Raw genomic sequence first — 104,368 nt, forward strand, 5'->3', positions numbered from 1 at the left:
GGTGGCTTCTGTGAGAAGCTTCTAGAAGGTCCCCCCATGTCCTATGAAGCCAATACCAGCAGCTCAAGATGGATCCAACACTGAGCCCATCAGCAACGGCGGCAGCACCTCTGGGATAACACATTAAGGGGTAAAAGTTGCTGCACAAGGGTAACTGCATCATGGAACAGCTTGGGTTGGAAGGGACCTGCAATGAGCAGGGGCATCTTCAGCTATGTCACACTGATCTAGAGAAGAGCCCAGCTTGTGTTTAGAGCCTGATCTGTTGGCTCCATCTGCATTTAGCCCCAGTCTGTAGCTCTGGTCCATATCTAAGCCCAGCCTGCTGACCTAGGCTGTATTTAGCCCTATTCTGTAGCTGTGGTCCATATTAAAGCGCAGCCTGCTGACCTAGGCTGTATTTAGCCCCAGTCTGTAGCTCTGGTCCATATTTAAGCCCAGCCTGCTGACCTAGGCTGTATTTAGCCCCAGTCTGTAGCTCTGGTCCATATTTAAGCCCAGCCTGCTGACCTAGGCTGTATTTAGCCCCAGTCTGTAGCTCTGGTCCATATTTAAGCCCAGCCTGCTGACCTAGGCTGTATTTAGCCCCAGTTTATACTGGAGCCGGGCTGTATTTTGCTCTACCCCACAGGCCCAGCACGTTGAGTGCTGTGGTTTGCTTTAAGACCTGCTCTGCAGCACTGTCTGTAGGCCCTATACACAGACCCCTCTGTGAGCAGACCCCATACACTGACTTCAGCCCCAGGGTACCCCGAGCTCCCCCTGTGCCGGCCCCAGTAACAGGCCAAACCCTGCCGTCCCCTCTCCTTCTTTTAGTGGTACAGTCCTCCCCCCCCCCCGCGCCGGGTCTGCGTGGTACAGCGCCGGCAGCAATGGTACGCTCCAGGCCCCCCCCCCCCCCCCCCCCCCCCATCCCGCAGTAGTGGTACGTGCTGCGCATGCGTGATGCGGCGGCCGGCGCTCAGCTGGGCTCTGTTTACAGCGCTGCGGTGCTGGGAGCGGGGCCGCATCCTGGAGCGGAGCGGGTCGCACTGGGCTGCGCCGAGCCGAGCCGCCGCTCAGGTACGTCCGCCGGGCAAGGAGACCCTGTCCGCTGCCGTGGGGATGGTCCCGGCTCGACCCGACCTCACCGGGCCGCTGCAGTACTCCCCCCCCCTTCCGCACCCCGTTCACCCCGGCCGCCTCCTCAGGCCGCTGCCCCCGTCTTCCTCCGGCAGTGGGGTCCGCTCTCCTTCATGGTCCTTTTGGGGGCCTCACCCTCTCCCCGTTAAGCTGCCGGTCGCTGCCTGGGGCAATGCGGAGAGCTGGGGCACCCGGGTGTAGTTAAACCGGGGCGGGGGTAGCAGCGTCAGGCTTTCCTTCGCTTCATTCCCATCTCTCTATCGCTTTTCTTGTGATAACTCCTGCAGTGATTGAGCTTAGCGGCGTGGGGCTTTTTAATGCGTTGTCTGAGAGGGTTAGAAGGGATCGGATTGGAACCTGTGCCCGCTGTAACTTTGTGTTTTAAGGGGTAAATAGCCTCACTTTTGTTATTCCTTCTGGAGCGTGTTATGTCAGAGCAGGGATTACCCTGCAAAGCTGTTGGGGCGAAGAATTGCATGTTTGTGCCTTGTGTATTGTTCTGAGTGTTCCCCTGTGCATCTGCTGGTGTTTGCACTGCAAGAAATCGGGTTAATTTCAAGTGTTTTGTTTCAGAGCCTGAATGCAGCTTCTCATGTCGGACTTGTTTGGTTCTCTGCTTTGTTTGTCTTAAAGGGGAAGATGGTAACGTGCAATTAAAGGGATGCTTCAGCACTGAGGGGCTGCTTGGTTTGCCCCCTGCGTTGTGCCCAGTGAAGGATCACCTTGGTCCCTGCTCATATACGTGACGGCGCTTTGCTTAGAAGCGCGAAAAGCGCAACAGGGCTGATTGTGGAAGGAGAGCATCTGGTTTTAAAAAGCTTGTCAAAAGTAAGTCTTACTCATTTATTTCAGCTTCCAGTGGGAGAAGTGAAGGTTAAACAAAGATGAGGAGTTATCCAAGGAGGAATTTAACCATCAGAGTACTATATCCCGCATCTAAAACATGCGTTTTGTTGGATGTAAGCTACTGTTGAGTAAGTGTTTCCAAAGAAGCTGACACTTGGCACAACTTGGATACGTCTTGGTCTCATTAGAAACATACCTTCCATGTTGTAGAAAATGGAAGAAAAGTTGTTGATCATAAAGCTGAGCCAAAACCAGGTTGGACCAGTTGTTCCAGTGGGGCTTTTGTACAGCAGAAAGTTTGTTGGGGATCTCAAGTGGAACCCTGTTAGAGACACAACTTCTTGTTTATACTTTATAGCTAAAAGTGTAGGTTTTTAACAGCGAAAAGAGCATCAGTGGAAGAAAGAAGTAAGCCTGAGAACAAATAGACAAAGGAAGGTCAAGGGATCAACACCCTGAGGGAACAGAAGGTTTCAGTGCAGAATGTTATAGTAAACAGACTGCCCAAAGAGATGAGCAGTCTTATGTGTGCAGGTGTGAAGAGTTGTGTATGGAAGAGGAGGGAAAAAAGAGAAAGAATTCAAATTGGCTGGTGAACCCGCCTAAGCCTTCAACTTTTGATGCATTTCCACTGTGAAGTAATAAATACAGTCATTTTTTGTAGAGAAAATGAAGGAGTAACTATAGGAAGGAGAGGGGTAGCAATTTCTTTTAAGTTTTATTAATGGTGTGGAAGTGGATTGGTGTGCTTGAGACATGAATGTGTTAAAAAACTGGCTTGAGTTCCCTGCCGAAGTATATCCTTGTTTCTGTGTCCCTACTGGTAATCAGGATGGTGTGTTATATACAATAACTGTGTTATCATACTGTGAAATATATAGAGAGAACTGTGAAATTTCCTTAGACTCCTGTAGCTTTTCCTTGTTTCCTGTGCAAATTAAAGTGTATAATTTGCTCTTGCTGAATGTAACAAATCAACCCAACAATTTAGCCGTAGGCAGATCTTCTGATCCCAGGAATGAACTCGAAAGCTGCTGTTTCTGGGGTTGTTATTGTGAGCAGAGAAAGGCGGAGTAAATAAATGCTTAGCAAAAATCATGTTGTTTATTCTGAAAGGGTTTTATGTTTAAGATACGGGAAGGGAAGAAGAGAGAGATTAATTTTGAGTGGCGAGCAAGTTCTGCATTCTTCTCCCTTGTACCTTTTCCTTTAAAACCTGTAGATACTTTACTGCAAGAAGCATATAAGCATGCTTAGAGTGATGCACAATCAGGGGAGGTGCCTGCTTCTCTCTGCCCCACAGCAACAAGCCTGGATATGTTGCTGGGGATGATCGCATTGGTGAAGTCAGAAGGAAGTGTTTGTAATTCATACATCTGTGTCACTGAAGAGTTTCCAAATGGGGAGTTACCTCCTCTAAGGCCTTAAGAGGACCTCAGAAGTTCCACAGGCTTCAGTGGGAATTCTCTCTGCAGTTGCTGTGTTGTTAAGTGCTTTATTAATGATGGTGGCTCAGGCTATAAGGATGAGTTGTGTGAAAGTGCATTTGCTAAAGTAAGCAAGGCTGTGCTCTAGGTCAGAGGGTTTTTAACATCAGTGAAATCAGCACCCTGAGGCATATTCAAGGAAATGCTGCTTGAGAGTTCTCTGGTTCTTTCTGCTTCTTATTCTCTTAATTTCCCCTTGTTACTATTAGAGATAGAAAGCCTACATGTGGCAAGGATTCCAACATGCAAACCAAACTTGTTGCTGTGGCTTGGATTTGCAATGGAAAATGACCTCAAAGCATAGGAGCCAGAATAATCCTTTGTATGAAAGGTTCAGCAGAAAAGCTGATGTGCTAGTAAAATGTTGGTAGTGTTTGAAGACAGGCAGAGCACATTTGTCTACTGTGATTTTGCCCACTAGTATCAGGTACCAGATGCCAGATCTGCTGCATTTTGGTTTCATTGCTTGACTGAGGTGATGTTTTTCTTGTGCTTGTGGTCTTTAGAGTGCCCAAAGGTGTCTCAAAGTACTTCATATACAGCAGCATGATTCAGTGTGGAAGTGCATGTTTTATAACTCACCTTTCTTTATTACTCTTTTAGTTTTAGTGCCCTTGAATATGGGAGGTGCAGTGAGTGCAGGAGAAGATAATGATGAATTAATTGATAACCTGAAGGAGGCACAATACATCAGGACAGAACTGGTGGAACAGGCATTCCGAGCCATTGATCGAGCAGATTACTACCTGGAAGAGTTCAAAGAAAATGCCTACAAGGACTTGGCATGGAAGCATGGAAATATCCATCTCTCAGCACCGTGCATTTACTCTGAGGTGATGGAAGCTTTGGATCTGCAACCAGGGCTGTCTTTTCTGAATCTTGGCAGTGGCACTGGTTACCTGAGTTCTATGGTTGGACTCATCTTGGGTAAATACCTTTTCAATCATGTTAACTGTTCCTGTTAATGAGTTTGAAGTTGGGAGTGAAGCATTCCTCAAGTAATGAACCTAAAAGGTAGCTGGGAAAGTAAAGAATGCATTATTCCAAGTGGCCAGTTTATGAGGATTCTTGCAATCTTCTCTCTGGAATTGGGTGGGATCTAGATTTCCGTGGCAGTTGAGAACAAGCAAGGATGTAATTGTGCAGATGGCTATGGGATTCCTGCAGGACTGGATACAAACTTGGGTTTGTTGCCCTTTAAATGAGGCACTCCTGCTCCCGAGCTGAGCTGTAGCTATGGCTGCTCTGTGCTTTCTTTGTTTTTACACTGTCCTGCCTACACTGAAACATGTTTGAGATCCTGTTTTAACTCTTGGCAACATACAGGTGGGAATAGTTCTGATGCATTAACTGCTTTCCAGAGACTGACTTTGTGGCCACATAGGCACAAGGCAAAGCATCAAAGTGCAATTACACAATTGCAATTCACCCTTAAGTATTGCAGCCAGCAGTTGTGCTGCTGGGATAGATGATAGCAAATGACTGTTGGGTACATATTCTCCTCTTGTAGGAGTGTCAGGAATTTTAACTGCTGAAATATTTGTTGTCAGGATAGAGCCTTGCTCCCAGTCTCCCCGCTGTGGCTTTCTGCTGGTCTGTTGAGATTACCTGGAATGCTGATATCTAACTCCAAGACTTTTATGTTTCTGGAAAAGTTATCAAGTCAGTTCTGAATAAAAAGCATGAGGGCTGCACAATTCTGTATTTTCCAGTGTATTTTTGCTGTTAAATGAGGTACAGTGGTGACTGTTCCTGACTCCTTTGAGGAGATTTTTAGCCTATCAGCAAGGAGGTATAAAAATAACATAATAAATTCCTCGGGAAGAAAAACCCTTTAAAGCATGCAGGCTGTTGTTCTGCACTGGCACTTTTTCCAGGTGATCAGTTTTACAGCAGTAGGATCAGTGTTTCTCTCCCACAGAGGAATTTCCTGCAGAGTTAAGAGCAAATGATTCAAAAATCAGTTGTGCAAAGCAGCCTCATTTGCTGCCAGAAAGTGCAGGTATAGGGTTGCAATTCCCACTGTAGTGCTAAGGTAGCTGACCTTACATGAGCACTGGCTGACCCTCGAGGAGCAATCTGTTGTAGGAAGTAACCAAGACTCTATTTAATCCTGCTATTGTTGCCTGTTACATTGTCCTGGTGTTTTAAACTTACAGGTCCTTTTGGTGTTAACCACGGTGTGGAGCTTCATTCCGACGTGATCGAATATGCCAAGCAGAAATTGGACTTCTTCATTAAAACAAGTGACAGCTTTGACAAGTAAGAATGTGGAATGCCTGTTTGGATTCATTCTGTGTGTTTGGCTTTAGTCATGGCAGTTCTTGCTCCTGTGTGGCAGCTCTGCATGAGAGTAATCTGAGGATTCTGGCTCCTTAGGCTAGCTGAGCTGCAGTGTGTGACCTTCGAAGCTGATGTGTGTTGGGGGGGGAGTGTTAGGACTTTTTGCAGTGCTGCTGTTGCAGAGCTTAGAGGGAGCCAATGAAGGTTGCTTTAAAGTAATACTTTTACAGGTGTGACTTGAAACTTGCAGATAACAGTAATAGTTATGTTTGTGATCTGAGAGCATGCGTCAGAGAAATATGAACTGATTTCTGTGATGGCCTAATAGGTTTTATCTGAGGAGAAAAATGATGCTTTAAAATATGATGGTAGTTTTAGTGGTTCTAAAAGTGCCTGGAAGTTGATTTATGTTCCTCCTTAGAATCTCAGTTTTGCTGCTGTCAAATAATACCTCTCCAGCAAGATAACCATTGCCAATAGTAACCTCGGCAATAAAAGTTGTACCTGTCATATTTTGGAATCGTTCTCACAGTTGGTTCAGACAGGGAAGTAAAGCATCTCTGGGTACCTGATAGCCCTCCTCTCCTAGGAGGAAGAGAATGAAAGTCATTACATGCTGGAGTTTAAACTACTCAGCCTTGTGCTGTTACTGCTGGACTGGAAAGCTGGTGATGAGAGAGCTGTATTTTCTTGATGTTGGCAGCAGGCACAGTTTTCAGCATGGATGGTGCTTGCACATGGGTTTTTTCAGTCACATTACTGCCGTTTGAATAGGTGTGTTAAGGAATACTTATTTTTCCTCCCTCCAGACAGATACAGCTATGGAACAAAAGTGAGCTGAATTCGGGAATCAACATGATTAGAAAAATTGGCATTGCTGAGAGCAGTGTCTGCTGGGTGATGCTGTTAGAACACCGTGTGCAGGCACTGTTAGCTGCCTGCTCTGAATGTGTGGCACGCTTTGGAAAAGCAGAAAGCTTCAGCAAGTGTTTAGGAATAGACAGGTGCTATATTGAGCTGCCTCTCAAGATAGCAAGAGAAGAATGGATCTGTTCTTCAACTTTTATAAAATCAGCCCTTAAATGTAGGGCTTAAACCTTTTGTAGTTTTGGAGCATGTAAAAAAAACCAGAAGCATCATAGAATCATTCATTTTTCTACTAAACTGCATCAGAAATGCTATAGGCAGAAATTCTTCTTATGAAGGGTGAAATCACGGTTTTTGAAGCTAATGGCAGAACTTCCATTGGCTTCAGCAAAGCAACTTTCAGAAGCATCAGCTGCTAGCTCCCCACAACATCTGAAAGCCGTTTCAAAGCTTTTGAAAATGCCAAACCCACCCTGGTGCGATGCTTAAAAGGCTTGAACACTTGGAACTGCAGGTCTTGTATTTGTATTTGCATGTTATAACTGAGTCAGCATTGGGTGACTGAAAACAGCCCTTCTGAAGCTACATGCAAGTCAAGTATGAAATCGTACATCATTATCCTTTGAAGGGTTCCATCTAGGTATTTTTACTTCATTGTTCTGTGGTTTTGAGTCTTGTCCCTGTGGTCTAGAGTATATGGGCTTCAGAGGAGAAATGCTGTGAAACTGGGGGTTTCATTGCTGACTTGTGATGCTCTTGTGTGCTGCACATCTTTATTTCCTTTTCAGGTTTGAATTTTGTGAGCCATCTTTTGTAATTGGCAATTGCTTGGAGATCTCTCCAGACTGCACTCAGTATGACCGTGTTTACTGTGGGGCCGGAGTACAGAAGGAACATGAAGACTACATGAAGAACCTGTTGAAAGTCGGGGGAATTCTTGTCATGCCTCTAGAAGAGAAGGTTGAGTGCTCTTCTACTTGTGTTTCTCTTTCAATTCTTATTGATCTCTCTTCAGTCAGTAGCTGTTCCTTCAGTTTGCCCTTCTTGGGGCAGGTTGAAGAAACATTAAGGGCACCACTTTTCACCATGAGTGGAAACTGAACTGTGCACATTTCATAATACCCAAGAAACTCATAGTTCTACAGGTCTCCCACATATTCCAATCTATTGTTAATTGCAAGCTTACTTTCATGCTGCAGAAAAATGTTTGCAAGTCTTTGCTTGAGTCATATAAACTAGTGTTGTACTTAATGGCAAATACAAAATACTACACCTTGACTGGCTATGAAGGACCAAGTTGTCCCCATTTACTAGTGTCAATGGATTTCTTTTAGTGAAAGGTGGGTAACTGCCCTGTGTGTGAGCTCAGGATGGTAATTCAGATTATCTGTTCAGTGTAAAGGTGTATTCTAATGGACGTGAGTGGCTGAGGTGTAGGTATCAAACCTTCTGCCTCTGTCAGGATAGTTTTGATGAGCAGAGTTTTTTTTCCCAGTAAGATACTGTACAGTGAGTTAGTGTAAGAGATTTGAACTGGAACAGAAACCCAGTGATCTACAGACTCCCTTCAAGAGCGGATGTTTCAGTGACTGACACTTTCTAAGTGGTCAGGTGTAGCAGTTCTAGTTCAGAATTGAGGATGATCTGGGAGAGCAGGGTGACGCAAACTGCCCATGCTCATTGCAACGGATGAAATCGCTTGGGGCTAATCCTTTAAGGAGTTCTAAGTCGTTTGTTCATATTGGTTTTGTTCAGAAATCTTGCTGCAGTTCACACAATGGACAGTAATCTCTTTGTTTTGGTTTAGTTGACAAAGATAACTCGCACTGGTCCTTCTGCCTGGGAAACCAAGAAGATTCTTGCTGTTTCTTTTGCTCCTTTGATTCAGCCTAACCACGCAGATTCAGGAAAATCAAGGCTTGTTCACTTGCGTGAGTACACACATTCTTGGGTATGGGGGAGGATTCTCCTGTTGTTTGGCTATAAGCTGCACCTTAGATGTAACATCTCTGTGAATCCTTCCAAGGCAAATTACTCCAACTGCTTCCTTCTTTGAACAGTTGCTTAAGTCTTGTGTTTCATCCCAGTTCATCTTTGAGGGTATCCGTGAGGCCTGGTGCAAGGATCAGAATTGCATAAAATAGATTGCAAATACCAATTATTTCTTGTGAAAATACACCTGAACTTTGTGGGATGTTTGGTAATTTGTTTTTGCTCATGCAGACAGCCTGAATTACGTACTGTTATGGTTCCCAGGCATGGTGCCATAGTGATGGCAAATACACCAGCAGTACCTGTGACCAAACCTATCTACTCAAAGGCTCTCACCACCCAGCAGTTCAGAATTATCCTGAGCCTGGAATGCTTGAGGGATAAAGTTGTGCAATTTTTGGTTGGCTCTTTGAAACACACATTGTACACAGTGGCCTCAATCTTTAGATTAATCCTTGAGTGTAGAGAGGCCTCTTAAGAGCATATGAAGACAGAGATACTTCCATGAGGAGATTAGTTGGGCTTTGTTCTTATTCTGGAAAGGTGTCTGCATGACAAAAAGCAGCTCAATAACACTATGTACAGTGCTATGAAGTCCATCAAGCACATTTCAGCATGTGGTGGCTTTGTAGTGAGACGTGTATATATATTACGTGTAACTTTTTCCCTAGTTCCTTCATTCAGGTCACAGGACTTGTCAGTAGAAGAACAGGGGGTTCTATTTCAGTTTTAATTCATTTCAGTACATGGATCTGTGTATCAATAAATTTTGTTCTTTATGCTGCATGAATTGTGTTGTGCATTTATGGGCTGGCAGCAAGTAAGTGCAGAGGACAGAACAGTCTTCCAACCCATTAATGTGGGAGGTATTTTAATACAATAACTTATTGTGTGCTTCTGTAATTACTTTTACCAAATGGTTTCCAGCCTGTTTTCACCACTAAGGCCAAAGCAGCTTTTGAAGAGCATAAATAACACTCATGTTTTATAAGTGAGGAACTTGGCAAAGCTGAAGGAACTTCACAATGGAAAAATGATTTTATGGAGGAGTTAAATAGACTTTAGTTCTAGTTACATACAGGAGGAAAATACCTTTATTCAACAGTCACAGTTTCACTCACTAAGTCGGCATGCTTATAACCTATAAGATGTTATATCTTAAAAATAATTGTGGGGACTTGACGTGAAAATAGCAAACTTCTTTCATCCCATTCTTTTTCTTTGGTTAATGAGAGAAATGCATGATTAAATTTTGGTTGGGAAGTTACAATCCAGTTGATCTGAGTTGACAGGGATTGAATAGAGCTGGTTCTGTAATCACAGCAGGGAATTCAAGTGGCCTGATTTAGCTTGAACAAATACAACTTTTTCCTGCGAGTATTTTGGAAGGGGATTGTCTCCATATCTGCTCATGGCTTTCCTTTTGTTGCAGCCCCGGTGGCTGTTCGCAGCCTGCAGGACCTGGCTCGCATTGCCATCAGAGGAACCATCAAGAAACTCATACATCAAGAAACAATGGGCAAGAGTGGCAACGGGCTCAAGAGCCCCTCAAAGTTCAAACGAAGACGTGTGCGGCGCCGGCGCATGGAAACCATTGTTTTCTTGGACAAAGAGGTCTTTGCTAGTCGGATCTCCAACCCATCAGATGATAACAACAACAGTGAGGATATCGAGGATGACACGCAAGAAGAGGAAGAAACTAAACCCTCTGAACTAAAGCCAGATCCCCCTGTAAACTTTCTGAGGGAAAAGGTCTTGAGTCTGCCTTTGCCTGATCCCTTGAAGTATTACCTGCTTTATTATAGGGAGAAGTAATTTCCTCCTTCTAGAAAGCTGGAAGTAGGCAGAAAATAAAGTACTACTTAGGGCTTGACAAATGTATACCACTTGGCTTGCCTGCTAATACGACCACCCAAGGCAGTAGGCTAGCTGGGGGATGCAGCTGCTGTATACTTAAACATTATAGCTTTTACTTGAGTTTCTTCTTTCTTCTCAGTTGTGTGCTATAGTTTTATCCTACAGCAGGGATTACTGAGGCAGCAAGTTGGTGAAATGCTCAACTGCTTATGGAAAGCAGGATTTAAGTCCCTGGAACTAACTGCACGGAGATACTCTCAATCTCATGGCTGCTCTACTGAATTGCAGCTTTTAATATTCTTAGCAGTTCCCCAAAGACCTTTGCTGTCTGTGCTCTCTCCCACTAAACCTGCCATGTGTTTTCCATGGTGTATGTTTAATGGAGAAGGAGGATTATTAGTAAAAACTGACCTGGCAAATCTTAGTTCTTCCAGTAATCTGAAAAAGCACAACAGAATTCTTGGCATTACCCTTGGGGCATCCAGGTTTTGAATGAGAAAGAAGGCATTGGCTCCCCTTTGGTTGGTCTCAGTTTTGCTTAGAAACAATACTTGGTTTTTCAGTAAAAGGTAGAAATGTTTTACAGAATACTGATTTTATCAATGGGAGACTCTTGTTCCGGTGAATTAGTCTGGGATGCAAAGTTGTTGGGTTTTATCTGGCTTTTCTCATAGCAGTGGAGGCAAGTGAAGAATTGCAAAGCTGGTTGGCTGTGACAGGATGCTGGGGTAGGCAGGGTTGTGACTGTTGTCTCTGGGAGTGTTTGCAGAGTAATCCTGAATAGGGAAGAGGGTAGAGGGGTGATGCAGAGCAGTGGCTTTGTGAGAACCGACTGTCAAATCAGCATCAGTGGATTTTGCTGTTGTGTGAGATGATAATTTCTGTCTGCTGAGCTGAGCAGTGAAGTGCAGAGTGCCACCCTGAGCAGAGTCGTTTGCATCCTGGTGCATCAGCCGAATGTAGTTGTTTGAGGAACCTGAAAACGGTCTAGAAAGCCAAACTGATGCGGTTCTTGGGTGTTCATGTGTGTGGCTTTGCTGTAGCAAGGTGGCCTGAGCACAACTTGAGCACACACGGTCCGTGTACTGCAGGTGGAATGGAGCTGATTGACTTGGTAGGTTATTTTATTCCTGCAACTGTTAAGTAGATGCTTCAACAGGCTTGTATAGGAGGATTTTACGCTATGCAATTCTGTGGATGTGAACTCTCATTTTTATTACTAAGTCTTCCTGGGATGGTGGTGGAAGAAGTATTCATGTTTACAAGGGGAAGTTTTACTTGGTTCAGCCTGTCTTGAAAACAATCTACCTAAACTACTAAGGGCTAGAGAGAAAACCCTTGGGCTTGTAGTGATGTGAAGTACTCCAAAACCTGGGGGAAGTTGTGAAAACCTGCTCTTAGTAGGTAATGAAGCTATGTTAAGGTGTTGCCCCATCAGAAGCACTTAAGTTGGTATCACTTGGATATCTTTTATTGGTTTTATGCTGTCTCCTCATTTTCGGAGGGGGAATGAATTAAAACTGTCTTCCCAAAAACACGCTGGGTTTTCGGTTCATGGTACTGAGTTGCACAACTTGCTTAATGATAAACAGTGTTCCCGTGTGGCTTTGGAAATAAAGGAATAACTTGTATGTCTAAGGTGGAGAACTCTTCCTTGATTAATAGGCTTTTTGTGTGTGCTTGAGAACATCATCTGCTAATGTGGCGTTTTGTGGCTGCTGGCACATAACACATAGGCTTTGGTTTGCCTCTGGTTTTCTAAGTCTCTCCTGGTTCAAATGGTACCCAAGCTATTGTGCTCCCTCGGATATTAACTTCTTTCTGGGGCAGTTCTGTGGCCGCTGAGTTGATGGTTTCCTGTAAACATGCAAGCAGGCACCTTGTAATTCTGGCAACTGCAATGGATTTCTTTCTCCAGATGAAAATCCTGACTATGGTGGTAAATAGAGGTTTAATATGATCCATGTGTGATACATCTCTGTGCTTCCCCAAAGGCTCTGGCCTTTGTTAGTCGTTTCTGCTGAACGGCTATCATACCAGGTATGTGCCTTTGTGTATTGCGGCACAGTTTCCATACCCCTACAAAGTAGAGGGTTGTCCTTCAGTTTAATTACAACACTTTGGAAGAAGGTGCTTTGAAAATGACATTAAACTCCAGGTTTGTATTGATGAGCCATGCTGAGGTGGTTGCTGAAGCTGGCCAGTTGGGGGAGAATTCCCTTTCGTTTATCCTTGTTTGGTTTTTATCCCTTAATTCTAAGAGATACTTTTGAGTTTTTATCACCAGATTTGCCTTTTTTTATTACATTTGCTAGATTTTTGTAGCATTCTAGAAGATACATAAAATACTGCTATTTTTCCTGCATAAGGTTGGATAAATATATATGCAATAATTCTATGTTCTAGCTTGTCAAATTGACCCCTTGTCCAAAACCACGCAAATCCAAACAAACACGATAGAGATTTTGTGTAATATAATTGTGAAATAGCATTTGCTTATAGCCTGTAAATAAAGGGGACCTGTAAATACATCTTCCCTGTGCACAAGCACTTGCACTGTAGTTTTGTATGCATCCATAGAGTAACTGCAGCATAACTGTTCTTGTATAGTCCGTAAGCTGTCTGGGAACTTTACCTGCTCTGTTTCCCTTTGTGTTCCAAGTTGTCTTCACTTGAATTGTATTTGACTCTTTAGGTTTCAGTAGAGCAGCAAATCTGCAAAGAGAAATGAACTTCAAGCTGCTTTCATCATTAGGGGAAGAATCTCTGTGTAGAAACTAGAGATGAATTGGCCTGAGGCATGCAGAAGTGTTACGCAATTGAACCTTTATTCCCAGGTGTTTCTGTATCAATAAATGCAGTAAAGACTTTTTAGCCTTCTTAACATGGATTTGCATCATGTTGTGATTGGAATACTTTGTACATAGGTGCTTATTTCCTTAAGTGAAGGCTAAGATGCTAGAGAAAGCACTTAATAACATGATGCAGGCGCATAGTTTTAGATGAACTCCTCAGAATATAATCTCTCAAAAGAAACCTGCCCATAAACCTTCATGTAATGGAGTTGTGCAAGATGTGTTTTGGGATTAGCCACGTAGAACTGATCCAGACTTTACATATCAAGATGGTTAAAGAGTGAGTTCACTTACCTGGCTGTTAGACCTGGGGACAGCAGATACCAAGAGCTCACTTAGTCCATTTCTGTCCCTCAAGGAACTGTTGAACGTGTCAGGAGTTTAATGCATTCTGTATCAATGCAGAATGCATTAAACTTGTCTCCTGTGCTCTGTTTCAGTGCTTAGTTAATGCAGATTTAGTGTTCAAAGCTTCCATTTCACTAGCATTGAGAATAATGCTTCAGCTGTAATAGCAAACTGATCATGATACATTTAATTGGCAGCAGTGGTACTTGTATCTGACCACCTCTATTGCACAAGATAACTGCCTGTAGGATGTGTTCTCTGCTCTCACCTGTGTGTATGATGTCCTCTTACCAAGCATAAGATGGGGTAGTTCTGTGTTAATGTTTTCCTTGACGTGCTGCTGGATAAGAAAACTCTTCTGCTTTGGGAAGCGATGGATGTGTCATGCAAAGGGTCTCAAGTAAGTTAAATCGGTCAGATAAGGTTTATGTTCACTCCATGGTAAAATATGGAAGGTTAATTCCCTGGGAAGTAGTGATGAGCTCCTCAGGGGACCTGCTCCAGTGAAGGGGAATTTAAAGGTAAAACAAAGAGGGGTTGGGGAGGGAAAATCCCCACACCTGAAGAACAACCCCAAAGTCTCCTTGCATTCTCTGGGTGTGAAAGGGTCGGTCTAGCAGAGGCTGGAGCTCTTTAACAACACAAGCGTGAGCTTTCATTCCTATTGCTTAGGAGTTAACTGCTGGTTCCTGCTCAGAGCTGCACACCCCTTTCTAAACAGTTCATGTTGATGGAAAATAAGATAAATGAATGTGAGGGGAAGGGTGCAGTGGTTGCCGTGTGCTGTAACATCTCACAAGCATCCCATTCATCATGTGGGGAGAGCAGGTAGGAGACGTGGTTCAAGTTCACGTGAAGATCTGCTGCTGAGTCAGTGTGTCGGTTGCAGAACTTGCCTTTTTGCACTCGAGCTATTCCCTGTGTGGCCACTGTTGAATCTGCTTCCATTTAGCAGAGCTCCAATGCAGTCAACAGATACCCATCAATCCTTCCAGGCACTGGAGAGAGATTCCAAAGACAGTACGTATAGAACGGTGCCTGCTGCCTAGCCCAGCTCTCCTGCTAGCAGCATAAATAAACCTGGGAGGGATTATTACTCTGCAGATGGTTTAGAGCTTGGAGTTTACGCACAGGGATGTAATTGGAGGCAGAAGGCAAAAGCCTTGTGTTTGTGAGGTAGCCAGATGTACTGGGGAAGGTGTTGATGACCTTCCTAAACGTTGGAACATGGCTTGAAGAGAGCGGTTTTGTTTCTTTTCCTATGAATACTTCTTTACAAAGCAGCTCCTAAGTAGCTGTGTTGCCCCATCCGAAGAGTTCCATGTGGCTGGGGAAGAGGTGAGCGACCTGAGGAGCAACCAGGAAGATGGGGCTAAAGTCTGGAAGACTTCGCCATAATCCACGTTGTCTTCCGTGATGAACACGAAGGATGCGCTTCTGATGCACTTCGCTTCTCAAGCTGGAGTGAAAAGGTGTCAGTCACTGGGGGCAATGTGCTCTCAGCCGGCAGTCGTCAGGTGAAGGCTGAAGCGTTAATTCAGCCTTACACAGCCTGTGTTTGTGGGAGGGTTGCGATGGCCACTAGAGGACTCTCTGCCCCAAACCTTGAGTTGGGTCCTTAGGGGAGGAGTTTGCTGCGATTTCAAATCGATGTCGCGACAAAACCGCGGCGGTTTGCCTGAGGGTGAGATGCAGGAAGCCAGCAGTGCAAAGCGCTTTTATAGCGTGGGGGAAATGGAGTTGTTTTATCATCTAATGCTATGAAATCTGTAATTGAAACCCTAAAACTCAGTGCTTCCCGAACGCTGAAATGACAATCTGAAGGGGGAGCTGGGGAAGTTTAAATGCCGTTCTTGCTGTTTTGTCATGTTATGGTTTACAGTATGTGGGGTTGATGGGATGCTTTGATTTAGTCTTCCAGGTAACGTGGAATGGTTCCATGTTTGGGATTCCTCAGGTGCCTTTATATCCTAGTGAGCACTAATGCCTCACTCCTAAACCCACACGTTGAGGATCTTGTGTAGTGATAACTTCAAACCTAACACAAGCTGGTTTCCCTCTGAGCTTCTTTATACCAGCAGAATGTGATTAATGTACCTGGAAATAAGTGCTCCCTTTCGTGTCTCGATTTTATAACCCCATGGGAGGAACAGACTGAGGTCTGCATTTCCTAGAATTCAAACTCAGTTGATTTCATTATTTCCCCCCCTTCACCCCTCAATTGCCTTTAACTTCTCCAAAATCCTGATGTTTTTCCAAATGACCTCCTGGTAGGAAGAAATTCTACCAGCCAAAAGGTGTTTGAAATGAATCAGGCTTTACTCTGCATGAGAAGCTTTATGCAATGTGTAAGATCAGTGAGAGGTTTGTCTTTATTCGCAGGTTATTTATCCCTTTTAAAATCACTTCTGTAGCATTCCACATCCCATCAATGGCTGGAAACCTATTTTTGCCAGATGCTACAACCACATGTAATAAGAGACAGCCTCTATCCTAAAGCTCTCCCTACCCTGTGTGTTTGACAGGCTGTTAGGTAAGATGCTACCCTTAGTTTGCAGTGTGCATAAAATACCTTGACCCATCCATGTCCTAGCCCAGCGCTGGAAGCAGGGTGTCACTTGTCCATGAAGGTGCATTCCAGTATGCCTGAGGAGATAGTGAGGAGTTAGAAATAAGGAAGGAGGTCAGAATAAATCAAAGCCTAGAGTTTGTATTTCAGCGCCTCAATTCCAGAGGGGTGGGATCAGCCTGATCTCCGGTGCTGTACATCATGGCACAGAGAGGGTGGGCGGTTGGTCTGTCAAACTGCCTTGCTTTAATTGCAAACACATGCTGATGAGTCCCCTCCTCCTGGACCTCGGGCTGGGAAACTTCTTTTATCAGCTCCCTGCAGCTCAGAATTGAGGCAAATACTCTCCAGCACACACCATGCTGCTCAGACCTGCTGCTCTGCCAGGCTTTCTGTGCCTTCTCCTCCTGCCCAGGTTCTCCTGCTCCTGTCCTAGTCGCTGCCTCTGCTTCAGGACCACAGTGAGATGCATGCATCTGATGTTGGAAACCATCCCCGATATCCCACCCCAGACAAGCATCCTGTGAGTAAATCCTTTCATTTTACTGCCTTGCTTGCCTGCTTGGTCTTTAGACCCAGAGGTGTGCATTTTATCCTCCTTTTTTCCTGAGTTGTCATCTGTATCGCAAACTGTTTAATGCTTTTAAAGCACAAACCAGAAACTGCTTCTTTTGCCATCAGTTAATGGTTAATAGGACAGCCAAGGGAATTGAAAAATCCAATAGGAATAATGCCAGGGTGATCATTGGAAGCCACTTGTGGAGAATTAAAGGTCACCAATGTTAAACTGAGCTTATAGAAAGGTACACAGTTTATGTTTGAGAGGGGTTTGGATATGAGCCTAGGGGGGAGAGAGGAAACCCAGCAGTTCAGGCTTTAGTCTCCACTGAAACAAACACTTCTCTAACACATACAGCACCATTGGTTCCCTAAGCTTTAAGTACTGGTTTTCCAGGTTCTGTCTGAGCTGTGCAAACCAAACTTCAGGTTTCTTTGGAAAGCAGCAATGGGGATAACCCACAGGTTCCTTGAGAAATGAAGTACCTGCTGGTGAGGGAGCTGCTGACCGAGCCCATTCCAACGGAGAAGGGGAAGGAAAAGGACATGGAACACTTGGAAGACTGGGCAGCTCTTACTGATAGGTCCAGGAGAACACTTCCCTGTGATTCTAAATGAACCCTGCACTTAAAGGTAGCTTTAAAATGCAGTGGTATGTGACAAAACGCTGCCCTGTGTGCTACTCTCAGCTGGTCCTTTGGGCTCGCAAGCTTGCTTTTGGAAGCAGTAGGAAGGACTGGTTGCATAGCGACCTTTGCACTCATCCTCCTTAAACTGCTGTAACGTAAAACTATTTCAACACTAGTTTGAGAGGCTTTTCCCTGTGCCTGTAACAAACCACATCTCGATCAGAGTCTGGATGTGCTCTCTCCCTAAGCTAGTGATGGAGTGGTTGTTCTACAGTGTGGAACTGGGTAGTACTCTATAGCTCGTTGGGATACAGTAGTGGTTTCTGCTCTTAGAGCAGCATGCAGACTCTGACTCTCCAAACTGTCACCAGACTTTTCTCTCCCATTATTCCCCTGCATCGTGGAATACTGAAGTGTTTCAAGGACGTTTCCACTGTTTGAGTTTAGCAAAAGATCTTGTTTCTCCTTGGTTCAACATAGGTTTTTATGGGGAGGAAAAGTTTGTTTCCTTGGCTTGAACCGAGATAGTTCTGAGCTCAGTAAAGCTTCATTTCTGTTCTCTGCTTGACATGAGGCAGCATTTATTGTCACGCCGGAGAGCCCGAGCGTGCTTCCTGTCGAGGCTCTTTGAGTGCAGCAGGAGGGAAACCTCCTGTGGTCACCTCTCGGTACCAGCTGGGTGTATTTCCAAATCTGGAACCCTCTGGCTACAGCAGCTTCATTCTCTGGGCTGCAGGGGGTAAATCCCAGCTCTGCTCCATGGCTTCCCCTTGCAGCTTCAGTCGAATTCCAGGTAGTTTCTTGCTGCAATGCGAGTGGCACTGACTTGTGTCTAAAGCTCAGTCTAGAAAGGTGACCAGATATTCCAGTGCAGTGTATACAGTCACCCTAATTCCCTCTCCCCTGCTCTAACTAGTCTGCATGAACACTGCTTGTAAATAGTCCATGTTTTCCTGATAATCCATTTGGAAATCTGGTTTATTTAGTTTAACACGATAGCCACTGCCTCCAATGGGAAACTGGGCTTTAAACATTAACTAAATGGTGTAGGTGTGAGATATAGAAGTAGGAATATTCCAAATATTATGACTACCCTTAGGGACCAGTGTTTTTAAGGAGATTTATCTGGTTCATTCTCTTCTAATACTCTCTGCATAATTATAAGCAAACCTATACTGATGAGCACAGATCCTGATAGATAACATAAGCCTGGGAAGCATTCTCTGTTGGCAGATCTTGTGCCTTTGTATGGTGTGTGGCAAGTGAAACTCCCGACTTTCTGGCTATCTTGAAGATCTCCTGTATGTAAATGCATTTGCCAGCCAGCATCCCATTGTATCTATATAAATAGCATGTGAATAATTCAACTTTTAATTGTGAAAGATCAAAGAATGCTTCTTAACCAAGCCCCTATCTAGGCCAACTTTTTGGTATGCTAATCTTCCTCCTGGGAGCATCGTTGTGGCAGTGAACATTCCCAGTTATAGCAAGAATAGTCTTGATCCTGGAGTTTCTCTGAGTAGAAGATGTGGGATTGCGATGCTTTCCACATTCGCCCTTTGGTATGAACAGGACTGAGTGTGTGACTGCAGCTCCAAACACCCATCCCAGGCTCCAGCTCAGCTCCTTCGCAGCTGCAGTATCCAGATGCAGTTTGCTTTGGAGATGGGAGTTTGGGACTCTCTGACCTCTGTGACTCCGTGCCACCCTCTCTCTAGCAATCCTTGGAGAGTGGGGAGCTCTTGTAGCCGGCACATGCTGGGCTTCAACAAGCCCTGTTGGCAGGATCCCCTTGGGGCTGCAGCCAGCTGGCGTCCCTTGGAGCAGCCCATGGCCTTCCTGGAGCGATGCTGGGGTTGGCATGGAACCAGTTCCAGGATTGATGAGCTGTTATTGGCTCCTCTTCGGTCACCGTTTCCCTCCTCCCTTCCCGATCCCAGCTGGGTGCAGCTGAGGATGTGGCCCAATGTCTGCTTATAGCAATAGACTGTTTATCTCTGGTAATGAAGTTTTATCCTGAGCGGAGACTAGGATGGCAGGAACACGCGTACAGATAAGTCAGCTATAAAAATTCATGATGTATAACGGCAAACGTAGTTTGGCTGCTGTCTCTTTGACTGGAACATGATTATCCAGATGTGATCTGCTGCTTGCCGCTGGGACTCAAGCAGTTCTTTCAGCCAGCAGCCCTAAGAAGGGAACAGCTGTGTAACATACACCCAGAACATTTCAATAGGGCTTTAACCTTCAAAGCGATTTGTTCTGCAGTGTGACATTCGAAACAATGAACTCTGCAATGTGTGGGCATGAGCAGAAGAAATTCATGGAAAGAAGTTCCCCTCTGGCTGGCAGCTAATGGATTGCAACCCAATTATCCATGGGGTTATTCTCCTCTGTGCATTCTGCAGAGCACATAATGAATGAGGGCTTCTAGAGCAGCACAGCTAAGGGCACAAGCAAAGCCAGCGCAGTGTCTGGGATCTGAAATCATCGCTGGCACGAACTGAAGGTGACCCAGTTGTTCACAGACCTGGTTGCTAATGGGGCAGTGGAAGCGCAGCCAGCCTGATGAGTTTTGTTCCCCCTCATCCTTGTGCTGCTTGTTTGGTGGCTGCTCGGTTCCTTTCTCCCTCCCGCAGGCCATTACAATAGCATAGGACACGGAGCAGTCTCTGTCTTAAGGAGCAGAGCTTAGAGAAAGAATCCTATACATTTGTTGGGGTTTTCTGAGCAAAGGAGTTCTTGGAAATGCTGCTCCCTTTGTGGTCTCTGTCGCGTGTTTCGGGTTAAAGAATGGATTACTCATTTCCTCGGCCTGTGATAATCTTAGATGCAGCCATTAAATGCACACCCACACATTCTGCATGTGCCAGGTGGGATCTCCACTTCTTTGGCTGTAATATTTAATCCTCATTAAACCTTTCAGGGGTGAAACAAGATCTTCTCTATGGTCTCTTCAGAGAAGTCCCTTTGTTGGCAGGAAGACGCAGAAGGAAGGCGTTTAAACCTGTTTTTCTTCCATTCTAACATCTTTTGATGAAAGCATCCAAACTCTTGTAGCTACCTGCAGGGTTTATAAATCCTGCTTTCACTGATCTTCACAGTGCTCCATCACCTGGTTCCCACCGGAGTATTTGCATTTTCACTGACCTCAACATATCCTTCTCCCCATAGGCATGCCAGGATTCTTTTCCTATGCACCTTAAGGAGAAGTCAGTGTGTTTTGGTGAAGGAATGTGTGTGTATTCTGGGTAAAGGCCCAAACGGTCATGCTCTCAAGAAAGAAAAAAGCTGACACCTATGGTACATGAGCCTTGCTATTAAAGAAGGCCCTAGCACTTCATTTCAGCTGCCGTGGTGTGGCTGCTTCTTGGACTTCATTGCCAAGGTAAATACATCTTTATACCTGGAACTTTGCTTTTGCTTCCTTTGGCTCAGAGGGGAGGGAACACTGTCTTCATCTGATGCGGGCAGTATCTTCAATAGATAGTGCAAAGGAAGTATACATTAAGAGGGTCCTGTTCCTTGTTAACATGAATGTCCAAGAATAGACTTAGCTGGTTTGAGTAGGATCACACCCTGCTCTCCATGCCCATTGCTAATACAGAATAGCTCAAAGAAACTATCTAAGATTGAGTTCAACAGGGTTTTTGTGTGATCTCCCTATTTGAATGTGTCCAGGGCCAAAACTGTGTTTTGGAGGTGTTCCTCTGAGATGAATCCTCAAAGGATTCGTGTGGCAGTTGATGAAAAGATTCCAGCAGTGATGATGCACCAGCAGATCCCTTCTGCCCTGGCACTGCCTTCAGGTGGGATCAAGCCAGGCTGGGATGCTGGCTGCTGAATCACTGTTGAGTTCATGCCCCAGCTGATGCAGGAGGGACCCCTTTGAAACTCTGACTCTTGTTTGTGTGAGCTGAAATCCTCTCTCAGGAATGCCTGTGGTGGTTCCTTAGTTAAAATCAGCGTGCACATCCCTAAGGCTTCAAAATGTGCTCAGTGTGGCAGAGAGCATCAGCGTGTGTGCTCATCACCTCGCTCTTCAGTGTTTCAACCATGATCGTATCATCTCCTTTACTGGTGTTCCATATTTTCCATCCTCTTCACTCTTTGAACAGTCAAATCTTGGCATCCGCAGCTGGAACCCCCCAAAATAGACAAGCCTTGGAAAATAACCCAGCCCTGAGCCTCCCTGCGGTCTCCTCATCTGTGTAGCAGCAATGGCAGTGCTCCGCTGTCCATGTAGGGATTCCACGAAGGCTGTCATTTATTATAAGCCATTTGGGGAACTGGTGTGTGAAAGGGACATTCCTGAGTTGGGGAGGTGGTGACAGTGAGTCTGGAAGGCTTCATTTCCATCTCAGCAAGGCTGTGTTCCCTCCTGCCAGGACTGGAGCTTGTTTGGCAGGATGGGAGAACCTGCAGGGCTGACTCTGATGGTCTGTGGGCAAGTAAAAGGAATGATCCTCTTTCTGATAAGTGTTGTGGCTCTTCTTATATATGGGAAACGTGACTTAAAAATGGTGTTATTTTGTCTTTCACACCCTCCCTTTCCCAGAAAACACTGTAGGAACCTCAATGTCTTTGTAAAACCACCTTCACTCTGTGTCTTTGCTGATAATGATGGGGTGGCTGCCACTTACTCAATCAGCTCTGAGTGAAATGGTCCAGAACTGTCAGCATCGCTGCTGCGCACAACCTTTGGAACACAAAAGATGCTTCAGTGGAACAAACCCTGTAATTTCCATGGAACTGCAGTAAAATACCTCTTGTAGCTAATTATCTGCTTAGTTAACATGGTAATAGATGATTCTTCAAGAGTCTAAATACATTAAACAGAAGTGGAAGTTACTTGTAAAACCCATTGATTCCTTTATAGAGTAATCACTGATAATTATTTACCACAATGCTTTTAGGACTGATTGTTCTGTAGCAGCTGAGAGAATTGGGAAGGTTCAAGTGCCATTCTGTGAAGATGTGTTTCCCCCTCCATGTGGAGATTCTGTGTTCTCAGTAAGCCTCTGCCATGGGGTTTGGAAAAGATGAGTTGTTTCAATAGCAGATCCTAGATTATCCGTGTATTCAGCCCAGTTTCCTGCCAGTTATGGCTTCTGTGTGCACTCTGTGTGTGAAAGTAGAAGAGGTTCTTAGGGGGTAGATTGAGATGAGCTCTGAGGCAGAAGTTCTTCCCTGTGAGGGTGCTGAGGCGCTGGCACAGGGTGCCCAGAGAAGCTGTGGCTGCCCCATCCCTGGCAGTGTTCAAGGCCAGGTTGGACACAGGGGCTTGGAGCAAGCTGCTCCAGTGGAAGGGGTCCATGGCAGGGATTGGAACTGGATGAGCTTGAAGGTCCATTCCACCTCAGACCCCTCTGTGACTCTATGATCTGGGATCCTTTAGCAGCAGCCATCCCATTCGTTTCTGGTGGAGAGGTATCACGTAATCCCAGACTTCCAGCCATGAAACTGTGTGTGTGTGTGTGAGCTAAACCACAAGGCATCTATTTTCATTATTTTCCCCCATTTTGCAAATTCCAAGGTGGAAGAAGGAGGGACAGAGGGAGCTCAGCTGCTGGTGCACACAGCAGCTGGAAGGGGCTGGCATGGGGGATGCTAGTCCTTGTATAAAGCACACTTGTTCATGGAAAGAAACCCAAAGTTTCCAGACTGAGTGCCCTGGGAATAGAGAGAAACAAGAGTTTCTGTGTAAGAGGGACAAACTCTGTAGGGAATGTGCTCAATCAAACACACGCAAGCCAGGAATTTCCCTCTGCAGCCCTATGAGCCATTCATTACCAGCTTCAGGCTAAGGCAAGGTCTGGAATAAAAACATTATGAATGAGCCTAAGTATTGTTTGTGGGATTTTAATGCGTTGGTACAGAGGAAGAAGTGGGTTCTTCTGTCTCTTCAGGGGCTTTGCTGTGTAGGAACATCCACACTGGTGTCTTTTTGCTGCTGTTTTGGTCTAGTCCACCCTGCTGCCTCCAGGGCAGGATCCACGTACCTGAACCCTATGTGGGTAATGCTTGTCTTGCCTGCAGTCTACCTGAGTGCTTTATCAGCCTCACCGTTTAAGGTATTTTAAATGGACCCCATAATCTATAGTGTCAGTTGGTGCCTCTTTGCCCTTTTCTATGTGTAGCCAAGGTCTGATGCAATTACTGTATGTGTGGCTAAATAAGCCATCACAGTTCTTCTCATTATCACATTTCCCAGACTTCACATCATTCCCATTGCTTTCCTCTGGATTCTCTCCAGTTAATTCACATCATTTCTTCAAATGAAGTGCTTGGAGTAGATGTGCTCCTCCAGTTCCCTTTTTTGTCTGTGGGGAAAGCTGTTGCCTTTGCACAATGGAGGGCAAACCGAAGAGTGAGCTTTCCAAAGGATTGCAAGCAGCCGGGGTCCAGGGAATCATGTGAAGGTCTCATCTGGAACAGAAAACAAGGAAAATCAAGTTATTTCATTACAATCACAAGCTAAGGTTTACTGCATGCTCCTTGGGGTGGTGTAAGGGAGAAGATCCTGCATGAAACCAGCCCCGTGTTGCTCACTCAGTGGTGGGAGCTATCAGGAGGCATCTCTCTATCCATGTGCTTGTCAGCAGTAGAAGCACTGCTAAGAGATGGTCCAGCCAAGCAATAGCCACGAGCATTTCCAAGGAGTTATTGGAAACAGTGAGAGCTATTGTGGTTTTAGTGAAAACAACCATTAATAAGAACAACCCTGAGCCTGTAGCTATGTTCAGAGGTGGTTTCAGTCACCATGCTTCTTGCTTGGAAGCCACGCACTTGGATGTGAATGCTGGCGTGTGCAGGATTGCAGTTATCTCTGTTCATTAAAGCAGTCTGATGGTTTTCTTCCCCCACCTGCAGCCTGGGACCCAAAGTGGTGTTTTACACTTCACTGCCTGTTTCTTGCTGACTTCCATGAGCATCGACAGCTTCAGCCCTGACCCCTGTGTATTGCTTCCATGTATTTGTGGTGTTCCCTATTACCTGTAGCCAGCTGCTTGGACTAATTACACAGCTCTTTACAGCCCCCCGGGGCAGCGGGGTTGATGTCTGTGTGGTAGTGTATAAATCAGGTTTGCATTTCTCCACCTTTTTTCATGGTCTAGTCTTTCCTCATCTCCTTTTAACGAGGCCATGGAGAGCAGTCAGCACCTCGTGCTGTCCCCTTTGTTTAATTGTATTTGGCTTTATGGTGTCAGCTATTGCCTTGAGAAATCCATGCAGATAGCTAGCTTCAGATTCACATCGGCAGGGAGGAGGGACGTGCAACACCTTCCAATAAGACGAGCAAGAAATGTGCATATGGAGCAATGTGTGTAAAGCCAAACGCACCAGAAAATGTCGAGGGTAAAGTTACTGTTAAACACTGGGATTGCAAAGGGTGATCCTTTGGGACTGCTCTTTGTGGCAGACAAATGGTGCTTGTAAATGGCAATTCCAGCTCTTTTTTTCTGACATACTGAAGCTGTGTTCTTTCCTGCCCTCCAACTCTTCTCTATGCAGTACTTTGCACTAAAAGGGGAGAGATTTCTCCTACTTTGGTCTTCTCATTCCTTTGTTCAAAGTTGCATCGTTATAAAGGAAGAAGCACAATAGAGCGCATTGAGTGATAACAAAGGGGGTAACAAGGCAGAGATTCAATATTTCAGTTTGATTTGCAATGTATTTTCTGCCTAAACTGTAAGAAAATTTAGTGAGGAAGTAAATGAAGTAAAATCAGCTTTACTTACTGTGTATCCTCTTCTCAAGTGGTTGCTCAGAGGTGTTTCAGCCCCTTTGGCTACTCACTGTCAGCTCACTTGCAGCTCCCTGCAATTAATTCATCTCTTTCTAAGCTTAATCTTATGAAGGCCGTGATTCTTGTTCTAAAAATAAGTGTTGAACCTGTAGCTCTGTGTGGAATTCTAGTTTCAACCCCTGCCTCCAAACGCTCTGTCACTCACCAACAGAATGATGGGCAGCTCAGCGCGTTCATGTGTGATTTCCCCTTAAAGCAAATGCCCTTAAAAGGCTGCCTTAAACCAAGAAATAGCTGTGTGCTCTCTAAAGGGGAGAGATTAAGCAGTGTAAGAGGGGAAGAAAATCAACTTCGTTGTTGTGCCTTGGATAGAAACTAGCAGCAAAATCCATTTGTCAGTGTGTTGTGATTTGTTATAATGCGCTGGACCACGCGAGGTGCCAAATGGATGCACATTCCCTATAGAAGTGTTTCTACTCGGTTAACCAGGTTAAACCACTTAGCTCTTATTTTCTTATCTCATTAGCAATCAAACCCCTCTGTTTTAGGGTTCCAAGCTGATGCAGTTACATGGGCAGCCCTTGAAATTTGCCAGAATCCCCTGGACTCCACTAATTCTAATTGAAGTTGGCACACGTTTGAAACGCAGGCAGCGATAAGCTGTGCTGAGTCTTGGAGCACTGCAGAGCAGAATGTGAAATGCTTATTATATGAGGTTATTTGATCAGATTTAACCATTTTAGGGCAAGGATAATTTTGCGAAGGAGCTAAAAAATGGCTCCATGTGGTGATGTGCATTCCTTTACAAGTCAGTATGAGGTGCAAGTGTAATTAGAATAGTTAGGGTTGGAAAGGACCTTAAGATCATGTAGGTCCTTATGATCATCTAATTGCATGTGAACTTGGGGTGCTGAGGTGCAGACCTTGTCTGGTGCTCATGGAAGTGATCACTTGAGTCCTTTCAGCCTTTAGTTTTCTATGATATTAATCTGAATTTTGTAAATATCACTTTGTCCTGGCTATTGGCTGAGTTTACAGACAAGAGGAGACCCCAGCCACCATCCCCATTCCTTCTCCACTCCCTTCCCAATCTTTGTCTCTGTTTCTCCAGTCCATAGACCTGGCATGATAGCGTCTCCCATCAGCCCTCCTCCCTTTCCTCCCACGGATGATGCTCATTGCTAAAGGCTTATTTATATCCCAAGTGTACTGATTGTGTTTTCTGCTTTTAGAGATTTACGCTTCAACCACATCAAGGAGATCCGACCGGGTGCCTTCAGAAGACTGAAGAACCTCAACACGCTGTAAGTTCCTCTCAGTGATCCTGCAGTGAGGCTATCCATTCACTGTTTGTGTCTGTACTGTCCTCTGTGATGTCTTAAAGATGGCCTTGGTCCTTTAGTTGTTGCGGCCAAGCTGTGCATATCCATTTAAAGCTTTTCAATTCTCTCTGTTCTACCCTGGATTGTATTTCTTGCCTTTTTAAACTAAATGTGCCTTTTAATTACATTCATTTCTCACAATTAACTTGTCCTTTCAGAAGTCCTGATGCATCCAATTACTGACTGAGGATTTTTGAGCAGGTTTGGCCTAGGATTAAGGTAGTGGAGGGATGCATTAACAGCTTCTCCTTTTCATGGCCTCCTCAAAGGCATCAACTACATGAGTTGCTCTACATGAGTTTGGCTGAAGTGCGAGCTCATCCTTTTGAATGCCATCATATCCTGTGCCTTGCCTGAGGATAAACCCCTACACCTACCCTACAACAGATAGGAACGGGAGTAGAAAGCAGTTCCTTCAGTGTTGCATCCCAGCCATAGCCAGCACTCTCGCATCAGTGTGATGTACTCACACGTTTCTCACACTGCTCAAAGGAAACCCTGGGAGCCTTTGGTGCTTCTTGCCGCCGCAAGGCTGAGGGTTTGAAGTTAGATATGAGGACATCTGCGCCGTGTAGCCAAGAAGTTGAATACAAACCAGCTCCCAAATCAGAAACAGAAGCTGTGTCAGCGCAGCGCTGTGCTGGATGTAATTGGCCCGTTGGGATTCAGATCTGATTACTCTAGCTGTGACGTGGTGCTAACAGCTATAAGATATCCAGGCCTAAGCTCCAATGTCTTGGTGAGGCAAGCCAGCAGCTTGGGAACCTGCACTGCATGACAGACATCTGTATCTCTTGGGTTTGTTCATTCATGGTCCCATAAGAGAAAGTCCAGGTTGCTTATTCTGTCTGACCTTGAAAGACCTGAAGCCCCTGATCCTTTAGGGATGACAGTGCTGGAAGAAGGGAGATCTTGGCAATAAGGCATTCAGTCAGCTGTGAGAAGTTGTTGGGAAAGTGGGAATACAGCAGGACTTTATCATAGGGACCTGTTCAACAGCTATGCTTTAAAAATCAATATTGGCTAAAGATGCTTCCACTGTGTGTGGGGGATTGATTGGCCAAACCATGACCTCAAAGAGCCCTGGTCATGACCTAGGCCCTTGTTCACAGGATGATGGGTGGTCAACTAGTAAATTGATAGAAAACCTTATTGCCAATGATGCTGTTCATCCAGAGCACAAGAACTGCCTATGTTAGTCTCTGGAACAGCACCATGTGGTACTTCATTATCAAGAATAACAGAGAGAAAGGAGACTTTGGATGGATTTCTGTCATTTGAGATAGGGTGATAAATGTGACTGAAGTATCTAGAGAGAAAATAGAGCCTGAGTCCATAGGGTTTTACCTTATCACAAAGCTCTGCGCAGGCATCTTGATCTCCAGACCTGCTCTTCCACCCCTGAGTCGAGCAGAGGAACTGTTCCAAATGAGGTCATCGCTGTGTGATGCAGACAGATGTTTGGCAGGCAGCCCGGCAGGACCACCAGCCTCGCCTCAGCTGAGCCCTAGGGAAAAGCGGGATGCTGGCAGGTCTTCACTGGAGAGATGCTCCACCCGACCTGCTTTGTAGGAGATCCCAGTTCCTGCCCTGGCAGTGCCTTGGTCTAGGCAGGTCCTTGGCATGTGCAAGACTTCTGTCTTTGCGGCTCTGCTTAAAGGTGGATGTAGGTGGGGAGACCTGTCTCTCTATGATGCCCCATGCATTTGTCCCATTCTTTCTGCTTTGTCTCCACATCCTCCTGGACAGGGACATCAAGGGCAGCAAGTCCATGAACAGATACTAATGGGAATAGGCATGAATGTACCTCCAAACATCCCTATCTCATGATTATGGATGTCAGGGCAGTAAGAGGAACAGATTGTGGGGTAGACTCTCCTGCTTTCCCTAAATAATGTCCTACAGCCATCAGCAGGGCTGGAATACTGAGCTAGGTGAAACTGCTCTAACAAAATGTGGCATTTTTATATCTGAATTCTGAAAATCAACTGCTTTTGCACTAAAACTTTTCCCTTTAGACAGCGCTTTGTATGCTTTGTGCTTCCTGGCCTGGCCAGCAAACTGGAAACATCAGTGATTCTCACACTCGTGGTAGTGAACTCCCATGGGTGAGGAGCTAAATAACTGGAGGAGAGAACGTCAGACCTTGCACTCCTGCAGCAAATCTCTCTCCAGGAACTTATGTTTGTCCAATTCCCACATCAAAACTGACAAGAGCCGTAGAATTTGCTGATGTTTCTACATGGCAAACTCCAGCCTGAGGACTCCTATAGGTCCGTGAGTGATAAAGAGAATAAGCCCTTCCAAATCCCTGAGAGGCTTGCTGGGGAAGTTTGGCCAGGATGTTTGAAGTGAGAGGTTTGGAGGACGGAGTCGCTCAGGTTCCATGTGCAGAGCTCTGAGCTTGCAGCTTTCTGCCATAGGACTTAAAGAAACGTCCCTTAAGCAAATAAATGCTTCTAAAAGGGCTTTTCCCCCCCGGTGTTTTGGCCTGGCAGAGGAAGGGCAGCAGGTTTGTGGGGAAGCTTCTGTTCTGCATCTCTTTTGGGGGAGGATGGCTGTGCTATGTCCAAGTTTGACAGTTTATAAACCACCCTGATAAGGAAACCTTTGTGGCCTCTGTTGGCTGCAGGGAGGTGGGCTATGAGACCAACAGAAGAAGAGCCTGCCATGAGCATCCAGCGGGGCTCTTCAACAGTTCAAACCTTCCCTCCGTTCTTCTCTCCCTGGCTTGGGAGATTGGATAAATTCCAGAGTGCCACTTGAAAATTAGAACCAGGAGCCCTATTTGTCTATGGAAGAGATCCAGTCAATGTGTGCTTCTGGCTGGGGACTCCTGGTGCAGCACCACAGGTAGTAACAATTATCCTAAATGCTGCACCACTGGCAGCTTGCTTGTTGGCTGTCTGCAGTGGTGTGTGCATTGCAGAGGTCCTCTTTGGCTAAAGGCCTTGAGAGTTGTAAGGTTTCCTCATCCCTTTCCATTGCCTCTTCCCCGTTCCAGTGCAGAGATTGGTGTCAGGATGTCCTTTGTGTATTTTTAAGCTCTCAATATGTCCCCTTGGTTAAAAAAAGAGGGGAGAGGGAGGCAACAAACCCTCCTGTATGCCATTCAGAATGCTCCTCAGCAGCTATTTGACTGGTGTTTGTCAATGCTTAACTGCATCTCTTAACCTAATGCTAGCTCACAGCAGGAGGTGGACCATGGAAGAGAACACATTGCGAGCCCGTGGTGAGGCATAGCATCTCCTCGCTTCCTTCCCAGTTCTTGCTCCTTTTAGGTCATCTTTGGGTGGGGATGGATGAGGACACCCCTGCATAACTGTCCCCTTAAGTGTTTCCATAGGACGACAGCACCCTGCCACATTGACCCAAGTGGTGATCATAGTCTCTCTCTGCTTATGTGAGAGCAAAAGGCACTCCTGGTGAGCTCTGCATCTCTCCTTCACATGAGGCTCTGTCTTAAACCTCTGTCAGCTCTTGAAAGAACATGTTGCTGCTGGCAAAGAGGAGATGTCAGAGCCTGCTTGGGTCTCAGAAAAAAACATTTCTCCCTCAAATATGGGAAATGGCTATTCCAGATCATTCTGTGAACAAGGGCAAACGCACAGCTGAGCATTAAACTCACTTTTTCCCCCCCTTTAAATACACTGCATGATGATTTCTATTAATGGTGGGAGGGAAAAAAAATAGCTGTTATGTCATCGTAACTGTAGGATGTGGTTTGTCAAAAGGGAAGAGGAAAGAGTCGATGGTTTGAGCCCGAATCCTGTACTGTCACATCGATGAATGCAGTCTTCAATACAGAAAACAACTCATTTAATGCAGCTTAAGCCTGTGCTTGGCAACCCAGAGAGAGGGTGGGGAAGGAGAAGGGAGGGGCAGCCAGGACATAAAACCTAAAGGCAACTGAATGCAAAATGTTCTCGTAGTAAATCTGGGCCAGATCTCCTGGTGCTTGTGTATCTTAAACCTCCCAGAAGAGCTCTGTAGGAATAAAGGCTGTGATTGAGTCCACCTCTTCATTTGGAGCCCAGTTCATCAGCTGGCACGAAGGGGAATGCCACATCATTCTGCTAGGAAACGTACTGCTGCTACTTTTAATTGGGCTTGTTTTGCTGCAGGGTATACTTAAGACATGCGTTGATAATGATCTTTCCAGCTTCTGTCTGCCAGAGCTTCTATTCCCAGCGGATTCGGTTAGCAGCAGATCTTAGCTGTGAATCCTCTTTAATGTCAGCAGGAATTCGGGCATTTCTGCTGTTGATTGCACTGGGATCCATACCCAGGTCATGCCAGGATTTTGCACACTTCCTTGCCTGGGGAATTGCATGGGAGTCAAGGCGCAGACAGTTGTGCAGAAGCCATCTCCAGTCTTTCTAGGAGCCAGATGTGCTGTCTTGTCTATGGATTTCTCAGAAAGAAGCAGTTTGGAATATGTGGACTATGATCGACTTCATAAATTATCTCACTTTTGAGCTTTTTCCCGGACACATCCTTCCATTACAATGGGGAATCCTGAGACAGGAAACAGAGATGGCTTCTTCCATACGCTTTGTAACCTTTAATGGGACAATGAACAAATTGTTAAGTGTCAGACGATGAGATAAGAGGCCTCCACGCTGCATGCCATCTCTGCTTCCAGAATTCATCTTGTTTGGCTTGGAGCACTGATTACACCCCCTAGAACCGTCCTAGATAGCCAAGACAACAAAACAAACTAGGTTAAGGCTTTTAAATAGCATCAAAATGCAGTCAGACGGCATGTTGCAATTTGAGATACCCCCCCTGGACTTCAGTCCTGGTCCAACTCATGGCATTAAAGATAAAGGGTCAGTGATGGAGTCCAGACCATTGTGGTGTGTGGGGCTGTTGGATGTTCCCCTGCCTCCAGGAGCTGCTCACCTGGTTGTTGTCTCATGTCCCCAGTGAGCCAAGCGGATGATGCCAGTTGTAAAGCAGGAGACAGGTGGGTTCCCATCCCATGGGAATAATGTTGGAACTGGAGCCCATCTATCAGCTCATCTTTTGTCCTCAGATGTGGGGCCAAGGATCAGATAATAGAGAACAAGCTGCCTTCATCCTCCTCTGGCTGAGGATGAAAGCACACTGACAGAGGGCAGGGAAGGAAGCGTGCACGGCTGGTGCCTGTGTTGTCTTTGTCCTGTGGGTAAATAGACCAAAGCCCTCCCCAGTGCTGCTCTCGAGCAGTTATTTCCAGTCCTTGGGTGCTCAATCATCAAATAAACCTTTGAGTTGGTGTTGGGGCTCTATTTCCACTCAGCGTATCTGGCTGTCAGAGCAGGATCCTGTGTTCCAAGGGCTTGACATCATTCTTGCAGCCTTATGAGCGAAGTCGGGTTGTTTAACCTCAGTATTGAGCCATCACCTCCAGCTGTGAAGCAACTTTCCAGCAGCTCTCTGCCTTAACCTCTTCAAGCTGCTTGTCCACAGCCCTGGCAGTGTGCAGTTGGGTACCGGTACCCGCATCCATGGTAGCAGGAGCTAAGCAAGGGAGGATGCTCAGATCAAGGATACTGAGCTTTCCCTCAAACCTTTATTGCCTTGAATTCCAAAAGCTTCTTTGTACTTGAGTTTCTCACGTGCATTTTGGACCCTTAATGTAATGCTCCACCTGAGAGCAAGCCGGTGTGACTCAGCTGCCTGGCAGTAACCTGTGAAGCTGCCACAACTCGTGTGTTTCTGACACCTTTTATCTTCGCATCCCTGAGGCATTTGATTTTATCTTCATCATCTTTTCCCACATGTTTTCCTCTGGTTTTCCCCATCTCTTTATCTTTTCTCTCCATCCTTCACCTGCATAAACTGCTCCTCCAAGAAAGGGAGCTTTGCTTGCAGTGCCATGAGGCTGGCTGATGCTCTGCCTACCCTATTTTTTCCAGCAAAGTTGGGAAGAAGATTGGGTTTTCCCACTGGAAAGCACTGACCTGTCTTCTCACCTGCTGCCTGGTGGCAGATCATTCCTGAGGAGCACGGCTATCACGAGCAGGAGCTTGTAAAGTAGAAAATGCACATCCAATACATGTGTTGAATTTGACCCAATGCTGTAAGCTCTGCTCCTTGCAGAGGGAATAGCAGCTTTTCCTACAGAACTAGAAAAGCAAATCTGCGCCGTGCACAGTTGCAGCTCTCCTCTCCGTCCACATCTCTGGTTAGGAATCATTAGAGTAAGTGTGGTTTGCTCTGAGCTCCATGAGCTTATAGCAGCGTTGCCAGACCTGAACATCAGTGAGATACCACAGCAAAAGACCCACAGGAGTGCAGTTGGGCAGCCACGATGAGTAGTTCAATGTGAGGTATTCAAGAGCTATTTATAAGTGATTTATTCCATTTTCTCTGTGTTGGGCTTGGCAGTGGTTGCAGCAGAGGGTTTTGTGGTGTTCAGCTGCGTGGTTACTGCTGGTGGTGCTTATTCCAAGGTCGAGCTGTGTTTCTGGTCGTTGGCACCAGCCATCATTTGCATGCTCCGTCATGGCAACTGTGCATACAAGTCGGAGACGGCTTGCCAATGTGGTGTTGTCCATGGGCTTTGGATTAAAATCAGGCTCTCTAGATGGAGGGAGGCTGCCTCTGAAGAGCCTCAGGAGTCAGATCTGGATGTAGTTCTCTTTCATTGCAGATACTTGCACACAAAGTGATTAAAACAAAGAGTTACCATTTTATAACTCCACTGTGAACTGGTATTTGAAGCTGTGTTTGGCCTCTTAAAACCTGGTTCTGCACACCCCTGCTCACACGTTGGTGAATGCAGCCATGCACCTTCAGAAACTCTTGTGGTTGTACAAGGGCGGCAGCAATGGTTTAGTATCTCCTTCCCCTCCGCTTCCTTTTACCTGTCTTCCTTCTTCTCATCCCTTTCTTGGCCAAAATTGTAACTTTGGGGTGAAAACCGCTGTGGCAGAATGTAAAGAAAGGTTTTTGACCATTGGAAGCACTTGGTACCTCTGGGCAAGAAACCTTCTCATTGGCTTAGCTGGCGTGAGTCTCCAAACCTTGATCTTCGAACCCCATTTAATGTTAAAGCTGTGTTGCAAGACAGAGGCTCGGGGTTTTCCAGTGGACAGCCAGGAGCAGAAGTGCCACGAGTCTCACACGTGCTCGACTCACCAGTTGTGGTTTTCTTTCTTGATTTGAACAGGCTGCTGAACAATAATCACATAAAGCACATTGTGAGAAGATCCTTTGAAGATCTGGAGAACCTGAAATACCTGTGAGTCAGTAACTCAGTGATTCCTTCTCCTCTTTGTAATGTAACAACCCACTTCTAAGGTTTGCCAGTCAAGGATGTATTTTTCTGTGCTTGGAATTTCTGGCTGTTCATGTCATAGCTATAAAACATCACCCCTGAATCCAATCAACAAGCTCTGCTTTGGGTTGAGGCTCATAACTGTTTCCTGTGTCTTTTAAAAGCACAAATGCTGATAAATCAGCCTCATGCTTTTTTTCCATCTCTCCTTTTGCAAGCTACCTGTACAAAAATGAGATCCAGAGCATCCAGCAACATGCCTTCAATGGGCTGCGCTCTCTGGAGCAGCTGTAAGTACAAACGAGCCTTGTTTGCTGCTGAACGTGATGCGTGTTTGCTGCTGATGTGATGTCTGATTTACTGGTTCCTTGAACACATGTGTTGTGTTTCCAGTAGGGGAGAGTATCAGACACTTTGCAAGGTGTAGGATGGGGTTTCTACTGTTTTATCATCCAACTCTGCAAGACTACACTGACTTCGTTTGAAAACAGCTGGTCCCACTGTTGGTTTTGGTTTGTTAATACTGTGGTCTCTCCCTATTGATGTCCCATATGTTTTCTTCCTGACCCTAAAGCTCTGGAGCACAGGCAGAGCCCAGCTGTGCTTCTGATTCCCTTAATGACCAAGGACCTTACAATGGGAGGAAACAGGGGTCTGTAGGGGTCTGCTGACAGCAAAAGTGGAAAGAGTATAAGAGGAAAGCTTAATAATAGGTGTGCTACCAACCTTGCATACGGTCTAGCTTTCCATCAGCCAGCTCAGCAAAGATGCCTGGGAGAAAGCGTAGGAAACACACTGGCTCAGCTGTGCTCAAGAGGGGATGATGCTGGCCATGGTGATATTTTACCAATGAGCATTCCAGACTTGATGTCACGAATGAAGCTAAAAAACCCCAGCAAAGCCACAAAACCAACAAACATCCCGCTGCAAGTCCCATCTGTTTCCAATCTCGGGCAGGCACCGCTCCAAAGGAATTAGCTTTGCTCAAATCCTACCCCGTTTTCCTGCACCCCAAAGCCAGCTTTTCAAGGAAAGCCATAACCCGGCTGATGGACAGTATCAGATGCTTTCCTCAAGGTCCAAAGCAATGACAGCAGACATTCGAGACGTATTGGAGCATGTATTTCTCTCCCCACTGCTGCCCTCCGCTGCAGAATCTGAGCCTGTGCTCTGATAGGGGACCATTTATCATTAATCTTTCCATTACAAATCAAAGAGCCATGTGGCAGCTTAGGCAGTTATTTCTCGGTGCAGTCAGCTACAATAGCAGAATGAGTATTTGTAGGTCCGGGATTAACCAGTGTCCGCTGTGAAACTGATGCCTGTGTAAAATAAATGGGAAGGGTTTAGTCAATGTTGAAGTCGTTCCAACAACAGTCAGTTGGTGAATGACACAGGGAGTCTGAGGTGTTGCAGTGGTGCTGCTCTGCAGACCCCAGGTTTTCTTTGCTGATGGCCTGTGGCAGTGCAGAAGGTCTCCCAGGCCTCTGGAACAGGAGGTCACGCTTGAGATTTTAGCGGCATTAAAACCACTAACCTCTATTAGCAAGAATTGGGCTGTTTATGTCAATGTGCCATTTAGATCCCAGTGTTCCACTAGGTGCTGACTCCATCTTTGGAGGCTGTGCCTGCCCTCTGCAGAAACAGAAGAGCCCCATGGCAGCTGTTCCAAGGTGTTTCTGTCCTTGCTGGGTGGGTGCGTGTGCTGGGAGCTCCTATTAGAATCACAGACGTGCAGGTTGGAAGACACCTTTTGGGATGTCTCCAGTCCCACCTTCAGCCACAAGCAGGACCCATTTCCAAGTCGTATCAAGCTGTTCAGGGCCTTTTTCTACAACTTAATTATCAGCAAACTCATGGTCCCTCTCGGAAATATTGCAGTTCATAGACTGGGGACAAGAGCCTTGTAGTAAGGCTGTTTCTTCCTCCCTGATAATCCAAGGGTGTGTTGGTGTGCTGGGGAATGCAAAAGCATTCCCATACGGTGATCAGATGGAAGCAGCTGCGGCTGGCACTCCATGGGCAGGGGATTCATCCTGACCCTTAACAGTGCAACAGGCAATTCAGCGTGATGGTGATGGTCTTAGGCTTCAGGGAAGAGCAAATCTGTCCTCCTTTTGTGTATGGTTTAGTTTCTTAAGAGAGAGTAAATAATTGACAGGAAAGGGAAAAGCCAGTGCTGGTTCTGTGTTTGCATGTGGACAATGGAGATGCTGAAGTGGATGCTGGCTTCTCGACATCTGCACTGAGATGGGTGGTGACCGGTTGGAGGATGACCTGGAAAGATCTTCTGTTTTTTAGGCTGCAATCTGTATACCTGCCCCTTGTGATTTCTGTGTGACAGGTACCTGCATTTCAACAACCTGGAAAGCCTGGAGCCGGAGACTTTTAGTGACCTGCCTAAACTTGAAAGGCTGTAAGTAAAGATGGAACCTTCCTTGTGAATAAGGGGTTGAGGAGAAGAGGGAAAACCCTTCTTTTTGTGTAACAGTTTTTGTAGGGTGAAGTGTGATCATTAAATTGGAGGGGAAATCCTTGAAGAAGGAGATTTAATGTACTTGCCAAGTAGAGTGTTATAAGAGACTATGAAGGGAATTTCCCATGCTGTGTTATGCTCACATTTCCCACCTAAGCAGGGGTAAATCTGCCCTACAGCTGCCCAAGCCAGCTGAAACGTTCCTCTTGACCATAAGGTCAACGTGAGTCACTGTTGGGCAGTGTACAAGAAAAAGGGGGTGGAAAAGGGGAAGTCTAAGCAGAAAAACATGCATCCTGCTTGGAAGCAGTTAGAGACAGAGGTCCTGTGTCTTCTGCTCCCAGGACTGCTTCTAGCAGAAGCTCATCTGGTGTTTCCCACTCCGTGGTGGAACCAACAGACCCTTGTGTGCTGGGTGGAAACGTGCCTTATATCCATAAACGCTAGGGAACTAAGATCATGGGATGCAAACACCCTCAGGGAAATTGAGACCTGGATCAGCACAGCATGGCTGACCTCAGTCACTGTATTGGATCCAACAACAATTCTGGAGGGTTTGTCGGCATCCAAGCTGGGCAAGTAGGCTGAGCTTGGGTGTGCATGCGTGTATGCAGACACTGGAACACTGCCCTTGCATCTCTTGTTCCACCATCTACTAAAATTGCTTCCTAACTTTGATCAGTGTCCTCTTGGAAGTTGTAGATGTCACCAAGATAACTAAATTTCCTGCTTCATTAAGGGAATGGAGAGTGGACAATCCCATCTTGGTCCCCACTAATGTATTTTAGTGCAATCAGGGGGTTTTAGTAACAACTAGGGAGGCTTAACCTGTGTGCAGTGAGAATTTGCCTCAGCTTTGTTCAGAGATAAGCTCAGTTTAGGCTGCTCCTGTCTGAATTAGATTTACTCATGGAATTGGATTATTATTACATTGAGTGTAGGGCATGAGCTGTCTGGAGCCTCATTTCAATGGCTGCCCTTGTAGAATTGCCATCTCTTCTGCAGGGGGAGAAAGAGAAGGTCCCTTCTAAACTGGAGCTGACCCAGGCACAGAAAGCATAGGGTGGGTCCAGTCCATGGGGATTTTGTGCCCTTTCTCCTCCCTTTGCAGAGCATGAAGTGGATTAACTTTAAGGTTCCAGTCTAAACCTGTTACATCACGTCTTGAGTCACCGTTTCCAATCCACACCCGCTCTCACTTTGGTGTATTGCATTGCACTCCCGAATGAATGAAACCCCTATAGCTCATGGAAAGAAACACAGTGCGTTTAAAAACTCCATTTTGATGGAGTATTCATATTACAACTGAGTTTTTCTATTATTTGCATTTCAAGTGGGTTTTGACCCGGGATGTTGTTATCCGCGTGGTGCAAATACTGAATCATGTCTTGGCCTGGCTTCTCCCATTGCAGATTCTTGCACAACAACAAGATTTCCAGGATTCATCCAGGGACATTCTCTCAACTGGAATCCCTCAAGCGGCTGTAAGTGGAAAACATTGCCTGCAAAGAGCAGTTGTTTATCTTTGATTAGATGGCCAAGACCTGAGGAAAAATGTGCCTGCTTGGCAAAGCTTTTAATTGTTGCACCTCTAAGGCCAGTGCTAGGTTTATAAAACAGTTTTGATTGGACCTGAGAGCTCATTTAACCAGTTAGTAGTTTGTTCAAGCTAGTGCCTAATTGTAATCTAAGTATAATCCTCTTCCAGCTCAGTAATGCCACAGGAAGGAACATGCTTGGAAAGTCGTCACAACAGTTTGAACCCATAAAACATCCTTCAACACTGTAGAGAGTCCAGGTCTCAGATAGGACCTTGATCATGTCTTCAGTATCTAAGATGGAAGGAAAAATCAGTCACAAAAGAAAAGGCTTTCTTTCTCGAGATGATAATACTCAGAAGGATGCCAATATGCAGGATTGTTCTCCTATGCTTGAGTGCCTGGTGTGTTATTCCACATAACCTGGCTGTCTCTTAAGCTCACTTCTTGCTTAAACCCCCCCAGAGCTTTGCTCCATTTGTCTTTTATGATCTCTGGAAAGAAAATGATGCATTTTGGGGGGGGCAAAAAAAGCAAAACCTAAAGAATTCTGGTGTTTTGCCATGATTTCCAACTACAAGAAAATAACGTTTCCCACTGCAGCCTGCTGTGAGTTCTGCAAGCAGGTAAAAGGCTTCACTTTAGCAGGAAATAACTCGTGAAATGGTGCCTGTATGTGTCGAAGGAGAAGGTGGGGTGTGTATAAAATGCTCTATCGTGGCCTCATGTGAAATCTCACATTCTCAAATGTTTGTCCCTGAAAACATTAGACCTTTTTTCCAATGGCCCAGACCCATCTACTGTAAAACTGTCAGTCGGGAAGGAGGAATAAACTAATCCCTTGATAGTCTTTTACTTCTCCTTGTGCATAGCACGGCACATAGGAATGAAGTGAGTGGAGGGAGAAGTGTGGGTGCATTGGGAGGTCACTGGTCTCCATTCAGCCTGGTTCAGGCCTGTGTTGCAATAATAAAAGCCCTTAGAGCTGTGCAGAAATGCTACAACCTCGAGCATCTGGTCGCAGGAAGATTGATCCGATGCTCGCTAGAATCAAGGGGGAGGTTTTTGGAGCTAAAAGGGAATGGAAAGCTCCAACAGAGGCAGTGTTATGTACTGTTCTTATAGAACTTAGTTACGGTTTAGATCTCCATCCTGAGGGAAAACCCAACATTTAGTGTGTCTCTGCCTCAAATTAAGCCAGAAATGCATAACCAGAATGATTTGCATTTGAAAACGATGGGTAACGTTGGTGTTTAATGCAACCCTTCCGACTGGGTTAGACATTGTGGGAATGGAATATCTCCAAGTTTCATCCAGGATATAACCAAAAGCAGGGAAAACCATCCAAGTCCTCCGTTCTGGAGGCCTGTTCCCTCCTGCGTGCTGGAGGAGGAAGCTATGAAATGAAGCACCTTTCCCTTGGTCCCGCAGGCGCCTGGACTCCAACGCCTTGCTCTGTGACTGCGACCTGATGTGGCTGGCCGAGCTGCTGAAGGACTACGCAGAGCAGGGCAGCAGCATCCAGACTGCAGCTACGTGCGAGGCACCACGCGAGCTGCACGGCCGCTCCATCATCACCCTCACCGCCCAGGAGTTCAACTGCGGTGAGTGAAAGCAAAGCCCTCCATGGAGCTGGGGTTTGGTCTGGGAATGGCCTCTTCCACCCCTTTTTCTCCCTCTTCCCTGTGCTGCCATCCTGCTTGTGCCTTCTTTTTATAGCTGAAATGGGGAAGTCATGCAGGTTATCAGGATAACACCGACAGTTGCGCAGTGATTGAAGGCAGCTCTGGTTTTAGCTTGCTTCTTGATGTTTTTGGGTAGAATAAGGCCAGTAAAGGACCTGCTGTTGTCGGTGGCTAAACCAGCAACCAGAAGAAAAGTCTCTAACAGAATGAACAGAAGGGCAATGCTGGGAGAACTGTAATGGCTGGGAGCACAGCTGAGCAGCTATGCAAGCACATCATAGGTAGCTGGATGCTTTGTGTGGTTGTGGTGGTGCACTGAGTTTGTTAAGCTGTTGTTCTGTCAATGTAGATAATTGCTCATGGAAAGATGCCAGTTTGAAATGAAAGGTTGTTCTGAAGGATTCCAAAGTTAAATATTTCATACAGAAAAAGACAGAACTCTGATGTTCAAGCACAAGCATCAGTGCAGGATGGCACAGGCATTGTTCACTGATACTTTGCTGCTGGTAGAGTCAGCCTGAGATGCTCCCATTCACACAGGCCAGCTATTAGCATCCCTCCTGGATGTGCCAGTCCAGCTGTGTGCTTGGCTGTGCTATGAGCCAGATGTATGAGATCAGCTCTCCCTTGAATTCAGCTTTTCTCCTATGATTTTGTTATTTCTTCTTTAAATCTTGACCATTTCACAGCTTAATTTGGGGCACAGCCATGCAAACAATTGGACTGGCACAAATGGGTCTGTGGCCTCAAGGGAGAGGGGAACAAGAAGGGTTTAGAGAAAGCAGCTTGGGACACATGGAGTGGGTACAAGTGGATGTGCTGCACCATGAGCTGTCACCAGTATACACCCAGTGCCACGGTACAGCTGTTAATGTAAGTTTGTTCTGCTTTAGGCCTGGGTGCACAGTGGAATGTATGTGTGTCAAATCAGCCAGAGCACCTGGTGGGAAGATTTTGCTGGCATTAGGCATTTTACACTGGTATTGTGCCAGCTGGGAAAGACAAACGATGCATAATTCAGCCTAGTGGTGCAGGCAGCTGATATCTGAGTCAGTCCGAAGCCTGCTGCCATCGAGTTAACCTACTGCTTTTTAGCAGATGTGGAGCAAATCTGCCCTGGATCAGCATTTTGTACCATGGGGCTGTGGTGGGTTTGGTCCCACACTGGTGCTGCTACTGGGGATAAGTTAATCTCCTGAATAATCCAGTTGGTTTTCCTGGTGATCAGACAGGTTATTAGATGAGTAAGTGTTGCGCTGCATCCAGATCAAGTGCTCCAGACAGTGCACATAAACTCCTTCATGTTCTAGCACATCCCTTAAAGGTTTAATTTGTTTAGTGCTGGAGAACATCTCCAAGTGGAGCACATTGTGAAAGGCTTGGCTGAATAAGGATAGGCTGATAAACCTTCAACATTACGAAGCCCTGGGGTGGCTCTGAGGAGATGCTGCTGTTCCAAGGGCTGTGCTGGTGCCTGCTTGCTGGGGGGGGCTGCAGGATGGGTGTTGTGTCGATGGGGCTGGAGGTGATTTTGTGCTGCTCTGGACTGGGTTGTGTTAAAACGGTGTTTTGCAGAGAGGCCTCGAATAACCTCAGAGCCCCACGATGTCGACGTCCTCTTGGGAAACACAGTTTATTTCACCTGCAGGGCAGAAGGCAACCCAAAGCCTGCGATTATTTGGCTGCACAACAAGTAAGTCGCACACAGGGAGCCCTGGGGTAGCAAATGGTTTCAAGCACCAAGTTCTTCGGTGACTGGTTGTGATTACAAAAGCTGTTTCATGCAACATTAAAAAGGAAAAGAGAAATGAGTGTTCCATGGCTTGTATTTACCTTCCTTTTAACAGCATTCTCTGCTGACCATGTAATCCAAGTGGTGTTTTATCTGTATTTGAAATATTTCTTCTGCATTTGTGATGGATTCCAAGAGCTTACAGCATTCCCATAAACATACTCCGCAGGCTGAAAGGAATTGTCTTTTGATCAGGAAAAGAAAAATTTAGCATTTCATGTTGTTCTGAGCTACCACGCCATTCCCTACCTCCTGAAATGCTTCTGGTCTCTAGGTTTGTCTCGCTAAAGGCCTAACATGCTGGGAGAACAGCTTTTATTTCCAAAGGAAAAATCACTGCGCTCCACTGAAAGTCACTGCAGATCAGTGCATTGATTATCGCCCTGTACAGCAACACTGAAACCCAACTGGCTGTGCTAAATGCCAAGAGTATTTCTGGGAAGTGCAGAGCAATTAAATACTCTGTGCTCAAGCAGTTGCCCACTGTGGAAGCAAAGTTACGCTGCTGCTTTACAAGCTCCTTGGTTGCGGGAGCTTGAACAGGGCTCGGTTGTTAATAACCATGATCAATGTTTGCTTCTTCAACTAACTCCCCACCAGGCAGAGCTTCAGCACAGAGCAAAAGTTTATGGCTGAGTTAAGTCCCTCTGGAAGGAAGGTTTTGTTAGGGAAACGCTGGCAGGCTCCCAAAGACAGCATTGGAAGAGGGGTAATGATAATAAATGTTCCGCAAGCGAGATATGACTAGGGTAAGGAGGCATCAGGGGAATTAAACAAATGCCCAGCAAGCATATTAGTTTGCTTATTGGATTCAGCCTTTGTCCTGTGGGGAGAGAGGTCTCTTCTCCCTTTTCAATCATCTGCAGCCATCCAAGATTCCTTCACAATGGGACAAATGGGAGGCAGCAGTGGGACCTTGTGCTGTGGGCTGGGATCCAGGAGCTGCAGGTCATTGTGGAAAGAAGGAAGATGTTTCATAGCTTTCAGGTTGGGTTGGTGCCCAAGATGTGTTGGGGTCCCATGGTGACTTAGAGCTTTTTGCTCCCCTGCCCCGAGGCCTTTAGAGCTCATTCAAATAGAAATGGCTGCACACAATAATATTAACTCATTATTATATTTGCACTTAGGCAATAATGAGAACAAGCTTTCTGGGCCTAGATGCCCTGACAATAGCAGCGCTGCTCTTGCATGGGAACACTCTGCTCTCTGTAAATGTTGTGTGTAATCAGTGGTGAGAGAAAAAGTAGCTCACCCAGGGAGTAAGTCAGAGCTGGAGCTGAAGTTCAGTGCTGTAAATCAGAACTGCTGCTATAAATCCCATGATTTCTCAGAATAGCTCCAAGGAACAGCAGCTTACTGCAACGCATGCAGGGCCCCTCAACTCCCTCAGCAGCTCAGGGGGAGACCCAAAAGAGTCTTCACTCCTTTCAGATTTTGCCTTTTCTGGCTCTTTTTCAGTAACGAGATTGACATGAAAGATGACAACCGCCTGAACCTGTTGCAAGATGGTACCTTGATGATCCAGAATACCAAGGAGTCAGACAAAGGCGTCTACCAGTGCATGGCCAAGAACGTGGCTGGGGAGGTCAAGACACAAGAAGTTGTGCTGCGCTATTCTGGCACCCCATGTAAGTGAGCCTTGTGCAACCCTTGAAGGTCCAGCTCGGGTTGGGAGCTGAGTCAGAGCCAGTCCCAGTTTTGTACGTGCCAAGACGTTGTGGTGTGCTGGGCAAGAGAGTGTGGATAGCAGCATAGCATGGTTTGAGCTTTAGGGCTCCTTCATGGAAGTGGGGAACTGAGATTTAGAGATTGAAGGTGCTTTGGGGCTGGGGAGGGAGATTGGGATGAATTCTGCAGCACAGAGGTATCGAGGGAGAAGGGGATACGGAGTGGGGATGTTCCAGCACTCTTAGTGCCTGGGAGGGAGCACATGGTAGGAAGAAGTAGCACTTCTTGACTTGGGGAGCTGCTCATAGCAAGGATGCAGAGGTCAGGGAAGAGCCAGATGACTTCTCACAGGGTTGCATGAGGAGTCCAAGCAACTTCTGCCCATAACCCATCAGCAGCAGAGCTCCTGGTTCCTGAAGCTCCCGTTTCCTTCCAGCCAAGCCCACTTTTGTGATCCAGCCGCAGAACACTGAAGTGCTGATCGGGGAAAGCGTCACCTTGGAGTGTGGGGTCTCCGGGCACCCAAACCCTCGCATCAGCTGGACCCTGGGCACGGGCTCTCCTTTACCGCAGGATTCCCGCTTCGCCATCACCAGCTCTGGAGGCCTCTTCATTCAGAACGTCACCTTCTCGGACCAGGGGCAGTACAACTGCAATGCCAGCAACACCGAGGGATCCATTCAGGCCACAGCAAGGATCATAGTGCAAGGTGAGGCTCCCAAACTGACATTTCTGGGAAGCAGTGTTTTTAAGGGGGTGTATCTAAACCCTGTGACTGGTTTTGCTCCCATGAAATGAGAATTAACCCAACCTTGCTGCCTGAGATTTTCCTGCTTTCAGTGATTGCTTTCCCCTGCAGATTCTCCCAGGTTTCTCCTCATTCCCCATGATCAGACAGTAACTGAGGGACAAAGTGTGGATTTCCCCTGCTCTGCTGAGGGTCACCCTCCACCTGTGATTGCCTGGACGAGGGCAGGTACTGCTCGTTTGACTCATGCTTTCTTTCTCTCCCGAGCCATCATCCATGGTGAGAACAGTGGAGCTGATGGTCCAGGGCTATGACTTGCAGTGGTGGCACAGGAGAGATGGTGGTCAGCACAGACCTAGTCAGCTAGGAGGCTTGCGGTGGATCACCAAGGATGATGTTAAGCACTGAGGTCTTTGACACACTAAATCATGGTGTCAGAAGGAAGGAGCGTGCTGGTTTTCATCAGTATGAAACCTATGGAAAACCTCAAACTTCCTCCTGTAGTGGCTTTCGACCTCCTTTGAAGAGGCTCCAAGTCATTGGGTATCCCCATGTACCAGCTCTCCATCGCTGCATTGATTTGCTCCTCTTGGGGAGCACCGTTCACTGCTGGCACCCCTCTGAGGTTTCTTTTAGCTCTGGGAAATCCACTTTGGGCCAGCAGGTAGTGGTGAACTTCTGAAGTCTCAGATGATTGTCAGCACTGGCTCCACTGAGCTGATCCCATCCAACACTTTCTGGGACAGAAGCCAGCAACACTTGGCCCAGAGGCCCTCCAACTTTTCCTTATGCTTCGCAAGCCATAATTAATGGTTTATACTGTGGAGAATTCATGGCTATTGTATTCCAGCTTCCACAGCAATAGCCCTGACATGCAGTTAAGAAAGACCAACTGAGATTCTCCTCCACCAGCATGTTCTCCATCTCCTTTAACCTTACTTCCTCTACTGCCCAGATATAAGATGGTATCTCTTAGAGATGTGGGAAGCACAGTGTCAAGAAGGAAAGTTCATAACTGCTTTGTAACCAGGTTTGCTAGGCCACTCAGTGATTCAAGGTCAACCAGGCTTTACAGTGCTTCCACAGGGGGCATGCTAAGGACAAGGCAAGAGGAGGACAAGGGATGGAGCACTGCTCATCTCCAAGCCACTTTTGACAGTGTGGGGAGGATTCAGATTCCTTTGGGTATTTGGGATGAATAAATAATGCCCTTATTTGGAGGAAAATGGAATATTAAAACCAGTAAAGTCACTAAACTGGGAAGTTCTGATCATTTTGTTTGGGTTTGGTAACGCATTTCAATTTTCAACTTTTTCTCCTTAAATAGAGAAAAAATATCAGAACAACATAGTTTCCAAACCAAAGCAAATCAAAATAATGAATTAAAAAAGAAGACAATGCTCAATGTTTTTGTTTATTTGATTAAACAGCTAGTTTGGATAATGGACCGCAGATTTGCTATCCATCTGGGGTCATTAAATCTGCAGTTTGCACTAAGGAAAGGCTTAGGAGGAAAGGAAAAGGAGGGTACCAGCTTCTTTCCAGTTGCTTAGGCAAGACAACACAGTCATGATCCTAGGTGTAGGAAAAGCAGCATCTGTCCTGTCCCTCACTTAACAAGATGCAGGTGCTGTCATCAGGGTGACTGATGGCATGTTGGGAAGGGAATGAGTTTTTAGCTATCACACAGATACCTCCAGTGATGGGACTAGAAACTCATGGACAATGTGCACTGCTTGTCTGATCAGGTGGGCCGCTGCCAAGTGACCGGAGGCATAGCATCCTCTCCACGGGTACCCTGCGGGTGATGAGGGTGGCTCTGCATGACCAAGGCCAGTATGAGTGCCATGCCATCAGTGCCATCGGCGTGAGGACCCTCCCAGTGCAGCTGTCAGTGACCCCCCGAGGTAAGCTGTGAGGGAAGAAGGGCTGAATGTGTGTCATTCGTTGCAAGCTATAGGAAAACAACACTAACTGACAGGGAATTGCCCTGTGTCCTGTGGGATGGGATTTTGCTTTTGCCTCGTGCAGATGTTAAGCTGTGAGAGATCTGATGTTTTTCCCTGTGTTCACAGTGATACCCGTGTTCCTCCATCCCCCCCAGGATGTGATAGCAGAGACAGGCCAGGATGTGTCCATTGCCTGTGCTGCTCAAGGAGATCCACGTCCCACCATAACCTGGGTGAAGGTAAGTACCATGTACTCCACAGCCACTGGGAAGCACGATGGCTCCTGATTAAACACCTCTCCCAGCTCAACTAGTTAGGTCAGTTCGTGCAATGCACATGGAATAAATTGTGTTTGAAGATTTAAGGACCAACATTTCCACTGATTTGAGGTTTTTAATGGTCTAAAAGAATGTTGCTTTTTCTCAGGGTCAAAGCCTTGCAATGCACATTCCTGTTTTCTTTTGTTTTTCCTTCCAAATGAGTAACTTGAAGCCAGTGACCTTCTAGGATGCTGGAAACGCTTGATTGACTATTCCTGGAAAAACCTGAAAATGGACTCTTTTCTTTTTCTGAGTATTTTGTCCTTATTTCCAGGATTCCCACTGGTGGAACTGGATTGATGCTGGTTGGCTCCAGCTTTCATGGGGCAAAGCCACGAGTCCTCAGAATCATGCTGCCACCTGGCTGCTCCTTTCAAGAGTTCATTAGATGAAGCTCTCCAGCCTTCTTCGTGCTGTGCTGTAGAGTAACACTTGTGACCTTCCCTGGGACGTGCCTTTGAGTGCAATCAGGCAGAGAACAAATTAGAGGGGAAATGCCTGAACCTCAGTTATCCTGCAGAGATCTCATGGGAGGTGACCTTGTAGCTTGATTTGGGCTCCAGCCAACAGTGGGAGCAGAAGAAAAGAGCCTGGGGGAGCAGCAGAGGAAGCATTACATTGGGAGAAGGCAGCAGAAACAGGTTAAGAAACAGGAGAATAAACCCAGTAAAACATGAAGCTACTTCTGCCACCAGCCAGGTTGAGAGGTAGGGTTTGAGCTTGCTGCTGCTCTCAGTGCTATGACCAGTGATGCTGTCCAGAGCCCGCAGAGCTGGTATCTGTAGTTCAGGGCCAGCATAAATCCAGCAGTTTCAGGTTGTCCCAAAACTGAAGACATTTAGTCTTATTTATGTGACAGCATCAGGGCACAGCACCCGCTCCAATCAGCCCATCTGGAGAAGCGCAGAGAAATGGGGTGCCTGGAGCTGGACCAGGGTGAAGGGGCTGAGCAAGGGACCTCGGCACAGTGGGTGCTGGCAGGAGCGGATGTCCTTGGACGGGCTTTCTGGCTTCTCTGCAAGAGCAATGCTAACATCTGGTGGCCACATGGGTTCATCGCATCCATCTGCGGTTTGTGGAACAGGCTGAAGGCTGGATGATGGGAAGCTTCCCAAGCCCTGACATGTTTTCTGTCTTTTCGTGGTGCAACAGGAGGGCATCCAGATCACAGAGAGTGGCAAGTTCCATATAAGCCAAGATGGGACCCTTTCCATTCAAGATCTCGGCGTGGCTGACCAGGGCAGATATGAGTGCATAGCACGAAACCCCTTTGGCTTCACCTCCAGTGCTATGCAGCTCACCATCACTGGTAGGGTACCTTCTGTGGTCCTCTTGAGTCTTCTCTTGCTTTTGGATAAGGCTTTGCTGTGTTGGCATAAATTCACAGAATGTTTTGAGTTAGAAGGGACCTTAAAGCTCCTCCAGCTCCAACCCCCGCCACAGGCAGGGACCCCTTCCACTGGAGCAGCTTGCTCCAAGCCCCTGTGTCCAACTTGGCCTTGAACACTGCCAGGGATGGGGCAGCCACAGCTTCTCTGGGCACCCTGTGCCAGCGCCTCAGCACCCTCCCAGGGAAGAGCTTGTTCCTAAGAGCTCATCTCAGTCTCCCCTCTGGCAGGTTCAAGCCATTCCCCTTGGCCTGTCCCTACAGGCCCTTGTCCCAAGCCCCTCTCCAGCTTTTCTGCAGCCCCTTTAGGCACTGGAGCTGCTCTAAGGTCTCCCTTTAAGGAGCCTCCTCTTCTCCAGGCTAAACCAGCCCAGCTCTCTCAGCCTGGCTCCAAGAGCAGAGCTGCTTGGAGCATCTTCACTTTGAACAAGGATCTGTCTTATTCCTTTAGCTTCTTTGCAGGCAGATCCCTCACAGACGTGATGGGGCCGCTCAGCTGTAAAGCCCATGCACCTCCCAGCTTCTCCTTGCTGCTGTTTCTCCCTGCAGAGCCAAAGATGTTGGCTTAAACCACCTCCTGCAAGCTGAGCTGTTGGTGTCAGTGTAGTTATTGCCTCTGTTGGGAGGGAGAAACTGATTAAAATGTGCCACCACGCTCTCAAGGCATCGTCTGACCGTAACCTCGCACATCAGGGGAGGCAGGAGGAGAACAACGGTGTCGCTGCACATACAGGCTTTAGATGTTTGCTCAATCCCTGGGGAATGGGAAATAAGTCTCTTGTTCTCCAGCTACTGCTCTGTGCATTAGGGAAGCTGTAATGAATAAAGAAGAGCAGCTAGTCAAACCAGAGGTCAAGAGTGGGAATTATGCTGCTTAGAGGGTAAGGAAGAACTGACAAGGAAAAAAGATCCAAGGTGAAAAATATAAGTTAAAGGGCTAATCCTCAAGCACGCAGGGATATCCAACACGGAAAGGGAGTAGTTTATAAGATTAATTCAGTATCACTTTCTATCCAGGGTTTGCATGCAAGGAGCTGAGACTAATCTGAAACGTCTTTGTTGTTTGAAATTACTCCTCAGATAATTTCAGTGATTTATTCATGGCTGGTACCTCATTTTCCAGCTGGCTCTTGCAAACACTGGGAGCCAAATGGGAACCGGTTTGTTCAGCTGGGACAGAGGCCCTGGCTTATAAAATGCAGTGATTTTTAAGAATTCATGTATTTACTTCTGAAGGTTTTCAGACAGCAGCTTGCTTTTTTTGATTGAAAGTGATGTGCCTGATGTGTTGACACTGAGCTTGAACTGGATTGTTCCACAAATGGAAAATTAACATATAAGCAATACCTTCGACTGAATTTCATCACTTTTACAAGTTTCCTTTATGAGAAGTAAGGGTTAACCCACTGTGATTTTTTTATATTTTCCCACTTTAACCAAAGTATATTTAGGATGTTTTGTTCTTGCTTTCTGCTCTGGAAAGCCACGGATGTCGGTCGGAGTGGCGACACGTTTGTAGCCACATCAATACGAGAAGCCATCAGCAGCGTGGACCACGCCATCAATTCAACACGCACGGAGCTGTTTAGCAAGTAAGTGTGTGAAGTGCCATGGTCTGAGACTTGAAACAGAAGAGAGATCAAAAAAGCTTTCCAAAACCTCGTTTTACCGTTGACAATCCACAAATGAAAGCTACAGTATTGTTTCAAGTGTTGGAGATGGAAACCGCGCCGTGTAGATGAAGGATGTGACAACTTCATACAGGCATTTGGGGTTCTGATGGACAAATATCACCCTTTATGTCACTTATATCTACAACATAGGTTTTGTCAGCTGGACAGTGCATAGAAAATGATCAGCATAGTCATTTTATAAAGGCCACTGACTTTGTGCAGGGAGAGCAGAAGTAATGATATAATAATTCCAACTGTTTCAGTAATGATACAATAATTCCAACTGTTTCCTCAATGAAATATGACTTCTCAAGGGAATGGTAACTCCCTCCTCTTTCACCCCCATGCCTGTTTTTATTGAAAAGATAGATAGCTTGTATTAAGCCCAAAACCCCAGGGTTTCAGCTGTTGAAAAGTGAAAAAAATGAATTACTATAGCAGAAATAAAGCAGAGATGCTGAGGAAATTAAATAAATGTATTTTCCTGGGGAGAAATAGCCTTTCTTTAATCATCTGTAATACTCAGTGAAGCCACATTGATCTTGTGCAGTAGCTGTGGGCTCAAACACCAGACTGGGCTTAGAGCCTGACTCCTGCTGCCTGTAGAGACTCATTGCTCAGAGCAGTCCATTCATTTTCATGTTCCTGCCTCACTTCTAACTCCTTAAAACAGGCGCCCCAAGACACCCAACGACTTGCTGGCTCTCTTCCGTTACCCCCGGGACCCCTACACCATTGAAACAGCCAGGGCAGGCGAGATCTTCGAAAGGACCTTGCAGCTGATACAGGAACACGTGCAACAAGGGCTGATTGTGGATATGAATGTCACAGGTAGGAGAGGTTTTATTTCCCATCTTAACTTTGTGCATAGGATGAAATTACACCACCTTCCACTAAACCAGGCTGCTTCGAGCCCCATCCAACCTTGATGCTTCCTTCCTTCCAAGTGGCAATGAGAAAACCACTTCAATTTCTGCAGTATTTGGGTGCTGTAGCAGAAGAAGGGGGGGATGTCATTCCTCTGTCTCTCTACTACTCAGCTACAAACTCAGATGGATTCCTCTTGTCAAGGCAGAAGAGCAGCCAACAAAGCAATGCAGCACCAAAAATACTTAGTGAGGTCCAAGCATCCAGCAGTTAGACTCTAAATCTCTCTAGCTGGCACTTGCTTTCCATACAACAGGCTTTCCCCTACGCTGCATGTTTCTACCCCTACGTGTGAATCGGCATGCAGCAGGCATTTACGTTTGGGGCCCATAAGTATTTTTTTCCTGCCTGGATGGATTCCAGGGTGTGAGGAGTCTCTGTGCAGACTGCAGGTCTCGTCTGGGCTGGTTGGACCGCCAGCCTCTCCTCCTTGTTGCACTGTCAGCATCCACACAGTGCAGCATTATTCAGTGCGGAGCGCCCTGGCAGTCACCCACAGCTTCCCTGCTGCTCAGCACGTAGGGTTTGGATGCTTGATGCTGCTTGGGGTTGTAGTAATACCCATATAACCCATGTAAAATAAACCTAGGATGGAGACCAAGACCACCTCCACGGTTTGGTCTATAGGTCACAGCATTTCTGATATCTGCCTCTGCGCGGTTCAATGTAAACTCTTTCACCTTCTTTTCTTCTTTGTGGGGCTGATATGATCCTGTGCTTCGTTTGCCTCCTATAAACTACACTGCATCACCATGTCAGAGACCTGGCCTACCTGTGCCCACCTTGACAACCCCGCTGTGTGTTTTGCACGGAGCTCTTAAATGGGATGAGAGGAGCCTGATGGCTACAGCACCCACCATCTGACCTGGTGCTCTCCTTTCCCTTCACAGGCTATCGGTACAATGACTTGGTGTCCCCTCACTACCTGAACATGATTGCCAACCTGTCGGGCTGCTCTGCCCACCGCCGCACACCGAACTGCTCGGATATCTGCTTCCACAAGAAGTACAGGACCCATGATGGCTCTTGCAACAACCTCCAGCACCCAATGTGGGGTGCATCCCTCACAGCCTTCCAAAGGCTCCTCAAACCCGCCTATCAGAATGGATTTAACCTCCCCCGGGGTTTTTCCTTGGCAGAAGATGCCAGGGACCTTCCCCTTCCTCTACCTCGCCTTGTCTCCACCACCATGATCGGGACTGAGACCATCACCCCCGATGACCAGTTCACACACATGCTCATGCAGTGGGGCCAGTTTCTGGACCATGACATGGATCAGACGGTGGCAGCCATTAGCATGTCCCGCTTCTCAGATGGAGCACCCTGCAGCGAGGTGTGCACCAATGACCCACCTTGCTTCTCCGTCATGGTCCCCGCCAACGACCCCCGTGTGAGGAATGGGCGCTGCATGTTCTTTGTCCGCTCGAGCCCTGTATGTGGCAGTGGGATGACCTCCCTACTGATGAACTCTGTCTATGCCAGGGAGCAGATCAACCACTTGACATCTTACATTGATGCTTCCAATGTTTACGGCAGCACAGAGCAGGAATCGCAGGAGCTGCGGGATCTGAGCAACCAAAAGGGGCTGCTGAAGCAAGGCCAAGTTGTGCCCAGCTCGGGGAAGCATCTCCTTCCCTTTGCTGTGGGGCCACCCACTGAATGCATGAGAGATGAGAACGAGAGCCCCGTGCCATGCTTCCTGGCAGGAGACCACCGTGCCAATGAGCAGCTGGGTCTCACGGCCATGCACACCCTGTGGTTCAGGGAGCACAACCGCATTGCCAAGGAGCTGTCGGCCCTCAATCCCCACTGGGATGGGGACCTCCTGTATCACGAGGCACGGAAGATTGTGGGTGCCCAGATGCAGCATATCACCTACGCCCAGTGGCTCCCCAAGGTCCTTGGGGAAGCTGGGATGAAGATGCTGGGTGAGTACAAAGGCTACGACCCCAGTGTCAATGCAGGGATTCTCAACGCCTTTGCCACTGCTGCCTTCCGCTTCGGGCACACCTTGATCAACCCCATCCTGTACCGGCTGAACGAAAGCTTCCAGCCCATCCGCCAAGGCCACATCCCCCTGCACAAGGCCTTCTTCTCCCCTTTCAGGATCACGCAGGAGGGTGGGATTGACCCGCTCCTCCGCGGGCTCTTTGGGGTTCCTGGGAAGATGCGGGTACCCTCTGAGCTCCTCAACATGGAGCTGACGGAGAAACTCTTCTCTATGGCACACTCCGTCTCATTGGACTTGGCTGCTATCAACATCCAGAGAGGGCGAGACCATGGTATCCCACCTTACAATGACTTCAGGGTCTTCTGCAACCTCTCATCTGCACAGGAGTTTGAGGACCTCAGGAATGAGATAAAGAACCTGGAGATCAGAGAAAAGCTCAGGAGGTACTGTACTGGGCTTGGAAGCATCAGAATCCCTGGAGATCAGGCAGTGAAAAGTTTCTGCCCCTGCCAGGACACTCATCAAATAACCTCCCCAGATATTGCTACCCACAGATGCTGAGATAGGGTAATAGTCGTGGTTTAAGAACAGGCTAAGACAAATGAGGTCTCTCCAAATGATCAGTCTGGTTCTGAGGGGAATGTCATCAGGAGCTGCTGAGGTGTAGTTTGGGAGCAGATTGAGCCTTGGAGCTATTTTCCAAAGAGACTAAACTGCATCCTATCTGCACTGGCTGCCTCTTTCCAAAGCAGGCCTTTATCCCATTGTCTTTTAGATAAGACCTTATAAATATTGTTTAGATAAGTTCCTTGCATAGAAGTTCCTGTGATGGGATCAGTTTTCTATTATCTCCACTCCTTGATAGCCTTTTAACTTTTCATTTAATACCTGTTATCCTGCAGTTTATATGGAACTACCAAAAACATCGACCTGTTTCCAGCACTGATGGTGGAGGATCTTGTCCCTGGTACCAGAGTTGGACCAACGCTCATGTGCCTGTTAACAACGCAGTTCAGAAGGCTGAGGGATGGAGACAGGTATCGTCATTGGGGTCATCCCAAAGTCTTTGGTATTCCCTTTGGGGGGATTTTCTCCTTACTGGGGGGATCAGAACATGTAATTTTGTATTATCTCTTGTCTGATGGTACGAGGAACATTCATCTCTCCAGTGCATTTCCAAAGGGACCCTGATGTCATGATTCCCATTTCACCACAGGACACTGGGCACCATTGAGGATGTGCCAAATGTCTCCTGAAAATGCCAGAAAATGTCCTCAGGAGCCTCCTCCTAATTCCTATTTGCTGCTTGTGTGAATGAGACATGGCTTTGCCTGGATGAATGAGACACTTTTTGCCTGGTGATGCCCTTAGGGCAGGAGCATTGTTCACACAGGGCCCAACCTGCTACAGCAGAGCTGAGCTGTCTGAGCCTTGGGATTCCCCTGCTAGGGGCTGTACCTGCAGGCCATGGCACCCTATAGCTCCAGCCAGCAGCTCATGGGGGTTCCTGGGTTCAGGAAAGGGCAGTCTGGGTTTTCAGCCACCAAAAGCTCCATTTTGAGGTGTGTGGTGCTGCCAACAGATGTAGGGGAACTCTCCTCCCTCTCCCAGCCTCACTCCCCATCCTGTTCTCCTGTTCTGAGTCATGCTGTGATTGCAACCTGCTGCAGGTTCTGGTATGAGAATCCTGGAGTCTTCACGCCAGCGCAGCTGACTCAGATCAGACAGACATCCCTTGCTCGTGTCATCTGTGACAACAGCGACCACATCCAACAGCTCCAGAGGGATGTCTTCCGGGTGGCATCGTACCTGCAGGGCATGGTCAGCTGTGAAGAGATTCCTGCGGTGGACCTCCGCTTGTGGCAGGACTGTTGTGAGGGTGAGGAAGGAGGCTGCTCTAGCACTGAGTGATGTGGGGATGGCCCTGGGTGGCATTTGTCACCTGCCATTGGGAGCTGGTTTCATGCTACACCATGAGAGCTGTGTGTCAGGAAATGGATGAAAAGAGCACAATAGACTAGAAGAGAGCACAATAGACTAGAAGAGAGCACAATAGAATAAAAGAGTCCAGAACAGACTAGAAAAGAGCGCAATAGAAAGGTCCAGAACAGACTAGGAGGATCTAGAACAGACTAGACGGGAGCACAGTATAATAGGCTAGAATATTTCAGTTGGAAGGAACCTATTGTAATAATCCAGTCCAGCTGCCTGACCAGTTCAGGGCTGACCAAAAGTTAAAGCAAATGAAGGGCTTTGTCCAAGTGCCTCTTACATGCAGAAAGGGCATCGACCAGGAAGCCTGTTAGCTTCATTGAATCTGGTTGAAGGTCCACCTAGCTCATGCCTAAGGGAGAGACTGAAACAGGACATAGGCATGGTGATCTCCACTTTGTATTGCTTTCCAGGTTCACTTGGAGTGCGTAAAACCCTTCTGTTAATGCATAGTTTCTGCCGTGGTCGCTTTGTGTTGTCTGTCTGGGTACAGGCATGCAGTTGAGACATGGGAATCCATGCATGATGCATGCTCTGTTACACGCCTTTGTTGTCTCCTCGCCTCTGGCATGAAAGATGTGTCAAGGGTGGATGGTGAAGGAGGGCAGCTCTGCCTTGGGCTGCCTGCAATCCGTAGTGCTCTGCTTTAAACACAAGTGCTTACTGCAGGTTTTCCCTTCCTTCCCAAGACTGCCAGACACGGGGGCAATTCAGGGCTCTTTCTCAGCGCTTCCGAAGCAAGAGGTCTCCTGGCTTCAGCTACCCAGAGGAGAACCCTGCCAAGCAGAAGCCTGCCTTGCCCAGGTACAGTGTCACCGCTCCTCTTACCTCCGTTTTATGAAGCATAAGAATGGCTTTAATAACTCAGTCCCTTTGGACCTTTGAAATCATCATTCTGCAGAGGTCGGGGATCAGAGGTGCTGCAGTCGATAGATGCTGAGCTCAAAGTCCTCCTACACTTAGTGCAGAGCCCAACTCTGCTGTTGAAATACCTGGGCTGAGTGGCTGTTTGGTTGGCGTCCCTTGGCAGTTGGGCCCTTCAGTTGCTGCTTACTTGGAGAAGGCAGCATGATTCTGTCCTCCAGGAAGCTGATGTTAGCATAATCCCTTTCACTTTTTATCCCTGACCCCAGAAATGAAGCATCTTCTCCAGGCCCTTCCTCCAGAGGGAATCTCGAGTCCCTTGTGGCTGAACTGGAGAAGACAGTCGCCTCCCTACGGAAACAGGTAAAACTTTGATCCCCAATATCTGTCTTCAATGGAGTCACCCCAGGAGCAGGGTTTATCTTTATGCTGTGGGCAGCCTCTGTGACTTCTATGTCCTCCAAAGAGCAGCCATGCAATCAAAGGGAACTGATGGCAAGTAGAGAAGAGGTAGAGTAGGGAGAGAAGAGATGAAGCTGAGCTCTACAAGCTCTACACCCATAGAGTAAAATGTTTAAGCCTTAGAGAGCCATAGAGAGGCAAGTTTAAGCCTCAATGAGGGTAGCTTGAGCCAGTGCTTTCTCCTTGTGTATGGGGCAGGTTAAAGATTATCTATGCAATCTGGAATACTCCTCTTAGAGCTGCTTCTTCCTCATTCCCATCAGGTGAACGCACTGGAGAGCCAGCTGAGGTGGCACCATGGGAACACCAGCACACATGGATGGGGGAAGAAGACTGGAGATAAATGGAGAAGAAGATGACCATGTTGCCTGTTTGTATGAGGTCAGTGTGTTTGTTGTGGGCTGGGGTCAATGTGGTGCCGCTGAGAGTGCAGTGGGGCACCTCCGTAACCTTCACATGAGGAAGAGACTGTTGCAGGAGGGAATGGAGCAACCTGGTGATGAATGGGACAAGATGTAATAGGCTCAAATGCATCAGGTTAGGCACTCATTTTTACCAGTAATGATTAGTGACTCACTGGAATGGGCTGTCTGGGGACGTGGTGGCGTTATCCATTCCTGGAAGTCTTTCAAGAACTGGTTTGGCAAAGATGGGGAAAGACATAAGTATAGGATGGACCAGGTGGACTGGGCGAGGTCTCTCAGGCCTGTTCTCCTGGGACTCTGGGTTGGTTTCCTCTAACAACACTTAATATCCCAAACCCCAAATCCAGCAGCCTCCAAAGGACCTTTGTGGGGAGGGAGATATCAGGGAGCTCAGTGATGGAGTTGATGGACTGGTTCCTCCTCAGGGTAATAAGGACATCTGGGCAGATGGAGCAATCCATCATTTGCTTACATGCTGGCAGATTTCCCCCTCAACATCTGAGTCATTGTGCACCTCTCTTGTGAAGGCACCACTTGTTGGCTCAGCTTGAGCCAAGGGAGCAAGGCTGTTTAAAGTCACTGTCAGCACCCTGCCAGCCTTGGGGCTCCTGCTGCTGCTCAGCAGTGCCATGGCACTACCAGATCTCTGGCCCTCGGTGTTTAGGGGCACACAGAGCACAGACTGAGCTCCCTTAGCCCGCTTCCCATGGAGATGCAGCCTTGAAAGAGAGGATGAACAACTCGCTGGCACCTGCCAGTCTGGAGGAGGTGTGTGATGGATTTCATGTGTTGAAATGATTACTCCAGGGATGGGAACAGAGGAGAAGTGTTGTTCTGCCAGGCAGTCTGTCCTAGAGGGAGCATCCTCTGAAAGTTAGATTACAGGATAGGGCAAGCAAAGGCTGGTGTGTGCTGATAATCTCAACAGAAGGCAGGATGGGAAGCCTGTGGGCTGGCCACAGTGATTTCCAGCCTAATTTGGTCTGTTGTTGGTCCTTATAGATTTTCCAGTCAAATAGCAATTCCCCTTCAGAAACGCAACATAAATTGCAGTGTAACACATGAGTTGGCTTTTTCTTGCCATCATCTCAGGTCCATGAAGAGCACTCTAGGGTTTACAGGGTCTCTGAAAAGCATCTCTGTGGGTTTAAAGGGCTGTGGTTATGGTTGCTTTCATGCTGTGGTCACACACGCCCCAGACCTGCCAGGCACTGTACAAAGAGCTCACTCTGACTCTTGCTGCCTCACATAGAGATTATCTGCTTGGTTGTGCCATTTCAGGTGCCCTGTGACCTGCACTCTTGCTCTCCACCACCCGGTCCAACACACTCCTACAGGGCTCAGAAACAGCAGCGTGAGACCCCACGATGCTCTGCCTCCTCTCACACCTCCTGTACCACTGCCTGTCCCAGGACAGCCATACTCCTGCCTGTATTGAACCCTCTGCACTGACTGCCTAGAAGCCCCTCACTCCTTGGACCTTGTACTCCAACTGCCCTTTGGATGAGCTCTGCCCTATTTGGGGGCGATTTGATGCCACTTCCTTCTACAGTTCCCAGGAAATGGAGAACAACCGGAGCTGCTTTAGCGCTGTTCTGCTCTCCTCATCCCACGCAATGCTGTCGTCATCCACCGCTCCTTGCCTGAAGTGTCCCACGGGCACCCAACTGAAACAATTCATTAAGAAGCAAAACCTTTCTCTGTGGTGCCAGGAAGCGTCTGGAGAAGCCTAGAGAAAACAAATAGAATTAAATGAAGATGAAAGCCAAAGCAAACCCGCAGCCATCTCCTCAAGCCAATGGAAAGAGCAAGAGGAACCTCAGGGCCGTGGCAAGCACCGCTTGGGCAGTCCCTGTCAGCAGCAGTGAGGTGAACCCAAGGTCTGGGAAGTCTCCTGGGTGTTTGAGTGCTCCAGGATGGGATGGAAGAACCAGCAGACCATGGACACCCACTATAAGCCATGGCACATCACCAGCCACTGGGTGATGAGTGACACATCCTCGGTTATATGACCCTGCAAGTGACCTGCCATTAAATGCCCAAAAGCATTCTCCTGGGCATGAGCCACATTCTCCAACTTTCTGCCCCATTCGGGATTTATGTTGTATTTATGGGGTTCCCCCCCCCCCCAAAAAAAAAAAGTCTCTTTGCTGGAAGATGTATTTTGAGTGTAAATGTAACAGGACCTGGAGCAGAACCTCCAATAATTCCATGTAATGGGCACTCTCCTTAGTGGAGGAGAGCTGCTGGTTTCTGTCAGTGCAGGGGAACACGATGTGCAGTGCGTGACACACAGATGAATGCAAAGTGCTGTTTGTGTTTAGCACTCCCAGGAGCTCTGCAACTAAGCCAGGACTATGTCACCAGCTCCTCTGAACAGGTCCTCTGGTTCTCTGTTGCTCTTTGAAGGTGCTTTTTAGTGGTGCTAGAACTAAAGTCCCTGTGTAACCACCAGAGCCCCACATCTGTGGGCAGGGTGGGTTTAACACATCCTTATAAGCTGGTTACAGGGGCTAAAGGGAAAATACTTGATCCATGAGATATCTGTGCCACCCTTATCCTTCTCACTTTTGCATCCTCCTACCTACCTTCCCACACTGCAAGGACCAGAAACTGTTATGAACATGCTTTTTCTTTTCTTCTGTTTTATTTTTAGGTGTTTTATAGTACCAAAGGGCTACAAAGCAGCAGGGATGCTCCTGGAACTGAATAGGAAATAAAAAGGAATAGAAAATAAAGAAGGTTGTGATTTATCAGCTATTTCCTGGTGTGGGGCTCTCAGCTCTGTGTGTTCTATGCAAGACGTAGGCTTGCAGTGATGAGCGTGTGTTCTGCATGTCTGGGAAGTTCAGCTCAGAGGCAGTATTTAGTCCTCAGGGATGTTTGTCATTTTGAAGTACTCTTTCATTTAGGTGCAAATCAAGACCTGAAGCTTTGCGTGTTCTAAATCAGCTGCACTTGTCTATCGCTTGTGCCACTAGAGAACCTGGCAAAGGTCAGTAAAGGTAAATCAGGCTCCAATCTCCTCCTGCAAACCAGAAGTTTACCAAGTCCTCATTCAAAGCAGTAAGGCGTAAATGTTCGGTGCTTGATCTGATCAGATAATCTCTAAACGCAAACCAAGCAGCCCTGCTTGGTTTGCCTCCTGATGGAGCATGACGTGAAGAGCAGACCTGTTGGAAGCGCTGCACAAGGACAGCAGTTGGGATGTCCCTTCCCCATCTATGAAGATGGGCTGAGAAAGCTGGGGCTGTTCAGCTTGGAGAAGGGAAGGCTGCATGGAGACCTCAGAGCAGCTTCCAGTATCTGAAGGGGGCCTATACGGTTCAAACTGAAACAGGGGAAGTTTAGACTGGATCTAAGGAGGAAATTCTTTCCTGTGAGGGTGCTGAGGCACTGGAATGGGTTGCCCAGGGAGGTTGTGAATGCTCCATCCCTGGCAGTGTTCAAGGCCAGGTTGGACAGAGCCTTGGGTGAGATGGTTTAGTGTGAGGGGTTGGAAGGGGTTGGAACTGGATGATCTTAAGGTCCTTTCCAACCCTAACTATTCTATGATCCTATGTGTTGTAAAACCCTTCTGTGCTCCATCCTCTGTTCCCCTCCCCATGCTGAAGTAGGAAAAACACCCAGAGAAATTGCAGGATGTTCCCCCCCAGGTGGGGGAAGACCTGGGTGGAATTATCCTATGGATAATCCAGGTGTGATTTGGTAAGTAAGGAGGTGTTTCATTGAAGATTCCCTTTCTCCCTAGCTCCCATCTGTGCAGCAATGTGTGGGGCATGTCCATGGAGCGCTGTGTGCTCCTGCCCTCTGCCTGAAAGAGCTGATCCCAAACTCCCTATTGAAATCCAGCTTTTGCAGGTTGTTTGGGCATCGTGGGGCACATCGAGCTGCTGACCCAGGGATGGGTCCAGGTTTGCTCTTCAATCTGCAGCTTAGATCTTTACCATTGATTTTCCATTACCTTCCTTTTTAAGCAGCCTCGTTGAAAACCCAACTGCACACCCAAAATGAGGCACCCAGACCAGTTATAACCAGAGGAGGATGGAAACAACGGGCTCAAGGCCAGGAGCGGGGTTGCCAGGCACAGAACTCCCTCTAATTAGATAGAACAGTTAAATGACAAAACCCAGGTGGGGCTGGGGGGGCTGGAGCTGGGATTGCTCACCAGAGCAGCATCTTCAGGTGACTTAAAGTACATGTGTGAGGTGGAAATCTCCATCCTTTGATTGATCAAAGGGCCTCCTAATGCTGAGAGGGGCACATCTTTGCTGGAGGCTGAGCAAGCGCCAGATGCTGTTGGATCTGGGAAGTGGGTTCTTGCGAGGGTAACACTGCAGGGTAAGTGTTCAAGCAGGGTAACACTGCAGACCAAAAAGGAAAAGGATTCTGTTACAAGCCCCACACGATCCACCCAACAACGATCCAAACCACCTCTTTTCTAAGGTTATTCCCTCACTTCCGTTTGAACTCTCGCACACTTGGGGATGCAGTTATTTTCCTATGGAAAATAAAACCAACCCAAACCCTCCCACACAAGTGAGATCAAGACTATTAACTTGTCACAAGAGCTGCTTGAAGAGCAGAGAGCTGTGTTTACCAGCACTGCGGTAACAAGCAGGAGAGCTTCACAGCAGTGATTAAAGAGCAAGCAAAAGCCTTCTTGCTCCCTCTTGGAGAGCAGCGAGTGTGGCTCCAGCTGTGCCCGGCTCCCAGATGTGCCCGTGGGTCTGAGCGTGGGCCTCCCGCCTGCAGACTCGTCCCACGGCCAGACTCGTCCCACCAGAACAACCAGTTTCACTTTCAGGAATAGGAAGTTCTTTGGGAAGTGCCGGCAAGCGCCCAGACACGCGCCAGGGACGGCGGCAATGAGCTGCCCGGCCGGCAGCATGAGCCTGGGATCACCCCTTCCAATGGCCTCGGGAAGCTCGGTGGCGTAGACCACCGCATCCACCGCCTCCTCCAGGGATGGAGCAGTTTGTCCGGAAGCGTTTGACCTTCCTGACGTCCTTCTGGAACAAGCTCCGTCCCCGCTCCGTGTCGGAGAGCTGCTCACTGGGGTATCTCGGTTCTGATTCCGTTTCACTGCACTCGGAGGCAAATTCCATTCCCTTCATCCCCAAGTCCTCTCTTTTCATCGCTTTATACGCTTTCACAGCCCGGAGTGAGGAGGAACTGAGTGTAAGCGCAGGGGACAAACTGCGTGTCCTCAGAGAAGAAGGAGAGTATGTGTTTGCCCGGCGGCTGCTGGGGGAGCCGGCCATGGGCTACGTCCCCACTGCCTACGTGGCCAACCTCAGCCAGGGCACCTCTGCTCATCGACCGTAAGTATCCGATGCTCTGGAACTGCACGGGGATGGAGGCTGGACCATGGTAGCGTGTTCCTGCCCAGGGAATGTTGTGCTCACCCTCTGGGACAGGAGGAGCATGAGCTCCTTGTCCCTGGCTCTTGCCATCAGTGGTGGTGGGGCTGTGTGGGAATCTGCTCCTGCAGCTCATAGCAGTGGGGTGGAGGCATTCAGCACAACAAGCAAGGGTTGGGGGTGCACCAAGGGGCAGAGATGCTGATACTCATCCCTGGGTGTATCACCCTACCATAGGATGGGGTAGCTCTGTGCTGGGATGCAGTGTGATGCTGTGTACGGGTGCAGCTGCAGTGCTGAATACATGGGCCCCTGCTTGCCATGACTCCCTTTTGCTGTGTGTTAAAGGGGGAGAAGCCCTGCCAGCTCTCAAGGGCCTAGGAGTGCAGGGAGAAGCAGTTTGGGTTGGGACCTGCTGGGAAGCTCTGTAGGACCGAGCCATGGTGGTGCTGCTGCCCGGCTCCAGCTTATCCAGGGCCGGGGGTTCCCCTGTTGGTGCCTCCCATGGGACACGGAGCTCGGGTTGACGTGTCAGCCCGCCCTCCGCTGGGGAAAGCCCAGGTTCGTGGTTGCATAAGGCAGCCTGGTCCTGACACGCTAGAGAAAGCGCCCCAAGATACGGCTGCTCCCTGTGCTCCAGGCCCTGAGTCATGCAAGGGATGGGATGGGGCGGGTGTAATCACCCTGCAGAGCCATCCCGGTGCTCGCCCTGTGCTTCCCGGGAGCAGGGGTGAAGGAAAGGAATAGGAGGAGCCTGGAAAAGGGCCCTGATGTGCAGGGGCAGTAACTGCAGCCAGTGGGATGGGAGAGACCCTCCCTCCCTCCCTCCCTCCTTCCCTCCTCTCCCTGCATGTGCTTTGGGAAAAGGCAGATCAGGTCTGGTTTGGACTACGCTGGGATCGCAATAGCGAGGATCATGGAGTTAGCTCGCTGCTTTCATCCCATTGCACAGAGCAATTGGGCAGGCTATCGCTGAGTGTGTGTGCCTATGCGTGCACACGTACGTGTGCATAACCCAGCCCCATCCCGAGGACAGGTCAAGGGCAATGCCGTGGTGCAGGGCAGCAAACGTTCGGCTCCGCAGCCGGAGGGAGCCGGGAGCACACAGACTGCGCGGAGCCGCAGGTCGGAGCTGGGTGCTAATTTGTTCGGCTGCTCTAACCCCGTCACCGTGTAATTTCCTGCTCGGCTTCTCAGACGCTGGTGATCCCAGGGAGTGATGAAACCTCCAGCTGCTCGTGTCCTGGCTGGGCTTAGGCTGGATGAAGGGACAGGCCAAGGGGAATGGCTTGAACCTGCCAGAGGGGAGACTGAGCTGAGCTCTGAGGCAGAAGCTCTTCCCTGTGAGGGTGCTGAGGCGCTGGCACAGGGTGCCCAGAGAAGCTGTGGCTGCCCCATCCCTGGCAGTGCTCAAGGCCAGGTTGGACACAGGGGCTTGGAGCAAGCTGCTCCAGTGGAAGGGGTCCCTGCCCGTGGCAGGGGTTGGGGCTGGAGGAGCTTTAAGGTCCCTTCCAACCCAAACCAGGCTGGGAATTCTGTAAAGCAGCCTCTTCCCAGTGTTCCTATGAATCCTGCTGAGTCAGGACCCATCCTGCCTTTTCATGCTGGAGATTCAGTGACAAATCTCAGAGCTGATGAGGCACAGGAGAGGGTCTTGGCTGGGTCCTCTCTCCTGGCTTGGTGCTGCTGAGGTCCCCACCAGCACTGCCACATCTGGAGCAGCAAAGGGCAGCTCCCAGTGATGTTTTCATTGCTCCTGGGCTCTGAGAGCTGGTTGTGTCCAGGAGCTGCAGGTCGAGAAGGACACAGCATAGCTGTTGCTCTTGTGGCACGACACAAGTGGGTGCAACCCCACTGGAGCATCCTCTATGCAGCAGTTGGTGGTCGGTGTTTCCATTACGGGCAGGCTGTCAGCCCAGGTTTTGGGATGTCAGCACTGGTTTTGGGGTGCAGCTGAGACCTGGCCAGCTCCATACAGTGGTGAGCAGACCCAGCTGGAGGAAATCAATTGCAGGTAACAAGCTGCAATAAAATGCCACAAGGACCTACTAAACCCATTCCAACCAAGCAGGCATGAGCAAATGGTGGTAGGGAGCTGCTCCCTCCCATCCCTGGTTCAGAAGATGCTGGAGCCCTTAATGTGGATGCAGCCCTGTCCATGCACTATCTCTTTGCCCCACACTAAGCCCTCTACTCTTGCCCTTAGCTGGTACTTCAGCAAGATCAGCCGAAACGAAGCGGAGCAGCTCCTCCTTTCACCTCCCAACCAGCACGGCTCCTTCCTCGTCCGGGACAGCGAGAGCAGCAAGGGCGAATACTCTCTCTCAGGTAATTTTATGACAATTATCCAGAACGAATTAGCACAAGGAAAAAGGAAGCAGCTGTTCCTTAGGGCAGCTCCTGGCTTGGTCAGCGCGGGGTGAAAAACACGGAAATATGCTCAAAGCACTTTACAGCATCTTGTTAAAGCGACCTGACAGCTTGTTAAAAGCGTGGGGAAAGCTAAGGGATGCAGGTATGGGTTGCTGAATTACTGCGGCCGAGGAAAGTCCATTGCTCCCGTCCAGGGCAGGAAAGCCATAAACAAATCACAGCGGCTTAGCGATGGTTTCGTGGCACCAACTCCCAGGATTTCATTCCAGCGGCTTTTGTCAGCTGAGAGTTGTCTGAAAATATGCTGTGACTGCAGAATGCCAGGGCTGGGCTGCTCCCACACACACGTCTGAACTCAGGGGGCTCAGACCAGGCAGCGCTGTTGCAGTCTGGTTTGATCCATGTCCGTGTTCACAGAGAACCCCACATCCATGCATCAGTCCCCAGGGCAGTGGAGGTCCACCCCAACCAGCAATACAGGGTCTGTCTACTAGGGATTAGCTCCATTAGTAAAGCATCATCTCTCACAGCATCTTTCTCATAGCAGCCTTCCAGTATCTGAAGGGGGCCTATAGGATGCTGGGGAGGGACTCATCATTAGGGACTGTAGTGACAGGACAAGGGGTAACGGGTTCAAACTGAAACAGGGGAAGTTTAGATTGGATCTAAGGAGGAAATTCTTTCCTGTGAGGGTGCTGAGGCACTGGAATGGGTTGCCCAGGGAGGTTGTGAATGCTCCATCCCTGGCAGTGCGCAAGACCAGGTTGGACAGAGCCTTGGGTGCCATAGTTTAGTGTGAGGTGTCCCTGGCCATGGCAGGGGGTTGGAACTGGATGATCTTAAGTTCCTTTCCAACCTGAACTGTTCTATGATTCTTTGGGACAAACAAGCCCTGCTCGCCTATGGACAGGAGTCTCCTGAGCCAGGAGTTGGGAGCAAACGGGATGGTGTGGAGTGGGATGTAACACACCAAGGGTAAGTTGTGTTGCTTTAGAGTGAATTAATAGAGTAGGTGCCTGGAAAGGAGAGGGGTGAGGGTCAGCAGGGAGCTGGGAATGGACTGGAGATGGCACGAGGTGATTTTCCCCTTCCTGGGCTTCCCCGCAGTGCGCAACCACACGAAGGTCAGCCACTTCCGAATCTGCAAGAGCCCGGGGGGCAGCCTTTACATCCAGAAGGGACATCCCTTCCCGGACATGGAGGAGCTCCTCGCCTTCTACACGGAGCACTGGAAGGTCATCCAGAGCCCCTTGCTGCAGCCCTGCAGCCCCGCGGTGCGTACGACAACAAGGGCCCCAGGATGGAAATAGGGGAAGTTAGGGAAAAATAGATATAATCAGCCTATCCGTTTGGGATTTGAGCTTTATGAAGCCACATTTAAACTATACCCTTAGTATAGCTGCCAGCTTCACCTTTTGTTAGCCATGTTAAATCCGGGCATGGCATTTATATGTGTTTCTGACCAGCCAAAAGGCAACGCCTTCTCCATCTCAAAGACTAGAAACCACGTCATTACAAATCGCTTTAATACTGAATCTGGACATACCCGCACTTCCAATTCTTTTTCCTAGACTATAATAAGACCACATTGCTTTTATATAGCTTTCATGTCAATTAGCATGGCACTCATAAGTCCGATGAGAGTATTAATCCCAAATTGCTGACTTGTTTCCTGATTAGAACTCCATCCACCGATTATTACTCTGAAATAACAGTTAAACATGTGAATAATGCAAGAGGGAAATGGAAAGGTATAAGATAAAAGAAATGCTTAATGAGCTGGAGTCTAAATCAGCCATAATGTGCAGTAATATTCATTTACTCATTATTATTTATTGGTGGAAATGGAGAAAAGCCATATTTGAGGTCTAATGAGGGGTGAATTATGACTTGAATTGCTGATGTTTCATTAGGCTCTGAAGATCTCCCCCCTTGCAGACTTTGGCTGAGAGCAGAGCTAATGCAGAGGGTGCCCCACATCCTTTGTGCCCCCAATGAACATTTAAGAGAGGGAAAAGCAGTCCCAGTGCAGTGCAGGTGGTGGAGCACCGTGTCCTGCTCGCCCCTCAATGCCACCGTGGGCACCAGAAGCTGGTGCAGGCTCCACCAGCGGGTCCTGGTGCTGGCTGGTCCGAGCACCCGATGTCCATGTTTGCAGACCCCCCCCGAGAGGGATGGCTGGGAGCGCCCACGCTGGGAGTTCACCCTGCGGAGGAAGCTGGGAGAGGGATACTTCGGAGAGGTGTGGGAAGGGCTGTGGAGGAACACGGTGCCGGTGGCCATCAAGATCATTAAAGGTAGGTGGAGGAGGAGATGTCAACAGCGACCAAACGGGGCTCTTGTTCACTGACCCATTGGTCACTCCTTTTGTTTCCCAGTCTTCTTGGTCCCCATGTCTTGTCTTACCAAGTGAACTGTGGTAGGACCTGGCACGTAGCCACTGGACCCACCTAAGCTTGGGCTACACCTTGGACACCAGCTTGGATGGAGCTTTGAGCAAGCTGCTCTAGTGGAAGGTGTCCCTGTCCGTGGCAGGGAGTTGGAGCTGGATGAGCTTTAAGGTCCCTTCCAACCCAAACCAGTCTGGGGTTCTATGACTCTGTTTATAAAATGGCTTAATCCAGTGGGTCTGTGATAAGTCATGTCAAGTCAAATGGTTTGTGCCAAGTCAAGTCCTGATGGGACAGTGATCCTGAAAATGGGATCCTGATGGGAAAACATCTCTTAGGTGTCGGATCTGAGACACAGGATGTGCAGACATCAACTTTGGAAGCAGTGGTGGGCTATAAGGAGGAAAAAGGTCCTCATACCTCCTAGTCGGACATGGTGAGCTCCTATCATCCACCTGAGAAAGCAGCTCACAACAGTGATATTGGCTTTCTCCCGCAGCTGACATGAAGGCAGAAGACTTCACTAAGGAGATCCAGAACCTGAAGCGCCTGCGGCATGAGAAGCTGATCCAGCTGCACGCTGTGTGCTCGCTGGATGAGCCCGTGTACATCATCACTGAGCTCATGCGGAAAGGCAACCTCCACACCTACCTCAACAGTGAGTACCCACACCATGGGGAGCAGGGTCTTGGGGCAGTGCTGCTGTGTGGGTGCTTTCCATGTCCCACATTAACCCTACAAACCCAAGGGTGAGCCTAAGAGTAAGCCTTGTTTCAGTCCTGTGTGGTAATGCAGAGCAATCCATGGGTGCTTGGTGGAGATGGTCTTGGGTGACTTTAACACCCAAAGACCCAGTCTGGTGTGATCCTTTTGGTGGCTGTGTGGGGTGGGTCTGTATCAGGAACCAACCCTTGGGAACCAAGCAGGTTGATAAGGACCTTCGTCCCTCCTTCTCCATCCACCCATGGCCTGCCAGCTCTCACCAGTGCACAGAGACCCCTCTGCTGTGCTTGGGCAACTCTTGCCTTTGTTATGACTGAAAAGGCCAAACCTGAGCTGGCATCCTGGTGGTGTTCATTATGCAGAGCTAGTACCAGGCCATGGTCCACTCAGGCATCAGTTTATTTTGCTTGGCCTTTCTTTTCCTGACCCAGTAATCAGTCTTGAAGGGAAACAAGACAAACCGCTTCCCACCAAGACCTGTTTTTCGACTGGTACCCTCCTCCTTCACACTGACCTTGTTTTTGGTTGGGGCTCCAGCAGCATCTGGTGCTGGAAGAGCTGGAGCTCACAGGTAGGACAAGTTGAGTGGCTTGGCTGGAGATTTGCATGGCAGAAGGTCACCTTTAGCTGTGAACAAGCCATGGACATCTGCATCGTCATTGCAGCACAGGGTGCTCTTCGGAGCTCACATCAGTCCCACTCCTTAGGAGCGCATGGCTGTGTTGAACTTCCCATGCTGGACCACCATGATGTTTAGGCACAACCTCCAGGTCGAGGTTTTACATGTTCCCCTGGGATGGTGACATGGGAGCAGGTCTCCTTCCAAACCAGGACACCCAAAATAGATGTTGCTTCATTGCTACCAGTGCTTGGTTCATCTCTGTTAACAGGTCCTGAAGGGAAGTCCCTGGGCACCTCCCACCTGCTCAACATCGCCTGCCAAGTGGCGGATGGGATGAGGTACCTGGAGGAGAAGCACATTGTCCACCGGGATCTGGCAGCCAGAAACATCCTGGTGGGAGAGGAGCTCACCTGCAAGATTGCTGATTTTGGACTTGCCCGGCTCCTCAAGGTCAGTCAGTGGGATGCTGTGCTCCCTCCTGTCACCAACAGGCCACCAAGCTGACCCATCCATGGGACATCCCGTTCCGCCACCATCCCCTGACCCAGTTCAAAGCCGCAAAAGCAGAGGCTGTGTTCATTACACCATCCCTCGTGACCCGTCTCTGGTTGCTTTTCAGGATGACATTTATTCCACCAGCAGCAGCACTAAGATCCCGGTGAAATGGACAGCCCCGGAGGCAGCCAACTACCGCACCTACTCCCTCAAATCCGATGTCTGGTCCTATGGGATTCTGCTCTATGAAGTCTTCACGTATGGACAGATTCCGTATGAAGGTAGGGTTCCAGTGCCACTCCATCCACATGCTGGGCAGCTTGCCCATGGTCCCTGAAAGCCAACATGTCATGAGCTGCTCTATTGTCCTTTCCACAAGGGATGTGGAAGCAGCTCCTAGACCATAAGCAACTTCTTGTCCTCTTTGGGGATGGCTAAGATGGATTTTCAGTGCTTGCAGGAAGGAGGCATGGGCTGGATGATCTCCCATAGCCTCTCCTCTATCAGCCTCGTGGCAGAGACCACGTCACAGCAGCGCAAGCTGACACCTTGGCCCACTGTAGTTGTACCTTCAGAGCATCCTTTGGGGACCTCCGATTCAGAGGCATCTTCTCCTTTTCCTTGCAGGGATGACAAACCAAGAAACGGTGCGGCAAATCACCAGGGGCTACCGCCTGCCCCGGCCCAGCTCCTGCCCTCCCGAGATCTACAGCATCATGCTGGAATGCTGGAGCGGCAACACGGAGGAGCGGCCCACCTTCCTGGCCCTGCGGGAGAAGCTGGGCTTCATCTACAGACGGCTGCTCAGCTCCCTCTCCTGAGGGACCCTTTCCCACCATCCTTCCTGCACAAAGCTCCTCCAGGCCAGCTCTTGCCAAGAAGCTCCTTCCTTCTGGTTTGCCCTCAAACAGGGCTCCAAGGAAAGCATGTTCCACCCCCAGAACCGTGGTCTCTCTCGGTCAGGATGCAGGGAGGTGGCCAAGGAGAAAGGCAACGAGAGGTGGAGAACCCATTGCTAGTGCTTGGCTATGTAGCAGCCTGGAAAAGCCCCGTGGTAGTGAAGGCATCACCCAGAGTTTACATGGTCATTCAGGCAGTAGGGTGGGAGGTCCCTGCTGCTCCCCGTGCCAACGTGAAGGTTTGCAGTTTGTGTTCAGTTGTGGCTCTGCTTCACGTAGTGTGTTTGGTGTGTTCATCAATAAATGTGTGTGCATCACCCGCTCTGCCCTCACCGTGCTGCTCCTCTCCCTGCCCGCAAAGCAGTGGTTTGCCACCAGTCCCACTTCTGCGAGCACAGGTAGAACCACCCTTGTGTCTCTTTGGCTCATTCTGGAGTGCATTAAACCTCTGTGTGTGTCTGAACAAGGGACAGGCCAAGGGGAATGGCTTTAACCTGCCCGAAGGGAGATGGAGATGAGCTCTTAGGCAGAAGCTCTTCCCTGTGAGGGTGCTGAGGTGCTGGCACAGGGTGCCCAGAGAAGCTGTGGCTGCCCCATCCCTGGCAGTGCTCAGGGCCAGGTTGGACACAGGGGCTTGGAGCAAGCTGCTCCAGTGGAAGGGGTCCCTGCCCATGGCAGGGGTTGGAGCTGGAGGAGCTTTAAGGGCCCTTCCAACCCCTGTGATTCTATGAACCGTTGCTTCACCATGCTTTGCTCTTTACCACTCTTACAGTACAAAGCCAAGTGATGCTCGAGTGGCAGGGAACACGATGTGCTGGGGGTGAAAGGCAGCCTGGCACAGCTTGGATGCTGATTTCCTACTAACAAGCCTATTTGGCCTGAAGACCAAAGCCATGTCCAGAAGGTGATGGGCTTGCTGCAGCCATAAACGTATTAAATTTGCAGGTCTGGCTGCCACCAGATGGAGCTAAGAATTAAGCAGGAGGCGAAGGGGGAGTGTGGGGTGATGGGGTGGTCCATGGCTGGGGACCCTCAGCAGCTGCACCAGCCCCATCAGACGTGAGATCCCAAAGCATCTCGCTCTGCTGTAGCAATACCATGATGGGTGGTGTGGAGAGGGGACATGGTGCTGCCCACAGCAGTGTTTTCCTTCCTCCTCTGCTGCATTAAAAGCTGGTGTGCTGCTTGGGTTTGCCATCCAGCACGGTCTGCTGGGCTCTGGCATTCCTCTAAGCCATAAGTTGCTTACTAAAAGTAGATGGATTTGGGGTGGGGGCCCAGATTTTCTCATCTTCTCCCAGGATCCCAGCCTGGGGAGGACACTGCAGCTTCCCCCATAACCAGAGCTGATATGGGGAAATTCATCCCACAAAGGGAGAGCCCCAATTCCTTCCAAACCCCTCTGGAATGGGCGCTGCAAATGCTGTTGGTAGAGGCATTCGCCTGCTCTGGTTTCAGGCTGGCATTTGAAATCGGTGCCAGGCTAAGGCAATGCATTTGTGCTGCACAGTTTGTTTCTATTTATAAGGGCCCACGATGGCCTTTGAAAGGGTGAGGGGGAAGCAAAATGCTGGAGGGTGGGGGGAAAAAGGCCCCAAGCAGCAAAACCAGGCAATGAAAGGGAATATTTCTTGGAGGGGGCAGTGGGGTGGCACCAGGGGCTGAAAGCGAGCGGAATGCACCGGCTGCTTTAATCCCAAATATGTGAGTTACTCAACAGGGAAAACATGGGATCTCATGGAGCAGAGAGGGGGAAGTCGGTCCCTATGGGCTGGGGCTATGGGAGGCGGGTGCTTGCCCCTCCGGCAGCAAGGCTGATGGAAAGGGGGGATGCTTAGGGAGGGGTATGGTGAATAAAGCTGGTGGCATCACAGCCAAGAGCCGGAGCAGGTCCTCCAGGAAAGAGCCAGGGATGCAGGATTAGTGCCTTTGCCCTGCTATAGCCTTCCCAGGGTGCCTGAGGACAGTTTGCCTCTGATCACAAGACCGACAAGCAAACAGAGCACTATTGACTTTACCTTTGTGTGCCCACACTTTAATCTGCAGCCCGTGAGGCTGACGGCTTGCAGGGAATACATTTGTCTCTCTAAACCCTAGTGCTGCCGCTGGGAATCGGCAGCGGATGAGAGCCAACTGCTTCCCTGGGGGATCCTAGGGCTTTGGGACATGGACAAGGTGTTTGCTGGTACAGCCAATGCCCCCTCTTGTCTTACTCAGAAAGTGGGGTTTTTTGCTTGATTTTCATGTGTTTTGTGACATTTTAAAGGCTGCCATGTGCTTCCTGCAATATAGAACCATGCATACCCCAGCACCCACCACTACCAGATCCAACCATAGATCCAACCCATGTGTCTAAGGCTGCTGGCCCTGGGGACCCCCACAGAGCCATTCCCTTTGGATGCACAGTGGGAGCAGAGGTTCCAGTGCTGCCCTGGCTGCTCCTAAGGACAGGGGGGACACAGAGGACAAGGACAGCAACCTGGAGACACAGGGCAAAGCTAACACAACACTTTTCCTTACCAGAAGCAAGGAGCGAAGCTGGATGTGACCCCGGATGCCTCTGGAGCACGGGTGTAAAGTGGAGCAGCCACGTTTCCTGCAGCTGCCTGAGCACAGCCTTGCCCTTTGCCCCTGCCCACGCAGGTACAAAGTCAAAGTCATCACTTGGAGATCGTGGAATCCCAGCCTGGTTTGGGTTGAAGGGATCTTACAGCTCCTCCAGCTCCAACCCCTGCCACGGGCAGGGACCCCTTCCACTGGAGCAGCTTGCTCCAAGCCCCTGTGTCCAACCTGGCCTTGAACACTGCCAGGGATGGGGCAGCCACAGCTTCTCTGGGCACCCTGTGCCAGCGCCTCAGCACCCTCACAGGGAAGAGCTTCTGCCTCAGAGCTCATCTCAGTCTCCCCTCTGGCAGGTTAAAGCCATTCCCCTTGGCCTGTCCCTACATCCCTTGTCCCAAGCCCCTCTCCAGCTTTCCTGCAGCCCCTTTAGGCACTGGAGCTGCTCTAAGGTCTCCCCTTGAGGAGCCTTCTCTTGTCCAGGCTGACCCAGCCCAGCTCTCTCAGGCTGTAACCCATCAGGGCTGCAGCACCAGTGCACGCAGTCACCATCCCGTGTCTCAGGCTGGGGCTGAAAGCAGACCAGAGCAGGAGATCTGGCACCTTTAAATCAGCCCCTGCCAGGATTTTGTTTGCCTCGGGCAGGAATTCGGGACCTTGCCCCCTTCCAGGCAGGAACTTGCAGGCTCTTGTTTTCCCTGTGCTTTATCAAGCAGCCCTCCCCAGCTATCAGGCTAATCACAGCAGGGTCAAACAGGCAAGCTGACTAATTCCAGGCAAAAATCAACCAAAACACCACTGAGGGCGTTGCAGGACATTGCCCTGCTGGGCTCTGGCACTGCCATCCGCACCGTGAGCTCCAGGCTCCCATCAGAGCCATGAAACGAGCCTTAGCTCTCCCCTCATTATTGAGGGCTCCTTTGGTAGCCCCAGCTCCATTGTATCAGCTGGAGATGGGTCTTGCAATCTCCTTCCTGTGTTATTCTGCACCCAAATCCTTCCCACAGCCCTGACCAGACCCAGCTCTGTCCCAGACACTCATTCCAACCCCACAAGGCATCGCAGCAGGGCTGCAATGTGCTTGAGGAGCAAAACAAGGGCAGTGCCAGCAGGAACAGGCTGTGCAGCCAAGTAAGGAGGCAATGGTGGGGGGGAGGCATCCACAGCATCACCACAGGCCAGCCGGAGCTTGCTCGCATGCCAACACACACGCACCAGCGCATCACACGGGCACCACTGACATTACCAGACCCTGCTGCTGCGGGTCCAACCCCACCAGCATCGACAGCATCACCCTGCTCTCCCACCCCGGGTGAAGAACAACCCACACCGGTTTAAAAGGCTGCTCAAGTTTATTAGTTGCCATTGTGTGAGTGCAAGGTAAGTAAAACAAGTTACCACATCTGTGTGGGAAAGGGCATCATGTTGAGGAGTAGAAAGGCTGGTGTGGGAATCCTCGGGGGGTTGTTGCGTTTTACCATCACAAAGCAGCACCTTTGCCTTGCAGAAGCCATCCTACTCTATGGGGGGAAAGGGGATGTGCCCGCCGGTGTGGGGGCAGCACCCAGCACCGACCCGCTCACGCCGAGGGTCCGGAGCTGGGCTCACTCATGTGGCGCCTCCGTCCTGCTTCTGGGGCTGGCCCCAGGCCACAAGCCACCGGTCCTGTTGTCACCCGCAGTGCTCCCAGGCTGTAGGAGAGCACAAGAGAGGGTCAGGGCAATGTGTTTTGGTGCTCTGTGTTTGTCTGTGCAGCAAAGGAATAGGTGCTCTGGGCATGAAGAAAGCACCCATTGGGTCAGGATGCACCTTAGGGATGTTCCCAGCCGCCCTGGGTTGCTGCACTGTTGCTCCCATGTTATTCCATCCTAGGAAAGCACTCACCTCTCTGGGGACTCCGACACGGTTGTCATGGCTGGGTGAGTCACCTTCCCAAAGAAGAAGCTGGCCCACCAGTGACCGGGATCAGATTTGGGCAGACCTGGGGGACAGTGCAAGGGAAAGTCCAGGTCAGGGCAGCCCCACCACCTACCCCAGTGTCACCCTGAGGCCTCTTGCTGTGAGGCTCCCAATGTAAGAAGGATGGGGAGCTGTTGGAGTGAGTCCAGAGAAGGCCATAGAGATGCTCTGAGGATGCTCCAAGGAGACCTCAGAGCAGCTCCAGTGCCTGAAGGGGCTACAAGAAACCTGGAGAGGGGCTTCGGACAAGGGCCTGTAGGGAGAGGCCAAGGGGGAATGGCTTTAACCTGATGGAGCTTTAAGGTCCCTTCAACCCAAACCATCCTGGGATTCTGCCATCCCATAGGAGAGGCTCAGTGGGGTTTGCATGGGCCTGGGACGGTGGCACTCACCTGGGGGGTGGGGGATGACCTCCCCTGAGTACTCAGAGCTGCTGCAGGAGCTGTTGCTGGATGTGGAGCTCAGGCGCCCTGTGGAGCAAGCACAGCCATCAGAGCCAGCACCGACCCTCAGCCTTGACATGAGAAGCAAAGCACGGCCTTGGTGTGGCCATTCCTGTCTCATCACCGCCTGGATCCAGCACTCCTGCAGCTTTAGTGCAAGTGCTACGAGCCTTGATCCTTGAGGTCCCTTCCAACCCGGTATTCTGTGCTTCCATGAATCCTGTTACTATTTCAGCTCAAGGGGAATACTTTAATGCCCTCTGGTTTAGGCAATCCATTAAACCAGAAAGTCTCTCCCCTGGAGAGGTACCATTGCCCAGGCTGGTTTTGCAGCTCATTCCCATACACATTTGAAGACATCACCTCCCCTCACCTACAACCTTAATGACAAGGGAAGGAGACTGCAAGCCCCATCTCCAACTGGTACGATGGGGCAGGAGCCCCCGAAGGAGGGTCCCAGTACAGGGGGGTGGCTTCTGGTGCCCCCCTTCCGCAGCAAGGAGCGCTTATGGGATGTCACCTGAAGGCTTCATCCCTGCTGGAGCCACATCACCCTGAGCCTGCCCGAGCACCCAGCCCACGCCAGCACCCATCCTTACTTCTGTAGTAGTTGTGTGTGGCCATGAGCGAGCCGCTCGACGGGATGGATGCCATGGTCCCGGATCTTGGATCTTGTGCAGATCTAAAAGCAGGGAGCAAAGGGGCAGCCGTTACTACGGAGTTTAAACGGTACCAGTATGACTTCTTGGGATGCGCACAGCAGCACTGCACTGCAGGTGTTCTGTTTCCTCGCAGAAATCCACTTCTCTTCCTTGTATCAACAGTTGGGAGTTACGAAATCTCAGGCCGGGATTGCGTAAGGAGCAAGGGAGTGTTTAGCCCGGGGCACATCGTGAGGGTTCTCATGTGAGCGATTCCAGCCCCAGCCTGTCCCCAGCAGCACCTCACCACCCCGAACTGGGGCAAACCCGCCTGTCCTGCACCACCAAGCACAACGCAGGCCTCCTCCAGCAAGGGAAAGAACATTCTCTCCCTGGCCTAGTTCCGAGGTGGGGAAGTGCTTTCCCCCTCCTGGTACAAAGCACCCTCCTGCCAAGATGCTGACCCTTCCCATGCCCCATGAGCTGGTTCATTCCTCTCCAAACAAGCTCCAAGGCTCAGCCAGCCAAAGGGAGCATCTGCCAGGAGAAGTCCTGGACCTACAGGACACGGAGCCCCATCGCCATCCGGACACACCGACATGGGCTCTGATCCGGATGCGGGGGGCACCCAGCACCCTCACCAACATCAGCTCCTCCCCGGCTCCTGCTAAGGCTTCCCCTGCTCTCATGATGCACCCACTTATTAGGTATCCTACTACAGAATCATCTCCACGCATCCGCGTCTCCATTAATACAGTGATCCTTAGTGGGGAAACTGAGGCACGGAGCCATCTCCCATAAATTTCACCCCACAACGACTCGGTACATCCTTGCAGTTGATCCCTCCCAAACTTCCCACCCCAAAATTGCTTCAGGGCGCCCCGTCCCGTCCCCCACTGAGGTTACAGTACCGATCGCAGCGTACCTGGGCTGGGGCGGCGGCGGGGTCCGGCGGGCGGGCACTAGGGCCGCGGGGGCCGCTTGGCAGCGGCGGCTGCGTCCGCTCCGCACCGCACGGCCTGAGCCGCGGCGCTGCAGGCCCCGCCCCCTGAACAATCCTTATATGGCTTCTGGCCACGCCCCCTAGGCGCGCTCCACCAATCGGGACGTGGAGGCGGGGCCGGGCGCGCTCTTTTCCCGCGGGAAACGGGATTTGCGCGGCAGCGTGTGGGTAGCGCCGAGCACCGGAGGGGAGGACGCGGTGGTACTGGGGGCGGGATGCGGGATGCGGGATGCGGGATGCGGGATGCGGGATGCGGGATGCGGGATGCGGGATGCGGGATGCGGGATGCGGGATGCGGGATGCGGGATCCCCTGTCCTGCCACGGACACCCTCCATGATACTTGGGTAAGAGCTGATTCGAGCACCTTTAAAATTAGGGTAAAAGGGAATAAATAAATAAATACCGATGTATTTGTAGGGGGTCTGGGCTGTAGCGATCTGGGAGAAAATACTTTACTTTAGAGGGGAAAAGCCTGTAGCAAGGCTACAGGATGCGGGGTTACCTCAACAAGGGCATCACCAACAGAGAAAGAGATGTCATCATCCCTCTCTATTCAGTGCTTCTCCAGCCATCCCTGGAATACTGGGTTCGGTTTTGGTCCCTGTTCCACAGAAAAGATGTGGATAGGATGGAGAGGGTCTACAGAAGGACCACAAGGGTGATGCAAGGACTGAGCAGCTGTGTGAGGAAAGGCTGAGCCTGGTTTTCCCAAGACAAAGCTTATCCTGGATGTGTTGAAGAAAGGAAAATGCATTTTAGCTGTATTGATCAGGAATCAGTAGTTTGAAAAGCCAGCAGGTGACAAGGTTTGGATAGATTTTCTTTTTGATTTTCCTCTATTTAGAGCCTCTGAGTTGTCTGTAACTCTCCTTAATTTACTGTTGAGTTTCTGGTTTCTGCCTTTTCCTTTTTGTTTTAAATCCAGTTCTCTGGGCTCCATATCACAGCTGGCACCTGGCTTTTGTTTCCTGCTGGTTGCATGTGATGTGGGAAATAACCTTTTGTGTTAATGTATTTGGCAGAAACATCTGGAAGCCTTCAAAGGCACAGAGCTGAACAACCTGCAGCCTCTGGACTCCACCAGCCCTCACAGGACATCACAGATTGGTGTTAGTGAATCTTGGGGATGCTGGGGCACCCCAATGCCCAGCCAACAAGGCTTAATGCTGCCACAGGATTCCATGTGGGGATGTGACATCCCAGTGGCTTCAGGAATTGGCTCAGTGGTGAGAAAGTTGCCCAACAGCCCCACTTGAGTTCCCCATAGTGCTGCAGAGCCTGGTCCTGCACCACTGGGGGGGTTCCTGAATTCCCGCTGTGTGGAGGAGCTCTCTGTGCAGAGGAAGGAGCAGGCACAACCTGTGCTCAGCCTTCCTGCTCCTCCTGGGCTGCGTGCTCCTGGCTGTTCCTGTGTTGCTCAGGGCTAGGTTTGGGATGTGGAAGCATCCATCCAGTGCAGGCAGCTGCTGCCACCTATGGATGAAGAATAGCCCAGATGTTCACCCTAGGTCCTTCATTAGGACCATCTCCTCCTCCTTGCCCAGTGCCTTTGCAGCCTCAGAGGACACAGCAAGAGCAACTGTGAAACCAAACCCATGGTTGTGTTGTGACCCAACACAGGTACCTGAGCATCTTCCATTGTCTAGTCATGTTTAAACAGGAAAAGGGGATGTCCTGGAAATGCAAGGGGAGGCTTTCCTTAAGCACAATGCTTGAGGAGCATATTTTACCTCCCTGCCTGGGGTATATGCAGTGAAGTGACCCGAATGCCACCTTGGTAGGAGAATAAACCAAAGTCAGCTAAGCCTTAGCAACGTCCTCTGCTCCTATGTGGTATTTTAATAAAGGATGGTGAGTTATTAAAGCCACTGAGTTACCACGAGAAGAGGAATTTCATCCCATGTCTGGTTGTTATTAAGTCATCTAAAAGGAGAAGCTGTCCTGCTCTGCTCCCAGGGGAATGTGGGTACCGGGAGCTGCCTTTGAACCCATGGCACCAAAGGTTGAGCTGAGGTTTAGGGGTTTACAGACACCAGGGATGGGTTGTGGCTGTTCTTTAGAAGAGAGGTTTCCTTGTCTTGACCCCATAACTCAGCCATTTGGTAGAAAAAGGGTTTCTGGAGGAGCATCCCCATGGCACATCTGGAGCCGTGCACCATGGTGGGTCCTTGGGTGCAGCCTGCCCTGTATGAGGTATACTGCTGTCCCATCAGGGGTGACACCAGACACCGTCCCCAGCTGGCCAAGTGGATGGAGGGCTTGGACATCTTGTTATCCCTTCCAAAGCTTATTTTTAACCCCCTGGCTCCAATTTAAAGGTATCAGCAGCATGTGCTGAGCACAGGCCCTCAAAATACTCCCTTCCTCCTCTTTCCCCTGGCTTTTGCTCCCATCATTTCTGCCTTCATCTCTCCTCTTCAGGTCTGCAGTGTGAAAATGAGTTGGAAAACCTGCTGCCATTAAAAGCTTCATGAGAGAGCTGGCCTTGTTCACCCTGGAGAAGAGAAGGCTTCAGGGAGTACCTTACAGCATCTCCAGGGCCTAAAGGGGTTACAAGAAACCTGGAGAGGGGCTTGGGACAAGGGCCTGTAGGGACAGGCCAAGGGGAATGGCTTTAACCTGCCAGAGGGGAGACTGAGATGAGCTCTGAGGCAGAAGCTCTTCCCTGTGAGGGTGCTGAGGCGCTGGCACAGGGTGCCCAGAGAAGCTGTGGCTGCCCCATCCCTGGCAGTGTTCAAGGCCAGGTTGGACACAGGGGCTTGGAGCAAGCTGCTCCAGTGGAAGGGGTCCCTGCCCATGGGTGAGCTTTGAGGTCCCTTCTAACCCAAACCATTCTGATGGATGAGGAGAGGATGCTCAGCCTCTTGGTGTGGGTGCAAAGTCTCTGCAAAGCCTCCAAAGCTGGTGTGGAAGGAGCTGAATGCCTAACAGCATTCCCCTGCTTCCATAAAGCTGCCCTTTAGAGGACCACTGCCCTACATGCCTCTGATCTGCTTTTCCAATGACTATGGCATGAGGAGCTGCATTTCCTCCTTTCAAGGAAAATACCTCTATTGTTTTGCATGGGAAGGAGGGGATAAAAATACCAATTTACAGCTATTCCTCTGTCCATCCCCACCTTATCCCCGGTGAGAGCAGGGCTTTGGGAGCAGCATCAAGGCAGGCATCCTTCGGGAAGTGTTCTTTGCCCAAACCCCCACCTCCAGAGCAGACCTGCTGCATTTTATAGTGACAAGCCACGAGTGCTTCAGCTGAACATGTTACTCGCGGGAGGAAACACCCCCGGTGTGAAGGCAAATCCAGGCAGACAGCCTGGGGTGTTCATATCCCAGATACATACAAATTACCGGCACTGCGGATTCCTCTCTCCCAGTCTCCCTGTGCAGGGCCTCTTTGGGGGGAAAAAATAGAAATCCCTATTATTATGGCTGGGAAAAGGGAATTTTTAGCTTGAAGCATCAGATCTTAACCTTGGGGCTGTGGGGCTGGATGGGGTTGAAGTGATGGTCAAAGGGGTATGAGGTACCTGCTCTGCGTGCATCCTGCCCATCTCTTTGGTGGGGGATTCTGTTTTCTTAAGTGACCTCAAACCATTTGATGATGGTTTTTGGAATGGGGGAATGAAGCCTAAATAGGATGCACAGGAATCGTTTCAGCTAGGACCTGAAGCCAGATGGATGAGGATGAGGCGCTAAAATTCAGCCGCCTTCAGATGCTGCCTGCTCAGGTCTCTTCTTTTACATAGCTGAACGTTTAAGGACAGATTCCCACTGTTTTCCAAGAGGAAAGATGGTTCCACTCGGGTGTGAAAATTGATCCTGATGGTCCATAGGGATCACATGCGTTTGGTGGGACCCTTTTCTCTGGGCACACCACTGTGGCTTTAAGCTTCTTGGAGGCTGGGAATAAAGTGGCTTAACAGAGCCAGGATTAGCCAGGTCTGTCAGCCCCCTCTGCTACTCGTGTCCATACTATTTATAGTCCCGTGGGCCATCGGGCTCTGTTTCGTTGTACAAGTAAAGCATGGTGCACTGCCTGTTTCTCTTATCCCTGCCTGGGAAAAGGGTGAGAGTTCACATTCCCTTTGCTGCAGAGAGGAGAGCTCCATCACATGCTCACATAGGTCAAACACGGAGGGATCTGGGATTTACTCCCTCTCCACTAAGGCTGAAGCCTTCATTAGCAAATGCAGCCCTGCTGAGGGCAGTTCCCAGGCTGCTTGTATAAAAATGGGACATTATTTCTTGGCAAAACACTGAAATATGGATAGAAAGAATAAGGGATTCCTATACCCATCCCTCCTCTGTGTTACCGCGCTTAGTGCCTGTCCCCAGCCCATCCAGACCTGGGGTAACACCACTGCTCCTACCCCAACACAAGGCTGGGTCAATCCCTTTAAATTCTTAAAAGCCTTCCTCTTGGAAGTTTGTTTTTCCTGGTACTCAGTGCATTCATGTTGCACAAGGAATGCTGCATAGAAGGAAAAGATATCTTCCCTAAGGTCTCCTTTTAAGTGTTAATGAGAGGTCAGGGGCATTTACATCATGGGTAAGTTTTTAACCCTTGGATTATGAAGGTAAGTCCCTTCATAAGAGCACCTAAGAGTACCTGATTGAGCTGTTGTATGCACTGGAAGGATGGTCTGGGCCATAAAATTACACAGCTTGATGCAGAATTGGCTTTCTCCTGACCTGTATTTTGGGACACAGAAGATCTTGCATTAGCCTTGTGATTGTGCAGCTGACACTGGGATAAATATCCTGACCACTACGTGTCATCTGGTTTTATGCAAAGAAAGTTTCATGGTATTACTGAAGGAGATTGCTTATGGTTTCCTGGTCCTCCAAGGGCTTGAAGCACATTAAATTAGATGCTGTTAATAAACCTTGAGCCTTGAGCAGTGAATGTATGTGTTGCAAGTGTGTTTGCCCTGAGCACCGTGCGGGGACCCCTCTTTTCCTCACAGTGCATGTGGGAAACCAGCCCTTTTGCACCATTGGTCCCAGGAGGGCAGAGCAAGGGCTGGATACTCGGTGGTCCTAGGCCTCCATCCAATCCCAGCCCTATTCCTTCACCCCCAGGCTGCCAGAGAGGGTCCAGGCCCCACTTAGCCTCCATCTGTGCCACTCCCCATGGACCGGCACTTCCATCATATCTCCTGTCTTCCAAAAAGACCTTCCTTCCATCTCCCTCTATTCCTCCATCTTTCTCCCATCCCTGTATCTCCAGCCTCTCCATCTCCCTCTCATGCCTTTCTCTTCCACCTCTGTCATCTCTCCATCTTTGATCCTTCCACCTTCCTCCCATTCCTCTGTCCTCCATCCTGCTATCTCGCTCTGACCTCTGTCTTCCATCCTTTCATCTTGCCATCCCTCCATCTTCTACCCCTCCATCTCTTCCCCACCTCTCAATTTCTCTCATTTCTACATTTTCCCCATCCCTCCATCTTCCTCCATCCCTTTATCTCCCATCCTTCAACCTCCTTGCCATCCTTCTCCATCTTCCTATCTTTATCACCCATCCCTCCATTTTTCCCATCCCTCCATCTTCTTCCCATCCCTTTACCACCTATCCTTCCTCCTGCTTCCCATCCCTTCATTTTCCACCCCTCCATTTCTCCCGTCCTTCTGTTCTTCCCATCCCTCCATCCTCCACCCTTCCATCTCTCCCCCACCTATTCATTTCTCCCATCCCTCCATCTTCCTCCATCCCTTCATTACCCATCCTTCCACCTCCTTCCCATCCCTCCACCTTCCCTCCCATCCCCATCCTCCGTCTCTCTCCCCGCCTAGCCCCGCTCCCTCCCTTCCTCCTCCTCCTCCCCCCGGCGCGCCTCCTCCTCCTCCTCCTCCCCCGCCCGGTACCGCATTGCCGTAGTGTGGGGGGGCCGCTGCATTGCGCTGCCGCCGTCAATAGGTGGGCCCCTCCCGGGGAGATAAAGCCGCCGGAGCCCAAGCTGGCAGCCTCTGCTGCCCCGACCGCCGCTCCGGTAAGAGCTCCGGGCCCCCGGCGGGGATCGGGCCCCTCCGCACCGAGGGGGGGGACACTGGGTGGTGATGATGGTGGGGGTCCTGCCCCAGGGTGTTCGATGCGCATCCCCCCCTGTGTGCTATATGGGGTGCTGCTGTATGGGGTGGGGGTACCCCCGGGTAGGGAGGGAGAGAGGATGGGGCCGGGCCGTTCCTTCATCCCGCAGGTGCCGCTTCCCGCAGGTGGGAATTACCCTGCTCCCCCTCGCCCAGCCATTAGCGCCTTGGGGAGGAGGAGGAAAACAACAACAATAATAGAGTAAAATGAAACCCCGCTCCCCAGAGCGGTCCCGTATCTCCCACCCTGGGTGCTGGGATGTGCCCGGGGCAGAGGCACCCGGATCCGGGGTGCGGGTATCCCTGCGGAGCTGCAAAATGGCCAGATCCAGCCGGGAGCCGCTCAAGGGCAGCGCAGGGACGGAGCTCTCGCTGCCCAGGGAGGCTTCTCGCAGCGGGGTATCATTGCCCGCATGACTGAATCGCCGCTAGAGCAGCAAACTCCTCCTGACCTCCTTTAGTTCTAAGGGCTGATTCGTGAAATGGGATTTGATTAGACCCCAAACGAAAGCTCCTGATCGCGCCGGCTTTGCGCAGCAGCCGCAGAGCCATGGGAACGCGGGGAGATGCCACAACAGCTCCTTGGATTTGTGTTCCCACATCCTTTTCCCTCTCTTTCGTCCTGATTCATGGCAGCAAAATACAACAAACCCCCCCTCTGCAGGCTCAGCCCTGCTCTGGGGACCAGGCGAGGGCTATTTTTGTCCATCCCATTTTGCGGTCACCATGTTGTCACCCGAACCGTGCATGGGTTGGGAATGGTGAGGGCAGCTCATAGGGCCGGGCACCCACAGCTCCTCCCAGGGGTACCTACAACATGGAGGAGATGCCCTCGGGTTTGGAAAGACCGAGAAGGCAGCAGCAGCAGGCAAAGGAAGGTTTTCCAGGGAGGAAGGGCACCTTCGAGGCACCGATGACGTAGCCCTGGGGGTCTCCATGGAGGGCAGGACGTTGACAGAAGAGGCATCTTGCTGAGGCTTGGAGGATGTGCACGGTGGCCAGAAATAGCCCGGCTGGCTCCATCCCAGCACGGGCAGAGCTGCCAGACAAGGCTGGGCACCCCCAGCCGGGATGGGGCACATGGTCCAGCGGGAAGGTGGGGCGAGGGGAGGAGAGCTGCCCTCGATGGGTTGGGAAGGGGCTGTCACAGGGGCTCTTCTGACGCGCCTGCCTCTTCCCCTGCAGCCTCCCAAACCCCACAACTGCATTCCCATCGCCGCCCGCCCCAGCCAGCCCCGCGTAGCCCAGCAGCATGGGGAAGGAGAAGACGCACATCAACATCGTCGTCATTGGGCATGTGGACTCTGGGAAATCCACCACCACCGGGCACCTCATCTACAAATGCGGGGGCATTGACAAAAGGACCATTGAGAAATTCGAGAAGGAAGCTGCTGAGGTGAGGAGCCCATCCTGCAGCATTCCCCCCATCCCACAGCCCCATCCGCAGGGATGCTCCACACTGACACCCCCACATGTGCCCCTTTTTCCCGTTATCCTGGTGCTGCCCTTCTCTTTCTCCCTTTGTTCCCATCTATTTTTCTCCCTCTGCACCCCTGGGTCTTCCTGACTTTTCTCTGGCCTTGGGAAAATAGGGCATTTGGGTGCTTGCCACCCTCTTCTCCAGAGCTGGGATACTCCATGCTGCAGGCTGGTAATGAGGGCATGGACATGGTGAAGTCTGCGAGATGGGTTAGGGAACCGGTGGTCATCAATAGGGTTCTGGAAGGGCCACAGACCAGGGCATGAAATTCCTTCTAAATATTGCACATAAGGAGGAAAACCGGATAATCCCTCATTGCCCAGTGCAGAGCTCTCTGAATTTCACTCTGAAGCATGTCCTGCCAGTGCCTGCTGGGCACAAGGTCCTGCATCAGCTGGACCACTCCTTTGATCCAGTTTAAAAGCCCCATTCCCATTTTCCTCGGGCAGGGGGCCTGACGTGTTGCAGTATTGGTGGCCTTTAATACAGAAAAGCTGGCATGAAGCAGGAGCATTTAAATTAAGTTCTTTTGTTTAGTGGTGGCATTTATAGCCATTTAATAGTGGATGCTGTCACTCATAAAGCACCACCCAATGCCTATAATGTGGCAAACGCAGAGATGAAAGAGGAAGAAATAATGCTGGGAATCAAAATGTGAACTGGAAGCTCTCGGAAATTAATGATGGTAAATTCTAGAGAGGTGGGTGAGCCGGGAAAAGCCCGGCTGTTATTGATAGGGCAGATCTGCTCTCTCAGAAGATGACTTGTCGTCATCATTCCAGGAATCTTTAATGCAGATAGCCCTCCATATTTTTGCTGGATCAGATCCCACATTCACAGGGAAAAGAGGAGGTTTGCAGAGCTGCCACCCTTATTTAAGCGTTTTGGTGTCTGTCTTAACCCTTTAAATCTGCTGATAGCATCCGAGCTAAACCGCCCATTTTCCTGCCTCACTGCCAGCCCTTTTCCCCAGCCTTTAAGCAAAGATCTTCCTCAGACAAAATGACCCCTCTCCCCCCTATTCCAAAATGATCCCCCCATAGATTCCCCCTCCCTTTACCTATAGATTGGCTATGGCTTGATGAGGTTCTTGTGGATGCGATTGCGGCTATTTGGATGGAACAGACACTTCCACTGACTTGCTGGAATATGCGGGGACTGGGAGCTGCTATTAATAGCCTATTGACTGAGCTTTCCGACTCCATTTTCTGGTGCAGGGCTGGGGAAGGGTTTTCTTCCATTAGGTGGCATTCATAGGAAATGGAAGCCTGCCTGCACCCAAAAAGCCAGCAAAAAACCCCAGGGGCTGATGGGGGGGAGGTTATATAAAAGAGAAAGGATTTTTCCTCTTGTCTTTTGACTCCAAGGTAATGGAATCTCCCAAAGACGAGTTGTGCTATGAAAAAATAAAGGAAGAGATCCGTATTTGTGGTCTCCAGCTAGAAAGCTGCCCCTGTGCTGGAGTTCAGGCAAGGAAAAGCAGGCTCTTTCTGGCCCTGAACAGGGAAGGTATTGTGCAAAGCTAGATAATACCCTGGTTTTTGCAACAACAGCTCTGGGTAACTGAATCCACCCCGTGAAAGGAGGGAAACAGTTTGCTAAATAAAAGATCTCATTTGCCTTCAAGTTCCGTGCGATGCCCAGTTCTGGGGGGGGTTCACATGATGAGAGGCTGTTTGTGTGTGTGGATGTGGTCCCTGTGATCAGGTGCTGATTCCCACTCAGTTCCTATGGGAGAGCTGGGGGGGGGCTCTGCTCTGTGCCTCAGTTTCCCCATGCAGAAGGGAAGGAATAGGCTGCTGATGGGTGGGAGGCTGTGGGATGTGCTGGTTGAGCTCCTGCCCAAGATCTGCCTATTATAAAGGACAAAATCCTTGGTGCATCTCCACCTTTTCCAGCAATAAATGAGCACACTCGAATGCCCCCCTCCCTTTCTTCCTTGGCAAGAGAGGGATTTGATGTGCATGCTGGAAAGGGTTAACCCCCACGCTCCTGCTCTTCCCCCTCACTAAGCCAGATGCCAGGAGGATGCTTAGGAGCAGGGATTTGATTCTGGATTTTTCCATGCCTGGAATGCCCTTCCTGCAGGCTCGAGAGCTCCCAGCTGCCCATCAGAGATGGGGCATCACCCTCTTGACCGGCATCCCCTCTGAGGACGAGGAGGTTTGCTCCTGGCTCGAGGATTTTGCCAGTAATCCTCCAGAGCAAGCTGCAAAGTCATCGCAGCGCTCGGCTCTTACGTAAACCAAGCGGCACCATTAACTGAGCACCTTAATTCCTTGTGCTGAATTGTGCGGCCGTGGGGCTGGAGTGTGGGAGCCAGGGCCGTGGGGTGGGCAGGGTGGGTTGGGATGTGATGCTGCATTAGGCTTCTCGGCGAGGCTCATCGCTGACGCTGCCCGCAGTCGGGAAGCGCTTCCCTCTGGAGCAGTGATTTATAATTGGCCAGGATGCATTGATCCTCCAGAAGGAGCTGCGGCTGCAGAGGACACTGGGATGGGTGGGTGGGAGTGGGGTACTGCAGCTCTGTCCTTGCACAGTGGTGGGAGCCCATTAAATCATCTGCAAATGACCTAAATTCCATTTTCCATCTTAAAAAAAACCCTTGCATCCGAGGCCAAGAGCTGATGGTTGATGCCCATTAATCCTTTGCTTCAGCCAGGCTCCCCAGGCTGCCCCAGCACACAGCATGGTCACCAAGGGGGAGGTCTTGTCCTGCCTCATCTCCCTGTTGACAGGATCCCAGCTCAGATTGGGAGCATCACTCCAATGCTGGGGGGGGGAATTCAACCTCTCCATGATGTCAAAGAACACTGACCCAAAGGTGAAAGGGCTTCAGAAGTAGCGCTGTGGTTTTACCAAGGAATGTGCTTTATCACAGGATGGATTTACTGTAGCTAATCCCCCCCAGCAGCGTTTTATGCATTACAATGTTGGCTGAGATTTTGGCCATTTGGCAACGACAGTTGGTCTGGCTGCAGCTCGCAGGAGCTCGTCGTGTGAATTTGCACACTCTGTGGCAAGAATCAGTCCCGGTTCTGCTCTGCTCATAGCAACCATCTCGCATTTTAATTCCCTTTTAACCCCTTCTCCTCCTCCATGCCACCAGTTCTAGGCTCATCCATGCAGCAATCCCCTTTCCCACAAAGCAGCTGCCTCACAGCATCAGTTAAGAGATTAAAATACAATGAGAAGCTTCCATCACTGCTGTAGAGTGCTGTAGCATCATCATTTCCCAGCAGCAGTGCATGACCATGGAGGAGACCTCATGGGTCACTGGCTCCAGATCTTGCCCGTCAAGCCCCTTTCAAATTCACTTCACAGCTCTTCTGGTTGAGAAACACATTGAGAATAATATCTCCTGTATTTGTTGTAAATGGATCACGGATGCCATTGAGTTTAGGGAAATTTGCCTTCAATGTCTGCATTGTGACCCTCTGGTACTTGAGCCTGGGATATGGGCTTGGGTTTTCTCACTGGTTCTTGCCTTCATGTTGGCCAGATGGGGAAGGGGTCCTTCAAATACGCCTGGGTGCTGGACAAGCTGAAGGCTGAGCGTGAGCGTGGCATCACCATTGACATCTCGCTGTGGAAGTTCGAGACCACCAAGTACTACATCACCATCATTGATGCGCCTGGCCACAGGGACTTCATCAAGAACATGATCACCGGCACCTCCCAGGTGAGGAATGGTGGCCAGGAGTTGGGGGGCTGCTGGAGATGGGAAGCTGAGAGTTGCTGACAAGCCCAGGGTCATGTAGGTGCTGTTGGAGTCCTTTTGGAGGAGGTGGGGATGAATACGGCCTCTCTGGCCGGTGGGATGCTGTGATCTACAGGCTTTTGTGTGAGGATACCTCCACATTATTTTAGCCGACAAAACTTCCAACAGTCCATTAGGTTTTATTGGCTAAAGGAAACTCCATGGATCTTTTCTCCTTCCTTTTACTTGAAACGTCTATTTTTGTCCCATAAACCACATCATATTGCCAAACTCAATGGTCTACCTATCCAGAGCAGAGTAATTTCTCCTCACCACACTGCAGAATATTCCTGAATCTCCCAGTCATTGATGGGTGCTGGATGAGCCCCATTGCATGCCCAATAAGATTCCCATTGCAACGCCAGTTGTGCTGGGCATGACTTTCTGTCAAACCCAGGCATGTTCTGCTGTGGGCTCTGGGTACAGGAGTATCCTGGGTTGCCATGGTTGGAGTCTCACCCATCACCCAGGGAGATTATTTGCAAGGCTTCAGTAATTTTAGATACCACCTAGTCTGAGCACCTCTGCATGATCAAGATGAGGTCCTGGTTAGAGTGACGCACTCTGATTTCCAGCCCACGTTGCAAACCCATGCCTAGTGGGCAAGTCTGAGGTAGCACAGTTAGGTCAGTTTTGAGGTAGATCTGCAGGGTTATGGGTAGCAACTGGTGGGAATCTGGTCCAAGCCATGAGTAGGAGTCATCAAGGACTCACTCAGGGAATTACTCACCAGGAGCATCGTTCTCCGGGAGCAGAAGCCATTCATTAGCTCTCTCCTCCCAGGCTGACTGCGCTGTCCTGATCGTCGCTGCCGGCGTTGGTGAGTTTGAAGCTGGTATCTCCAAGAACGGGCAGACCCGTGAGCACGCTCTGCTGGCCTACACGCTGGGGGTGAAGCAGCTCATCGTGGGCATCAACAAGATGGATTCCACGGAGCCCCCGTACAGCGAGAAGCGCTACGATGAGATCGTCAAGGAGGTCAGCGCCTACATCAAGAAGATCGGCTACAACCCAGCCACAGTTCCCTTCGTGCCCATCTCGGGCTGGCATGGAGACAACATGCTGGAGCCTTCTCCCAATGTAAGTGTGGGTTGTGTTAGACTTCTCCCCCGTATCCAGAGTATCCTGGTCCAGGTTGAAGCTGACGTCCATGCTCTGAAAGCCACAGGCACGTTTCATGTACCCATCACGGTAATGGCCCATGTTGCCAGCATAGATGTGTTTGTCACGTAGCTCCGATTGCACCAAGCTGGGATGAATGGGTGCACTGCTGATGGGCACACTGGTTGCTGTACCGGGGCCTAAACATGAGCATCTTCAGGAGATGATCTCCATGGCTCTGCCGCTGGGATGTGATTTGAAGGTTTCGCATCATCAGACCCATGGTAACATTAGAACCATCCGCAGCAACTGTCACTCTCAGCAGGAACATCATGTGTGGTTTTAGGACATTGTTTTCTGAGGGAAAGAACACGATGTGGTCACAGGCTTGGAATGGCTCCCACCACGCAGCAGGGCTCTGTCGTGTTGGGTTTTGGGTACCCTTTCCCTTCGGAGCTGTACACCACTACAGTGGCTGCACCTCCAGTCCCAGTGCTGACATCTCGCTTCTTAAGGTGGCTTTTTCTTGAGGAGGTACCAGGTTTCCCATGCCAAACCCATGGCTTCCTGGAGCATCCATTTGGTGCTGCTCCTTGCCCAGTCCATTTTTACAGTGCATCAGGGATGGGGCTGGTGGGGATACAAAAGCAGGGTGGGCCCTTGCCATTATTTCATATGACAGCAGGGAAGAAAGAAGAGCTTAGAGAAGGATGTGGGGTTCTCGGTGACAGGCTGCCAATAACATTTGTTACTCAGACACCGGTTCTTTGGAGGAAAAGCTACCCCAGCTTTAGTCTCCTAAAACATAATGGGCTGGAAAGTTGTGGCCAGAGGAAGGTCCCTGCTCTCTTGCTGCTTCTGGGTGACCTTGAAGTTGCTTCGACCAGAAATCCTTAGCAATATCTGGTGAAGCTAATGGGAAATTTGATGCTTAAGGGGAATTTAGGGCTTCACTTACGGATTATGGGTCAGGGCTCTGTGACAAGGCACAGAGGCAATGTATGTGTAGAGCAGTGACTGAGGGAGGTCAGGGATCATGAGCCTGTGCTAGAGTGCTGCAATGTAAACTCACACTGTCCTGAAACACAGCTTCTGGGAAGGGCAGCTCGCTTGGGGCTGATTGGAAGGAAGGGATTTTTGGGGTGCTTGGGAGGTTCCCTGCGGAGCAGAGCTGGGATAAAGGTCAGCCACGGCCATGCCAAACCCAGCCACATAGCTCCGGGGTGCCTCAAATCAGACAGGCTCCAAATGTCAGCAGCTGCTGGGCCGGGAAGATGATCCCAAACAGCTCTATTAATAGAGGGGAGGCACAGAACAGGATGGGGCTCAGTGGTCTCCTTCCTCTCGGAGCATGTCCTCAATGCGATGTGCTGCCCAAGAGAAGACGGGAGCTGAAATAACTCAGCCCTTTGCTTGTGTGCTCATCAAGGGACTTATCAGAAAGTGGGGATTAGAGCTGTGACGTCCCTACAGCTCCCGTCACCTCCGGGCGAGGGGGATGTGGTGGCACGTCAGGCTGGAGCCAGCTCTGCGTGGGACACTGCAGCCCACGTCCCTGCTGCACATCAGCCTAAGGCCAACTGCTCAAAATGGTGCCTGGGCTGCAACAGCATCAAAGATTCACATTTGGGGGCTTTTTGGGGAGTGGGATTTTATGGGAAGCAGTTTGCTGTTGGTGCAGCTGACAGAACACGGCCGTTTGATGGGGTTCGGGAGACTTTTATCCCATGGGATGCTGCAGCCCAAATGCACCTGATGTGTAGCGCAAAGGAGCGTGGTGGCTGGGAGTGAAGTCTTGATGCTGGGGTGGGTGTGTTGGGATGTTCATGGCCTGGGTAAAATCAGAGAAGGGGAATTGCTTTATAAAATGCACTTGGGGTGCAAGAGAGTTGGAGCTCAGCTGTTATTTATGGGAGCTTGAGCCTGCGGTTTATCCTGACTGGCTGCAGGTTTTGGCCAGATCCTGCTTTTGCCATAGGAATGGTGAACAGGAATTGCTCTTTGGGAAGCAGATCTGGGGAATGGATAAGAGAGGTTTCACTTGGGCGGCCCTAGGAGGCAGCACAAAGCAGGTTTTGCAGATGCTTCTCAACCTGGGGCCATGCAGAGGTTTCCCAGAGTAGATTTGGTCCCAGGAAGTGTCAAAGTGGGAATTTGTCTGATTCTTGAGAAATCAGAAGTTTCCTGGATAAAGCATGGAAAGGAAAGGAAGCTGACCTGGACATGCTTGATGCAGGCTGAATTCCGTGGCTGGACCCATCTCTTTTCCTTGGTCCTTCCCAAAAGCAATGTGGATTGCAGGATAGGAAACCAGCCTTGGCATAGCCGTGTCCTCCAACAATAGCTGTGAAACTGGGGGCACTTTGGGGGTCCTATTTCACATTGTGCTACTGGTGCTGGTGCCTAAGGAAAAAGCCACATCCATAACATGTGTGATGGAGTTGCAAATGGGCAGTGTTTTACAGCTGAGTGGGAAAATACTGTCTAAACCTCCCTGTGCAGAGGCAGGGGAATGACCTTGCATTGGCTGATCCATGTTTGTTGTATTGGGATACAACAGAGACCGTTCAGACCCAGGACTGGATTTGTCTTGCTGGCAAGCAACTGGTGTTGGTACAGCTTCCAGCTGTGCAGCATCACCCCAAGAAAGCACTGGGGTTCCCTGCATCAAACCATGGCCTCTGCTGAGCACATTTCCACAACCTCTCTGCCCCTTTTCTGGCCAATTTTAGCTTCAAGGCTCCAATTTAGAGCAGGAGCAGAGAGCACCTGTGCTAAAGGACCCTGCCCCTCTGCAGCCTTGGTGCAAGCAGCAGGTTTCCAGCATCCTCCCAAGCCAGGGTTTAAAATCCAGACTCTGGAGTGGTGATGGCAGGAGGGAGTGGGGGGAAGCATCTGCCTGGGGCTTGCCTTGAGGAAACTTCATTCCCAGGTCTGAAGGTTGGCTGCTCTGTAGCTGGGATATGGCTGGAGACGCTGTAGTCCCTATGCTGGAGGCATCACTGCTGGGGAGCAGGATCCAGGCAGCTGGCACAGCACCATGGGTTGGTGTTGGAAAAGGGGGCTCTGAGTTTGCTGGTTTTAACCAATTCCATCCCTTTTCTCCTGTTAATGGATGTTTTGCACGTTTCTGGAAAGGGGGGAAATTGAGCAGAAATGTTCAAGGCTGGGTTGGATGGGGCTTGGAGTAACCTGCTCTAGTGGAAGGGGTCCCTGCCCATGGCAGGGGTTGGAACTGGATGAACTTAAAGGTCCCTTCATCCCAAAGCAGTCTGGGATTCTATATTGTTGCTGCTCTGTTTGCAGATGCCTTGGTTCAAAGGCTGGAAGGTGGAGCGCAAGGAAGGCAATGCCAGTGGGGTGTCCCTCTTGGAGGCCCTGGACACCATCCTGCCCCCAACCCGCCCCACAGATAAACCCCTGCGTCTGCCCCTCCAGGATGTCTACAAGATTGGAGGTGAGCAACAGCCTTGCCACTGCTTTAACCGGAGTCTTTGTTCCATGGGAATTTAGGAATGACATTTCCAGGCATTGGGAACCTGGAGGGATTGAGCTCTGAAACTCTTCTGGGGAGAAGGGTGGCTGGTGCCTGATGGCTTGGCCACGGTCTGCTGTTGCTTCCCAAATGCTGGTGTCCATCATCAGCACCTCCATGTGCTGAGCTGGAACCCACTGCCAGCCATGTAGGGAGCACAGTGGCCGGCGCGTCTGCCTGTCCCTCTGGAGCAGTGATGGGGACACTCTTCTGAGCTATAAATACCCCATGAGCTCTCTGCCCTGCTGACTCCCTGGCACGGCCATTTCCAGCCCTTTTCCACACTTTTCCAAGGACACGTGCGCTGCGGAAACCAGGCAGGGATTGAACATGGGTGAACATGGGCTTTTTAAGACAGTATTGTGCTTGCAATGGAGATGAAAGGTGGTGAGAAGGTCTGTGTCCTCCTCTAGCTCGGCTGGGACAAAGAGAGATGGTTTCACTGTGAGGCAGGTCCTTAGAGAGCAGAGACACCATGGGAAGATGGGAGGTAGCAGCATCACGGTGGATGCAGAGGAGCAGATGGGTCCACCCGAACTCCTCAGTCTCTTTTCAAGGAGGAGATGCCACTACTTATACAAAGGAAGAGCTTTCAGGACACATGGGTTGCTCAGGGCCTTCTGATGACGGTGTTACTTGTTTTTTACAAAACACTGGGTAGAAAGGATGGATTTCAGGTATTTTTGGAGACCCTAATGTTGTTCTTGCAGCTAAAAACGGGGGGGTTCGGGGACAAGAAGCGAACATGATGAAAAGCCCTGGAGATGTCTTGCTTTTGCTGCAGTCAGGCATTGGTCAGGGGTGTTCCAAGCAGCTTCCATCTTGCTCTGCTCTGTCCTTGTCTCTGAAGGTATTGGCACAGTCCCCGTTGGCCGAGTGGAGACCGGCATCCTGCGGCCCGGCATGGTGGTCACCTTCGCGCCCGTGAACATCACCACCGAGGTGAAGTCGGTGGAGATGCACCACGAGGCCCTGAGCGAGGCTCTGCCTGGGGACAACGTTGGCTTTAACGTGAAGAACGTCTCCGTCAAGGACATCCGCCGCGGGAACGTGTGTGGGGACAGCAAGTCGGACCCCCCGCAGGAGGCTGCGCAGTTCACGTCTCAGGTCAGCACAGCACCGTGCGTGCTTTATCCCTGTCCCCCTGCTCCCAGCCTTGTCCTGACGCCCCTCTGCCCCCCAGGTGATCATCCTGAACCACCCCGGCCAGATCAGCGCCGGGTACTCGCCCGTCATTGACTGCCACACCGCTCACATCGCCTGCAAGTTCGCCGAGCTGAAGGAGAAGATCGACCGGCGCTCGGGCAAGAAGCTGGAGGACAACCCCAAGTCCCTGAAATCGGGTGATGCGGCCATTGTGGAGATGATTCCCGGCAAGCCGATGTGTGTGGAGAGCTTCTCCCAGTACCCACCCCTTGGTAAGGGAATGGCTCTTCGGAGGTGTCCTGTGGAGGAGGAGGGAGGGTCTGCGGGTGTAGAGCTCACACCAGATGTGCTGAGCCTGCCCCAGTATCCCCAACAGTTAGACTGGGGATGGAGCTGAGGAGGTTTTGTTGCTCCCTCATGACCTGAGGGTGCAAAACTGATGCATGAACTGTCTTAGGGCTGGTGGGATGGAACAGGCTCAGTGCTGAGCTGGGTTTCTGAAGGCAAGGCTGGGATTTTCCCTCTGGGAGCAACAGGACCTTTCCTTCAAGGTTATTAAACCCTGCTCATTTCTGGATGCAAAACCATTTTCCAGCTTCCCCATCTCTGCCCTAAAACACAACTGGTCTGGGGAAGAAAGAGAGAAGTTTGCTCAGAGAGGTCACCTCCGAATGCAAGGAGGTTCTTGGATGATGTTGCACGTCTGGAAGCTTTAGCAAAGGCAGGAAGAGTTGGGGCTGTTCAGCCTGGAGAAGAGAGCCTGCATGGAGACGTCAGAGCAGCTTCTGATATTTGAAGGGGGTTAAAAGGATGCTAGGGAGGGACTCTTCATCAGGGACTGGAGTGACAGGACAAGGGGTGGTGGGTTCAAATGGAAACGGGAAGTTCAGGCTGGAGATAAGGCAGAAGCTCTTCCCTGTGAGGGTGCTGAGGCACTGGCACAGGGTGCCCAGAGAAGCTGTGGCTGCCCCATCCCTGGCAGTGTTCAAGGCCAGGTTGGACACAGGGGCTTGGAGCAAGCTGCTCCAGTGGAGGGGGTCCCTGCCCGTGGCAGTGATTGGAGCTGGAGGAGCTTTAAGGTCCCTTCAACCCAAACCATTCCATGATGCTATGTTCCCCGCTCCTCCCCACAGGCCGCTTCGCTGTCCGTGACATGCGGCAGACCGTGGCTGTGGGCGTCATCAAGAACGTGGAGAAGAAGAGCGGTGGGGCCGGGAAAGTCACCAAGTCTGCCCAGAAGGCCCAGAAGGCTGGAAAATGAATCGTGGGCTCCCAGTGCATCGCGCAGAAACCATCCCTGACACCAGGACGCTGCCACCGTCTCCCCCGGGCGCACGTGTGCACATCAGCTTGTAAGAGTTTATATGTCAACGACTGGATGCTCACCATTAAGGTCCAGTGGAAATTCTTTAAAAGGAAAAGCATGTTCCAGCGTTTGTGAGGCTTCATGTTAATTTTACCAATAAAACTGGTACAACATCCACAGTGGAAAAAAAAAACAAACAACCCAAATAATTACCCCCCTTTTCCCCAAAAATACCCCAAACCAGACCAACCAACCCAAAAGGCATTGAGCTCTGTGTGTGCGTCTGTCATTGACAGGGGATGGATTTGGTGGGGCTTATGTGCCCATCCCACTTAGAGTAGAAGGTGAGGATGGGCACAGGAAGGGCTGGGGTGGAAATGCAGAGGAAGGAAGAGAATTGGGCACCCATATTCCAGGTGGCACCAAGGCAGGTCTCTCGCCCTGACCAATGGAGGTATCTGGGCTGATTCCCCCAGCCTAGAGCAGAGGCTGCTCTATCAGCAGTTCTGATGCTCTCCTTCACCTGCTCAACCCTCGAATATCAATTATCAGGGCCTTCATTTCTCCGTGCAAAAGAAGCTTAAGTTACCTCCTGAAGTTACGCCATTTAGAGAAAGAAAACATCATACCCATCCTCATGGAAGGGCTAGACCATTCCTTTGGTGTTTTATAAAACCCCATCATTCTGGGAGAAGTGGCCAAAGCTGCCTTCTCCCTACACACTCCTCACCTCACACATGCTGGATCCCCTCAGCCCTTTCCAAACACCACAACAGGAAGGTTTCTCCCTGCCTGAAGCCATGTGCTGGAGCCCAGATGTGACTCAGGGCTCCCAAGGAGCCCCAAAGCTCGTGGTCTTCACCCAAGATGGTGTTACTGGCTCCCATTGCAAACTTGCAGCCCCGGGTGAGGTGTGCACCTCTCCCTGCTCTCCTTAGTGCAACTGGCCCTGTCCAAAGGGTTGTGGCTGCCAAGTGGCTGGGACTGACCAAATGCAATAGGAGCTGTGCGGGGGGAAAGGGTGGAAGTGGGATGTGGTACAGCAGGGCTGGGAGATGGAGGGAGGAAGTGTGATGACGCTGCTCCCCCCCCCGCCACAGCACCCTAGGGACACTTCCAAGGGCCATCTCTTCCCTGAAGGTGGGGTGAGCAGCATGCTGGGGCATCCTGAGGTTGTCCATGCTCCTGACTTTGCTTTTAGGAGGAGCCACAGCGCTGGGAGTGGATGCCCATGGAACCATGGCATCATGCATCTTCCCAGGGGAGCTCCGTAGCACAAGTATCAGCACTGTTTTGTTGCAGGAGCCCTTAATGATCCTCATTAACACCTGATGCTCTGCAGCACTAAGTGCCCCCAGGCAGAGCCTCAAGGAGCAGACAACAAGCTGAACTACAGAGAGCTCTGCATGAAGTCACCCACTGCTGCCCACTCCCCCAGCACCATCCCTATCCCATGTCCTGGTCTGACAGCAGATGGACATGTACCAAGCCACATTCCCCAAAGCTCTAAGCACAGGCCACCGAGGCTCTCCATCCCTCTTCACATTCCCAGCATCAACCAGCTTCTTCCTAAGAAACCCATTTGATGCCCAAGGTCTTTGCAGTATTTGGGCTCTAGGAAGTGCCATGTTCTTGGCATGCCACAAATTGAAAGGGACCTTGGGATCCCTATAGGCACAGCACAACAGCAGGAGAAGGCTGGTTTTCCCACTGATAGTTTAATCTCATTTTCCAGCTCCTCCTGCATTTCCTAGCTCCCAAAGGCATGTTGTCCTTGACCCAGCCCAGCAGACTTGTGCCCCTTCCTGGGTACTTCCAAGCAGGGCAGGAGAACATCATCATGTGCATGCTTTATCTCCATCCTTCAAAGCAGCAGGAACAGGAGCTCCTGTGGGAGCATCCCTCTTGTGCTGTTGAGGAACCTCTAGCTCTCTGGTCCCCAGTGGCAGCCGGTCCCTGGCACAGCAGGAGTGGGCACAGCCTTGGGGTGAGGTGAGGGATGGAGAACAGCAGGTACAAAGTTTACACCTGGTCCTTTGCAACTATTTCAAAAGCAAACCCAGGTCTGACAAAACCACAGCTCCATTTCCATAGAAACCTGCTGGGAGCTGGGGAGGATGCTCAGGGAGCAATGCACAAGCGGTGCCATAATCACCGGTGTAACTGCAGAAGAGGGAAACAGGAACCCCAGAGGATCGAACTCAAACCTGCTGATGGCTCACAGCAGGTCCACGTTTTCAGCTTGATTTCAGTACGGTAAATACCCCAGGTAATCCACAGGGTCAGAAAGGAGAGTTAGGGCCTGCAGTGAGATGTCTGCATCAGCAGCATCTCCTGTTTTGGGAGGTTTGGGTCAAGCTCTGTAGAGAGACAGGATTAGCAGGAATATTCTGATTTAGACCCATTGCAAATGAGGAGGCTCAAATCAGAAAATCAAGGATGCTGAATGCTGGGGCTCTCAAATGAATCCTGGACTTGCCTCCACCCAAACCTCGCATCTGAAGACTCATTGTAAGTCTGTGTTTTGCCATTAGAACAATGACCCATCATGTGCAGATCACTGCCTGACCCCACCAGGCTTGCAGGCACAGAGGGGATGATGCTTTGCTTGGCACAGATGACCCACTTTGGGGTTCTACTTCAAGGATAAGCAACCCTCATTTACCCTGAAGTGGGTCACAGATGGCTTCTGGCAAACCTTGCAGCAAACTCAAGTGGATTTGTGAGCCATCAGCACCATGTGGGAGCAGGTGGGTGCTGTGTGGTCCATGGCTGGTGATATACAGGTGATACATAGGGCAGTGATGGCGAGATGCGTTTTAAAGCACTGATTTCTCCTCCAATTCCCCTCTGCCATGGCCAGGAGAGCCAGGACCTCATAGCTGAGAACTTGGAAGCATTTTTCCTAGCAGCTTGGTTGCTTTTGGAGGCATTTTCTATCACTCTCCTCCCTGCAGGCGAGGATGCTTCCTCTCCGTAGCAGCCTCAGCGATGCCATCTCGTGGAAACAGGGACAAAGTCCTTCTGGAGCAGCTGCCAAGGAGAGGAAATCCAGTCCCACGTCCCACCTCTGCAAAACGTGGTCCTGGCAGGCAGCGCATCCATAGCGACGCAAAGGGAGCTGCAAAGTGCTTGTTGTCATTTCTGTGGGGACCAGAGCTTGCAAATGTGATTGTGTTACCTGAAACTTAAAGCTTGCGAAGGGGAAAGTTACTAGAGGTTGTGGGAAAGCCAAGAAGCACCAGGGCTGGCTCTGCTGTCCTCCTGCGGATCAGCTCGAGAGGTTGGTTGAGAAACCAATGGAGCTGGAAGGAAAAGGAAGGAGAGGAGTGTGCAGTGGGGCTGGATGTGAATCAGCATCCAGCTTCCAAAAGGCACATCATCTCCATAATGCAAGCGCTGACAGCTCATTGGGGTTTCCTGACGGAGAATGAAAGACCCCACGAATGGGACCATCCACCAAAGCATGAGCAGACACCTCTGCTTATCCTTAGCCTGGTTCTGGATGCTCTCATGGTACCCACTGGAGAAGGAGCAATGAGTAACTTCCCCTTCTTCCCTACCTCTACCCCTGTAGCTGTGTGCTGTTAATAATTTAAGGCAGGTTTCCTTCACCCACCGGAGCTGATTGGCCAACTCAGCAGACGCTTGGGATGCTCTGAAACATTTATAAGGCTTTTGCAAGGCTGCAAGTGGAATCCGTGCTGCGGATGCTGAGCTGGAGGAATTCGAGCCGCCCGCTGCCCTCCTTCTGCACTTGGAGGCGAGTTATAGCATCAGCTGCAACCCCGGGGCACAGCCCTGCATAAACCCAGCGCAGGCAGCACGTCACCAGGCATGCATGGCAGCTTGGCCACGCAAGAAAGCCGTTTCAGTTAAGGATTTCATTTCCCAATGCTCCCTTCATCTGTCATCAGTCACCCAGTGTGTTTTGCTGAACCTTAACCCCACTTTGGCAGTGAGGTCCTGCCTTTCTCGTGTTGAGTTTAAAGTCTTGATGACATCTGGAGCATCTCAAAAGCATTTGAAAACACATATGGGGGAAGACTAAACGGAGCTCTCCTGACCTTCCATTCCTTTCCTACTACCTTGGAAGCTGATGCCACTGGCTCCAGGGAGGCCAAGGTTCACTCTAGCCCCCTCAACACCAGCATCACCAGAGGACATCACCCAAGTGAGTCCTGCCATCACCTGCTGCTGACGGAGGTGCTGAATCATCTATGGCAGAGGTGGAAATGATGCGGATGCAGCCTGAAGTCCATGATTACGTGACCTCAGAAAGTGAGTTCATCACTGACCAACATCTTTTCCTATGGCTGTGTCCCAGCAGCAGCCACTTGCCTTCTCCTTGGGCAGTTTCACAGCATGTTTCACATTACTAAGCTGCTTTGCCAGTGGGTAGCTCTCCGTCCATCCAGCATGGACATAAATCACTGCTGCTCGTGTTGCTGGGCTTGGCCTCTGTTCTGGATCAGACCTGCATGGTGCTGAGCCCCTGTGTCTGAGCAAATGGAGTTGGGGCACTCACACTGACCTGGGTAGGAGTTTTGCTCTCCCTGGGCTTTTCATCCTTGGGACTGGCTTTCTATACACTAAGCAGGAGTAAGCAGGACTGGGGGAAAAGACTGATGGGGGCAGAGGAGAACCTCAAACTTCTGCATCCCCCCATATAAGACTCACATTCTCAGTGGGAGCCTCATTTGGCAGCCAGGGGAGCACAAAGCAGCAGCTCTGGCCAGGGCAATGCACCATGCCCCATCCTCTTCTTGGCTTGTACCTTCAGCCCAGCACAAAGATATTGCTGATCTCAAGGAGAAACCTGAGCTATAACACAGCTCAGGCAGCAGCTTCCAGCCAGACCTCCTTGTGGGGTATCATTTAACCATAACTCCATCAGAGAGGTACTGCAGCATCTTCAAATGATTAATTCTAGCTCGTTCACAAGCACTCCTTTGCTACCTGTACATTTAGGGTGGTCTGATGATGCCCAGTATAAATGATTCCTAATCACCCCTTCCTGCCTGGCACTATTTCCATGCCTTATATCTGCTAAATGCTTTTGGCAACCCCAGCCAGCTGCAGCGAGCGCCTGCCCTGCGAGCACTTAGGAGTGATGAGTCTGGAAGCAGCCAGCTTTTGGGATGGGGAATGAAAGAAAGGGGAATAGGGGAGGATGACCTCCACATATCACCTCTGCAGGGTGATGATGGTGTGACAGCAGCCACTGGGCAAAGGCTGCTGGTTTCTGAGCCTGTGTTTTGGCATGGAGTGGGAGTACAGAGGGGTTTGTAGCCTGTGACAGCCCCTGCTCACGCATCAGTGTGACGGGAAAGGAAGATCCTCTCCGCTGTGTGCCAGCTCCAAGGACACAGCACTCATTTCTTCCCCAGCACAGACCTGAAGGACCATGGTAACAAGTGAGGGCAGCCCGTGCCAGGCAGGAGGTGGCTGTGATTAATGGAGCTGCACTGACCTCTTGGATGCTTTGAGCAATTCCCATTAGAGCAATTGCTGGGAAGGAAGCGTGCTGCTGCAGGTCAATGGTGCTTTGGTGCCTCAGGACACCTCCAGCCATAGATCTCCATGAGGATCAGGGAATGGGAACAGGGAGGGATGGCTGAAACTGGCCACATCTTGAGGGGGAGCTAAGTCCCTCTTGCAGGGTGGCCTGGGCAGCTGAGCCATTGCCAGCAGCTTGCCACCAGGCTACAACCACAGCTCTCTTCTAACACCACCTCCCCTGCTCTGCACGCTGGCTGCGGGCACAAGCGAGCACACGGTGATGCTGAACGAGAGGTTTTGCAGGCACAGCCTGAGTGTCCGGATGCCCAGAGGACAGGAACATCCTTTGGAGCAGTGTGAGCAAGACAAAGTTGGGAGAACAAAACAGGAGCTGCATGAAAATTAGGCTGGGAGTGAGGAATGTCATCCTGCGGACACAGCATCCCCTCACCCCAGCTCAGCCCTGCCTGCCGTGGCAAGCACTCAGGCACTGGGATGCTGAGCAAAGCCTTGCTGTTAGTCTGGTGCTCCCCACATGGGATCCAAAGGGAGCCCACAAAGAACCAGTTCCAGGAGCAGCAGAACCAGTTTCCAATGGATTCGTGGTTTGAAAAGTCGTAGGTGAGTTCTCTGATGTCCAATACAGCTGTGTGCATGCATCAGCAGCTTCCTCAGTGGGGAGATGCCAGGGTTTCTGTCCTCCCTCTGATCCCATATCCTCAACTTGTAGCAAGCTGAAGTGGCCTCCCTGCATTTAATAAACGAAGATAAACATTGCCCTTAAGCTCTGCAGTTATTAAAGGTGGGAAGAGAGAGGCAGATGCACGCACCAGCCTCCCTCAGGACCTCGGGCTAAAGATAACTAAACCATAAACCCTCGCCCCTCCATGTTCCCTTGATTTCCCAGGTGCCCAGGCTGGAAGAGTGAAGCGAGCCTGCAGCAAAACTCGTGGTGCAGAGGAGCTATGGATGTAGTTACTTCAGGAGTTTTCCTGCATACGACACGCTCTGTGCTGTGACAGGAGCTTGGGGACAGCCACATCTCCCTGGCACTTTCCTAACTTGCAGTTTTGAACCTGGGTCAAAAGCAACCCCCTTAATTAAACCCAAACCCTAATCCTCCCTCTAACATCTTTTAAAAGGGAAAAAGTTACGTAAAAGACTTAAAAAGCAGACTTTTATATTTAGAAGGTCTTTTACATCTTTCTTTCAATCACGAAGTTTGGAAGGTGCCTCCCCTCCTAAGCCAGGACACCTGGGACCATTTGGAGCCTATTCATTAAGTACAGATTAAAGCACAGCTGTGCTCCGCATCTCTCACATAAGAGGTGTCAGGGTTGTTAGCTATTTCAGGATGGGCTTTTTTCTTCCCGATGACAACCTTCAGGCCCTAAATATTCATATAGGTTCCAATTCAGCTTTGGAGTTGGTGGGAGGTGGGTGCTTGAGTGGGAACAATGCACCTAATGGGCTTTGTGGAACTGGGTCCCAGCCAGGATGCGGTCATGGTCCTTGGAGGTGTCTTACTGCAGAGCAGAGTCACGCAGAGCCGAACCCCAAGCTTCTGAGAGTTGGAAGAGCTCCCATCTAAAACCAGGTTAGTTTTATTGCCTTAAAGATCTATGTTGTGAAGAGCAAAGCACTGGTTTGGAGAAACTGAAAGGGGGTTACTGATGGGAAGCCTTCCAAGTCAATCCACATCCCTGAGGGTCACCTCAAGGAGTTCACGTTGGCCTACAGGTGGAGGGACACGGTCCTGGAGCCACCTTGTCTCAAGGAATGAGGTATAAGAGCACAGAGGACAGCAATTGGTGTCACCCAAGCTTGTGGTCCTTGTAGGTGCAGGAGGAGGCAGCAAACTAAGGGGGTCAGGAGGAAGAATGTGAGTGCTGAAGACATGAGGAATGACTGAGAGAGCTGAATTTATGGAGTCTGGGAAAAGGAAGGCTCAGGGGCAACATGGTCACAGGATAAAAATGCCTTCAAGGTAGCACCATAAATGAAGAGAGGGAATTGTGCGTGGTCTCGAAGGAGGCTGGGCAAGAGGCAGAGCTGGAGGTAACGAAGGAAGCGTGTGGTGTAGAGATGGGGAAGGAGACCTGATCCATGGGGATTTTGCCAGGGGAAGGGTCTGCGGAAGGGTGAGCAGTGCAGAAGCAAAGTGGTCCCAAGGTGCTTGGGGAAATGGGGTGGATGCTGGCCTTTGTGTGACCAAAGGGTTTGTTTTCAGCTCTATGGATGCTCTGGGTGTAAAGCTGTTTAACTCTGCAGAATTCACTCTGATTTTGCTTTTTCCCTCTTGCTTCTCTTTCCACCTGCCCAGTCAAGCAGTTCCCCATAGAAAAAGTTAACTTCAGTAACTTTAATCACTTTTAGAGAGGAGAAACAAACTTACTAGTGGAGAAGGGGATGCATGTGTGTTTTCCTTTGGGGTTAATTCAGTGTAACTTGGGGAGATTGCTGTGGGCTCAAACCTTAATGCTGGAGAAGCATCACCTTCCAGGTTGAGTTTATGGAGCCGACCTCTCTCTTGGGTCAGGGCTCTTGGTTTCAAGACCAAAAATGGTTTGGTACATGTTGGAAAGAGCCCCTGGTAGCCAAGCAATGAATGCACACATCTGGTCAATGAATATGGGTTCCTGGGGTCTTTTTGCTGCTCAGAGAAGAGGATGGGGAGGTGAGGGGTGGCTGAAGCAGAGGAGGGAGCTTGGTGGGCAGGAAGATGGGGCTGTTCATGCCTTTCCACTTAGCAGGTTAGTCTTGCTGGGATGGTGTAACCTCGTGTACAAGGGGAGGCAAACCCATCTGCCTTAGGCTTTGAAAAGAGCTCTGGGGGAAAGCTGAGCGTGATAAAACCCAGGCTTGGGTAGCACAATTCACACAAACCAGCTGGTTGGGCATGGAGGAAGGGCTCTGGTTCAGTGCTTCAAACAGAAATCCATCCCCTGGAGTCATTCTGCATGCTTCACACCAGTCGTTTCTTACTACAGCTCACAAGCTGCCAAGGGACAGAGCCTCGACTTGCTGTATCTTAACAGAGCTTGATTTCATCTTACCTTCAGGGTCTAAGCTGTCTGCCATGGTGCTTGTGTTTTAAAACCATCAGTGGTGCTGAAAGCAAAGAACTGACTCAGTAATTCTGGATTGTGGAGACATAATGTCCTTGGATCAGATAAAAGCACCTTCCCAGTAGTGCTTTTATATACCTCATTAATTCCTAGGGTGTTGGTGGCTGTGCCTTTTCTTCCACACCCAGCAGAAGCAGCAATACAACCAGCTTCATCTTTGAAATACCTCCATGGAATACTGTCTGTAGAGAAGGAGTTAGAGATGCCCTGAGGGCCTGAGGTGAGGAGAATGAGGGGGTGAGGTTAGAGTGGGTCTTAATCTGCAATTTCAGACCTTTTCATAGCATCCCAGCCTGGTTTGTGTTGGAAGGGACCTTAAAGCTCCTCCAGCTCCAACCCCTGCCACGGGCAGGGACCCCTTCCACTGGAGCAGCTTGCTCCAAGCCCCTGTGTCCAGCCTGGCCTTGAACACTGCCAGGGATGGGGCAGCCACAGCTTCTCTGGGCACCCTGTGCCAGCGCCTCAGCACCCTCACAGGGAAGAGCTTCTGCCTCAGAGCTCATCTCAGTCTCCCCTCTGGCAGGTTAAAGCCATTCCCCTTGGCCTGTCCCTACAGGCCCTTGTCCAAAGCCCCCTCTCCAGCTTTCCTGAATCCCATCCCCTCCCTTGTCCCACTCCTGCTTTTTGATGGGCTTGGAGATAGATGATACCCAAAGCTGTGCTGCAGTGTGACACTGCAAATGACCAACTAATTAGGCAAAGAGGAGTGCACTGAATTGAGATTCCTCTTTAGGGCTCTCAGACTGTTGGTAATCTTGAATTTGTTAATTGAAAATTGCTTTCTCTGTTTGTTGTTGGCCTTTTTTGCGCAAGGGGGATGTTTCCCGCTGCTGGATCGGTATTAATGCACTTTGTGCATTAGCGCCAGGCACATTTGTAATCGGCTGCCCTATTAACGAACACTAATGATCTTACAAGTGCTCACAAATAATGAATAGAACGGCCTCTCATTGAGTGGAGGAATTTATTCACTGCCACACTTGCAGATCCGGTTTTGCAGGCTTTAACCCAGCTTTAGTTTCCCGCTTGCCTTTGCCTTTCCTTTTCCTTCTCTTCCAGCCTTGTGTTGGGGAGAATATGGGTCACAGGAAACACGCTGTCCATAAATACGTAAGGCTGCTCCACACTGGCTTTTCCCTTATCATACGTGATAGGATTTGGCAGCAGGCTTAGTCTCAATGCTCCTCTTGTCTGTTAGCTGTTGGAGTTCTCCTAAGGTGTAAGGAGAGAACCAAGTTGGTTTTCTTTTGTATCTTATCATTCTTATATTTAAATATATATAGATAAATATATAGATAAAGATATTTAAACAATTCAGAGCAGCAGGAGCCGTTTTCCAAGCGCTGCCCCTCACTAGAGAGGGAACTAAAGCACATCCCTTTGTGTGCTTGCTGCAGCCCTGAAACTTTAGGCAGCTCTTTTGCTGCTTCCCTCCGAACAGCCCGGTGGGGAGGTACTTTGTGGTGAAAGCAGCAGCTCATTGGAGCTTGCAAGTTTCTCTACATACAAAAAGCCTTGTCCTAAAGCCTTGTTTACTTACAACAGAAGCAGCAGCTCACAGCTCATCCATAGGTTTAAGGAACAGAAGATTCAGTGCAGTAGGAGCTGGTGGACCTGAATTTGATGTAGTTTGGTTGCAGATCTTCACATCGCATTACAATGGCCCTTTTCCATATGTGGGGCAGGTACCTCCAGCTTATCTCAGGCTTCTGCAGCCTGTGAGTCTTGTGAAGGTTTGTCAAGAGGAAATATTCCTTGGGGCAGAAGCCAGCCGTGGTTTATGGGGGGCAATGGTAATGCTGGGCCATAACCAAGAGGGTGTGTTAAAGAGCTGATCTGGGCCAACACATCTGGAGATGGACTTCCTAAAATAAGAGCTCGGTCGCCCAGGAAGCTTGGTGACCACATCCCAGTGGAGTTTTGGTGCATGAAGTAAGCTGAGTTTGGGCTTCTGAATCTTAAGAGGGCAGGTTGGACCTTGAGGAAGTGTGGATGAAGGAGGTGGTGTTGCAGAGGGGGGGTTGTAGTGAGGTTAAGCAAATCTGCTGCCTAAGTGGGCATGTGGAGTTGGGGCATGGGCACCCTGGCTTGCGGGTGGGAAAAGGTGTCAGACCTTGAGTTTAGAGGGGAATGCTGGAGCTTGCTTTTAGAGGGAGGACTATGATGCTGGAGCCTGCTCTGGGG

General features: G+C 49.7%; 5 protein-coding genes across 10 annotated transcripts; 4 read left to right on the forward strand and 1 right to left on the reverse strand.

Annotated features, from left to right (window-relative positions):
• Window positions 1–941: 941 nt before the first annotated feature.
• On the forward strand, window positions 942–12,092 carry PCMTD2 (protein-L-isoaspartate (D-aspartate) O-methyltransferase domain containing 2). Of its 2 annotated transcripts, XM_061441997.1 has the most exons (7): window positions 942–1,062; window positions 1,756–1,950; window positions 4,059–4,382; window positions 5,615–5,717; window positions 7,394–7,565; window positions 8,413–8,536; window positions 10,030–12,092. In XM_061441997.1, exons 3-7 carry the CDS (start codon window positions 4,076–4,078, stop codon window positions 10,410–10,412), a joined length of 1,089 nt encoding a protein of 362 aa, XP_061297981.1. In that variant the 5' UTR covers window positions 942–1,062; window positions 1,756–1,950; window positions 4,059–4,075; the 3' UTR covers window positions 10,413–12,092. The 2 variants fall into 2 exon arrangements, with proteins under 2 accessions (XP_061297981.1, XP_061297982.1); XM_061441998.1 differs by lacking the exon at window positions 1,756–1,950 and having other exon boundaries at window positions 1,044–1,062.
• Window positions 12,093–16,354: 4,262 nt separating this feature from the next.
• Window positions 16,355–57,763, forward strand: LOC133262324 (peroxidasin homolog). 5 transcript variants are annotated; one of them, XM_061441372.1, is made up of 23 exons: window positions 16,355–16,749; window positions 26,396–26,467; window positions 33,705–33,776; window positions 34,031–34,102; window positions 36,157–36,228; window positions 37,701–37,772; window positions 39,258–39,430; window positions 41,087–41,204; window positions 42,762–42,931; window positions 43,408–43,680; window positions 43,831–43,947; window positions 45,468–45,626; window positions 45,795–45,907; window positions 47,141–47,297; window positions 48,859–48,967; window positions 49,722–49,879; window positions 50,866–52,369; window positions 52,829–52,963; window positions 53,597–53,805; window positions 54,608–54,722; window positions 55,052–55,145; window positions 55,508–55,625; window positions 57,222–57,763. In XM_061441372.1, the coding sequence occupies exons 1-22, from the start codon at window positions 16,586–16,588 to the stop codon at window positions 55,601–55,603; spliced, it is 4,224 nt and encodes a 1,407-aa protein (XP_061297356.1). In that variant the 5' UTR covers window positions 16,355–16,585; the 3' UTR covers window positions 55,604–55,625; window positions 57,222–57,763. The 5 variants fall into 5 exon arrangements, 3 of the variants coding, with proteins under 3 accessions (XP_061297356.1, XP_061297355.1, XP_061297354.1); XM_061441370.1 differs by lacking the exons at window positions 16,355–16,749; window positions 26,396–26,467; window positions 33,705–33,776; window positions 34,031–34,102; window positions 57,222–57,763 and adding an exon at window positions 56,951–57,153 and having other exon boundaries at window positions 35,999–36,228; XM_061441371.1 differs by lacking the exons at window positions 16,355–16,749; window positions 26,396–26,467; window positions 33,705–33,776; window positions 34,031–34,102; window positions 57,222–57,763 and having other exon boundaries at window positions 35,998–36,228; window positions 54,588–54,722; window positions 55,508–55,627.
• Window positions 57,764–60,052: 2,289 nt separating this feature from the next.
• On the forward strand, window positions 60,053–68,842 carry LOC133262420 (tyrosine-protein kinase Srms-like). Its single transcript, XM_061441580.1, has 8 exons — window positions 60,053–60,993; window positions 63,239–63,360; window positions 64,513–64,679; window positions 65,564–65,702; window positions 66,295–66,453; window positions 67,409–67,590; window positions 67,760–67,916; window positions 68,263–68,842. The coding sequence occupies exons 1-8, from the start codon at window positions 60,638–60,640 to the stop codon at window positions 68,454–68,456; spliced, it is 1,476 nt and encodes a 491-aa protein (XP_061297564.1). The 5' UTR covers window positions 60,053–60,637; the 3' UTR covers window positions 68,457–68,842.
• Window positions 68,843–72,426: 3,584 nt separating this feature from the next.
• Window positions 72,427–75,204, reverse strand: PPDPF (pancreatic progenitor cell differentiation and proliferation factor). The gene is made up of 5 exons (XM_061442104.1): window positions 75,062–75,204; window positions 74,095–74,177; window positions 73,445–73,522; window positions 72,978–73,074; window positions 72,427–72,784 (listed from the first exon to the last, which is right to left on the reverse strand). The coding sequence occupies exons 2-5, from the start codon at window positions 74,147–74,149 to the stop codon at window positions 72,673–72,675; spliced, it is 342 nt and encodes a 113-aa protein (XP_061298088.1). The 5' UTR covers window positions 74,150–74,177; window positions 75,062–75,204; the 3' UTR covers window positions 72,427–72,672.
• A 5,768-nt stretch (window positions 75,205–80,972) lies between these two features.
• EEF1A2 (eukaryotic translation elongation factor 1 alpha 2) lies at window positions 80,973–93,729 on the forward strand. The gene is made up of 8 exons (XM_061441512.1): window positions 80,973–81,129; window positions 82,412–82,622; window positions 86,209–86,388; window positions 87,250–87,546; window positions 90,874–91,024; window positions 91,953–92,209; window positions 92,286–92,520; window positions 93,382–93,729. Exons 2-8 carry the CDS (start codon window positions 82,479–82,481, stop codon window positions 93,507–93,509), a joined length of 1,392 nt encoding a protein of 463 aa, XP_061297496.1. The 5' UTR covers window positions 80,973–81,129; window positions 82,412–82,478; the 3' UTR covers window positions 93,510–93,729.
• The last annotated feature ends 10,639 nt before the right edge of the window (window positions 93,730–104,368 follow it).

Source organism: Pezoporus flaviventris, unplaced genomic scaffold (genome assembly GCF_033815535.1).
Source record: "Pezoporus flaviventris isolate CSIRO_AGI_PZ_B2104156 unplaced genomic scaffold, CSIRO_AGI_Pfla_v1 ptg000213l, whole genome shotgun sequence".
NCBI lineage: Eukaryota > Metazoa > Chordata > Aves > Psittaciformes > Psittacidae > Pezoporus > Pezoporus flaviventris.

Excerpts from the sequence above, each read along its gene's own strand:
- PPDPF (XM_061442104.1), bottom strand. The coding sequence starts at position 74,149 with ATGGCATCCATCCCGTCGAGCGGCTCGCTCATGGCCACACACAACTAC. Across the intron at positions 73,523-74,094 it reads CACACACAACTACTACAGAA|GGCGCCTGAGCTCCACATCC; the intron begins GTAAGGATGGGT and ends CTTGCTCCACAG. Across the intron at positions 73,075-73,444 it reads GGTCATCCCCCACCCCCCAG|GTCTGCCCAAATCTGATCCC; the intron begins GTGAGTGCCACC and ends ACTGTCCCCCAG.
- PCMTD2 (XM_061441997.1), top strand. The coding sequence starts at position 4,076 with ATGGGAGGTGCAGTGAGTGCAGGAGAAGATAATGATGAATTAATTGAT. Across the intron at positions 4,383-5,614 it reads TATGGTTGGACTCATCTTGG|GTCCTTTTGGTGTTAACCAC; the intron begins GTAAATACCTTT and ends TTAAACTTACAG. Across the intron at positions 8,537-10,029 it reads ATCAAGGCTTGTTCACTTGC|CCCCGGTGGCTGTTCGCAGC; the intron begins GTGAGTACACAC and ends CTTTTGTTGCAG.
- LOC133262420 (XM_061441580.1), top strand. The coding sequence starts at position 60,638 with ATGGAGCAGTTTGTCCGGAAGCGTTTGACCTTCCTGACGTCCTTCTGG. Across the intron at positions 63,361-64,512 it reads GGGCGAATACTCTCTCTCAG|TGCGCAACCACACGAAGGTC; the intron begins GTAATTTTATGA and ends GCTTCCCCGCAG. Across the intron at positions 65,703-66,294 it reads GGCCATCAAGATCATTAAAG|CTGACATGAAGGCAGAAGAC; the intron begins GTAGGTGGAGGA and ends TTTCTCCCGCAG.
- EEF1A2 (XM_061441512.1), top strand. The coding sequence starts at position 82,479 with ATGGGGAAGGAGAAGACGCACATCAACATCGTCGTCATTGGGCATGTG. Across the intron at positions 87,547-90,873 it reads TGCTGGAGCCTTCTCCCAAT|ATGCCTTGGTTCAAAGGCTG; the intron begins GTAAGTGTGGGT and ends CTCTGTTTGCAG. Across the intron at positions 92,521-93,381 it reads CTCCCAGTACCCACCCCTTG|GCCGCTTCGCTGTCCGTGAC; the intron begins GTAAGGGAATGG and ends TCCTCCCCACAG.
- LOC133262324 (XM_061441372.1), top strand. The coding sequence starts at position 16,586 with ATGCTGCTCAGACCTGCTGCTCTGCCAGGCTTTCTGTGCCTTCTCCTC. Across the intron at positions 33,777-34,030 it reads CTGGAGAACCTGAAATACCT|CTACCTGTACAAAAATGAGA; the intron begins GTGAGTCAGTAA and ends TCCTTTTGCAAG. Across the intron at positions 37,773-39,257 it reads CTGGAATCCCTCAAGCGGCT|GCGCCTGGACTCCAACGCCT; the intron begins GTAAGTGGAAAA and ends TTGGTCCCGCAG.